Genomic DNA, 144,179 nt, shown 5'->3' with positions numbered 1-144,179 from the left:
CCACAGTCTCCCTGGGCTTCAGTCTCACCATCTGCAAATGATAACAGTACCTATCTTGGAGGGTTATTATGAGAATTTAGATGAGGTAACATGTATAATGTTCTTACCCTAGTGCCTGGCAGGTAATTAAGGACGCCACTTAACAAATGACAGTGATTATCAGATGAGACATCTATCTGCTTAGCTGACATCTCCACTTGAATCTCAATCTTAGCCTGTCCAAAAGTGAACTCTTCATTTTCTCCCTCAAATGTGTTCCCCCCCCCAGTCTTCCTTCTTTCAATAAGCAGCAATTCCATGCTTTCTTTTGTTCAGGTCAGAAATTGTGGAGTCATCCTTGAAGCCACTTGTTTTCCCCTCATACTCCACATACTTCATCAGCAAATCCTGTCACCTCTACCTCCGAAATGTATTTATAACCCAACCATGTCTCACTACCTCCCGCTACCTCCTAGTCCACACCACCATAATCCCTGGCCTGGATCACAGCTCTAGCTTCTTCCTGTTTGACTTGCTTCCTCCCTTGTCCCCCTACAGTCTATTCTCTACACAACAGTCAGATAATTCAGACTATGGCATTCCCTTCCTCAAAACTCCCCATGCCGTCTCTTCTCACACAGAGTAAAAGCCCAAGTCCTTCCAATGGCCTATAAATCCCCCTGAGATGTGATCCCACCTACCTTGCTGCCCTGTCTCTGCTCACAGTTCCCATTGCTCATTCCTCTGTAACCACACTGACCTCCCTGCTTCATCATCCTTGGTAACGATACCATCTTATTATTTCTTAATTTTATTTCTCCCTACTACCACCTCCACGATGTAAGGCCCATGAGAGCAGGGATTTAATCTGTTCTGTTCATCCTGTTTCACAGAACAGGGCATATTTCTATTTGATGACTAGAAGGAAAGACACACAATGAATGCTTCATTATTATAAGAAATAGATAGGCCAGGACCGCCCCGTCTGGGAGATGAGGAGCACCTCTGCCCGGCCGCCCCGTCTGGGAGATGAGGAGCACCTCTGCCCGGCCGCCCCGTCTGGGAGGTGAGGAGCGCCTCTGCCTGGCCGCCACCCCGTCTGGGAGGAAGTGAGGAGCGCCTCTGCCTGGCTGCCCCATCTGGGAAGTGAGGAGCGCCTCTGCCCGGCCGCCCACTCTGGGAGGTGAGGAGCGCCTCTGCCTGGCCACTCCGTCTGGGAAGGGAGGAGCGCCTCTGCCCAGCCGCCCCGTCTGGGAGGTGAGGAGCGCCTCTGCCCGGCCGCCACCCGGTCTGGGAGGAAGTGAGGAGCACCTCTGCCCGGCCGCCCCGTCTGGGAAGTGAGGAGCACCTCTGCCTGGCCGCCACCCCGTCTGGGAGGAAGTGAGGAGCGCCTCTGCCCGGCTGCCCCATCTGGGAAGTGAGGAGCGCCTCTGCCTGGCCACTCCGTCTGGGAGGTGAGGAGCGCCTCTGCCCGGCCGCCCCGTCTGGGAGGTGAGGAGTGCCTCTGCCCGGCTGCCCCGTCTGGGAGATGAGGAGCACCTCTGCCCGGCCGCCCCGTCTGGGAGGTGAGGAGTGCCTCTGCCCGGCTGCCACCCCGTCTGGGAGGAAGTGAGGAGCACCTCTGCCCGGCCGCCCCCTCTGGGTAGTGAGGAGTGCCTCTGCCTGGCCGCCACCCTGTCTGGGAGGAAGTGAGGAGCGCCTCTGCCCAGCCGCCACACCGTCTGGGAGGTGAGGAGCGCCTCTGCCCGGCTGCCACCCGGTCTGGGAGGAAGTGAGGAGCGCCTCTGCTGGGCGGCCCCGTCTGGGAAGTGAGGAGCGCCTCTGCCCGGGCGGCCCCGTCGGGGAAGCGAGGAGCGCCTCTGCCCGGGCGGCCCCGTCGGGGAAGTGAGGAGCGCCTCTGCCCGGCTGCCCCGTCTGGGAGGAGAGGAGCGCCTCTGCCCGGCTGCCCTGTCTGGGAGGTGTACTCAACAGCTCCGAAGAGACAGCGACCATCGGGAGCGGGCCATGAGGATGATGGCAGTTTTGTTGAAGAGAAGGGAAGGAAGTGTGGGGAAAGGAAGGAGAGATCAGATTGTTGCTGTGTCTGTGTAGAAAGGGGTGGGCATAGGAGACTCCATTTTGTTCTGACTAGGAGAAGTTCTTCTGCCTTGGGATGGTGTTGATCTCCGGCCTTTCCCCCAGCCCCGTGCTCTCTGAAACATGTGCTGTGTCAACTCAGGGTTAAATGGATTAAGGGCGGTGCAAGATGTGCTTTGTTAAACAGGTGCTTGAAGGCAGCATGCTCTTTAAGAGTCATCACCACTCCCTAATCTCAAGTACCCAGGGGCGCAAACACTGCAGAAGGCCGCAGGGTCCTCTGCCTAGGAAAACCAGAGACCTTTGTTCATGTGTTTATCTCCTGACCTTCTCTCCACTATCATCCTATGACCCTCCCATATCCCCCTCTCCGAGAAACACCCAAGAATCATCAATAAATACTTCATAAATTAAAAAAAAAAAAAAAAAAAGAAATAGATAGGCCAGGAATGATGGCTTACGCCTGTAATCCCAGCACTTTGGGAAGCCAAGGTGGGCAATTGCTTGAGTCCAAGAGTTTAAGATCAGCCTGGGCAACATAGCAAGACCTCATCTCTACAAAAGAAAATTGAAAAAATAAGCCAGGTGTGGTGGCACATGCCTACCGTCCCAGCTACTCAGGAGGCTGAGGTGAGAGGATAGCTTGAGTCCAGCAGACAGAGGTTGCAGTGAGCCATCGCATCACTACACTCCAGCCTGGGCGACAGGGCAAGACCCTGTCTCAAAAAAAGAAAAAGAAAAAGAAAAAGAAATAGATGTGTTCCATGATGTTTGAGGTTTTAAGGGCTAAACCAGGGGTGTCCAGTCTTTGGGCTTCCCTGGGCCACATTGGAAGAAGAAGAATTGTCTCGGGCCATATATAAAATATGCTAACACTAAGGATAGCTAATAAGCTAGAAAAGAAAATTGCACACAAAAAAATCTCATAATGTTTTAGGAAAGTTTACAAATTTGTGTTGGACCATGTTCAAAGCCTTCCCGGGCCACATGCAGCCCACAGGCCATGGATTGCACAAGCTTGGACTAAACTAAATGCTGCAAATTAAGGTTTATAAGTTCATCCTAAGTAAGTTTTTTTGAAAAGACTCAATCAATCAATTAAACAACTTGTTTCACTAATGAGAAAACCGAGGTCTAAAGACAAACCCAAAGTCACATGGTATGTGCCAGAACCAGGATTCAAACAAGTTCTTCTGCACCAAGTTCGTGTACTTGCCCCTCAAGTTTATGCTGTCTATTAAGTCTGAGGCATGCTGTAGTCTCAACTCCATAAATTATAAAAATGTATAGAAATTCAGTTCTGGTTCCAACTGGCTCCCGGACTGGTTGACTGAGGATTTTGTAGAAAACTATTTTATTTGATGTTCAGTTTATTTAAAATCTTTGACTTTAGGTTACAGAAGGTATAGTATTATAAATGATAAAACATCTACCAGTTGTTGAGAGTCCATGTCCCCATCACAGTGTTAAATGCCTTACGAGGATTAGTGCAATGAGTCTTTACAACAGCCTTCTGAGGTACTATTATCCCCACTTTGTAGTGGAAGAAACCAAGGTTAGAGGAGGCTAGATAACTTGCAGAAGGCAGCACAGCTAGCAAGAGATGGGGCCATTATCTGTACTTGGGTGCTCTACCTCCACAGCCAATGCCCTACTGAATCAAGAAAGCTGCACAGTTAACATTTTATGGTAAATGTTTATTAAGGGTTTAGTTGCTCTGTAAGTTCATTTTATTTTGTCCACTCTTCTAAAAATGAGACATATTATAAATACCATTTTGAAAGCATCTTTTACATATCTTAGTGAAACTTACGTTCATTTGCAAAATACATCATATGTGTATATTTCTCCTTAGAATGAATAGTGCAGAAATTTAAACATATCCCTGGAGAAATGCTGAGTTTGGTTATCAGCACACCTTAAGGCATCAAATATTTTCATTAAAAACATATAGAGACATGAAGGTTTGTGCTCCCTTTCTCAGACATCCACTGATGTCAATAGCGGTGATGATCTGAAATAAACAAAGTGGTTAGCTATAGTATGCCTCAGGAGTTTCTTGTGAAAGTGCCAAATAATGATACTGAAAAGAGGAAATGCTGAAACATGAAATGTGTGAGTAAGTGGGTTAGTCACTAAAGTTGTCATGGGTCAGGAGACATATCTTATGGCTTCTCAGAACTTAACATTCCAGAAATCACTGAAAAAGGTGAGAAAGTTCAGAGAAAATGAGACAACCTCAGAGTCTAGTGACGGTGTTTTCCAAAGAACACTGAATAAGGTAATTATGTTATTTCAATTTCAACTGCAAATTATATGATTCAAGGAGCACTTCATTACTCAAAATTCCTAAGGGGGAAAGATTATATATTGGCACTACATTGTTTAAGATAAGAAACTTTTTAAAAATCTAAGCCCTTATCTGAAACATTATATACATACACAACGGCTCAAATGTGATTTTATGGAAATCGGTGAGTTAGACAGGGAGAGTAAGTTGGATGGGGAAAACCTTGGAATATTCTAGGACAAAAAGGTCAGAAAATATTCCAGACCTTGGGAATTTGGTTATAGGTCTAGAGTGGAAGCCAAGAACAGAAAACGGTACAAAAGAAAATGAAACTCATCTGTTATTTCCCTTAACTGCTATCCACGGTGCCACCTCCTGGCTAGGAAAAAGGGGTAGTCACGTGAAATACTAGGTTTTCACATCTTTCCATCCCTTTAAGAGAAAATTCAGAAGAGATAAGAATATCTTAGCATTTCCTTGTGAGTTTAACCATTCAGCTAAGGGAAATGCAGAAGACCAGGGCAAAGGCAAATGACCTCAGGGCCTCTTTTATCTGGGTTAATGAGGGAGTCAAGCACGAGCCTGTCTGTCTGGCTGCTTGTGCCTGCAGTTCTTCAGGGGCAGGGCAAATTATACTTAAGTTTTAAGTCTAGGGTTGAATAATACATCAGATTGGAAAAAAGGCTTGTCATTTTCAGGGTGCTTATGTGTAACTCAGAATCAGAGTATATTCTGGTTTGAACTGCAAACTTAAATCTTGGAAATGTTTGGTTTGGTTTGGTTGGATACCATGGATTATGAAAAGAGCTCTGCACCAGGAGTGTAGAGACCTGAATTCCAAGCCTATGTGTGCTTTACTAGCTAGGCAGATGAGAACAGCTCATTCAGCTTCTGAGATTACAATAAAAGAGTTGGATTAGATGCTTATCTCTAAGTTTCCTTGCAGCTCTATGAATCTTCTATGAATCTTTATTCGAGAACAGCTGTCTAAAAGAAATACCATGTGAGCCATAGATGTAAGCCTCAAATGTTATTTTGTCTTCCAGCAGCCACATTAAAATTTTTTAAAAACTGATTACATTAGTTTTAATATATGTTATTTAGCCCAATCATATGGCCAAAATTGTATTACTTCAATATGTAATTGCTATTAAATAACAGTTTTGTGTTAAATAATATTAATTATTTTACATTATTTTCTTTGTGCTAAAACTTCAAAATTGGTGCGTATTTTAAACTTGCATCATATCTTAATTTGGACTAGCCACATTTCAAGCGCTCATTAGTTATATGTCCCTAATGGCTGCTGCAATGGACAAATAGATATAGAAGGCTTCGATCTTTTCTTTTCTTTTCCTTTTCTTACCTTTTCTTTTTTGTTTTGTTTTTGAGATGGAGCCTTGCTGTGTCGCCAGGCTGGAGTGTGCAACCTCCACCTCCCGGGATCAAGCCATTCCCCTGCCTCAGCCTCCCGAGTAGCTGGGACTACAGGTGTGCACCACCACGCCCAGCTAATTTTTTGTATTTTAGTAGAGACGGGGTTTCACCATGTTGGCCAGGATGGTCTCAATCTCCTGACCTCATGATCTGCCTGCCTCAGCCTTCCAAAGTGCTGGGATTACAGGCGTGAGCCATCGAGCCCAGCCTCAACTTTTCTTACATAAAGAATATGAAGCGTATACCCTACCTTCAAAATTAGAATCCACTTAAAGTAGAAAATGTATTCATTGAAATGTTAGGTTCAACATGTTGAGGGTGATATAAAGGAAAAAGTGACAATAAAAACAAGGGATAGGACTTTTGACAGGAATTGCTAATGGAAAGACACAAAGGCACGGTGTGTCATGTGGCGATGAGAAGGTTGGGCAGAAATAATGTATGCCACCTCCAGGCTTGGAGCACAAAATCTATCCACATAATCCTCCACTGTCTATCTGCCCTTATCTGCAGATGTATGCACAGTGTCCACTTAGAGTCTTTGTGGCCCTAAGAATCATGAAGCCACTAGCCACTAGGTCAGGGATTCTTTTTTCTTTTTGTTTTGTTTTTTTTTTTAGAGAGACAAATTCTCACTCTTGCCCAGGCCGGAATGCAGTTGTGCAATCACAGCTCACTGCAGCATCACTTGATCCTGGGTTCCAGCGATCTTCCTACCTCAGCCTCCTTAGCAGCTAGGACTACAAGCATGCACCACTATATTTGGCTCATTTTTGTTTTTTGTAGAGACGAGGTCTCACTATGTTGCCCAGGCTGGCCTCAAACTCCTGGTCTCAAGCGATCCTCTTGCCTTGGGCCTTCTAAGGTGCTGGGATATGCCCAGCCAGGTCAGGGATTATAATCTGGGGCCTGTAGATCCTCATGGGCTCTGTGGATAGAATTCAGGCCATCCAAACATTGAATGGAGGAAAAGAACACCTGTGTTTTATTAACCTTCAACTCAAATTCAGCACTTCTCCAACTCTGAATGTAGGCAACAAAACAGTGGAATTTAGCAGTACTTGTGACTTTGTCACCAATAGAGCTCACAGATGTTTTCATAGCACATTTAAGTTGCTGCATATCTTAGAATAGCACTTCTTCAAAATGACAGTAGTTATTAAACCCTCCATGAGATCTTGTCATTGAATGCATTAATAAAGAGCACATATATTACCATATCACAGATTTTAAAAATATTTTGATAACTACAGTTCAATGAAATTGGTTTCTTTTATTATCCTCTATATATTTTTTTCATTTAAAAATGTTACTCTAAAAAGGGGTCCATAGGCTTCAACAGACCACCGAAGGTGTCCATGGTACCATGCACTAGATGAAAAGAGTCTGGGTCCACGCACAAGCCCACTGCCCTTCATTAGCCCCCAACCAAATCACCTTGGATAGTGTGATGAGTGAGATACAAATCATTATAAGCCACTGAGCGTTGATGTCTGTTTCAGCAGTTAGACCATTCTAATTAATGTACAACTGAAACATGGCTTCAGGCCACTGCCACTGGTTAACATTGCCACCAGCTTCCCTGCATTGAAGAGAAGGACACCAGCAGTGATGTGCTGGTAAACTGGGTCTCAAAAAACAACAACAACACAAAAAGACTCCCACCATGGCTGGTTTCAAGCTACCAATGTGATGTCACTGAGCTCACAGTTAGGAAAAGATGCCTGGATTCAGCTGTTGCCAGCCAGTGTGAGCTGGCTCCTAGCACACCACTGGGGTTGCTCTCCCTCACAACCATTCTGAGAAGGGTGTCTTCCCATTGCCCTTCCCTGGTTTGAGGGGAAGATTATGTGTAGGACCTTGAGAATAGTTGTTTAAAGGTGCCTATTTAAACCCTGCATCTGACTCTTTCATAATGAATAAATAAAGCAGAATACCTCACAGGCAGTAATTTGTAAATTCAACAAGCTGTTGAAAAGAACCTAATTAGTACTAATTACAATACTAGAGTGTCCCAACACATTATAATGCCATTGCTTCTGTAGAGGCATTGTGTTTAAACACTGAAACATTAATTAGTCTGCAGAACAAATGTGTGAGCTAGGTATTATTCAGCAGTATGTGAAAGCCAATCATTTACTCTGCAAAGGCCTGATGCCATTACTGATAGTAAAACAAATTGATTAACATAATGGTAGGACTGGGAAATGTGAGAATTATATCACATTTATTACATTATATTATTCATTTCTGACCCTCCTTTTCTCACTGGGCATTACTACTGTCCTCATTTTCATAGGAGAAACTGAAGGCAGCCAGTTGACAAGTCCAAAATCTCCAGAGAATCCAACTTCAGATTCAGCGAGTCCTCAGGAAATTGTCGTGCCTGTTTTCCAAAGGTGAAAGCTCCATTTATTTATTTTTTATTGTATGCCTTACTTCCCAAATATAAATATTTTATTTGATAATGAAGAAGTTGCATAAAGGTATCATTTTATTTAAAGTTAGCTTAAAGTGGCTGCAAAGTCTGCTTTGGCCTATTCATAAATTCCATGTTAGGTGTTGCTAACATTTAGATGAGTTTTAATTTCTGGATTAAGCTATTTATAATCTACCATCTCACCCACTGAAAATATCCACTTCAAAAAGCAGCCAAAGCCCTGGCACAGTGACTCACGCCTGTAATCCCAGCACTTTGGGAGGCCAAGGCAGGTGGATCACTTGAGGTCAGGAGTTCAGGACCAGCCTGGCCAACATAGTGAAACCCCATCTCTACTAAAAATACAAAACAAGAAAAAATAGCCAACTGTGGTGGTAGGAGCCTGTAGTCCCAGCTACTCAGGAGGCTGAGGCATGAGAATCCCTTGATGCTGGAAGGCAGAGGTTGCAGTAAGCCAAGATCACACCACTGCACTCCAGCTTGTGTGACAGAGGAGACACACACACACACACACACACACACACACACACACAAATAGCCAAATAATTTAGAATTAAGATATTGAATCAAAAGTTTAGTAAATGTTTCCATTTAGCTCATTTAAGGTAGCTAAAGCAGCTGAGCGTTCAAATCCTATCAAGCTGATACTCCTTTTCATTAAAGAAAAAGCTATGTAGACTTGGAATTTCTAGAAGAAACACTTAGAATTTCTGGAAGAGCATTTGATACCCTGTTACCTTTCGTCTAAGATATTTACTTGCCTGGCACATAGTAGGCACTCAATAAATGTTAGCTTTTACTACAGTGATTATCATTTCTCAGCCAGGAGTTAGCATTTTTAGTTAGGAACTGATATCTCACTTGACATGCTCAGGTCTTAGTCATGCTCTAAAATTCTTACTTACTTTAAATGTAAACCATACATTTCAATTATTGTTACTAATTTAATTCTCCTCTCTAACAAAACCATTTTAAATATTTATACTCCAGATATTACACATTTGCCATTGTTGCTCATAAAATTTGGCTTTATTTTAACTCTAAGCCTGCATCTGCTTTGCTTAGGCAATTTTTCCTGTGTAACTCGTGCTGAATGAGTTACACAGGAAATAATCCTTTAAACAAACACATTCAATCCAAATTTGGAAAATCTCTGAATTCTTTTTAGCTAATCATGGAAATTGTCACTTGTTCTGTGTGCGAACCAGAATTAAGGGCACAAGGCCACCAATAATGATGTGCTTTTTAAAGGAACATCCACAGTTTTCCTTCATTTCTGAATTGATCCTGCTCAGCTGCTCTGGCCCCAGACCAGTCCCATCTCAGCAGCTCCCTGTGTACATTCAGTTCTCTGCAGGCTACTTTGTTCCTCTCCCAACTCCATGGAGAATGTTGGTAGCAGGTCAGTACAGCTACATTCTGCCTAGATGTTCCGGCAGGCTACAGAAACACAGCAGTCATATTGCTCTTGCCTGAAGACTGGAGACTAGGGAGATTTTTTTATATCTTCCATTTTTCTCATCATGTTCACGTTTGCCTCTGTGTTCGCACATGGAGCATATAATGACTGCTTTACCATCTTTGTCTGCTAATTTCACCATGTCTATAATTCCTGAGTCTATTTCTATTGATTTATTTTCTTTATACTTGCGGATATTTTCCTGCTTCTTCTTCTGCCTACTGTGATAGTTTTTAACTGGATGATGGATATTAGATATTGTGAATTTTACATTGTTGAATGGGTATTTTGTTTCATTCTTATAAAGAATTTGCACTTTATTCAAGCAGGCAGTTAAGTTACTTGGGATCAGTTTGATCTGTTTGAGGTTTGCTTTTAAATTTTTATTAGAGCAGGTCCAGAGCAGCCTTCTAGTCTAGGGCTAATTTCTGCTCACTACTGCTGAAGACTCTAACCCATATCTATATATCATAAGGCCTTTCTACTTTGGATGATGGAAGCATGAACTATTTCCAGCTCTGAGTGAAGGCCAGGAATTCTTTGGCCCTATAAATCCAGAGACACATGATCTTCTGTTCTAGAAAAAAAGCTTTTACTTGTTTAATAATTTTCTCCCCTTCATTTTCTTTGTTCTCTGTTTTCTGGGACTTCTGTTAGTCAGATATTGAAATTTTTGGATTGACCCTTTAATTTTTTTTATATTGCCTCTTCTATTTTCCATCTTTTAATCTTTGTACTCTATTGTCTAAGCAAAGCAGACAGAGGCTTAAAGTTAAAATAAAGACAAGTTTTATCAGCAAATGTGTAATATCTGACATATACATGCTTAAAATGATTTTTTAGAGAGAAGAATTAAATTAATAACAATAATTGCAATGTACTGTTTAAATTTAAATAAGAATTTTAGATCTTAGAATTTAGATGCAAAATCCCCTCAACTTTATTTTCCAAGGCACCAATTGTATTTTCTAAAATGTTGATCATCAGATTTTTAATTTCCAAGAGCTCTTTCTTATTCTATTATTGTTTCTTCATCACAATCCTGAACTTGTTTTACAAATGCAATACTTCTCTTATTTTCTAAGATACTCATTACAGTTTAAACTTTTTTCTTCTCCTTTCATTCACGCATTAAGCAAATATTTATCTGTCAGGAACTGTGAACCAGACACTGATCTATTTGCTGAGGGTGCTATTCATTTCATAACAATGAATCAAGACAAAGACCCTGCTTTCATACAGCTTACATTCTAGTGGTGGCAGACAGACAACAACAACAACAACAAAATTTTTGTTGTTGTTGTTGTTGAGACGGAGTCTCACTCTATCTTGCCCAGACTGGAGTGCAGTGGCGCAGTCTCGGCTCACTGCAGCCTCCACACTGCGGGTTCAAGCGATTCTCCTGTCTCAGCCTCCAAAGTAGCTGGGACTATAGGCGCGTGTGCCACCACACCCGGCTAATTTTGTATTTTTAGTAGAGACAAGGTTTCAACATGTTGACCAGGCTGGTCTCAAACTCCTGACCTCAGGTGATCCACCTGCCTTGGACTCCCAAAGAGCTGGGATTACAGGCGTGAGCCACTACGCCCAGCCAGGCAACAAAATATTAATAGGCATCTCCTCCCATCAAACCTCCCATCAAACCTCCCTCTTACTCACTACACTCCCAACATAACACCCTTTCTTCAGTTCCTTCAAGTACTTCCCCCTCCTCCCCCTTCTATATGCTGTTCTTTTGTTTTGTTTTGTTTTTTGTTGTTTTTTTTTGAGACGGAGTCTCGCTTTGTCGCCCAGGCTGGAGTGCAGTGGCGCCATCTCGGCTCACTGCAAGCTCCGCCTCCTGGGTTCACGCCATTCTCCTGCCTCAGCCTCCTGAGTAGCTGGGACTACAGGCGCCCACCGCCAGGCCCGGCTAATTTTTTTTGTATTTTTAGTAGAGACTGGGTTTCACCATGTTAGCCAGGATGGTCTCGATCTCCTGACCTCGTGATCCACCCGCTTCGGCATCCCAAAGTGCTAGGATTACAGGCGTGAGCCACCGCTCCCAGCCTATATGCTGTTCTTTCTAACCAAAATATACTCCCCCGGTTCTTCACACGATAGCAACTTATTATCCTTCTGAATACCACAGGCAAGTATATGTCATCTCCATGCCCAACTGCCACCATCAGTTTTCTATCTCAGTGCTGTTTTTAATCCCTTCATGACACTTATCAAAATCTGTAATGTTGGTTACCTACTTAATAGCCATCCTGCTTCCTTCTTGCTAAACTGAACCTGATTCTGTTTGGGTATCCATGACCCTCCCTATAACCATGTGCTTCAGAGAAATGGCTCTAACCCCAGTTCAGGGGTGAATCTTCATTGTTCTAACCAAATCATGATAATCCCATACTCTTGCCAGTGATGGCTTAGGAAGGAATGTGTGACCCAATTTTGATCAGTGGGATGTAAGGGAAAGTCTGTTAGTAAGGCATCTGGAAAAGGTTTCTTTGCTCTTATAAGGAGACTCAAAGAATAGACAGATCTCTTTTTAGCCTCTGGGACATTGCTGTGCATAAGAATTTAATACTATTTGCTGTTGCAGCCACCTTTCAAGCATAAGAGAGCTGGGCCACAGACAGTAGGAAGAAATAAGCTGGCTTTTGGTGATATCACTGACCCACTTAATTAATCCTATCTTCATACTTGTTATGTTCCCATGAGCTCTTCTTGAGGAATCTACTATATAATGAGCTCTAAACACCAGAGAGACGTCAACATAAGGACTGATGCATTAAATAACACTTCATTGTGAAACAAAGAGTGAATGAGAAAAGAGAATAGAATATAATGATTATATGGTTTAACGTAGTAAAATCATAAAATAAAGTTGGAGAATTGGATTAGCATATATAAAAATTTTGTCTCTGATTTTAAAAAGTTTTTTCAACAGCTTTCCAGAATCATAATTGATGATGGCAGTATTTGTATTATTATTCTGAGACTGTTGTGTGTATTTGGTACAATAAAGCAAACGAGAATTTGAGTATATTTAATTCTATCATTGCCTAGTGCCTTTGAGAACCATGATTCTCAGTGTGGAAAAGGATATGTATAAGTATAATATTAAAGAGATACATTTCCCCTAGTTCTGTAAACTAAAAAAGTCCAGAAATAATGGCCAACCCAGTTGTAGCAGTGAACATAGCTAGACTCAAATTGTAATATTGAAATATTATTTCCCACTAAAAGAAATCAGAGGTTCTTATAGATTTTGCTTACTCCCAATATGGGACAGGAAAGAAACAGGATGAACCTAAAACATCTTGACATACCAGATGGCAAGGAAGTTATCAAATACTACTGGGGTAATTTCCAAAAGATTCAGGAGCCAACTTGAAGAGTTTTTCATTGGCCAATGATGGGAAATTGGAGCTTCGATAAAATAAGATTACAATGGGATTCGTGAGTTCATAATGATTTTTATATTCAATTGATCATCTTTAAGGGATGTCAAGAAACCAGTAAATTATATTGAACACTGGTAAATAAAAGCAAAAATTAATGTTTTTTTTCCTGCCTTTGAATCATACTAGGTAACCAAATGATAGATACGGGAAGTATTGCTCTATAAAATTATCCCAGCTAATAAATGAAAACAAAATGACATATTAGAATATCACCATTTTTCAACCCCCAATAAATTTTTTTCATTTTGTATGACTTTTATTAACGCAAGTGATAAAGAAAAAAATACATAAGCAAATCAAAATTCCACGTAATAGAAAAATAAAAATTTTTAAAATATATTTCACTGTGACCAAGTAGGGTATATCTTAGGAATGGAAAAATATTTTAAATATTAAAATTCTAATGACCACGTTAAAATATTATTAGAAAAAATCAAGTCTTCAATAAAATTCAGTATATATTTATGATTAAAAATTTTAAGCAACTTAATGAAAAGGAGGGAGTATCCTTAAGCTAAACCATAAATCTATGGTTAACATCATACTTAATAGCAAAATGGGGAACATTCCTTTTCAAGTAGGAACAGGATAAGGATGTTTGCTGTCATTCTTATTGCTGAATATTGTGCTGGAGGTCCTAGTAAATTCAATAAAACAATAAAAAATGAGGTATAAAGATTTAAAAGAATTGAAAACTGTCAAATTTGCAGATAATATATGCACACAAAAAATCAGAGTGAATGAGCAAATTATTACAACTAATAAGAGGCTTTGAAATGTTTGTAGGATACAAAAATCAACATGCAAAAACAAAATAGCTTTCTGGTGCTCTTAAAATAACCAGATGGAAAATACAAGAGAAAATAATAGTAATCATAATAGTAAGAAAAAGTGAAAGGCACCAATAAATAAACTTATTAAACATTTTTGTAAGATTGTTATATAGAAAACTATACAACTTTAAGGATGAAAGAAAAGCATGTATTATGGAAGAGATGTGCCATACTAAGGTTTGAAAGACTCAATATCTTTGAGATGTCACTTCTTCCTAAATTTATCTGTAGATTCATGCAATTTCAATAAAATTATAAGATGGTTTTTCATGAAATTAACAGTTTAACACATATGGAAGGATAGCCTACACCTTCTGACAATGAGTAAGAAGAAAGAGGATCTTGCCCTTTGGTTATTAAGATTTATCACAGAGCAATAATAACTAAATCGGTGTTATACCAGCACAGAGATTAGACAAATAAACCAAGGGACTGGACTAAAGAAGCTAAAAAAAAAAAAAAGGAACCAAGATCCATATATTTCCAGTCAATGAGTTCAGTTCAGTTCTATCATTGATGGTAATAGTTTGCAGGAATGAGAATGCTGTTAAGTATTTAATGCCTGAGTGACTGCTGAGAAGTGGAAGAGACGAGTTTGCCTAGGATGCAGATGGGGAGTTTTTCACTGAGCTCCCTTCAGTCAGGACAACTTCTAGCAAAATATAGGATTTTCCGAGTGCTCTAAAGAAAACCGGAAGGCTTAAAATCCAAGAACAGGAAAAGTTTCTGATACTTACCCATGTGAGAAAAAGCATGCACAGAGAAGAGGAAATTCAGATGAAAGGAGCAATGACTGTGACCATCTGGGAGGCAGCACAGCTCAGTTAACAGCAAGGAGTTTGGAGGCAGAAAGTATTTTAAGTTCAAACCTTTTTCTACCACACACTGGCTGGATGACTTTGGCCAGGTTCTCTATTCTCTGTAAACCTTGATTGCTGCTTCTGTGAAATGGAGATAATGATATCGCCATTTGGTGTTGTGAGGATTATGTGAGCTCATGCATGCAATGCTCTTAGCTCAGTGGCTGTCCCATGGTAAGGGTTCAATGAAGGCTCCATGGCACTTTCTAGGGGAAGACAAGAGGGAAGGTTGGCAGAGAGGAAAGAGAGGTCTGCCCTGGCCAGTGTTGCTCAGGGCCCAAATCAGAGAATACTGAAATTCATGGCGGCATTTCTAAGAGGGTGGAGATGATTTTGAAGTACCTAACATATGTTGCCTTTATTATTTCACCGTTCAAAAACTTTAATTCTATTTCTCATTGAATTTCAAGTTCCTCTAAAGCGGAGACAGTTCAACCCCCAGTGAATTAATGGGTCTCGGCTGTAAGTATCAATGGAACGCTACTAACATCACAAAAAGAGAGGCAGCCAGCTACTATGTGCCTCCAGATGAAGAATACAGGGCCGGGCGCGGTGGCTCACGCCTGTAATCCCAGCACTTTGGGATGCCGAGACGGGCGGATCACAAAGTCAGGAGATCGAGAACATCCTGGCTAACACGGTGAAACCCCGTCTCTACTAAAAATACAAAAAAATTAGCCGGGTGTGGTGGCGGGTGCCTGTAGTCCCAGCTACTCGGGAGGCTGAGGCAGGAGAATGGCGTGAACCTGGGAGGCGGAGCTTGCAGTGAGCCGAGATCGCGCCACTGCGCTCCAGCCTGGGCGACAGAGTGAGACTCCGTCTCAAAAAAAAAAAAAAAAAAGAATACACACCACTACCTGTAGTCTTCACAGAAGGATTGATTCTTTTCTGTGGCGGCATAGTATTCCAAGGTGTATATGTACCACATTTTCTTTATCGATGGGCATTTAGGTTGATTCCATATCTTTGCTACTGTGAATAGTGCTGCAATGAACACATGCATGCAGTCCTTTGCAGGAACATGGATGGAGCTGGAGGTCATTATTCTTAGCAAACTGACGCAGGAACAGAAAACCAAATGCCATTTATTCTCACTGATGAGTGAGAGCTAAATGATAAGTACACATGGACACATAGAAGGGAACAATAGACACTGAGCCCTATCAGAGGGTGAAGGGTGGGGGGAGAGACAGGATCAGGAAAAATAACTAATGGATACTAGGCTTAATACCTGGATGATAAAATAGTCTGTACAACAAGCCCCCATGGCACTTTGTTTACCTATGTAACAAACCTGCACGTGCTGCACATCTTCCCCTGAACTTAAAATAAAAGTTAAAAAGAAAAGGTTTGATTCTGAGACTGATCAAGTCTCACTATCTCTGTCAATTTGTAGAAAATACAGGAGAAATGTGTGGAACTGCACCATGAGTAAACTCCAGACTGTGAAAAACTCTGCATATCAAACAGCTCAAGTCTTTCAACAGATAATCTGCGAGTAAAAGATGTAAGGGAAATGTGTAGATTAAAAGAGACATCTTTTTAAGTGAGTAAGACTATAATGTTTACAAATACATAGTTGGGTGATGAAACCATAAGGAAATAGAGACAGACATTATTATAAAAGCTAGGATTAGTGAGGTGGTAGTCTATTACCAGGGTAGCCCCTACATAGGTGTTCATGCCTGTGTGTAGTCCTCTCTTGAATCTGGGCTGGCTCGGAGACCGGCTTTAACCAACAAAATATGGCAGAGTAATGTGACGCCATTCCAGGCCTAAGCCACAAGAAGTCCTAGAAGCTTCTACATGCTTTTACACTCTAGCAATGTAAGATCCTGACCCACCATTTAAACAGTTCAGTATCCTATAGGAGAGGTCATGTAGAAGGGCCACCTGGAGAGAAAGAAAGCCTTGTCAGCTAAGTCCAGCCACCAGCTGATCCACCAGATGCACGCATCCACAGGAATGACCACCAGCAAAAATAAAAAGTAGAACCACCCAGCCTGGACCCAGTTCAGCAGAATTGTGAGCAAATAAATACCTGTTTTAAGAGCCAAGATCTTTGAGGTAGTTATAAATAGATAACTGAAAATAGTGGTCATTTTTGGAGAAACAAAGAGGTCTAGAATTGGGACGGGGCACACAGAAGCCTCCTTTGATGGCTAGTGAAGCTCTATGTCTTGACCTGCATAGTGGCTACTAAGTATTTGCCTTATAATGATTCACTAAGCTATGCATTTGTTTTGTGTGGCTGTCTGGGCCTATGTTTTCTTTTAAAATAAAAATAGTTTTTAAAAAGGAAAAAGAAAAAAAATCCACATGGTTTGGCATAGAGACATTTACCCTTCTTCCAAAATTCCTTGAGAATATGGACCTTTTAAAAGTCGCTTTGGGGCTCCTAGTAAAAACTATTAATTTATTTTAATCCTATAGACTCATTCCATACAACATCAAGCATAGAAATACAAACTTCCTTAGGTCCAAGAACCTGCAATTTGCAAAAGTGAATTAATTGCTTTCATATCTCTAAAGCATTTATTCTCTTCTCTAAGTGAGAAAAAACATACAGTAACAAAGGCAGGGGGCACTTTTTAAAAGCTGGCATGCATTTTCGCATTGGCAGCAACTTGCTAGTCTGTTTTTAAAATGAATTTTCCAGTTTTAAAGGAGAAAATCTGCATTGCATTTGGGGTTCTGTTAAATCTCTTTCTCTCTCTCTCTTTCCCTCCCTCTCTCTCTCTTTGTGTGTGTGTGTGTGTGTACATATGTGTGTTAGTTTTGAACTGTTGGTAAAGTGCCTTAAACAGACTGTAGCAGATGAATTTTGCTTTTATTCTCCTGTCTTCCTTTCCATTATGCTTTTATCTTCACTTCTGACTTCATTTCCCATTTCACAGTGCAAATTGTTATATGTACCTTATTTCTTAGAGTGATGTTACCCAGCTATACTAACAAAAAAATTAAAATTTCTGATTAGGAGATTAAAATTCACTGCCATGATTCACACTGCATGTTTGGTAAAACATTCACAGTACATTTATTTTAATGAAATTAGAAACTACCTTTACAAATTGGGCTCCTGCTATTGCACTTTCTACCTGTGAACCCAGTTCAGCCCTTCCCAGAGATTATAATAGAGTAAAACTACAATCAGCTCAGTAGTTCACAGTAAAAGATAATAAAAATTACTATTGTCACCCTAGTAGTTACTATTACTAGAGCACCTCTGATGATGTGGCCCTCTTACAGCCAACGTCCATAGTAAAAAGAAGTTTTTCATCAAGACCAGGGCTTGATTCATCATCTAACTCTACGGGGTTTATCAAGGCTTGTATTAGAAGCCACAAGAGAAAGTCACTCTTTGTTCCACAAGTACAGGAGAAAATGTTAATCTGTCTCAGTCTACTGTCTTTTCTGTCTTTGTGGTTGACTCTAAGAAACTCACAACTCACAAAATCCTTTATGGCTTTGCAACATGAGATTTGGTTTCCTAAAGAGCTTCCCATTTCTAAAGTATTGGTTTCAATTCACAAAGACCAAAGGAAATAGAAAGTAATTATTGATACTAGCAATTCCTAATTTGCAGTAGTTTTCCTTATTTGAAACTCCTGCTAGCTTCCTTGGTAGTCTGGCATGCTTGAAGGCATTATTTTCACTTAAAATATAAAGTGATCAATATGCATTTGTGCATTATTCATAGTGGGCCTTCTTTCTCCTGTTTCCTCCATCCCCACTACTCTGGAGCAGCTGCAATTTCTCACTTCTTACAAAAGCCTATTCATGTCTACAAATTAAGAGCTGAGACAAATACTATAATCTTTACCCACTTTCTACTTTCTTTGGATTACTTTTTCTTAAAGGGGACCCAATAAGGCAGCATTTAGTATACTGGTTAAGATGCTTTGGGCCACACGTAAAAAGAAGATAATTGTAGTAGACAATAAGGTTTGTCTGTGGACAACAATAAAACCACAATAACACTGACTTAAAGAGATGGAAGTTTCTTTCTTTCTTTTTAAGGTCCAGAGGTAAATGGTCCAGGGCTGGTATGGAGGTTCTTCTCACAGGAACTTAGCCTCCTTTTGTACAGTTACTCTGCCCTACATGTGCTCCTTCTTGAAAGGATACCTCATGGTCCATGATGGCTGCTCCAGCCATGGTTACAATCCAGCCAGCAGTGTGGAGACTAGGACGAAGATGGTCATACCCTTCCCCTTTAATGTCACTTTCTAGAACGGCACTTCTATCTACATCCCATTGGCCATAACTCAGCTATATAACCCCATTTAGTTGCAAAGGAGTTTGGGAAATATCTTTATTATGGGAGTTCACGTGGACAGCTAAAATTTGGGGATTCTATCATTAAACATAACAGGGGAGCATGTTATTGTAGATAACTAGCAATCTTCACTATTCCAATTCAAAGGGGATTTAGTGGCTCTCATAATATGAATTATGCAGGGTTAGTGTATAGTGGCTATCAGCAAAAGTTTGTCAGGGCTCTAGCTTCTTTTCTCTGAGACACCTCAGATTTGCAGTGCCCCAAGTATTGGCTTTGTCTTTAGGCTAGCTCCCCTCCTGCTCATCAAGATAAAAACAGCAGTTGCAGGCATCACATTCAGATGCAACAAAGTCAAAAGAAGGAGAAGAAGTGCCCTTCACTTTGCCTCCTTTTTAAAAGGGAAGAAAACTCGCCTAGTAGCAGCTGGCAAACTTCCCCTCAAGCATCACTGACCAGCTGGCAACATAATCCCATGCCTACTATAATCACTGGCAAGGAGACCACACCACCATGACAGGTACAGACCAATCAGCAGCCACCTTTCAGGGGCCTTAAATGGGGCTAGTGTCTCTGAAACAGAGGGCAATATCGGGAGTTTCTTTCCTTTTTTTTTTTTTTTTTTTTTTTTTTAAGAGAGAGACAAGGTCTTGTCATATTGCCCAGGCTGGTCTCGAACTTCTGGGCTCAGGCAATCCTACTGGTTCAGCCTCCCAAAGTGCTGGGATTACATGTATGAGCCACCAAACCCGGCCAGGAGTTTTAATGCCTGAACAAAACTGGAGTTCTGTTAGAAAAAGGAATGGGGGCTGGGCACAGAGGCTCATGCCTGTAATCCCAGAACTTTAGGAGGCCAAGGCAGGTGGCTCACTTGAGCTCAGGATTTTGAGATTAGCCTGGGAAACATGGCGAAACCCCGTCTCTACAAAAAAATACAAAAAAACCACCTGGGCCTGGTGGCACATGCCTGTACTCCCAGCTACTCAGGAGGGTGAGGTGGGAGGATCGCTTGAGCCCAGGAAGGTCGAGGCTGCATTGAGCCATGACTGTCCCACTGCACTCTAGTCTGGGTGATAGAGTGAGACCCTGTCTCAAAAAAAAAAAAAAAAAAAAAAATGGAGGAATGGGAAAAAGATGTTGGGTTGACATACAACGGTGTCTACCATAACGCATTTCCTAACTTTCTCATCATAGTATATCGCCATTACTAGCTAACTTGGACTCTAAGATCACACTACCAAAAATATTCAGGTTAAGTCAGACCAGTTCTTATGCCCATCTCCCACCAACAAATTATGACCGAAGAAGCAAATGTGTGGACTAGTACGACACATCTACACTAAGTAGACTGCAGATGTGTACAGCTCTCCCCCATCCTCCACCTTGCCCATGGAGACTTCATTCTAGACACATCAGTTTAAACTTTATATCTAGCCACCTAAGTTAACCCTTGTATAAATAAGAGGGAACTTCCCTGAGAAAAATATGTGCTATTTTAAAGCTGAAACTCATTTCTTATTTTATAAGCATCAGATCATTGAGAAACGTTTGGAGGAAGCCACTGGGCCCTTTATATATTATGTAACTGACTATGCAATAATAAATCCAGTGGGGGAAAACAGTTTTCCTAACTGGTATTTGCTGCTGGCAGGCCTGCAAGTGCCCACTAGGATCTGTTTATCCCATAGTTCTCAGCTGCAGCACTGACTGTCCAGTACTTTTCTGACCCTCCACAGTACTTCTTATGTGGGAGATCTTTCAGGTTTGTTTTCTTTTTGATTCGTTAAAAATTCAAGGGTAATTTTTAGAAGGAAATAAAATTATTGCTTAAACAGGAAATAATGGGGGTTTTTTTGGTTTTGTTTTGGGGGTTTTTTTAAGCTATAGTTTAATTTCGGGCATACCAAAAGCTTTTCAGAAAAAGAGGCCGGGCACGGTGACTCGTGCCTGTAATCCCAGCACTTTGGGAGGCCAAGGCGGGAAGACTGCTTGAGCCCAGAAGTTTGAGACCTGCCTGGGCAACATGGCAAAACCCCATCTCTACAAAAAATACAATTAGCTGGGCGTGGTGGCACACACCTGCAGTTCTAGCTACTCAGGAGGCTGAGGTGGGAGGGTCACCTGAGCCAGGGGAGGTCAAGGCTCACAGTGATTGTACCACTGCACTTCAGCCTGCGTAACAGAGTGAGACCCTATCTCAGAAAGCTAAAAAAAGAAAAGAAAAGAAAAGAAAACATGGCATAAAGAGAGAAGAGCACCGAAACTGACCACTGATGCCTGGAATCTATGAGCTTTCTTCCTCGTTAAAACAAGATTGGCTGGGCACGGTGGCTCATGCCTATAATCCCAGCACTTTGGGAGGCCGAGGCAGGCGGATCACAAGGTCAGGAGATCGAAGCCATCCTGGCCCACATGGTGAAACCCCGTCTCTACTAAAAATACAAAGATTAACTGGGCATGGTGGCACGTGGCTGTAATCCCAGCTACTCGGGAGGCTGAGGCAGGAGAATCGCTTGAACCAGGGAGTCAGAGGTTGCAGTGATCCGAGATCGCGCCACTGCACTCCAGCTTGGTGACAGAGTGAGACTCCGTCTCAAAAAAAAAGGATCATTTTAGGTCAGTGCTAAAAGCATCACTTAAGACTAACATATGACACGGCTCATGTGATCACAAGTTGGTCTCAGTATTATTTATTAATAGAAACATCTTATCAAGGGACATTACTGAAAGGCCTCTAGAAACAATCCTAAAAATTTATTCTGTTGTAAGAAACATGAGCATTGTCATAATTTCCAAAACTAACATCTTTAGAAATGAAATAACTCCTTAACGTAGCTGATATATCTTTACCTAAAGTTTAACTAAATCCTAACCAACAATGTATTTTCAAAACATCCTTATGACACAGATGTTTTGAGGCACACAAGGAACGGCAGCTGTTAAATGATTTGTCTTAAAGTAAAGGCTGATTCAGCGTCAGTAGCATACAGCTGCTTATGATGCATACAAAATAAAGTTAACAAAAGTCACTCAAAATATATTGACTAGCTACTCTCCTTGTTAGCAAAGTTTATCAAGCTTAAAAGAAAGTTATTGTCTCAGCTTCAGGAGCTTTCAAATCTATATTTCACTGATGGCTACTTTATGAGAAACAGGTCATAAAAGTATACTTAAACTTTACTGTCGTACTTCCAATTGTTTTGCTTACAATTGAATCAAAGCTTGAGAATAGTTACAGGCGAAAAGATGGGCAAAGAGGTAAAGATAGGGCTATGATTTTACTCAGGAACCTGGGCTTCAAAACCATCAGGAAATCACAGCCCTGTGACCCTCATTTGCTCATGCACTAACAATGTACAACACCATGCATTTTTCCAAGGTTCTTTTCTCTTTTGGCAAGACTAGCATTCTCACATGAAGCGATGAGTCTTTTTCTCTGGAGGTATTCTAACTTTAACTCTTCTCTTCCCTCTCCCACTACACATACCTTGCAAGTGCCCTCCTGAATATAGAACGAAGACAAAGCTGAACAAGACTGGGAGATGTAATGACTGTCACACCATATGCTATAGGTTTACTCATTCAAACACTTGCATTACAAGTTCTTCATCTGCCCTAACTCCCTCGTACTTTTGTATGTGTAATAATTTAATAGCTTTCAGAATAAAGAAAGTAATAATATTTTCGTATTATCTGAGTACAATGTTTGCATCAATAGCAACAAACGGCTTGGCCAGGAAGTCTTCTTTAAGCAAGTTAATCCTTCACATTGCTTGACTTCAAATGATTAGTGTACATGGCCATGCGTCCACGTTAGATGCTCCTAAGCTTTCCAGTGAAATAAAGTCTTATATAAATGCCTTAAACACAACTTTGCTAACATCCAAATGCAAGCCCTTTCTCACTACATTCTGTTAGATTGCCCTTTCAGTCCCTATACACTGGTAACACAAGCATGTAGCCACATTTTTAAGACTAAGGCAGGCTTCATTTATTTCTTTTAAGCTTAGTTCAGCTCTTTTACTAATATAAATAAATCATCCATCTTTTCCCCTTTAACAAACAAAAGCAAAGAGATACTTGACCAAGTGTTATCCCCTGACAGTACAGGTTGTTGAGGATCTTTTACCTCCAAAAGCACCAGAGCAGGAATCTGTAAAATCAGCTCCGTTGCTCTTCAAGTACCCTGATTTGATATCCCTTTAAAATGGTCTTAAATGTTGTGGTGACTGAAAACAAATGTGGAATAAGAACACCAAATAAATGATTTCCTCTTAGGAAAGGATTCAAGGGCCAAACAGACCTAGAGTTTAATACCTAGTCTAGAAGATATTTCTGAAGCCGAGGGTAGGGGATCGGGCGGCGGGGCGGGGGAAAGACAGTAAATTGGTAAGATAACCAAATGTTAGGTAGCGGTTGAAGGCAAGCTTGGGGTGAGGTGTGAGAAGAGGGGAGGCCAAATACACCCAGGAAATAAAGGAGATAACGAGTCAGGACTTCCTGCAGTTTCAGTTCGGTTTGGGTTTTGTTTTGTTTTTTTTCTGCCTCACGCTCTCTACTGAGTCCCCACATCTCTGAGGGTCTCCCTAAATGAGTTTTTCCCCATCTGTAACTTTCGCGGCAGTTACAAAGCACGCCGGTGTTCCTCTTTTGCTTCGCCCCTCTCCGGGGCGGGAAGGGAACGGCATGACATTGTCCTTTCTGCCGCTGATGAAATCATCCTGCAAGTGCTAGGATGAAGTACGAGCGAAGCTGCGGCCAACGCCGCGCTTTCCAAAGCCAGGCCAACATTACTAAGAGGGAAATTCTGCTTCAGCGGCCGGGAATCCCCAGGGTATCTCTAGAAACGCGGGATATCCCCGCTGCTCTCTTGGCGGCCAGTTCAGAAACCGCTCAGAACTCAGTCCAGGGCAGGCACCGGAGGACGAAGTGCGCCGGGCGGGGGCGGCACTGACCCCGAGGCGGCGGGAGCGGCGGAGGCGCCGGCGTCCCCACCCGCATCCTGCACCTGCCTCGCTCCCAAGCCCTCCCGGTCCCCGGTCCACACCCACGCCGGAGCGCGCCGGCTGGGGCAGGAAACCCTACTCGCGCGGGCGGACTGCGGTCGGGGATCCCCGCGCGCTACAGGGAGAAGGCCCGGGGCGCGCCCCTTGGGGCCCTGACCGCGGCAGCCAGCCTGGTGCACGGGTCAGAGGGCTCCCCAGGCCCCCGGGCGGGCGGGCGGGCGTACCTCGGATGTAAGCGCACTTGCCCTCGTCCAGCTGGCTGGAGGCTGAGCCGCCCATGACCGCGAGCTGCCTGTGCTGAGCGCGGAAACTGCCCGGCCCGCGCCCAGGGGACTGGCTGCTCTGGTCCGCACCCACTGCTCGCTCCTGGAGGTTGATCCGACGGCGAACCCGGCTCTGAAATTAAGAGCAAACTTCCTTCGAGAGGCGAGACACAAGAGGCAAGAGGCGTCGCCTTCTGGGGCGCCTCCTCCAGGTCCGCGCCTTCTGAGGATCCGTGGGCCGGCCCGGGGGCTGTCTTCCCGCCCTCGCCTCGCTGGTGAGCTCCGACGGGCTGCCCAACCGAGGAGGACGGCCAGCTCCTCCTCCTCGCCCACGGTCGCTTCTTGTTTTCATCTGTTTGGGGCATCCAAGAAACACCTTGGAGGAAGTGGACCATTTCTCAAGTGACTAAATCTCTGTAAGCTGGAACTTTCCCAGCTCACATCCTTCGAGGTGGAGCTCAAGATCATGTTGCCTTGTAAGTGTTGCTGTCCAAAAAGCAACAGTTCTTCCCAAGCATTACCTGGGAGCCTGTTAGAAATACAAAATCTCAGCGCTTTCGTCCACCACCCCTCTACACACACACACACACACACACGCACACACACACTTAGAATCTGTGGGAGTGGGACCCAGCAATCTGTGTTTGCACAAACCCTCCAGGGAATTCTGATGCCCGCTGAAGTTTGAGAACTAGAGGTAAACTATGCCTTTCTGCAGGCGAGAACCTGGACCAAGGAGGGAGTGGGGAAATGAGGAAAAAAGGAAAGAGAAAAAAAAATGGAAAGACAGGGAAAAACTAAGGCTTGGCCCTGCAATATACTCCAAGCCCTGAAACTTCCTAAGACTTGATGAACGTCTGTCCTTACCCCTTTACTTTCCATTCCTCTCCTTAACTGGAAATCAATCGTTAGAAAAGATATTTGTTCTTTTCCCACAACCACTATTTAGCTTGGCAGCCTCTCGGAACAAGACCCACTTGAGCAGAGGGGTCACCACTGATTTCATCCTATTCTTAGTAGTCAGTTATTTTGCGACTCCTGTTGACTTAACCTCAAGGTCAAATGGTCTGTATATACTAGAACCAGGCCTGAGGAGGACTTTGAAGACTTTCCCACACACCCCTGCCTTCCCTATTAGCTAACTTGAACTTTAACACAACTATTTCATCACACTCACACCCAATCTCTCACACTCCACATTCCAATCTATCAGTAAATCCTGTCAATTCAGCTTTTAAATATGTCCAATAGCCAACCAATTCTCATCCCCTCTACTGCCATCCTATATCATTCCTCACCTCAGTCATTACACTAGCTGCCTAACTGATCTACCTTCTTCAGAGAAAAGCCACGACGTCTATCAGGGCCTAGGTGGAGCTTCCTCTGTTACCTTCTCTACCACCACTCCTTGTTCTCTCTGTTCCAGCCCTACTAGCTTTTTTTTTTTTTACTCTTTCTAAGATACATCAAGCTCAGGGCCTTTGCACTTGTTTTTCATTTCTGTAGGATGCTCTTCCCTCAGATATTCACATAGGTTACTCTCTCAGTCATTTCATTCAAGCCTCCACTTTAATGCTAGTAACTCAGAGAGGTTCTCCTTGACCCAGGAACACCAGCCATCACCTCTCTCTGCCACTTGCCCTTCATTATTGCTGTTTCATATCACTTAACATCATCTAACACATATTTCTTTGTCTATCTTCCCCCACTGCGATGTAAACTCTATAAGGTCAGGGATTTTCTTTGTTGTTATTGTTGTTTCTTGGGGCTTTTTCCCTCAAAATTTCTGTTTCTTTTTTATTATTATTTTTCCTCTTACAGCAGGGATTTTTTTTGTCTATTCTGTCCTCCGCTGTATTTCAAATGCCTAGAAGAGCACCTAGCATGTAGTAGGTGTCCAGTCGACAACCACTGAATAAGTGAATGAATGAAAAATAAAATGTAAAAATCTGTACTCAACAAAAACTGTGATCTCAAGCATTTCCAGATAACAACTCAATGATTTAAACTATTTAGTGTTGAACTCTTCTCTCAATACTCTAGTTGGCTCCTAGAATTAAGTGTATCTTCTTGGAGAAGTAATTTCTTTGACTATATAAATTGCTATAACTGTGCCTCAGAATACTGTTATTGTTATTGAAGAAAACTAGCTTGGATCTCCTGCCAGAAGTGTAGTTTTGGCTTGTCACCTCTTGTTCAGGAATACTCTGAGAAAGGACTGATTATCTTCATCTACCCTTATCCACTCATTTGTAAATATTCACAGATGAAACAGAGTACAAAGATGGATTCACACAAACAAATGGAAAAACATTCAATGCTCATGGATAAGAAGAATCAATATTGTTAAAATGGTCATACTGCCCAGAGCAATGTACAGATTCAAAGCTATTCCTATCAAACTACCAAAGACATGCCTCACAGAATTAGAAAAAAACTATTCTAAAATTCATATGAAACCAAAAAAGAGCCTGAATAGCCAGAGCAATCCTAAGCAAAAAGAACAAAGCTGTTGGCATGGCATGATCTGACTTCAAACTATACTAGAAGGGTACAGTCACCAAAACAGCATAATACTGGTACAAAAACAGTATACCAAAAATACTGGACAAAAACAGATACATAGACCAATGGAACAGAATAGAGAAATAAACCCAGAAATAAAGGTGCACACCTACAGCCATCTGATCTTCAACAAAGCTGACAAAAGCAATGGGGAAAGGACTCTCCCTATTCAATAAATGGTGCTGGAATAACGGCTAGCCATATGCAGATGATTGAAACTGGACCCCTTCTTTTTTTTTTTTTTTAGACGGAGTCTTGCTCTGTCACCAGGCTGGAGTGCAGTGCCGCTATCTCAGCTCACTGCAACCTCTGCCTCTTGAGTTCAAGAGATTCTCCTGCCTCAGCCTCCTGCATAGATGGGACTACAGGCGTGTGCCACCACACCCAGCTAATTTTGTATTTTTAATAGAGATGGGGTTTCACCATTTTGGCCAGGATGATCTCGATCTCTTGACCTCATGATCCGCCCGCCTCAGCCTGTCAAAGTGCTGGGATTACAGGCGTGAGCCACCATGTCTGGCTGGACCCCTTCTTTATATTTTACCATACACAAAAATCAACGCAAGATGGATTAAAGACTTAAGTGTAAAACCCAAAACTACAAAAACTCTTGAAGAAACCTAGGAATACCATTCTAGACATAGGCACTGGCAAAGATTTCATGACAAAGACATGAAAAGCAGTTGCAACAAGAACAAAAATTGACAAATGGGACCTGATTAGACTAAAGAGCTTCTGCACAGCAAAAGAAACTATCAACAGAGTAAATAGACAACTCAGAGAATGGGAGAATATATTTGTGAACTATGCATCTAACAAAGATCTAATATCCAGAATCTATAAGACATTTAAAGTAGCAAGTAATAAACAAACAACTCCATTAAAAAGTAGGCAAAGGACATAAGCAGACACTTTTCTAAAGAAGACATATACACAGCCAACAAGCATATGAAAAAATGTTCAACATCACTAATCATTAGAGAAATACGAATCAAAATCACAGTGAGATACCATCTCATACCAGTTAGAGAGCTATTATTAAAAAGTTCCGGCAGGGTGCAGTGGCTCACGCCTGTAATCCCAGCACTTTGGGAGACTGAGGCGGGCAGATCACGAGATCAGGAGATGGAGACCATCCTGGCTAACACGGTGAAATCCCGTCTCTACTAAAAATACAAAAAAATTAGCCGGGCATGGTGGCAGGCACCTGTAGTCCCAGCTACTCGGGAGGCTGAGGCAGGAGAAGGGCGTGAACCCGGGAGGCGGAGCTTGCAGTGAGCCAAGATCGTGCCACTGCACTCCAGCCTGGGCGACAGAGCGACACTCCGTCTCAAAAAAAAAAAAAAAAAGTTACCACTGCTGGTGGGAATGTAAATTAGTTTAGCCACTGTGGAAAACAGTTTGGCAATTTCTCAAAGAACTTAGAACTACCAGTCAACCCAACAATCCCATTATTGGATATTACCCAAAGGAATATAAATCACTATACCATAAAGACATATACATACATATGTTCATTGCAGTGCTATTCACAATACCAAAGACATGGAATCAACCCAAATGCCCATCAACAGTAGACTAGATAAAGAAAATGCGGTACATATACACCATGGAATACTACACAGCCATCAAAAAAGAATGAGATCATGTCCTTTGCAACAAAGTGGATGGAGCTGGAGGCAATTATCCTAAGTGAATTAACACAGGAACAGAAAACTAAATGCCACATGTTCTCACTTATAAATGGCAGCTAAACTTTGAATACACAAGGACATAAAGAAGGGAACAATAGACATCAGGGCCTATTTGAGGGTAGAGGGTGGAAAAAGGGCTAGGATAAAAAAACTACCTGTCAGCTGAGCACAGTGGCTCATGCCTGTAATCCTAGCACTTTGGGAGGCCAAGGCAGGAGGATCACTTAAGTCCGGGAGTTCAAGACCAACCTGGGCAACAAGACAAAATTCCGTCTCTACAAAAAATACCAAAAAAATTAGCCAGACGAGGTGGCATGTGTCTATTGTCCCAGCTACTCTGGAGGCTGAAGTGGGAGAATCACTTGACACCAGGAGGCAGAGGTTGCAGTGAGCTGAGATTGTGCCCCTGCGTTCCAGCCTGGGCAACAGAGCAAGACCCTGTCTCAAAAAAACAAAACAAAGCAGAAAAACTACCAATTGGGTACTATACTTATTACCTAGGTGACAAAATAATATGTACACCAAACCCCCACAACAGGTAATTCTCTATAGAATAAACCTGCCCATGTATCCCTGAAATTAAAAGTCAAAAAAATAGAATAAAATATTTTTAAAGATGGATTCGTATAGTATAGGATTACAGGTTAGCAGGTTTGTAACCTGGCAATTCCAGCTTTGAATTAATTAATAACCATGTGACCTGGTCAAGTTGCTTAATTTACTTGTCTCAGTCTCATCTGTTAAGTGGAGCTAATTACATTTACCTCATGAACTGTTGTCAAAATTAAGTTTGATCAGGTCTACGAATGACTTGACATATTCCCAAGAGCATAGTGAGTGTTCAGTAAAGGGAAGCTAGGATTATTATTATCAGAAAGGGCAAAAGTGAGGAAGGAAAGCAATTTTCTAGAGAAAGTGCAATTTTAATTGGACCTTGAAACTTATTGACGTTACATGAAGAAAGAGCTACGGCTTCCTTTCTTCCCCCAAACAAATAAAGTTCTTTTTCTCCCAGTGGTTTACAGGAAAAATTAAGGAATTCATTATTTTAGTCATAGTATTTAATATTTGCAAATCCTATGTGGGCATCATTTTATTAATCACACACTAAAAATGAGTCTCCAAGCAATTCAATAACTTTATGAAGCAGATTGAATTTCACATTATTCAAATCAGCTACTTTAGAAAATTTTCTTTGCAATGTTAGTTTCTGTACTGTGTCTGTATTTTGTATTAAAATACTCTTAAGACCATTTCTTTCAGGTAAATATCACACACTAAAATGATTACTTTTTAAACATCTTCATAAAGATATAATTCATATACCATAAATTCACCCTTTTTTCCAAAGTCTCAAATTAGTTCAGTAGTCATTTAACATCTTTAAAGTGTATGTGTGTGTATGTGTGTGTGTGTGTGTGTGTTTGGATTCCCTTGCACATCATAGAACTATGAAGCCCTTGTTTGCCATGGTCTCATATGAGTTAGTGGAATCTGTCTACTTAACTGCCTGCAGAGCAGAGACTATTTCAAACTTCTTTGTAATTCTCCAAGTACCTTATACAGCCTTGTGATATAGGAGTAGAAATTCTGTAATTGATTAATTGATAAGTGCACATGGTAGTTTACATCGTTACTAATTTAACCTTCACAAAAACCCACTAAGGCAAGCACTATTATTATCACCACTTAACAGGTGAGGAAACCAAGGTTAAGAAGTTTTAGGAATTTATCTAAGATCACCTGTGACCTGGGCTTGTCTGACTTGAGTTCATCCTCTTAACCATAATAATGCTTTTATCTTAAATCTTGATTTTGTTTATTTACATAAGTAATCCAAGTTTTACTATAAAAAATTAGAAAATATAGATAAATAATAAGAAAAATGGAGAAAAATGTCCAAATCCCAACATCGATATCTTTAGATAGCCCCAATTACCAGTTTGGTGTAAATTCCTACAGATTCACATGTAATTATGAATACATGCATGATTATAATTTATAATTATATATAAACTTACTAGAATTACTTATTCACCAAAATGAGATGTTGCACTCTATATATTCTTTCATCTGTGTCATAATTTTTTATATGGAATGTTTCCACTTAACTAAATATTTATTTCTAGGTCAATGGCATTTCACTGTATAAATGTAGCTTAATTCATCTACCTACTAACAATGTGTAATTCCCATTTGCATACCCCTAGATTACACTGGACATTTTAATATCTTTTAAAATTAGCGTATCATTATTATTATTATTCCTATTAATACTTGTCAATTTGGGAGTCTAAATAGGTGTCACATTCTGTTGTTTAATTTTGGAATTTTTAATGAGGAAGAATATTTTTTCCATGGGCTTTCTGGCCATATATGTTCCTTCTTTGTGAATTGCCTATTCTTGTATTTCTCCATTTTTCTATTGATTTCTTATCCTTACTGTTATGGAAACGTTTTATATCTATATTAGAGACATTAACCCTTTTACTGTAAAACACATTGCAAATTAAACACATTTTTCTTACTGAAACATATTTCCCTGTGCTCTATATTGGATTTTCTTTTCTGAATATTGACCTAACCGCAGGCAAATTTAAAAATCAGATTTGTCTCTGCCACCTTCTCATCTTTCCTCATTCCCTCTTAGCCTTACGTAATGTCTAAAGAATGCCTAGCCTAATCGGTAATATCTCTTATAGGTTGTTGTATCTAGGGTTTTTATACAAAATGGATTAACTTGGAAGTCATTTTACGAACTTTTTAAAAATATATAAATTTGTTTACTTACTAGATCCCTCAAAAGATGATTATAATAATCTAATACAATCTGTCTTAGGGGCTCAAAGTTTGCAGTGGAAAAGGCTAGGCTTTAATCCTCATTCTGATACTGGCTTGCCTCATGATCTTGGGAAATAACTTAAATTTTCTAAGCTTCATATTCCCTATCTTCAAAATAGGTATCTGCAAAAATTAGATAAGACCGTATGTGTAATATACTTAATACATATGACTATACCTACATATTTAGCATTCTCTAAATGAAGCTAATATATAACTAGTGATAAATAAACAGATACTTTAACTGTTTTATCAGTGCTAGTCCTTTTTATTCATATGTCTGTTATAATACTTTTTATTCACATGCTTGTTATAATACTTTTTATTCATATGCTTGTTATAATACTTTTTATTCACATGCTTGTTATAATACTTTTGTGGCCAGTATTATAATACTATTGTGGCCAGTACTCCCCAAGGGCAGGTATTAATACCAATTTTGAAAGGGAAAATGTGTATTACTATGTTTTAATTGCATATGTGAACAACAAAAAATAACTGTCTTCATAAGACAAACTATAGAAAGCCAAGCTGAATAAAATCTTTTCTAGAGGGAACATGTTGAAGATGGAATCCAATTTCTGCTTATCAATGACTCTTGAAGTTGCAGGAATTCCAGGACAGTGTGGCATTTTTATTGGAAAAAGACAGATTTTTTTAAGTTGAGAAACACTTGCTCAATGTGCGTTTCAAATGTAAGTCATCACAATTTTACATAGACCTCTAGTATTTGCGTAAGACCATAGACACAGAATAGAAGTTCAAGTATTTTAACAGAAACCAGTAAAGGCTTGGAACTAAGGATGACAACTCGAGAACCAAGGAGACGTTTAGATGTGTAGGCACCAGTCTTTCAAATCTGACAAATACCAGACCAGCACAGTTGCCCTTGTGAAAACTGTAGCCATATTACCGTCAAAGATAAACAGATTACATGGGTTCTTCTGAAGTCAAGGCTCTGAAGGACCTTGTATTTGGGGAAGTTAGTTTAGTGTTAGTGCACAAAGGGAAGAGTGCCACCTGCTGGGCCATCGATGATGCTCCCCATGGGGCCACAGCTACTGGGCAGGGTGGGAAAGAACACTGACTCCGGTCCAAATCAAATTCATTTTGCTACACCTAGATTAGCTTAACAGTCGTTTGGAATTATTCAGCCATTTCTTACAAATATTAATATCCAAGCTTCTTTCTCCTCAGCTAACAAGTGAGTCACTCTTTGAGAACAGAACTTTTCCGGCTAAATTTATTTTAGGGGCTAATTCTAGGATTTTAACATGCAAACTTGTACACATGTGTAAGCTTTGTACCCACAAAATGTGCTCATAACACATTTTTTACATTAATTATATTTTGTAAAGCACAGGGTTTTTTTCATTCTTTTGACTTAGAGTCATCGTTCCCTCTTCTCTTTACAGTGCAAAATGCCAGCACAGTAATTCTCTTAGTCAGGTGTCAGTAGTTGCTGAGAATAGGCCAGGGCTCTGATTTCTATTCTATTGTGCTTGAATGGGGAGATGGGTAAAAGTTTTTATTTATTTATTTTTTGAGACAGGGTCTCGCTCTGTCACCCAGGCTGGAGTGCAGTGGCACGATCTCGGCTCATTGCAACCTCCTCCTGGGTTCAAGCTGTTCTCCTGCCTCAGCCTCCCAAGTAGCTGGGACTACAAGTGCACATCACTATACCCAGATAATTTTTGTATTTTTAGTAGAGATGGGGTTTCACTGTGTTGGCCAGGCAGTTCTTGAAATCCTGACCTTAAGTGATTCACCTGCTTTGGCCTCCCAAAATGCTGGGATTACAGGCATGAGCCACCGTGCCCAGCCAGGAAGAAGTATTGGTGGTGGAACCACAAGGTCATGTAGGAACAGTGGGACTGATTTGTCAAAGTGGGGTGGGGTATTAAGTCACTAATGTTGTTTAGAATTCCTGCACATGGTGATTTAAAAAAATGCAAGCTGAGTTAGTTTTATTATTGCTTTTCAATGCTCTACAGAGTGTACCCCTTTTTGCCTGAACCAAGGACCGACCACTCCCACAGCATTCCTTCCGATATACCTCTAAATATTTTCACTCACAAATGGTGTAGGGAGTGAGGCAGAGATGCCCAGATTTATATGCCTTGTTTATGGAAGGAATATACTCTCTTCTACCTTGGCATGACTTATTGTACCTAATTAAAATTATGTGCATCCATACTGCCTTAAAATCTTTTTCCTCTTTTGACATTGTACCAATTATCAATTCATTTAGGTTATAAATTATAAAGCTATCATATTAAATATCTTAAGGTGAATTCGTATAATCAGATTGCATGCCTTGTAAAATTTAGCTAAAATCAGCTCACTGCCAGAGTAACAGTATTGAAGGAGAAGAAGGAAAGAGTAATCTAAACATCAAAACACATCATGGTAGTCTATTTCCAAACTAGGTTAATAAGGATCTTGCCCAGGATTTTTCTACTGTAGTTATTGAAGAAAACTGTTTCTTTCCCCTGGGGTCAATAAGTTGGTAGAATAGGAATCTCGAGTCACCAAGTGGACATTTGTCTACCAGAAGGACAGACCTTGATTGAAAGAAAAGATTTGATGACATTTCATTAGTTGAGCCCTGGTTTGCCCAGTTACATGAAACAAATCCTCTCATTTGTGTTTGTTAAGCAAGTTTGATTTGGATTTCTGTCTTACCAACAAAAAGTATTTTGACAAATAGAAGGCTTTAAATATAGTGCTTGTGTGCAAGATTAAAATATTCTGTAGTTATACTATATCCTTTTATATAATTGATTAAAGCAAATATAAGCAGATCATTTTCCATGAGTGATTTGCAGCACATGCCAACAAATGGCAGTTGCCACAATATATAACAATTTACTTTTCTCATTCATTTGTTATTCTCTATAGTCAGTTTTGAAACTGATTTATTTTCATCCTAGACATTTCATTAATTATTGACTACACATACACACTAATTCCAATTTATATTTAAAAGCAGCTGGCTCAAATCTTGGCAAGAGAATTAGCAGTGATTCCACACCTCATGATCTGAATATATATAAATATAGTCTGACCTTACTCCCATTTTATTCATTTTTTAAAAAACTACATTCATAAAATTCTAACTTCTAGTTCAAGTCATGCTGCAATTAAATCAGGAAACATGGCAGACTTTGGGTTAGAACTAAATCAGACTGGCAGAAATTTTGCAATTTCCGGCCATGTTTTACATACTGTTATTGAAATTACAGCCATATAAATTATATGATTTAATCTTAGAATTCTTGGAAATTACTGTTAATTTATAATAACTTTAATTTAGAGAGAGCACTGTGTAGATAAATGAAACAATATTGAGACAGCTATCATGAAAGTATCAGTGGAAAACGAGCTGGAGAACAAGGATAGCATCAACTTTCTGGGTTTTCGATGGGATTTTTTGTTTGGTTTTGTTGTTTGTCGGGGAGTTTTTGTTTGTGTGTTTGTTTAGTTTTGGTTTTTTGAGACAGATGCACTATGATCTTTATTGCTATGGCTTGGTATCCACTGACTGGAATAGCACCAGGCTTATGGTCAGTGCTCAATAAAGGTGTATTGAATGAATGAGTGTTCTATAATAGATGCAAATCTGGAGCAACATGAGTTTTTGTTATTGCTGTAGGTGATAAAACATGGCCATTGTGGACTAAACCAGAAGGAATTTTCAGGTGTCCCTTTTTCAAGCTTCCTCATCCTAATAGTAAAGGAACTGAGACCAGAAAAGGCAAAGTGACTGCCCAAAACAGAGAAAGGAATAGTAAATCAATTAACAAATATTTATCAAATAGTGTACACTATTTTAGATAATGAGGACACGGCAGAGCATAAGGCAGTTAAAGTCTCTGCCTTCAAGGAGTTTATATTCCAGTGGGAAATGTGATGAACATGTAAATGAATAAGATAATTGCAGGCCCTGATAAGAAGATGCTACAAAAATAATACAGAACATCGGGATGGAGAATGATGGAGGGTGGAGAGAAACACAATTGACTTAGATTACTCAGCATTGGATGCTGTAAAGACTCTCATGGGGGCTGAGGCCTGAATGACCAGGAGACAGCCATGCAAAGGTATGGAGGAAGGGTATTGGAAATGCAAGTACGAAGCGTCTGAGATGGAAACAAGCTTGATGTGTTTCATGAAAATAAAACAGCCATAGTGTTTCAATCAGAATGAGGAGGAGAGGAAAATGAACAGAGACAAGGTTAGCTGGGCCAACACCAAACCCTGTAAAACGCTGTGTATCTGGAAAATTAGTTGCGGTTTTTTACAGGGTGTGATGAGACACCATTCAAAAGGTTTTGAGGAAAGGAGTCATATTATCTAATTTTCATTTTAGAAAAATCACTCAGGCTACTGTGTGGAGAATGGACTGGGACAAGGCAAGAGATGACGCTGAGAGACTAATTAGAAGACTGCCCCAGTAATCCAGGCTGAATGGTGGTCACTTGGACTAGGATTGACAGTAGAGAGGGTGAGCAGTAGCTGGACTCAAGACATTTGTAAGTACCTATAGGACTTACTACTAGATGTATTTGGGCAAATGAAGATGTCATTTACAGTGATGGAGAAAACTCTGGAAGAATGAATTGGGAGAATGGGGAAATGATTAGTTCTGCTTTGGACATGTCAAGTCTGAGATTTTTTTAAATCAACTTTCTCAGGTTTAATAAGCCTGAAATTTTTATTAAACATTCAAGTGGAAATGCTAAAACGTAGTTGGATAGATAAGTCTGGACTTCAAAACAGAGGTCAGGAGAGGCAACATGGATTTGGACATCACCAATAAAGAGATGATATTCAAAGCCATGGCCCTAGGGAAACCCTGTGGTTAGGGAAGAAAGGAGGACTGAGACAGTCTGGAGCACTGTGAGATATTTTCTGGAGGAAGAGGAGCCAGAAAAAAAAAAAAAAAAAAAAGGCTGAGAAAGAGCACAGAAGAGTCTGGCTTCCTGGATGCCTCATGGACAACCTTGATAAGGACTGTTATTAATATGGAAATGGGAGAACGGGGGAAGGAAAGCCTGACTGACATATAGTGAGGTAAGAACGGGAGGTGAGGACAAAGCTGCAACAAGTTAAACATGGCTTTCAGAAATGTTTCCACGGAGTGAGGAAGTCCTGAAGAGGGCAACAGAGGATGACGTAGAAAGCAATGTAGGAAGATTTCGCCTTTGGCCTTGGATGCAGCAGGGATGCTTCTTCCACTGTGACTTGTGGGAAGGTTAGGTGCTTGGGCTCAGGTGCAGGTGCAGATGTGCTGCAGGATTTGGTGAATTCTTGACTAATTCCTTCAAAGTTAAACCCAATTTTTCCAAATCCTACTTCAGATTGCAACCACATAGCCACCATTAGAATTATGAAGTCATATTTTTGTATTGGACACAATAGCTGAAAGTTTTGAAAGATGTAATTCCTACTTCTACTGATTAGCAGTGTGAGATTATTCTACAAATGTAATCATCTAAGTTTAGTGGTGCAAAAGTGTCATTACTTAATCAAATGAAATTATTATAGCACCAAGCTTATTCTGAATACAATGTAAAAGAGACATCATCCTAAGTTTCTAATTATTCAAAGGAATAAAGTCAACAAACTAAGAAACTAGAAAAAACCAAGGTCCTTAAAATCATCATTGAACTACTGAATTATGCAACTCTCAAATGGCCTTATCCCAGATTTCTTGTTATGTGAGTTAATAAATGTACTGATTGTTTGAGCTGTTTTTTGTTGATTATTGTCACTTACAGCTGAAAGCAGTTTAACAGGCATTGTATTTTACTGGAATAACTGGTAGACATCTGGAAAAAAATAAAGCTCAAACCTTACACAAAAATAAATTCCAGACAGATCAAAATATAATCAAAGCTAAAGGTTAACTATCACCATTCCTAATTTTGTACAAAAGCAGCAGAAACTTTAAAGTAAAAGCTGTCCTTTTACATTTTAACTTGATTATTCTAAATGATATGTAAGGTATTTAAACTGGGCTATCTATAGTAACAAATGGAACAAATGGTGAATAATACAAATGCCAGCAACAACTGACAAATACTTTCTCATTAAGACAATTTTCATCCTTTATTGCTCTCTTTTCCCATTTTAATGTGTTGTATTTTTCTTGAACTATAAAATATTATTTACCGGATCCTTGCAGATAACATTATATTATTTCCACAATTAAATATGAAACTGTCAGGAGAACCCTAAATCTACTTCTTTTCATCATATCTGGTTTTATGTGTGAGCATCCTAGTCACTTCTGTCGTCTTCAATGAGCCCTTGAGAAAAAGATGATAGACACTGACAGTAGTGTTGTATCCCCAGTACCCGCCACCATGCCTGGAACATGAAGGCATTGAGTGAAGTTTTGTTGAATGGATAGATGAATGAATGCATTGTGTGTGAGAAAATGGAGGGAAGGTGATACTTTTTCTGTTTCTGCTGACTTGCACAGTCAGAAGAAAGAGAGCAAGTTGCTGAAGTTTCATGGAAAGCTCACAAAGAAAGAAGGTTCATCTTCTTATCCGGTTCATGAGCTCTAAGGAGCTATTGCTCAAGGGTTCTTCCTGGTTGCAGTTCTGAGAACTATTGTAGGAGGAGTGAAGAAAATATTTACTGTCTACTGCATACTAGACACTTTAATACATTATTTTATCCTCTATTTCTATTTTACAAATAAGGTAGGGGTTGTCTTCTAATGGAGGTACACAATCTATTCAACTGTGGGAATTAGCAAATCCTAGAACATTCGGTCTATAGCTCAATAGCCTGAACTCTGCCTATCTAAGTTCAAAATTAATTATCTTCCTCAATCAAGTGCTCTAACTTGAAAGGCAAGTTGCAGAGTAAGGCGAAAATAACAGCAGCAGTTTTATACATATTTCTGATCTCTTCCTAAGTAAAAACATTTAAAAAACTCCCATTGTATCTACTCAAAAGGTACTTGCAACAACATAGTCAGGAATTCCACTAAGATTTACCTTGTTAGACTTCATTTTGGTTTACCATCCAAATCTTTTGTGGGGAAATTTATAGACACAATGGATGAATTATTCTATTGCTTTTTGTTATCCTATGCTAGTGAATCTATCTGCTAGGGTGTCTGTGATGGCTAAATTTTATGTACTCATTTGGCTAGGCTGTGATGCCCAGTTGTGTGGTGAAACACTAGCCCAGATATTGCTGTGAAGATATTTTGTAGATGTGATGTAGATCTGTGTGAGAGATGCCCTGCTCACACAGAACGTGTGTGTGTGTGTGTGTGTGTGTATTAGTATATATATATACTATTAGTTCTGTTTCTCTAGAGAACATTTGCTGATACTACAGCTATGCTATTTGCAACAGATAAAAATAAACTAGTATTAAGAAGATAAAAGCAGACTGGGCACGGTGGCTCATACCTGAAACCCCAGCACTTTGGGAGGCCAAGGCAGGTAGATCACCTGAGGTCAGGAGTTCAAGACCAACCTGGCCAACATGGTGAAACCCCCATCTCTAAATACACTAAACACACTAAAAATACAAAAATTAGCCAGGCGTGGTGGTGCGTACCTGTAATCCCAACTACTCAGGAGGCTGAGGCAAGAGAATCGCTAGAACCTAGGAGGTGGACATTGCAGTGAGCCGAGATCACACCACTGCACTCCAGCCTGGGCGGCAGAGTGAGACTAAGTCTCAAAAAATAAAAAATATAAAGATGAAAGCAATTAGGAGTCTTTCTCTCTTTGATAGCATTTATTCAGAAACATAAATTCCAAAGGCTTTGGAATCCTGCCATCTCTAATTATACTACAGATAGAATACTTCAAAAAATAAAATTGTGGGTCATTTTTATTTTAAAAATACATGTGATTTTTAGGATTTTTAGCTTTGAGAAAGTGCTAAGGTCATCATTAAGCCAGACGATGAGAAAGTGCTGCAGCTTTAAACACTCTGAAGCACTAATTTCAGAGATCCCCCTAGGATTTTCTTTCAGTCCTTAGCTTATATCCGGATTGTGTTGCAATATCCATCTTTAGATGGATAAGTTTACAATCACTAAAATATGACATTGGAACTATCAGAAAAGCATCTGTATCCACCACAAAAAAACTTGAGGGAAGTACAACTACAGTTCTCTGCGTAGTTAGGTGACAGCCATTTAGCAATATCTGGCAGCAAAGGGGAATGAAACATAAGATAAATTGAAGTGTCTGAAAAGTATATGAACCTCAAGTGTTGAAAACATGTCTATTTCTCTGAAAGATTATGTAGGTAAACATTTCAGTTCTTTAAGGAGCCCCTACCATGGACCAGGGTGTTTTCCAGGAGTTGGACATAGCTTTCCCCTCCTGAGAAGATGAGGGTCTGGTGATGAAGACCAACAGATAAGATAACAAGCAGTAAGAATAATTTGTAACATGTTCAGTGCCGTACTAAACATGTTGATTCATACAACTATTCCATTTACAATAATTTACAGGAACACCTCATCCAATGAACTGAAGGTTTGCATCAACCTAAAATTCGTATGTTGAAATCTAACTCCCAAGGTGATGATATTAGGAGGTGGGACTTTTGGGAGGTGATTAGGTCATGAATGTGGAGCCCTCATGAATGGGATTAGTGTCCTTATTAAAGAGGCCTCAGAGAGTCCTCTTTCCCTCTTTCCACCATGTGAGAATATCATGAGAAGTTAGCAGTCTGCAACCCGAAAGAAGTCCCTCACCAGAACGTGACCATGCTGGCACCCTGATCACAGACTCTCAGCCTCCAGAAACTGTGAGAAAGAAATATCTGTTGTTTATAAGCCATCCAGTCTGTGGTACTTTGTTTTCAGGTTCTGTTTTGCTCACCTTGGCTCCTATAAGTTGTATACACAGGCACAGTTGCCTGCCATAGGGCTGAAGGGTGGGGAATGGGTAGCTGCTACTATGCTAAGAGCTAATGTTAACCCTAACTGGCCAGGCGCGGTGTCTCACACCTGTAAACCCAACACTTCTGGAGGCCAAGGCGGGTGGATCGCCCGAGGTGAGGAGTTTGAGACTAACCTGGCCAACATGGCAAAATCCTCTCTCTACTAAAAATACAAAAATTAGCCAGGCATTGTGGCAGACGCCTGTAATCCCAGCTACTCGGGAGGCTGAGGCAGGAGAATTTTTTGAACCCGGAGGGGCGGAGGTTGCACTGAGCTGAGATAGCGCCACTTCCCTTCAGCCCGGGCAAAAGAGCGAAACTCCATCTCAAAAACAAACAAACGAGAAAACCCAATCAAATTAACCACAATATACCATCAAGCCTTCCCCTAGATGTTGCGATTCTTTAAGAAGCTCCAGATTTGCAAAATGGTTACATCAGACAGACTGCCAATGCAATTGTTCTCTACATGGAGAGACAGATTTCTAGTGCTCCCTACTCTACCATCTTTTCCGAATCCTCTCATCTATGCTACCTTTTTTGCCCGTGTCTCTTGCTGGCCCGACTGAGAGTCTCATCTTCCACTCCAAGCAGTCTATTAAAGTATGCCTTTCTGAAGTAACACAATTCCCCCTCTAAGATAAATTCTGGTGCCACTTATAAAGATAACTTTTTACCTTGCTACATTTCATGTAAATCTTCATATTTACCTATTCACATATTATTATCAAATCCTTTGTCATGACACTTATAAAAGGTCATTATAATATCTATGGATACCAACGCACAAACATATTCTGCTTTGTCAGAGGAAAAAAACATCAACAGATGGGGAAGAGACTTTACTAAATTAAGAATAGTTAACTAGTGTCAATTAAAAAGTGTATTACTTCACGCATCAAAAAGCACTTAAAGAGCTATTCATTTTGCTGCCTAAAATACATAAAAATAAAATCACTTGGCTATTTAACAGATTATGGGGCTGTTAAATGAATTATATTAAAGACTTTAGCACTAAACCATGTCCACTCAAAGCATAAAATTTCCTGCACATGTCTAATGCTATATCTCATTTTCAAATAAATGTCGACCTTGAAACAATTTATTTTCTCAAGATTCTTCAAGAGTTATTTTATATTCTAGTACCCTTGAACCTTTTGCTCTTCATCTTTTTTATTCATCTCCTGGAGTCTGGCTTGCATTACTGTTAGCTGAAAATAATGAGCTACAGATTGTTTACTTCACACCTAATGGTACCCACAGTGAGAATGACAGCTTATTATAACTACGCAAATTAAATTACTATAAGGTCAAATTAGTATGAGTCCATAGTAGCTAAATAATTACAGATCTGGGTCACTAGTCTATCTGCCAAGAACATGCTGAATAATGAAATAGGTAACACTTAACAGCCATCTACATGTCTAGTCATTTCAAATACATATTCTCCTTTAACCCTTCCAACTTGGGCACAAGGTGAATGTAAGCATCCCTATTTTATAGTTTCGGAAATGATGCAGAAACGGTTAAACAACTGTCCCTTGCCCCCAAATTTAAACAGTTAGGAAGTGACAGAACTTGATATAAACTCAATTTTTTTCTGACTCAAAAGCCTATCCTCTGAATACTGAGATTTTGTTATGCGCTACCGCTTTTCATTTTACTATACATGTTTACACCCCAGGTATTTTTATCTGAAATTGGAAATTAAGGCAGCCTCCTTGTTGATTCTGTGGTTTAGTCAGCTGAACAGATACAAATTAGGCAGCATTTTAGACTTCTTATAAAGAACATGTCATTAGTAATTTTAATACTTCCATGAAAATATTTATTTTTCAGATAATAATCTTATTTATGCGTTAGATGGTGAGCTATACATATTTTCTAGACATTATTTACTGAGTTCTGGAAGGTTTTTATTTCTCCTAAAACATAAAACAGTATACAAAATATTTTTAAAACTCATTTCTTAGCAATTATTATCGTTAAGAAAAATTTCACTTTTCATCACATTCCTTCATTTCCTGAAATCTCATTTATACTATACAATAGCACTCCAGTCTTCTACTCTGTCCTTCCACACATAAACCCATACCCAGGATCAAAAACACAAGAATACCTGATGACTTCCTGTCTACAAAGATGTTAAAGAATAGTGATTTTTTTTTCTGTCTTCTATAGAAGGAATTTCCAATACAGTTTAGTCAAAAGTCTCCCAATAGACAGAGTAACCATCTTTGGCTGAGCAATGTTGCTGACCTGAATTAAATAAATTTCAGGGACTTAATTTTTATAATAGAGGTTTGCATTCATTGTTCAAGAGGGGCTAATGTTAAGTATGCAAATGAATTACAGTTAATTAATATAACATTTGTTACTGTATTAAAGACTAATGTCAAGCGAGGATCACCAAGGGCTGCTAGAATACCACAAATCTAGGCAATTGTTAGTGTTCTGTGCTTTGGATGTTTTGCCATTAGATTGACCAAAAAAAACTTTAAAGTTACCGTACCCATTGTGCAGGAGGTTTCAGGGAAATAGTCAGTTTTATACACTATTGGTTGTAGTGTAGTTGATACAACTTTTCAGTTGGCAAGTTTAATGTTATCAAAAACTTTAAAATGTTTAAACTGTTTGATGACCAGTATTTTCACTCCCAGGAATTATTCTACCATAAAGACATATGCATATGTATGTTCATCGCAGCACTATTTACATTAGCAAAGACACGGAATCAACCTAAATGTCCATCAACAGAGGACTGGATAAAGAAAATATGGTACATATATACGATGAAGTACTATGCAGCCATAAAAAGAACAAGATTACACCCTTTGCAGCAACACGGATGGAGCTGGAGGCTATCGCCCTTAGCAAACTAACACAGGAACAGGAAACCAAAATCCACATGTTCTCATTTATAAGTGGAAGCTAAACACTGAGAGCACATGGACACATGGAGGGGAACAACAGACACTGGGGCCTTCTGGAGGGTGGAGGGTGTGAGGAGGGAGAGGATGGAAAAACTACTTATCGGGCCAGGTGCAGTGGCTCATGCCTGTAATCCCAACACTTTAGGAGGCCAAGGCAGGTGGATTGCTTGCGTCCAGGAGTTCAAGATCAGCCTGGGCAACATGGTGAAACCCCATATCTACAAAAAATTAGCTGGGAGTGGTGGTGAGCACCTGTAGTCCCAGCTACTTGGGGAACTGAGATGGGAGGATTACTTGAGCCCAGGAGGCAAAGGTTGCAGTGAGCTGAGATTGTGCCACCACACCCCAGCCTGAGCAACAGAGCAAGACCCTGTCTCAAAAAAAGAGAAAGAAGGAAAGAAGAAAGAAAGAAAGAAAGAGAAAGGAAGGAAGAAAGAAGGAAGAAGCAAGGAAGGAAGGAAGAAAGCAAGGAAGGAAGGAAGGAAGGAAAAGAAAGAAACACTACTTATCAGGTACTATGTTTATTACCTGGGTAACAACATAATGAGTACACCAGACCCCCATGACACACAAGTTACCTGTATAACAAACCTGTACATGTGCCCCTCAACCTAAAAGTTTTTTTTTAATAAAGCATCAATGTTAAAGAAATTCATGTATAAGTATAGATGTAAATCTTATACATGCAAAATGTATGTGCAAGGATGTTCACCTTAGATTATTTCCCTCCAGCTTTATTGAGATATAAGTGACACATCAAAATTGTACATATTTGATGTATACATTATGATTTGATATAGATATTTATATACATTGTGAAATGGTTACCACACAAGTTAATGAAAGCATTCGTCATCTCACAGTTACCATTTTCGTGTATGCAAAAGGTGAAAACACTTAAGATCTATTTAAATGTTAAGTGATCTACTTAAGTGTTCACAGACTATTGATAATTTTTTTAAAAACTTTAAAGCAACTTAAATATTCAACAGTAAGGGAATCCGTTGATTAGGTGGTGGCACCTTGACATGATGATATACAATATGAAAGGCAATATGGCCAGAGGACAGGCTTTCCAATCAGACACTCTAAGGTTTCACGTGACTCAGTCAAATACTCACTGCATGACTTTAACATCTCCTAGCCTCATATGCTTTTATCTGTAAGGTGGTGATAATTTACCTACTTCATATAAATATTATAAAAATTAAATGAAAAATGTATGTTTCTAAACATTTAGCATACAATCTAATACTTGAGGGATATTATTTTCTGTTTATTATGAATTATGCTTTAAATATGACTTCATAATATGGGAAAATGTTCATAATAAACAATATTAAGATTTAAGCTATATACAGATAGCAATTACAATTATAGAGATAATTTAAATATTTCTGTAACCTGTTGATATGAATACAACACTGCACAATTTTTCTTTCTCATTTTCCCGTTGCTGGTAAATGTCTTCCTAGTTTTTCTTTTTAGCTCTGTCTTCCTAGTTTTTCTTTTTTTTTAATTTAATTTTTTTTTTTTAAGTTCAGGGAGACGTGCAGGTTTGTTAAATAGGTAAATGTGCGCCTTGGGGGACTGTTGGAACAGATTACTTCATCACCCGGGTAATAAGCATAGTACTCATTAGTTATTTTTCCTGATCCTCTCCCTCCTCCCAGGCGCCACCCTCCAATAGACCTCACTGTGTGTTGTTCCCCTGTACGTGTCCATGTGTTCTCATCATTTAGCTCCCACTTATAAGTGAGAACATGCGATATTTGGTTTTCTGTTCCTGTGTTAATTCACTTAGGGTAATGGCCTCCAGCTCCATTCATGTTCCTGCAAAGGACATGATCTTGTTCTTTTTTATGGCTGCATAGTATTCCATGGTGTATATGTACCACATTTTCTTTATCCAGTCTACCATTGATGGGCATTTAGGTTGATTTCCATGTCTTTGCTATTGTGAATGGTGCTGCAATGAACATATGTGTATGTCTTTATGACAGAACAATGTATATTCCTTTGGGTATATACCCAGTAATGGGATTGCTAGGTCGAATGGTATTTCTGATTTTAGGTCTTTGAGGAATTGCCACACTGTCTTCTACAATGATTGAACTAATTTATACTCCCACCAACAGTGTATAAACGTTCCTTTTTCTCCGCAACCTCACTAGCATCTGTTATGTTTTGACTTTTTAATAATAGTCAGAATGACTGGTGTGAGATGAAATCTCATTGTGGTTTTGATTAGAATTTCTCTAATGATCAGTGATGCTGAGGTTTTTTTTTTTTATATGATTGTTGGCCTCATTTATGTATTCTTTAAAAAAGTGTCTGTTCATGTCCTTTGCCCACTTTTTAATGTGCCTTCCCAGTTTTCCTCTGACATTTCTGAGATGCCCCAGGGCATATCTCATCCACATTTCATTCCCACAGCACCCAGGCTACTGCTGGTGTTACCTTGTCCACAGCAACTGAGCTGAAGTTTTCTCAGCCTTCAAGACTAGTCCTGTTGTTAAATGTGATTTCTGCACTTCTTGGCTGTGGTACCTGAACCTAAACTACAATATTCTTTAACTGTACATGGGAAATTAATGCTGCCTGACTTCTACTAACTTTCCTAGTACTTCTCCTCTTCTTTCATTCCTTTTGTTTTGGTCATTTGTACCTCAGAATCAACACCTTATTTTATCCTACCCTGTTTTAAAATTGTCTTTGTTTCAAACATACAGTTTTGACATTTATTTTTTGATGTGTTTACTGATAGAGACTTCCATCTCCTTAATTAGACAATAAATTCTTTAGGAGTGGAGATTAGGTGTTATTTTTCTTTAGCATACCCTACAATATGCAGCATAATTCTACCATAGATACAAAGTATAAACTGAGGACGTTCTTTTTCATACAGTCTCAAAGATGCACTGAGGAATAAATTGTGTAATAGATAACTATAACTCAGCAAGAAATTTCTTTCTTTCTTTTTTCCTAACTGAGATATCAAGACAAAGAAATTTCTATATGGTAATAGGGCACACTCTTGCATGTCGACATATCCCTTTCACTCACCGTGCTACCACCATCCAGCCCTAAAATAGTTGAAAGGCAGCAAGCCTCTGATCTGGGCTCCTCGGACCTGGTATATTCCTCTCCTCCACAGCCTGCTGAGGCTGCTGATCTGAGATGTGCTTCCATAGGAACAAGGCAGGTAGAGGCACTGGGGCACTGCGTCCAACATGTATTACCCTGTATTTTTAATCAATTCATCAATATTCTTTCTTCTGCTTATTTGCTAGTTTCAGGTAAAAATGAAAATCTCAACCGTGTCATTATTCATGCCAAGCCTTAAACCTGGATCAAGCTTTGCCATCTAATGTCGCTCATCAGAGACAATTGTAAATCCTTCATCTACCTTATCTTATCTAATACTCACAAAAACAAAGAGTGATATGGCAGAGACAGTTACAGTGCTCACCAATGACTGCAAAATGTCCACATCTCCCAGCCTCACTTGCAGATAGATTGGGACCATGGGACTAGTTCCCACCAAAGAACTAAGAGTAGAAATAGCATGTGTCTGGGGCCAAAGAAGTTAAAAGCTGACATGCCTCGCCATCCCTCTTTTCTCCTGCAATAATTATCTTGGCTTGGAAGCCACAAGCCACAAGAGAAGGTGAGCTGACAGATCCACACTGGAATCTACAAGAGTGAAAAATATAATTTCATTGTGTTAAACCACTAAGATTTCAGAATTTGTCTGTTAAAACAGCATAGCCTATCCTGTCCTGACAAACATAGATAATATTTGGAATATGTAATAACTAGTACAGAACAGGCACTAACCTATTAGAATGAATGCAATGACCAATGAATGAATGTCATCGGCTGTAAATGACTGATATGGCCATATAAGTCTATACCAGTTGAACAGCGATGAAAACAACTCTACAAATTTATCCCAGTTTTATAATTGATGAAACAGAAGCACTGAGAGCTTGCCTAAGACAATGACTTGTAAATGGCAGAGCAGGAATTCAAATCAGCTGTTTGATACATAGACCATTCTCTTTCTATCTCAACATTCTGCTTGCTACTTGTTGAATGATGCCTAAATTACCCGAACAATTCATCAAGACTGCAGTAGAAGTGTCCAAATACTTAGTTATTTATTTAAACCATACGGCATGGTCCAACAGTACATGTTTATTCTTGTTGAATTTTCTATAAATTGAACTCATTCTTGCCTCTGTATAGGATGTCACTATTATATTTTGCTTTTCCTTTCAAATTTGCCTTTTGTCATTATTAATCATTAACCCTGAAACTATATTATTTAAGTGGATACATCCAACTTTATGACATAACATATATTAAAAAGGCAAGAGAAAATTAAACTGGATGAAGTGTTTGGCTTTTGGCATAGTTCTTTTGCTCCTGCTGCTCATTCTTCATTTAAATTCATAAGTCTCTTTTCTCTATGACAGGATAATCATCTCCACAGCAACTAACTATTATATCACAAAGGACTATGCCTGTGAGTGAGAACAGATCAGCAGGAGCTGAGCAACACTTAAGCAACAGAGATTCTATTTTCACACAAATATCTCTAATTATAATAAGCTAAGGAAGAAATATATCATTCCCTCCCCGACTCTCCCCCATAATACAAGCAGAGCTCTCTCTACATGGTTCCTCTCATTAAAAAATGGTGCTTTCAACCACAAATGTCTTTAATAAGAGCATATTCCCATATAGAGATGATATCACCTGTTACTGTCAGGCAAATGTGTGTCTAGACTGAAAAGCAGGCACTGGTTGAATTAAAATCACACAGACATACTTCACGATTTAGAGTAGAAGTCAAAGCAGGATCTGTGTGTTACACAGCTAATGTGTTACACAGCTAATAACATCCAAAAAATAAAAAAATAAACAAAAACCTCTTTAAAAGTAAAAGGGAAGGTATAAAAATTGCCACTTGGCCAAAAGATATATATTACCAGAGCTTCTCTTTCCAAAGAGGATACTTAAAATGGTGTGGTCAAGAGCTGGCATAATTTGACTAACCATAATAATGGTAAGATACTTTAAATTTGAAGTGGGCTTGAACATTTTACAACACAATCTCAAAGTAGCACTTTTACTGGCAAGCAGAATTCTCTAGGAGAGCTGAAACTGCAGTATTACACTGGTGATCAAATCCAAGAGAACAGTGGATGTCTATCAGATTCTGCCTATGACCCACTATTTTACACTGGTTTCATAGAATTTAAAATTGAATCATATTTATAATCTATAATACACAACCTTACAAGTGACATGCTTGAAGAATATCAATGTTGCCTCTCCCACTAGATGATAAGCATCTTGAGGGCAGGCAGTATGTCTTGTATCATTATGCTATTTTCTATAACACTAAGGACAATCTATGATAAAGAGCTATTGTCTCAATTTAATATTGAAATGACAAGGTCCTCAGACATATGACAACAGGAACAAAAATAATTGAAGCTGACTCTTTTTTTTGTCCCAAAGCTCAAATGAGTTGTGTAGTGAAGGGCTCCAAAATTCACTACTCTAGAATTGTGTGTGTATGTGTGTGTGAGACAGGGTCTCACTCTGTCACCCGGGCTGGAGTGTAGTGGCATGATCACAGCTCACTGCAGCCTGACCTCTCCAGGTTCAAGCGATCCTCCCACCTCAGCCTCCCCAGTAGCTAGGATAGGACTACAGCCATGTGCTACCATGCCTGGCTAATTTTTGTATTTTTTGTAGAGACAGGGTTTCACCATGTTGCCCAGGCTGGTCTCGAACTCCTGAGCTCCAGCAATCTATTCAACTCAGCCACCCAAAGTGCTGGGATTACAAGTATGAGCCACAAGTCTCCACACCACTCTTAAATGGGCATTGTCACAAAACTATTAAATGTCCCATCTATTCTCTTAAAAGTCCATAAGTCTTTCCAGAAAGTCATTTGTTTTCCCATAAATACTCTTCTCCTCCCCTTCCCTGTTGAAATGGCATATAGGTCCCAATTTATGTGTAGTCCTGTACATAAATGATTCAATCTATTTTCTTGCTAATCTGTTGTTTGTCAGTTTCACTTGAAAGCCTCCAAAAATTGAATCTAAGAGGGTAAAGGAAAATTTGTTCTCCCTGGCAGTTGTAAGGCGACCACCACTCTGGATTCTGTCATCACTGGAGCCCTCCCAAGTCATCTAACCCATTCATCCAGTTAAATGTCATCAGGAGAATGACATTGAACCCTCAGCCAGATCCCATTATCAGCCATCTCAAAGAAGCTTCTTCTTATCACCTAAAATCTCTAGCCCACCTCCCACCCCCACTTTCACGCCCATCTCTGCTCTATCTTAATCATCTTTATTGTCATTTTCTGTGTGCTGATGACTTGATGGAGGAAGTCAGCGAACTTGGTTGACATGGCTTTTTATAAATTCACACTTTTCACTTCAATGGGGCCCATACTGCTGCCCAATAATCTGCCCAGTAATGCCCAGTAATTTGGTTATTTTTTACTGATTCCTTAAAATCATCTATGTCAGGGATAATATTCAAAATTTTAAACAACTAGTATGACAGAGGCATCAACCTTAAATTGATATGGCTCTAGAGCAGGGTCTGAGAGAGGACCCAGGTACATTTTGCATTTACCCTTTCATCGCTGACTGAGGGCCTGGGGGAGAAGCTGAGGTTACCTGAGCAGCAGATACTTGCCAACTGATAGAGAAGTGTGTCAATATTTTAACAACCAGTATGATTTGAAGCAAGTAAATATCAGCTCTACTACAAGTTTTCCAAAAATGATCTTTCCTATTTTTCTTGCCTCCATTCAACATCTACTTTCCTTTTTATTTGTTAGCAAATATTTGTTGAACAGCAGGCACCATTCTAAGTAAACAAAAAAGACAAAAACTCCCTATTCTTGTGGCCTTACATTCTAGTGAGGGGAGACAGAAAACAAACACAGTGGGTAAATTATATAGTATATTTGACAGTAATAAGAGCTATGGAAAAAGAGAAAAGAAGCTAAACGGGTTCTAGATTGCACAGAGCAGGTTAAGATATGGTGCTAGAGTTGGCCTCACTGAGAAGAGGACTTGAAGGAAATGGGAGATGAGCTGCATGGGTGACTGGGGTCAAAGCATTTGAGACAGAGGAAACAGGCCATGCACACGCTTATGTTCTAGGGACTCCTCCTCATCCAAACACGATTTAACCTCCAACCTCCTTCTTTATAGAGATCAAAGTTATTTGTAAGTAATCTCTTCAGTTTTTCCTCCTTTCTACTTCTAAAATATCTTTATATTTTTTCTCTTCTCCTTGGCATCTTAGAGAAATAGGCATCCCTCGTTCCAATGTCTGTTTTCCCCAGGACTTTCTCCCAGGACTTCTTCCTCTCACTTACTCCGCTTTCCACCATCTACAATCTCTTCCAATTCTGTCTCTTTAGATATTACATTTTTTGTTTGTTTGTTTGTTTGTTTGAGACAGAGTTTCACTCCCATCACCCAGATTGGAGTGCAGTGGTGCGATCTTGGTTCACTACAACCTCTGCCTCCCACATTCAAGCAATTCTCCGGCCTCAGCCTCCCAAGTAGGTGGGACTACAGGCTTGTGCCACCACACCTGGCTAATTTTTGTATTTTTAGTGGAGATGGGAGTCTCACCATGTTGGCCAGGCTGGTCTTGAACTACCGACCTTAAGTGATCCTCCTGCCTCAGCCTCCCAAAGGGCTGGGATTACAGGCGTGAGCCACCATGCCTGGCCTTGATATTAAGTTAAATTTAAAACACTGCCACTCACCCTAAATGTTTCTTCCAATTACAGCCTACTTCTGCCAATCAAAATCAAAGCCTTCAACTTCCTCATCACACACGTTCTCCTTAGCCTGTCACTTCTACCTTCTACCCTCTTCAAACAACTTAAACTCATCTCTGGAAAATCAGCAAAGACCCCAACTTCAAACTGCACCTGTTCACAGTTCTGTCAACTGACAATTGCCACCATCCAGGGAAGACTTGAGTTTGGAAGGAAATACCCACCTACAATTACTTGTATTAAAAGAAATATCCAATTTGTTAAAATTGTACGTTTTAAAACAAAGCTTTAAAATTCATTTTTTTGCTGTTGTAGTAAAATGCACATAGCATAATATTCACCATTTTAACCATTTTTGAGTGTACAATTCAGTAATATTCAGTACACTCACAATGCTGTACAACCATCACCATTATCTATCTCCCGAACTTTTTTATAATTCCAAACAGAATCTCTGTGTTCATTAAACAATAACTCTCCATTCCACCCTTCCCCCTCGCCCCTGGTAATCACTGTTCTACTTTCTGTCTTTATGAACTCAACTATTCTAGGTATCTCATAAAAGCAGAATAAAGGCCTGGCACAGTGGCTTATGCCTGTAATCCCAGCACTTTGGGAAGCTGAGGCGGATCATTAGGTCGGGAGATCCAGACCAGCCTGGCCAACATGGTGAAACCCCGTCTCTAAAATAGAAAAAATTAGCCAGGTGAGGTGGTGCTCGCCTGTAGTCCCAGCTACTCTGGAGGCTGAGGCAGGAGAGTCATTTGAACCCGGGAGGCTGAGATTGCAGTGAGCCGAGATCGTGCCATTGTACTCCAGCCTGGTGACAGAGCGACACTCCATCTAAAAAAAAAAAAAAAAAAGCCGAATAAGGCCAGACACAGTGTCTCCTGCCTGTAATCCCAGCACTTTGGGAGGCTGAGGCGGGAGGATTGCTTGAGATTGGGAGGAGCAGCCAAACTGTTTCCCAAAGCAGCTGTACCATGTTAAATTCCCACCAGCAATGCACAAAGGTTCTAATTTCTCCACATCCTCATGAGCACTTGTTATTTTTCTTTCTTCATAATAGCCATCCTAATCGGTGTGAAGTGGTATCTCACTGTAGTCTGGGTTTGCATTTCCCTAATGACTAGTAGTGTTGAGCATCTTTTCATGTGCTTGTTGGCCATTGTATAGTTGTTTGTAGAAAACTCTTTTCAAGTCTGTTTCATTTCTGAACATTTTTCCATGTTTTAACTGGGTTGCTTGCTTTTTGGTTGTTGAGTTGTAGGAGTCCTTTATATATTCTAGATATTAATCCCTTACCAGATATATGATTTGCAAATATTTTCTCCCGTTCTATCGGTTGTCTTTTCATTCTCTTGATGGTGTTCTTTGATGCACAAAAGTTCTTAATTTTGATGAAGTTCTATTTATTTTCTTTTGTTGCTTCTGTTTTGGATGTCATAGTTAAGAAATCTTTGCTAAATCCAATGTCATAGAACATTTTCCATATGTTTTCTTCTTTTTTTTGAGACAGAGTCTTGCTGTAGAGATGGGGTTTCACCATGTTGGCCAGGCTGGTCTTCAACTCATGACCCCAAGTGATCTGCCCACCTCGGCCTCCCAAAGTGCAGGGATTACAGGCATGAGCCACTGCACCTGGCCCCTTCTAAAATAAAACTTTATTATTAAGTTCAACTTCTTCTATTTATAAATCCAATTATTTTAAAAATAAAGAACAATTTGATTTGTTCTTAGGTTAATATGCAATTTGTTATTAGTAATAAAAGACTAAATTCCCCTAAAATATTTTAAACTATGTTTTTGTATTTTACACATTTTATTCAAATATTTCAAATATCTGACAGAATAAACTTTCAAACCTAAAAAACACAATCTACCTAAACATTTAAATAACCAACCAACACATAGATTTTCACAATAATTACAAAACATATCTCTAAACTGATGAAAAATAAGCATTCTATAAATTTGAGCCACACTATTACCTTATATACATTTCCACGGTTTCAGAATCACTTATTCAACAAGAGTAGCAGACTTTCTATCTTATTCAGCCTAAAATTTGGAGCCGCAGGAGTGCCACAAATTTGGGTTCTTTCAGGGATTCTGAACCTGGAGCCAGTTCCTGAGTCCCTTCTTACAGTAATGGGCCTCCTGTCTGTTGTTTGCCCATTTTCTTGCAACCTAGTGTATCAAATGCCCTCTTACCCATTAAAAAAAAAAAAAAAAGGCAATCTGTTTTACAACCTTAATTGCCTATTGTAACTCTGGCTCCTTTCTGCTCAACTGACTGGGTTCTGTATCATTTTCTGTGTCTTTTTTTTTCCTCTCTCTCTCTCTGTCACCCAGGCTGGAGTGCAATGGTTCAACCTCGGCTCACTGCAACCTCTGCCTCCTGGTTCAAGCGATTCTCCTGCCTCAGCCTCCCAAGTAACTGGGATTACAGGCACCTGCCACCACACCTGGCTAATTTTTTATATTTTTAGTAGAGAGGGGGCTTGCCATGTTGGCCAGGCTGGTCTCGAACTCCTGACCTCAGGTGATCTGCCTGCCTTGGCCTCCCAAAGTGCTGAGATTATAGGTGTGAGCCAGCACACCTGGCCGTTTGGACTTCTTTTTATTGACAGACCCCTTCAATTTAAGACAGCTTAGAATATTATTGACTGTCCTTTCCTTTTTAAATTAAAAAAAAATTAATTAAAAAAAAAAGGCCTATGGCACCAGGTAATCCTAGGTGGTCTCCCATCCAGTACTCACCAGGCCTGACCCTGGTTAGCTTCTGAGATCAGATGAGATGGGCACATTCAGGGTGGTATGACTGTAAACGTGGCTTCTCCTATTTAAAAACTATTTCCCCTGCTTTCTTGAGGCTACAGTCTCATAGGCTTCCTCTTATGCGACTTCACTGCGTCTTTCATTCTCTGATCCTCTCACTGATTCTTCCTTCCCACACAGTATAAAAGTAAACTTCCTCTAAGGCTCAGTTCAGAGCCTTCTAGTTCCATCTCCTCTCTCAGGATCTTCACCTCCTTCACCTTTCAGCTTATGACCACGACCTTCCAATCTGTATCTGTATTTCCAGTTTCTTTCCTAAGCTCAGGTCTTTGTTTTCTATTTACAAAAGTGGACATTTGCACTTAGATTTCTTACCTTTAATTGAAATTCAATTCATCTAAAATAAAATTCTTTATTTTTTCCACAAACTAGCAACCCCTCATAACTTCTCTTATTAGTACCAGCATTTTGTGAGGCCCAACACTTGAAAAGCATTGGCCTTATAAAAAGAGATAAGTGGGATTTTAAGGTCAAAGGAGCAGCAGGAATGATGGAACGAAATTAACGCATCGGGACAGAAGCTCCAAAACACTTGAGTTTACGGGTTGCATTTGACAGGGTTAATGTTCCACCAAAACGGCATGAAGACTACTTAAAGTCATTTGGAATACAGCCGATGCGATGCAGAAAGAAGACTTTTCTGTGCTTCCCTTATCTGATAAAAGCAGAGCTTTTAGAATGAAGTTGTCATAAATCTCCTCTCTCAGAGACATTTCAGCCAGCAAGGACACTGACCATTACCTCCAGGGAGGAAAATTGTATGAACAAACTTTATTACCAACTGTCTCATTTGTTTCCCTAGAAAATCTATCTTCTGCCCCATCCCTCTTTTCTTTATTCGGCCATTACCATTATTCAGCCACATAAACCATTACCCCCGCTATTCAGATAGCCACTTGCTTGTGTGTTGCTGCAAGCATGCGAATAAATTTTGTCTTTTCTCCTGTTAGTCTGTCTATTGTCAGTTAACTTTTAATTCACAGTCCCTCAGCAAAGTTGGTGGAGAAAAAGTTTTCTTCCCAACACATTCCCAATGTGTGGCTTAATTGCTAAGGAACAAAGTTTTCCCAGACCAAAATAAAGCTCTGGAACTTTATCTGTCAGGGAGCAACCAGCTTCCTGGTGTCTGAAGCTTTTCCCAATGGTTAAAAATATGTATATACATTTTAGGCCAGGCTTGGTGGCTCACGCCTGTAATCCCAGCAATTTGGGAGGCTGAGGTGGGTGGATCACCTGAGGTCAGGAGATCAAGACCAGCCTGGCCAACATGGTGAAACCCAGTCTCTACTAAAATACAAAAATTTGCTGGGCATGGCAGTGTGTGCCTGTAATCCCAGCTATTCAGGAGGCTGAGGCAGGAGAATCACTTAAACCCAGGAGGCAGAGGTTGCAGTGAGCTGAGATCACGCCACTGCACTCCAGCCTGGGTGACGGAGCAAGACCTTGTCTCTAAAGAAGAAAAAAGCTATTTTAATAAAACAAATCTGAAGTGCTTTTCCTGTCAGAAACACTAACATCAGAGAGACCATAGCTACCCAGAGTAGGGGTTCTGGTACACTCAAAACCTTGGTGATCTGAATCCTCTCTCACTCTTACTTCTCATATTCAGTCTGATCCCAACCCATATTTTTCTTTCTATGTCTCTCATATGCCTGTATTCCTTTCTGTGGTGAGATATGAGTCTGAAGAAATCATGGTGGAAGGCAAGGAGGGGCAAGTCACATCTTATGTGGATGGTGGCAGGCAAAAAAAAAATTGCACAGGGAAACTCCTATTTTTAAAACCATCGAATCTCCTAAGACTCATTCACTATCACGAGAACAGCGCAGGAAAGACCCACCCCCCGTGATTCAATCATCTCCCACTGGGCTCCTCCCATGACAAGTGGGAACTGTGGGAGTTACAATTCAAGACGAGATCTGGGTGGAGACACAGCCAAATCATGTCACCAGCATTCCTCCTGTTTCAAGGTCTGCTTCCTGATGTAACTACTTGGACAGAATATGCACACCTCCACAAGGACAAGCAGCTGTTTGTTGGCAGGGCATAGTTTGAAGCCATTACTACTCAAGGATCATTCTTCCAAAGGAAACACAGTCTACAGAAATGCAGCTCTACCTGCATCAGTTTTTTATTCCTGCACAGAATACATTAGCTTTTAGAGCCACGATTTTGAGAAATAATCCCGACACCACCTCACTGGATTAAACCAGTCCCCCTTGCCTCGAAGACCCTAAAAGCTAAGAAAAAGTTCACTGAGTTACTGGCCATGCAGAATGGAAGATGGTTATGCCTCAGTATACCCCTTCCTTATTAGCCTTTAACCAGAATTCTTTCCTAAGGAGTAAGCAGTAACCAGCTCTGGAAAACAAGAAATGAATGATTCATTCCTTTATTGCTGTTAGCCAGTCATCGCAGGCCATGACCGGATGTTTTGCAGTTTCTGTACCACAACTGACCAGCATTCCTTCTTAATAAGAGACCTTCAACCATGGGGTGGTACTGGTTGATCTATGGTAGATGCACAGTGAGGGTTTTCCTGTCCTCTGCTTCACAAGTTGACATCAGAGGGCTAAAAACTCCACCCTTAGCTCTTGGCGACACTTCTATTTTTTGAACCTGCGATCCATGAAGAGGCCTAAAGCTCAATTGTGTATATGCATGTTTCTCTTTTCATAAACATTCATGATGCCCCATATGGCTTATTAAATATATCTGTTTGGGTACCCCATCCAGCATAAATTCCTGTTCCTTTTACCCCTCCCTTGAAGCACTGTTTCTTCATGCCAACTGGAAGTTCTGCTTCCTCCTACAGGTTTTGGTACCTTTAGGAATAAAGCTCTCTATTTTAAATTTATAGAATATTGTTACTTTTGTGGTCCACAGTTCCTCAAGATCTCCATTAAGATGTCAGAGTCTTAGTGTCAAATTGTAGAAATGAGAAACACACAGAGACAGTTGCTGCCATCATTAGCCACCTGCCGGCATCTGTCCTCACACTCTGCCTTCCTGTTTCTGTAGCAGAATTACCCCTACTCTCATCTAAAGCTGTTCTTTCATCTGTACACTGGAGCTCATCCCTTGTCACCTACTCAAGGGCATCATTCCAGTAATTCTGTCTTCTCTCTTTCAACACTCTCAGGTTTTTCCTCTATTAGACTTGTTCCCAGCAGCATACAAATTTGCTCACGGGTCTGCCTTCTTAAAAAACACCAACACCGGCCAGGCATGGTGGCTCACGCCTGTAACCCCAACACTTTGAGAGGCCAAGGCAGGTGGATCACTTGAGGTCAGGAGTTCAAGACCAGCCTGGCCAAAATGGTAAAACCCCATCTCTATTTAAGATACAAAAATTAGCCAGGTATGGTGGTGCATGCCTGTAATCCCAGCTATTCAGGAGGCTGAGGCACAAGAATTGCTTGAAACCAGGAGGTGGACATTGCAGTGAGCCAAGATCGCGCCACTGCACTCCAGCCTGGGTGACAGAGCAAGACTCTGTCTCAAAAAAAAAAAAAAAAAAGAAGAAGAAGAAGAAGGAAAAAGGATATATGGCCTTTACTATTATGATCACCATGCCTGGGTGACAGAGCAAGGCACCATGTCAAGAGGAAAAAAAAAAAAACAGGCCAGGCGCAGTGGCTCATGCCTGTAATCCCAGCACTTTGGGAGGCCAAGATGGGCAGATCACTTGAGGTCAGGAGTTTGAGACCAGCCTGGCCAACATGGTGAAACCCCATCTCCACTAAAAATACAAAAATTAGCTAGACATGGTGGCACCCACCTTTAATCCCAGCTACTCAGGAGGCTGGTGGCACCCATCTTTAATCCCAGCTACTCAGGAGGCTGGGGCAGGAGAATTGCTTGAACCTAGGAGGCAGAGGTTGCAGTGAGCCGAGATTGTGCCATTGCACTCCAGCCTGTGCGACAGAGCAAGACTCCATCTTAAAAAAAGGGGGGAAAAAAAAACCATAAACACCCACCAACACCAATGAAATGAAAAAACAATGTTTCCATCTCACGACTCCTTCCCTGGTAGGATTTACTTGCTTCCTTTTGCTAGTCTAGATTGTGGTTCGCTCCTATTTCTGTTCACCCATTCTCTCTTAAACCCACTCCAATCAGGCATTTGTCCCAATCAAAACTGCTTTTGTCAAGGTCACCAATGACCTCCACGTGGTGAAATCTCATGGTCTAATCATCTTCTACCTGGCCTGTCAGCAACGTCTGACAGTAGATCACTCTGTCTTTCTAATAGCCTTTCTTCACTTGATTTCCAAGATACCCCACTCTTCTCTTTTTCGCTTTCCTTTCTTCCTGCGCCTTCACAGGCTCCCTTGCTGATCTCTTTCCCAGCCTCCTAATGTTGGAATACTCCAGGGCTCAGTTCTTTCTGGCTAAGAAATATAAGAAAGTACATGGATCATTTGGCAAGCATTCACTGTATACTCTGCCACACTTTGTAATATTTTATACAGCTAATACATTTACTATGACGGTTGTTTATTGTTTATCTTTCCAAAAGCGCTACAAGAGCCACAAAGGCAGGCACTTTTGTTACTTTGTGCTCTGATGTATGTCAAGCGCCTAGAAAAAAAGTGCCTGTCACAAAGTAGGTGCTAAATAAGTATTTGTTGGATGAATAAATGTAGCAGGGTGAAGTGGAAATCTAAACTCTTTGTTGTTAACAAAAACAGATATTATTAAAGTTGTCAGCTACTTCTAAGTCTAGTGGTAGCTATTTAGAAGCTACTGTGGTGGTGAGTTTTGTTCAGAGATCAATGATGTGACCTGTTCTTTTTAGTTATGTGGATGTGTGACAAAGAGTGAACACTTGTTCTCAGGTTTGGTAGAAAATTCACAAATGCAATGCTTTAGGAGCCAGGCTGATACTGAAGAAAGCTAGATATAGGTGACTAGGGCTCTAAATGAGATCTAAAGTGAGTAAACCCAACTCAGTTCCAATTAACAGAGGCCATGCAGCATGCAGATCCAGTTTTCCCAAGTCGTGTGGAAGCTGGGTTATCTATATTGTTAACTAAAAATCTCTCCATCTTAGAATATTGGCTCAAATCCAGAAAACACTGACAGGAAAACAAATCACAGCTGCTGCAGGCTAGATGTGGCCTGTGACCATCAGTTCACTACCCGTAGTATAATGATACTTTGGGGAGCTTATTTTGTGTTCCGGGAAGGAGAGGAAATTTTTTCCAATGTAGACCTTAGAAATCTCCTGGGAGAAAAATGGATACAGGTATCAATGTCTTCTCTTTTGAGACTCTAGGTTATTACAACATCTTAGAGAGATATAGATATATAGTCTTACTTGAATTCACCTGGAAGGAAAGGAGACCCAGCACCCCAAGAAGCTGGAGCACCTGGGCATATTATAAGGCTCCAGAGGAGTAACCTGAGGCCAGAGACTCTCTTGATTCAATCACCATAGCACTGGGGGCATGCTTGGTCAAAATAGCTGTGGAGAAGAGTGTATATTAAAGAGGAAGACTCATCAGTGGCATGATGATCATAATAGTAAAGGTGATATCTCCTTTTTCCTCCTTATGCTCTAAAAACCTGCAGCTCCAACAAGCAGTGGTTAGGGACCGCGGTCATTCCAGCAGTGGACAGTGATGATCTCTGGGGGTGTGAGACTCTGTGTTTCCAGCAACAACAGACTATAGCCAGGGCAGCAACAAAAGACGCTAGTTGGTGGGCTGATTACAGTCTCTGCTTCTCTCTGAACTAGTTACATGAAAACAAGACTGACCTCAAGAATAAGTGTGTATCCTGAGTTTTAAGGCAGAGGGTAGGGTAGGGTAAACTCCAAAGGGTAATCTTTAAAAAGGTGAAACTGAGATCATAATGATTTAATTTATATATTAAAGAGAAACATGATTATGGCATAAGAATAGGCAAATAGATTAATGGAGCAGAATAGTGAGTCCAAAAATAGACCCAAACATATACAGTCAATTGAATATTTACAAAGGCACCAAGTCAATTCAATGGGAAAGGGAACTCTTCTCAACAGTTGAGGTTGAAACAGCTATAAAAATGTATAGAAAAAAATAAAGCTTGACCCTAGCTCACAGCATAGACAAACATCGGTTTGACATGAATCACAGATGAAATATAAAACATAAAACTACAAAGATCCTAGAAGAAAACATAGGAGAATATCTCTGCAACCTGCGATAGGCAAAGACTTCTTAGAACATCAAAAGAACCATAAAAGAAAAAAAGGATAAATTGGACTTTATCAAAATTTAAAACTTCTGATCATCAAAAGACACCATTAAGATAATTAAAAAGGCAAATTAGGTTTTCAGTCCTGTAGATAAGCACCTTTGAAGTCATTGCTCCATTCCAAAAAGTAAAAAGCTGAACAAATTGAAAAATTAATAACTCTTCTTAAACCCATCAGAGAAGTGAGGTCACACGGCAAACTGCTTGCCCAAGCTTGGAGAAATGGACAGATGAATACAGGGAATTACAAGTTCCTGGGACAGAAACCTAGAAGCAGAAATTGCCACAGAAACCAGTCTGAGACAGGAAAACCTGAACTGTAATTGACAAATCAATGGAGGCCCAGTGTAGACAATCCTGAGAGTTAAAAATTCAAGGAGGACCCAGTCATGGAGGGATCCCCACACTTTTGTGAGTTTTACCTCCAAGAGCTCTACCAGATCTTCACAATGCATATGGAGAAAAATCCCCACCTGCTTCTAGAAGGGGAATGAGGAAAGTATAATTTGAAATATACCAGAGCATTCTGTTCTTAACAAGGCCTGACCTCAAGAGAAACTATTTTAAAGAGCCTAAACAATTAGGGCTTTTTTCAGAGGCTAGCCAACCTGGGAAAGGAAAATACTCAACTCCAGCCACTCTAACAATTCTGTCCCACTAAAGGGAGAGAAAAAATTATTATTGTGGAATTCACAGTCCAAAGCACAGGCTCATTAAAAGATTGAGACCTAATCACAGGACTATTGGATGCTTCCCCTCCCCCCACAATTTACCACAACATTCCTAAAGGCCTATTTATCTCAGTTTCTTTTACCCAATACATCCAGTCCATCTGCCAAGAAAAAGGTAATAGCTGGGCCCAGTGGTGCATGCCTGCAGTCCCAGCTACTTGAGAGGCTGAGGTGGGAGCATCATTTGAGCCCAGGAGTTTGAGTCCAGCCTAGGCAACATAACAACACCCCATCTCTAAAAAGAAACAAAGAAAGTAAAAAATTACAAGGCACACTGTCTTGGTCTGTTTTGTGCTGCTACAATAGAATACCTGAAACTGATCATTTATAGTATAGAAAAATGTACTGGTTTATGGTTCTGGAGGCTAGGAGGTCCAAAGTTGAGGGGCTAGCATCTAGTTAGGGCCTACTTGCTGCATCACTCCCTGGCAGAAGGCAAGAGGGCAAGAGAGACAGAATGAAAAGGGGGACTGAACTCCCTTTATAAGGAACTCACTCCTGTGATAATGGCATGAATCGATTCATGATGGCAGAGACTCATGGCCTAATCTCATCTCATTAGGCCCCACTTCCCAATACTGTTGCATCAGGGATCAAGTTTCCAACACATGCTTTTTCAGGAACGTATTCAAACCATAGCACATTCTAAAAGTCAAGAAACACAGTTTGAGGAAACAGAACAAGCATCAGAACAGAACTCATATATGGAAGGATGTTGGAATTATCAGACCAGGAATTTAAAACAACTATGATTAATGTGCTCAGGGCTCTAATGAATAAAGTTGACAGCATGCAAGAACAGGTAGGTAATGTAAGCAGAGAGATGGAAATTCTCAGAGAGAATCAAAAAGAAATGCTAGAGATCAAAAACACTAACAGAAATGAAGAATGCCTTTGATGGGCTCAGTAGCACACTGGACATGACTAAGGAAAGAATCTTTGAGCTTTGGGATATCACAATAGAAACTTCCAAAACTGAAAACAATGAGAAAAAGTCTGAAAAAACCCCAGAATATCCAAGAACTGTGAGACAACTGTAAAAGGTATAACATATGTGTAATAGGAATACCAGAAGAAAAGAAAGAAAGAAAGGAATAGAAGCAATATTTGAATGAATGACCGACAGCTTTTCAAAATTAATGTCAGGCACCAAACCACAGATTTGGGAAGCTCAGAGAACACCAAAAAGCATAAACACTAAAAAAGCTATACTTAGGCATATCATATTCCAACTGCAGAAAATCAAAGATACAAAAAAAATCTTGAAGGAAGTCAGAGGAATAAAACATCTTACTTATACAGGAGTAAAAATAAGAATTACTCTGACTTCTCTTCAGAAATCAAGCAAGCAACAACAGATGGAGTGAAGTATTTGAAGTATTGAGAAAAAAACAAAACAAAAACAAAAAACCTTCACCTAGAATTCTGTACCCTGCAAAATTTTCTTTCAAAATAAAGGAGAAATAAAAACTCTGTCAAGGAAAAATTGACGGAATTTGTTACTAGTAGACCTTCCTTGCAAGAAATATTTTTTTTAAAAAAGTTCTCCAGAGACAAGAAAATGATATAGATCAATCAAGAAAGGGAAAGCATAGAAGAATAAATGAAGGGGAAACAAGAACTTATTTTTTTACTCTCAATTGATCTAACAGACAATAGTTTTTTCAAAATAATTATAGCAATAATCTATTCGAATATATATATATACATATGCTTATGTATAAGTGAAATGAGTGACTAGCATGATACAGGAATGATAGAAAATATAGTATATCTTTCTCCATACATTTTCTTTTATTCAATATTCTTCTTTATATTTAAAGTGGGTTTCTTGTACAGAGCATATAGTTGGCTCTTGTTTTTTGATCTACTCAGATAATTTCTGTCTTTTAATTGGTTTATTCGGACCTTTGATGTTCAAAGTGATTTTTTATATAGTTGGATTACTATCTTCATATTTGTTACTGGTTTCTATTTGTTTTGCTTGTTTTTTTCCTATTTTTTTGTCTTCCACCCTTTTTCTGCCTATTGTGATTTTAATTGAGCAGCTTATATGCCATTTTCTCTACTCTATTAGCATATTAGTTATATTTATTTTATTACTTTTTTTTTGAGATAGTGTCTGGCTGTGTCACCCAGGCTGGAGTGCAGTGGTGCAATCTTGGCTCACTGCAACTTCTGCCTTCCAGGTTCAAGCACTTCTCACGCCTCAGCCTCTGGAGTAGCTGTACAGGCATGTGCCACCATGCCTGGCTAATATTTTTTTTTTTTTTTTTTTTTTTTGAGACCGAGTCTTGCTCTGTCTCCCAGGCTGGAGTGCAGTGGCACGATCTTGGCTCACTGCAACCTCTGCCTCCTGGGTCCACGCCATTCTCCTGCCCCAGCTTCCTGAGTAGCTGAGACTACAGGTGCCTGCCACCACGCCTAGCTAATTTTTTTGTATTTTTAGTAGAGACAGGGTTTCGCCCTGTTGGCCAGGTTGGTCTTGAACTCCTGACCTCAAGTGATTCACTTGCCTTGGTCACCCAAAGTGCTGGGATTACAGGCATGAGCCACCAGGCCTGGCCTCTTTCATCACTTTTTTTTTCTTTTTTTTTTTAAGATGGAGTCCTGCTCTGTCGTCAGGCTAGAGTGCAGTGGTGCGATCTCAGCTCACTGCAACCTCCAACTCCCTGCTTCAAGACATTCTCCTGCCTCAGCCTCCTGAGTAGCTGGGACTGCAAGCATGCACTACCACGCCCAGCTAATTTTTGTATTTTTAATAGAAACGGGGTTTCACCATGTTGGCCAGGATGGTCTTGATCTCCTGACCTCGTGATCTTCCTGCCTTGGTCTCCCAAAGTGCTGGGATTACAGGTGTGAGCTATCGCACCCGGCCTTTCATCACCTTTTTTAGTGGTTGCCCTAGAGTTTGCAAATACATTTACAAGTAATCCAAGTCCACTTCCAAATAACACTATATCACTTCATGGGTAGTGCAAGTACTTTATAATGGCAGCAGGCAGAAAATTAGTAAGAACACAGTTGAACTCAACACCATCAATCAACTGGACATGATTGACATCTATAGCTTATCCAATAGCAGCAGAATACACATTCTTCTCAAGCTCACATAAAACATTTACCAAGATAGGCCATATTCTGGGCTATAAAACACATGGAAACAAATTTAAAAGAATAGAAAACATACAGTGTCTGCTTTTTTTTTTTTTTTTTTTTGTGACGGAATCTCGCTCTGTCACCCAGGCTGGAGTGCAGTGGCGTGATCTTGGCTCACTGCAAGCTCCGCCTCCCGGGTTCATGCCATTCTCCTGCCTCAGCCTCCCAAGTAGCTGGGACTACAGGCACCTGCCACCATGCCTGGCTAATTTTTATTTTTATTTTTATTTTTTTGTATTTTTAGTAGAGACGGGGTTTCATCATGTTAGCCAGGATGGTCTCGATCTCCTGACCTTGTGATCCGCCCGCCTCAGCCTCCTAAAGTGCTGGGATTACAGGCATGAGCCACCACGCCCGGCCTCAGTGTCTGCTTTTAGGCCACAATGGAATTAAACTAGAAATCGAAAATAGAAAAAATATATGGAAAATTAAAAAATACTTGAAGATTAAACAACAAACTTCTAAACAACACATGGGTCAAAGAAGAAATCTCAACAGAAATTTTAAAATATTTTGAACTAAGTGAAAATGAAAATACAACTTATCAAAATTTGAGGGAAAAGTGAAGAAGAGAAAGCAGTACTTAGAGGGAAATTTATAGCATGTGGTAGAAAAGAAGAAATATCTGTCTGGCCATGGCAGCTCATGCTTTAATCCCAGTACTTTAGGAGGCTGAGGTGGAAGGATTCCTTGAGGCCAGGAGTTTGAGACCAGCCTGGGCAACATAGCTGTATTCATCTGTTCCTACACTGCTATAAAGACATACCCAAGACCGGGTAATTTGTTTATTTTTATGGGTTTCACCATGTTGGCCAGGCTGGTCTCAAACTCCTGACTTCAGGTGATCCATCTGCCTCGGCCTCCCAAAGTGTTGGGATTACAGGCATGAGCCACCACGCCCAACAAGACTGGGTAATTTATAAAGAAAGAGGTGTAGTTAGCTCATGGTTCTGTGGGTTCTACAGGCTTCTACTTCTGAGGAGGCCTCAGGAAACTTATAATCATGGCAGAAAGCAAAGAAGAAGCAGGCACATCTTCACATGGCCAAGCAGGAGAAAGAGAGAGCAGGGGGAGGTGCCACACACTTTTAAACAACCAGATCTTGTGAGAACTCTCTCACAAGACAGCACTTGGAGGATGGTGCTAAACCATTAGAAACTGCCCCCATGATCTAATCATCTCCCACCAGGTCCCACCTCCAACACTGGGGATTACAATTCAACATGAGATCTGGGTGGGGACACAGAGTCACAGCGTATCATTCTGCCCCAACCACTCCCAAATCTCATGTCTTTCTCACATTTCAAAACACAATCATGCCTTCCCAACAGTCCCCTAAAGTCTTAACTCATTTCAGAATTAACTCAAAAGTCCAAGTTCAAAGTCCCATATTAGACAAGGCAAGTCCCCTCTGCCTATGAACCTGCAAAATTAAAAAGTTACTTCAGAGACACAATGGAGGTACAGGAATTGGGAAAATGCTCCTACTCCAAAAGGGAGAAACTGGCCAAAGCAAATGGGGTACAGGCCCCATGCAAGTCCAAAACCCAGCAGGGCAGTCATTGAATTTTTCTTTTGTCTCATTCTGTCACCCAAGCTGGAGTGTAGTGGCACGATCTTGGCTCACTGCAACATCTGCCTCCTGGGTTCAAGTGGTTCTGCTGCTTCAGCCTCCCAAGCAGCTGGGATTACAGGCATATGCCACCATGCCTGGTTAATTTTTATATTTTTTAGTAGAGATAGCGTTCTGCCATGTTGGCCAGGCAGGTCTCAAACTCCTGACCTCAGGTGATCCGCCCACCTCAGCCTCCCAAAATGCCAAGATTACAGGTATGAACCACCATGCCCAACCAAACTTTGAAGTTCTAGAATAATCTCCTTTGACTCCATGTCTCACATTCAGACTACACTGATACAACGAATGGGCTCCCAAGGTCTTGGACATCTCCACCACTGTGGCTTTGCAGGGTACAACCCCCTTGACTGCTTTTATGGGCTGACATTGAGTGTCTGTGGCTTTTCCAGGTGCATGGTGCAAGCTGTCAGTGGATCTACCATTCTGGGGGCTGTAGGACAGTGGCCTTCCTCTCACAGCCCCAATAGGCAGTGCCCCAGTGGGGACTCTGTGTGGAAGCTCCAACTCCACATTACCCCTTTGCACTTCCCTAGTAGAAGTTCTCCATGAGGGCCCCAGCCCTGCAGCAGACTTGTGCCTGGACATTCAGGCATTTTCATACATCCTCTGAAATCTAGGTGGAGGCTCCCAAACCTCAACTCTTGCCTTCTGCCCACCTGCAGACCAAATACCACATGGAAGCCACCAAGGCTTGGGGCTTGCACCCTCTGGAGCAGTGGCCTGAGATATATCTGGGGCTCTTTTAGCCATGGCTGGAGCTGCAGTGGCTGGGATAAAGGGAGCACTGTTCCAAGGTTGTGTAGGGTAGTGGGGCCTCGGGCCGAGCTCACAAAACCATTCTTCCCTCCTAGGCCACTGGGCCTGTGATGGGAGGGTCTGCCGTGAAGTTCTCTGAAATGCCTTCCAGGCATTTTTTCCCCATTGTCTTGGCTATTAACATTTGGCTCTTCTTTACTCTTGTAAATTTCTGCAGCCAGTTTGAATTCCTCCCCTAAAAGTTGTTTTTTCCTTTTTACCACATGGCCAGGCCAAATTTTCCAAACTTTTGTGCTCTGCTTCTCTTTTAAACATAAGCTCCAGTTTCAGATCGTCTCTTTGCCCATGAATATAAGCATATGCTGTTAGAAGCAGCCAGGCCACATCTTGAATGCTTTGCTTCTTAGAAATTTCTTCTGCCAGATACCCCAAATCATCTCTCTCAAGTTCAAAGTTCCACAGATCTCTAGGGCAGGGGCACAATGCTGCCAGTCTCTTTTCTCAAGCATAGCAAGAATGACTTTTACTCCAGTTTTTAACAAGCTCCTTATCTCCATCTGAGACCACCTCAGCCTGGATTTCATGGTCCATATCACTATCAGCATTTTGGTCACAACAATTTAACAAGTCTCTAGGAAGCTCCAAACTTTTCCACATCTTCTTGGCTTATTTTGATCCCTCCAAACTGTTCCAGCCTGTGCCTGTTACCCAGTTCCAAAGCTACTTCTTCATTTTCAAGCAATGCTCCACTCCTGGTACCAATTTTCTGTATTAGTCTTTTCTCACACTGCTATAAAGAACTACATAAGACTGGATAATTTATAAAGAAAAGAGGTTTAATTGGCTCACAATTCCACAGGCTGCACATGAAGCATGGCTGGGGAGGCCTTGGGAAACTTACAATCATGGCAGAAGGTGAAGGAGAAGCAGGCATGTCCTACATGTCTGGAGCAGGAGGAAGAGAGAGCAGCGGGGAGGGTGCTAGGCACTTTTAAACAACCAGATCTCATAAGAACTACTCATTATCATGAGAACGGCAAGGGGGAAATCTGCTCCCATGATCCAATCACTTCTCACTAGATCCCACCTCCAACACTGGGGATTACAATTCAACATGAGATTTGGGTGGGGACACAGAGCCAAACCATATTATTAATGAAATTCAATCTCTACTAAAAATAAAAATAAAAAAAGAAAATATGTTTTAAAAAAGAAAGAGAAAAGAAGAAAGATCCAAAGTCAATAATTTAAGCTTTCACCTTAGGAAACTAGAGAAAGAGGAGTAAATTAAATCTAAAGTAAGAAGAAGAAAAGAAATCATAAAAATTAAAACAGAAATCAATAAACTTGAAAACAGGAAATCAATACAGAAAACTAACAAAACTAAAAGCTGGTTCTTTGAAAATGTCAATAAAATTAATAATCCTCTAGCCGGGGTAACTAAGAAAAAAAAGAGAGGACACAAATTAATAATATCAGAAATGAAAGAGAGGACATCACTACAGATCTCATGGACAATCAATGGAACAGAACAGAGATCCCAGAAATTCACCCACATAAGTAGATTCAACTGATCTTTGACAAAGGAGCAAAGGCAATACAACAGAGCAAAGACAATCTTTTAAACAAATGGTGCTGGAACACTGGACATCCACATAAAGAAAAGAAATCTAAACACAGATCTTACACCCTTCACAACAAATAACTCCAAATGGATCACAAACCTACATTTAAAACACAAAACTATAGAACTCTTAGAAGATAACAAGAGAAATCCTAAATGAGCTTGGTATGGTGATGACTTTTTAGATACAACGCCAAGGGCATGATCCATGAATTGATAAGCTAAACTTTATTAAAATTAAAAACTCATGTTCTGTGAAAGACATTATCAGGAGAATGAGAAGATAAGCCAGAGACTAGGTTATCTTTGCAAAAGACTTCTTTGCAAAAGACATATCTGATAAAGGACTATTATCTAAAATACATAAAGAACTATTAAAACTCAACAATAAGAAAATAAACAACCCAATTAAAAATAGGCAGAAGACCTGAACAGACACCTCACAAAAGAAGATATGTAGATGGAAAATAAGCATATGAAAAGATGCTCAATATTGTATGTCATTAGGGCATTGCAAATTAAAACAACAATGAAATACTTTTGCACACCCATTAGAGTAGCTAAAATTCAGGCCAGGCTGGGTGGCTCATGCCTGTAATCCCAGCACTTTGGGAGGCTTAGGTGGGCAGATGACTTGAGGTCAGGAGTTGGAGACCAGTCTGGCCAACATGGTGAAACCCCATCTCTATTAAAAATACAAAAATTAGCTGGGCGTGGTGGCGTGAGCCTGTAATTTTAGCTAATCAGGAGGCTCAGGCAGGAGAATTGCTTGAACCTGGGAAGCAGAGGCTGCAGTGAGCTGAGTTCCCACCACTGCACTCCAGCCTGGGCGACAGGGCGAGACTCCATCTCAAAAAATAAAAATAAAAAGAATAGCCAAAATCCAAACACTAACACCATAAAATGCTGTGATGAGCATATGGAGCAAAAGAAACTCTCATTCATGTAAAATGGTATAGCCACTTCGGAAGACAGTTTGGCAATTTCTTAGAAAACTAAACATATTCTTACCATATGATCCAGCAATTGCTCTCCTTGAGTATTTACACAAATGAGTTGAAAATTTATGTCTACGCAAAAACCTGCACACAAATGTTTATGGCAGAGTTATTAAAAATAACCAAAACTTGGAAGCAACCAAGATGTCCTTCAGTAGGTAAATGTATGAATAAACTGTGTTACATCCAGACAATGAAATATTATTCAGCATTAGAAAGAAATGAGCTATCAAGCTATGAAAAGACATGGTATGGATGAACCTTAAATGGGTGGTACATAGTCAGAAAAAAATTATCTGAAATGGCCACATATTGTATGATGACAACTATATGGCATTCTGGAAACGGTAAAACTATGAAGACAGTAAAAGGATCAGTGGTTTATAGGGATTATGGGGTGGGAGGGATGAATAGTCAGAGCACTGAGGATTTTTAGGGCAGGAAAACTATTTCGTATGATACTATAGTGGTATATTTATATGCCATTATATATTTGCCAAAACCCATAGAATGTACAACACCAAGAGTGAAGCCTAATGTGAAGTATGGGCTTTGGTAATGTGTCAATGCAGAAGCATTCAGTTGTGACAAATGTAAAACTCTCATGCAGGATGTTGAAAGTGGCAGATGTGCATTTGTGAGGCAGGGAGTATATGGAAAATCTTTGTATTTTTTACTGTGAACCTAAAACTGCTCTAAAAAATAAAGTCTTAAAAAACACAAGCCAGAAACTGTGAGAAAATATTCTTAATACATATATCTGATAAGGAACTTGTATCATATAAAAGACTTCTACATATCAAAAATAGACAATCCAATTAAAAAATAGGCAAAAGACAAAAAGACATCTCACAAAAGAAGATATAAAAATGGTCAATACACACATGAAAAGGTGTTCAATATCATGAGTCATCAAGGAAATATTCATTAAAACCCCACTAAACTTCCACCTTACACCTACAGAAATGGTGAAAACTGAACAAATTGATAATTATCAAGTGTTGACAAGGGTGTGGTACAAATGAAACTCTCATACACTGCTGGTGGGAGTATGACATAATACAGCCACTTTGGAAAACTGAGAGCTTCTAATAAAATTGTACACCTACCTAATGACCCAGCAGTTCAACTCCTAGGTATTTACCCAAATAGTGAAAATATGTGTTCACAAAAAGACTTGCCAGGCACAGTGGCTCATTTTTGTAATCCCAGCACTCTGGAAGGCTGAGGCAGGAGGATTGCTTGAGTCCAGGAGTTTGAGACCAGTCCGAGCAACATGGTGAGACAACCCATTTCTAAAAAAAAAAAAAAAAATTAGCTGGGCATGATGGTGTATGCCTGTAGTCCCAGCTACCCAGGAGGCTAAGGTGGGAGGATTGAGGGGCAGATCGAGCCCAGGAGGTTGAAGCTGTGTTGAGCGGTGATCACACCACTGCACCACTTCAGCCTGGGCAACAGAACAAGACCCTGACACACACACAAAAGTACTTGACCAATGGTGTTAATAGCAGCTTTATTCCTAATAGTCAAAAACTGGAAACAAACTCAAATAGTTCTCAAAAGGATTATGAATTAAAAATAATTGTGGTACACTTGTACAATGGAATATTATACAGTGATAAAATGGAATGAACTACTAATACAACACCATGAATCCCTAAAACATTAAATGGAGTTAAAAACATTAAAAACAATACATATTGTATAATTCCGTTTATGTGACTTTCAAGAGCAGATAAACTAACCTATAGTGATAAAAAAGAATTCAGAACAAGATTGTGTATGGGGAAAGAGAGACTGATTGAAGGAGGGCATGAAAGAACTTTCTAGGGGTGACGGAAATGTGCTATGTCTTGGTTGGGGTATTGATTACATGGATACATGTATTTGTTAAAATTCATTCATTTGTATACTTAATAGATGTACATTTTACTACATGTAAATATTACCTTCATAAGAAAGAAATATGACCTTATGTTTACTCTAAACTGGCCAAACAAGATATATCACTTATGCATCTTTTTTGGTGCCCCTACCCCCCACCCCCACCCCCATGCCTAGAAGGGAGTCCAGGATGAAATGAATGCTCAACACACAATCAAGGAAAGTTATAAAAAAGGAACCAATTGCTTTGGCTGTTTATAGACAATGCAATGAGGTATTCAGATAGCTTCTATTAGGTGTGTGTTTAGTTTCCTACAGATAACTCCTTATAGAGTGAGGGATTTTTCTTCTGGTTTTGAGTAAATTAACTTTCTTTGGCACTCAATCACATGTATGTGTGGACATGTGTACATATCTGCAGTATGACTGAAGGTCTTCGATTGTTCACCTGTAGCAGAAACTGTCTAAATTGACTTCTTTTTTTTTAGACAGGGTCTGGCCTCCCTAACCCAGGCTGGAGCGCAGCTCACTGCAACCTCTGCATACTGTGCTCAAGCCATCCTTCCGCTCCAGGCACATGCAACCACATCTGGCTATTTTGTAATTTTTGTAAAGACAGGGTTTCGCCGTATTGCCTAGGCTGGTCTCGAACTCCTGGACTCAAGGGATCTGCTAGTGTCAGCCTCCCAAAGCACAAAGACTAAAGGCATGAGCCACCTGTGCTCTGCCTAATTATTTTTAAAAATGTATCTTACCACGTAAATGTATTGTGAAACCATACTGAAAACTAAATCACAATTACTTGTAATATCATTGCTCAGTTAATGATTTTCAATATAATTTTCTCTCAGAGAGAAAGGACTGCATATTTATTCTCTGTTGCATATTATTATCGTAGTGACAACATCTTGCTAACTCTAACCCCTGGGTTCAAGCAGTCCTCCTGCCTTAGCCTACCAAAGTTCTAGGATTAGAGGCCACTGGCCTGGCCCATATTGTATACTTTTAATTTCCAAGATTATTCCTAAACTAAAGCATTTATAATATTTTTTCTCTACTAATACTTTTTAAATTTTTGAAAAATAAAAAGGTTTTATAACTGTGCATCCAAGATTCATTTTGGGCTAATGTGGAAAATCTTTTTTCCTTAAGCATACATACATCATTCAAATGAAATTTTTTTCAATACTTAAATGTGACTTCAAATAATAGAGTTGTTAAGACACTGGTTTAATTAAAATAAAGCAGATGACAGACAAAGATGTGTTATTGAATTCCAGCTATGAAAATGTGATGTCTAAATTCCAGACGAGAATGGAGCAAAAGGGGATGTGTAGATGTGAATATTTACATATCAAAGCTATATTTTCCAAGAACGTTTTGCTTTAGATTAAGTAAAAACTACCAGAAAATCATGGATCTTTTGGAAAATGAAAATAATTGAATTTCAAAAGCCAGAAGTTTCAACAACTTCCAGATTGAGAAGTGGAATCCCACTTAATTTGAAAAGATGATTGGAAAAGTTTTATTCCAGTGTACAACTAGCATAAAAGGAAACTTCTGAATACCTAGAAGTCTTGATTCTCTACTTTCAAGTTGAAGCCACATTCCTGTGCCCTCGTCTTAAACATCTGGTTTAAGTTCTTGCCATATGTGATAAATCAATGCATAACAGATAATAAATTTGGAAGGTTGTATTCCTATAGGCTTTGGCTTCTATTCATTTAGCCTCTGCAAATTTGATGATTTCTCCATCTTAGTTTATCTATGGATAACTACTAAGAGAGGGCCCCAAACCCAGATTGTCCTTTGGAATGAAGAGCTTATCTCCAAAGGCAATCAATCAGCAGGAAACTTGAAAAGATCAATCCCTGCTACTGTGTCTTTATGAGCTTTGGAAAACTGACCCCACCATTTCATGGAGCTAGGCTCCTTGCCCTATAGTCCTTTTTACCCAAATATGCTTAGTAATAGAGGTTTATTACTGGAGTATAATAGGAATATTCACTATGCGGTTTATTCAGAAATTTATTCTTTTATTTTAGTACAAATATTCCCAAAAACAAAAACAAAAAACCTGAGCAGTATTTTATTAGTTAAAGCAGAGCCATCAATTATGAAAAGGCAGTTTAGAATAGTGGTTAAGGGTGGGGCCAGGTGTGGTGGCTCACATCTGTAATCCCAGCACTTTGGGAGGCCGAAGCTGGTGGATCACCTGAGGCCAGGCATTTGTGACAAGCCTGGCCAACATGGTGAAACCTTGTCTCTACTGAAACTACAAAAATTAGCCAGGTGTGGTGGCAGGTGCCTGTAGTCCTAGCTAGTCGGGAAACTGAGGCAGGAGAATCGCTTGAACCCAGGAAGCAGAGGTTGCAGTGAGCTGAGATCACACCATTGCACTTCGGCTTGGGGGATAGAGCGAGACTCCGTCTCAAAAAAAAAAAAAAAAAAAAAAAAAAAAAAAAAAGAATAGTGGTTAAGGGAATGGATTTGCCCACCCTGTTATTTTGAGGTGACTCAGGTAAGTATTAAGATGCTTTAAACCTTTATTTTCTAATGCATAAAGTGGTAATACTGAAGGTAATTTCCTCATAGGATTGTGAAGATTCAGGGAAATGACACTTACAAAATACTTAGCGCTGTACCTGACACGGAGTTTATGAGGTTGTTTGCTGTTAGCACAGTTGCGAATTTGCCTATAACTCTTGTAATTTCCAGGATTAAAACTAATGTTGCTGTGACTAGAGCCCTATGAGAGATGCTATTCCACAGTGTGTCATTAATAATGAGCCGTAAGGGGCAGTTATTCCTATTGCCTTTACTCATATTGGCCTCATAACATTTGTTATATGCCTCTTCCCCCCATTAGATGCTGGGTTCTTCAAGGATAAGGTTTATATCTTACATCTCTCTAAATTAGTCTGGTGATTTGTTGACTCAAGGGAATAATGTATAAATGAAATGTATGCAAATACACTTAAAACATTAATTTTACATTTGAATTATTTTGTGGTTTTAAGGAATTATAAAGAATGAGTTCCTTTAATTCCCCTGGGACTAGTAAAGCAACATTGATATTACAGCTACAAATAAAAGGACAGTTAACATCATATATTACTCTTTGTTTACATTTCAAAAAGGAAGTCTGGTTTGGGCTTTGATATTTGAGATACCTATCAGACATCTAAAGGAGGGGCGAATAAGTAGAGGAGAGGACTGTAAGTCTGGAGAAACTTCTGGGGCCTTTAAGTTTGGAGAAAATTGAAAGTTGTCAACATATGGATGGTACTTAGAGCCATGTGACTGAATAGGATTACCCAGAAAGAGAATATAAAGTAAGAGGGAAAAAAGTTCCTAAGACTAAATCCTGGGACATTCCAAAACTTTTGGTTTGGGGTGAATGATGAGAAGCCAGAAAAGACTGAGCTGGAGTGGGTCAGAGGGTCAGAGAAATTATGAGAACCCAGATAAAGTCCAGTCATTATATGTCCAGATCTCACTGTCCCTGGCTCTTTTCATCTCACTCATCGATTCCTCACATCTATCTCAAAGCTTTTGTTTCCAATTTTCATGAGCTGTTTGCATCTGCATCTCTAGTTTTCTTAACTGACCCTCTGTTTTTCATGACCCTCACCAATAACTTTGGGTTTTGCATGTGTCTTTAGACTTGGCCCACTTATAACTTTAGAACCTAGAGTCTAGGTCAGGGGTATCCCTTTGCCAGCCTCAGCTCACATCACCCATATTGCACCTATCCCTTATTCCCCACTACACTTGCCATCCTCTCCACTGGAGGAGGAGGTATAGCTGTTCTTTATGTTCTTGGCTTCAGACTCCCAATTCAATTTTCAAGTGAGTCCCTTGTACCCCCTTAAACTTATACTGAGCCCTACTTTCCCAACTTCCTGCTTGCCTGTGTATTCGGTTCTTGCTCCAGCTCTGGGCATTTGGCCACTTTGGACAAATCTCCTGTCCTTTTCAGCCAGTCCTGTGGTCCCTCTATGACTGCATGACCCTCACCCCACTCTACCCTAACTGCAGTGGCCAGTGCTCTTGCTGTGACCTCTCGAGCCATTTGCACCAGATTTGGAGGGAGGTCAAGTCTTCTGAAATGAGCCTAATGCATCGTTGAAACTTTTCACCATATGGTGATATCAAAACATCTGAAAAATTAAAATCCCCTGGAATATAGGTGTATAAGATGGGAAATTCAAGTAGTAAATTCTCAACCTACCAGGTGTAGTTGCTTCCAGCAATCATGTGTTCAATCAGTAGGAATTTCTTGAGGGAGTGCTAAGGAGACTAATTAGCAAAAAACACCTGATATTTTCCCTAGAGATTGTGGGATATAAATTAGTAGGAGGAGAATTGAGTCCCAAGATAATTATATAGGGTCTAGAACTCTTTGCTGCTATTTGAGGGATCTATAGTCATTGGTTGGTCTCTGTTTAGCCTAAATTCTTACTAAATAGGGTAAGGAATGTTTAAGGGAGTAGAGATTAAGGTCTAATAATAAGCCATTTGAATGCCTGATTTTCAAGGAGACTACACAACTAGACCTGTAGAAACAACGAATTTTGAAGTTACAGCTTTTCTGTTTGTTTTGGCTGATGATGCCTGATCTAGAACAGCTGTTTTCTTTACCAAAGTCTCACAGTTAATAATAGGTAGATACATGGTAAAATTTTCACTCACTTTTATTAGACCAGTTTGCTTTTTATATGTAATTGTATCTTTACCAATTTTGTAATAAAACGCAATTTTTTATTTCATTGGGAAGCATTCAAACCAGTACAGAAATGAAGAAATACTTTAGAAAATGAAAGTGTTCAGAAATTCTCCTCTCCTCAAATGCAATCCCTTTGAATGGTTTCATGCACATTCTTTTAAGATTTTTGTACCATAAAAATAAGATTCTATGGAACATACTGCTAACTTTATTTTTTACTTATTAATATATCTTTAATACCTTTCTATGTTAGTGCTTGTGGCTCTATCTTGTTCTTTTTGACAGCTATATGATGTATTCTTTATGGAACCAAAATTTGCTTAGCCAAAAAAGTGGGTTATTTTCAATATTTTACAAATACAAGTAACACAAAAATTAACATCCATGTACACATTTCTTTGCACACTTGTGTGGGTACTTCTATGGGAGAGAGTTCTAGAATTGGACATTTCTTAGGCTAGAAGATACACATATTTAAAATTTTGAGAGGACAGGCATGGTGGCTCATGCCTGTAATCCCAGGACTTTGGAGGCTGAAGTGGGAGGATGGCTTGAGCCCAGGATTTCAAGACCAGGCTGGACAACATAGTGAGACCCTGTCTCTACAAAAATTTCTTTTAAAAAATATTTTTAAAAGACGAATTTAAAACTTTTTAAAAATTTTGAGAGATAACCACAAAATTGTCCTCTCAAAAGTTTGTATTATTTTTATGAACATCAGTAATGTATGCAATATCTGTGTTTATAAACATTGAGTATTATGATTCCTTTAATATGGTTAAGTAGAGGCCGGGTGTGGTGGCTTGCACCTGTAATCCCAGCACTTTGGGAGGCCGAGGCAGGCAGATCACCTGAGGTCAGGAGTTCAAGACCAGCTTGACCAATACGGTGAAACCTTGTCTCTACTAAAAATACAAAAATTAGCCGGGCATGGTGGCAGGTGCCTGTAATCCCAGCTACTAGGGAAGCTGAGGCAGGAGAATCACTTGAACCCGGGAGGCCGAGGTTGCAGTGAGCCGAGATCGCACCACTGCACTCCAGCCTGGGTGACAGAGTGAGACTCTGTCTCCAAAAAAAAAAAAAAAAGGTTAAGTAGAAAATTGTTCCTATTTAAATTTACATTTTCTAAATGTTATTGTAATGTTTAATATAAAGCAGATATTTTTAGTGACTGCTTTTTACAAATTGGAGTTATTATTATTACTCAAAACCATACCAAAAGTATCTTGGGGATAAGATATTTGTGTGTGTGTCTATACACACACATATATGCACACACAGAAAGGCACATATATACATATATTATGTAAATGTATATTGCATTGTGACAACTGCTGGGACCCATATAAAGATGAATAATGACTGGTATTGAAAGATGAATAATGACATGGTATCCTCATGCTAGGATTAGTGATATGCTACTAATGTATGTTTGCTTGGACTAGTAGTATGTGGTAAGGCAGGGATGTATTTGCATACTACTAATCCAAGTGAGTGAACAGGGGAAAAAGACAAATGCTAAATGTGGTCTAAGAATAGAACTAGTCAAATTTCAAGTTCTAATTGGAATATAAGGATTAATGTATAGCATTTTAAACTTTTACTTTTAAATGACAGTGTATTTTGATAGGATTCTTTAAAATCAACATCCAAATACAGTTCTACATGTTGATAGTTCACCAAGAATAAACTTTCCCGTTGGTCATTATTTTCCTTTAGGTAGTTGCAATATTATCACGTAACATCATATGGTGACCCAAAATCCTGACCTAAAATCATTCCTCTAGTATTCAGTACAAACGATGACAACCTCATTGCTTCTCAGTTTTTTCCCACTTCATTCTGCATTTGTTAATAGAGAAGGTGCTTTTTTCTGTGCCATGAATGGCATAGAGAAGAAGGGTTTTTCTCTGTGCCACAAATGGGAGTACCATGAATTATGTTTGTGACACACGCTTGTAATGCAGTTTACATATACTATGTGTCAAACCCCAAGCTAAAGTCTGGGTTGAAGATATGGCCAAATCAAATTAAAGGGCCAAGTCAGGAAGCGAATAGGTTGGCAACTAGCTAAGAACTGATCATGTGGAAGAAGAGACAGCTGCGCTAAGAACAGGCCCACAGCAGTCTTTAAAATTTTAGGAAAGGGTCCAACTAGGGCAGCTAATGTGATAACGTCCAAGAACGAAGAATGATAGCTAAGGATGTGTACATGCCAAGAAGTTATGGAATTGGAAATCCACAAACTGAATGTAACACTGTTACAGAACAAGGATTAGTTACAGTTACATCAGAGGAGAAGTGTTAGAGAGGGACACAAGGTGGTGCATTAGGCTCCCATATACCCCTAACAGGACACTATGACAAGAGGAGACATTTACAGCTAGCTTTATGCCATCTTACTCCTTATGTGGTAGTCTTCATAATACATACAGAACGACAGTCAGTTCTGATCTTATAAGCATGACCTATGAAATGTGTTTATTTTTTTAAAAATGATAAAACAAAAATTTTCTATGGAAAGACTAGAAGTATAGCACACAAAACCTTAGTATTATAGGTTGACCAGAATGGTTTTTCAAATTTACCTAGATTATAACCTACTTTAGCATGTTTTTCAATATATATTTAAGTGGTTTGCTTTTGTGGGTTATGAAATGCTAATGTCTCAGCAGATGGATACTGCAAGAGTTTCCAAATCTTGATATAGTCTAAAATAAAATTAAATTATCTTATATGGGTGAGATTTGGCAGTTCTTTTAAATTATTTACTAAAAAATATTTCTACGTACTGTGTTAGATAGGAGATGTCTTTACCCTCCATTCCCTCACCTCACAAAAAATCATTCTGGCACTATGCTTCTCTTAAGAAGGGAAAAACTAAAATGTCCACAAAGGCAGTCTGAGCGAACCGTAACTTGATTTAAATATTTTGCACTCTTCATCTGTACTTTCCCATTGGGATATTCTATCCTTCTTTACTAGAGGAATTTCACTTCAGTTCTGAGTTTCAATCTGAATCATCTATTCCTTATTAACTTCCAGAATGATTGTTGATGTTCCTAGATCAATGCCAAAGCACAAACCTCATCTCTCACAGTAACCATTTTGAAAGAAAAAAAAATCTGCAAAGGTTTGTGTGAATGGAATGAACTTTCTTCGTACTAGAAGCCAGTAATTACTGAAAGCCAGTAATTATTAAATCATACTTTATTTTATATTTGAAAATGGATATCACAATAGTATACACTTCCATTATGAACTATAAAGAAACAGCTATCCATGCTGCATCAGAATGAAAACTTTAATTCATCCTTTTGGCTTTTCAAACACGTTAGTTCATTATTTTAATAAAATGCACTAACAGATGTTAGGTAGAATGTGGCCACATCTGGGACATATAAAATACCATTCGAAATCTCCATGGGAGGGAAATAGCAATATTGTTTAGTTTTCCTCAAAAGTCTTTCTAACTAGCCCATCTCATTTAACCTGTTTAACTCCTTTAAGTTGAACAGTTAGCAAATAAAAGTAGCACCAATTATTTTGGTTGTTTGGGGAATAGAAAAAGGAATTAAAGTGCCAAGGGAAGTATCACAAATAGAAATGCACTGTGCTGAAATACAAATAAAACCTCACTAGAGTTGTGGCTAGAGCTATATTTTTTCAGCTGAAAAGGTCATAAATCTCAAGTTGCCTGCTTCCTGGAGCCACCCTGAATTATAGGTCTCTCTAGGCCTTTCTACAATGTCCCCACTTAACTTGGCTCTTTCAAAGAAAGCACAACACATCTAAAAGATGGCAAATAAAGATTTTGGTAGAGGATATATTTCAACAATAGTATCTATACATAGTGGTTAAATCCCAAGCTCCTCCAGTCTTCTAGCTTACCTTTTACTTTTATTTTTGTTTTTTCTCTAAAAGTAAGTTTTCTAAGAAGATAAAACCAACACCTGCTAGTTTCCTATTAATGTATCAGCTTCTTGAAAATCATCTTGGCTGGGCATGGTGGCTCATGCCTGTAATCCCAGCACTTTGGGAGGCTGAGGCGGGCAGATCACTTGAGGTCAGGAATTCAAGACCAACCTGGCCAACATGGTGAAACCCTGCTTCTACTGAAAATATAAAAATCACCCAGGCGTGGTGGCACATGCCTGTAATCGCAGCTACTCGGGAAGCTGAGAAAGCAGAATCGCTTGAACCGGGGAGGCAGAGGTTGCAGTGAGCCGAGATCGTGCCATTGCACTCCAGCCTGGGTGACAAGAGTGGAAGTCTGTCTCAAAAAAAAAAAAAAAAAAAAGAAAATCATCGCTAGCTTCTTGAAAAAATACTACACTGAGGATTGGGATAAATAATAATGTTGAGAGGAAACTCCAGAGATGTTTGACTCATATACCACTTACTAGAAAGAAGAAAGAAAGATACTGCAGTTGTGTATGCAGCACAGAGTGGCAAGGCAGATGTGGCAGAATGGAATATATCTGGCACTTGGAGTCAAATGACCAAGGTCTGAGCCTCAGCTCTGCCACTTACTAACTCAATGTTTGGGAGAGTTATTGAGCTGCAGAAGTCACATTTCTGTCCTCCATAAAGTAGGAATAATACCTTGGAAAACTGTTCTGAAAATTCATGAAATAACAGATCTAAAGTTTCTTTATAAACTGTGATGCATACATAGCTTAGCATTAACAGGTGATTGGTGGCCTGCAGTCTTCATCTCAGATGAGCTGATAACCATTAAATACTTCGAGCATGGCTGAAAATAAATGTATATGGTAGAGACAGAATAGGCAAGTGTGAATTTCCATTTAAGACACACTGCCTAAGCAGAGAAAGCCTCTGGAGAAACTAAACAAACTCTTGACAGAAACTTCCTCTGTTAAGTAATGAAAGTGAAGCAAACCAAGCTCATATGTGCTATTCTGTTTCATATACACACTGGAGTCAAAGAATCCCATTTTTTCATTCTCCTAACACCTATTTATTGAGCATCTACTAAGTGCCAGCACTGTGCTAGTCTCTAGGTATCTGCTGGTGAACAAGATTTTTGCTTTCAAGGAACTCATATCCTAATTATATTAATGTTTTTATTCCAAGTACTTAACAAAGTGCTTGGTACATACTAGACGCTCAACAAAAGCTGGTTGAACTAAACTAGTTGTAATTTTGTAGCCTGACTATAGCAGAATACCAGTTAAGCGGTAATTTTTTCTTTTTTCTTTTTTTTTTGGATATGGAGTCTGGCTCTGTCACCCAGGCTGGAGTACAGTGGCATGATCTCAGCTCACTGCAACCTCAGCCTCCCAGGTTCAAGCAATTTTCCTGCCTCAGCCTCCCGAGTAGCTGCGATTACAGGCACCTGCCATTACACCCGGCTAATTTTTGTATTTTTAGTAGAGACGGAGTTCTGCCATGTTAGCCAGGCTGGTCTCAAACTCCTGACCTCAGGTGATCCACCGGCCTTGGCCTCCCAAAGTGCTGGGATAACAGGCCTGGGCCACCATGCCCAGCCAAGAGGTAATTTTTGTGATCACTTAGAGATACCTACCCAATTCACCATGTAGTTAACCTGATACTACTTCTGAAGTGTTAAAGGAAGACAATTTTTTTTAACTAGAATTCATCTAGTCATCACCCATAAATATATTTCTATTATGTAGTGTTAATTTAATGTTCCTCTAAATACAAATATCACTTCCAATAAGTACATTTGACATGCAGATAGAGTGTTACTAGAAAATGTTTTTTAGAATGGTATCTGTTATGTCAGGTCAAAACATTAGCAAAAATAATGTGGTCTGGATATGTGAATCACTACTGATACATTTACTATGGAGTTTACATCGATGTAATATACGATTAAAACAACAGGGAAGAAAATGGAAAGTCCACTCTATTTACATGACAGTCAACTCTTAATAAGTAAGAGAGTTTACTTTTGAACGCATAACTTTCTTGGGGTCACTCAAGAGAACCAGTGTTACAGAATAAAACCTCTTAGAGTTTTCCCATGGCATCTAGGAACCTAGTGGTGAGGTCAGGGTGGCTGTTAGCATTGTTCACCAATGTCCCCACTTCTCTTTCTGAACTCAGTTCAAGGACTCAGTCCCTTCGCAGATGTGTGGGGCTGTACAACTAGTTCTGGGCAATGAAATGTGATCAGTGCTCTCTTTTCCAAGCTAAGGCTACAAAAATTCACGGGGATTCTTTAGCCATTTTCTTCCTCTGCTGCAGAGAATAAGTTTCTGTGTTCCAGGGTGGTACAGCTACAAGATGGTGGTGTCTCTATCAATCTGGTTCCTGGAGTGACCAGAACAGAGTGAGTTGGATCCACATGAAGCATGAAGCATAACCAAACAATAAACTTTTGCTGTGTTAAGGCATGTAGATTTTGGAGATGTTTGTTACTATACCATAACATAACCTTTCCTGATTAATATAGTCAGGGAAGATCCAGTGCCAAGTTTCTGAGTAAGAGATAAAATAGATAAAATGAGTTCCATTAATTTGTCAGTAGTGTTTTTCATATTAAGGATGTTAGCCTGAGGTCTAGCTTTTTAATCACATTTAATCCAGATATCCCATAAGTTTTCCATTTTTCCACTAACTCTCCTGTGAGTCTTTTTTAAGCACTATATTTAACTTTCATCCATAAAGTTCCTGCGCTTTCTACAAATCATCACTTTTCTCAACATCAATTGAATTGCTTAATCTAACCACACATCATGATTTTCAAAGGCATTTTAATTAGAGCAAAAGTTCTAAATTATGAACATCCTGTCTTCCTTTAATTGAACTACAAATGCACTCGTCATGAAGGAAGAAGGGAGATGCTTCTGCAACTGCACTGTTTCTAGAAAGTGGACTTTCACAAGAAGGGAGAAGCAGAGCTTCCCTGATTATTTTGATTTTGTTGTTGTTTTGTTTTGTTTTGTTTTGAGACACAGTCTCGCCGCGACGACCAGGCTGGAGTGCCATGGCGCGATCTCGGCTCACTGCAACCTCCGCTTCCCAGGTTCAAGCGATTCTCCTGCCTCAGCCTCCCGAGTAGCTGGGACTGCAGGCGCGTGCCACCACACCTGGCTAACTTTTTTTTGTATTTTTAGTAAAGACAGGGTTTCACCATATTGGCCAGGCTGATCTCGAACTCCTCATCTCAAGTGATCCGGTGGCCTTGGGCTCCCAAAGTGCTGAGATTACAGGCTTGAGCCACCACACCCAGGCTTTTTTTTTCCTCCCACATTGGAGGAAGAGTTTAACCTTGAAGGGCTTGTAGAGTCAGATAATTGTCACTTGTTATTTAAAGTTATAGATAGTAGGCAAAAGTTTTCAAGCCACTGAAAAAGAATAATGCTTGTTTTCTTTGATGGATTGTTAGGTAGCATACATAATGTGCTGTATTTAACACCTGTCCTTTTTCTTTCCACCCATCCAAGGCATCAAAGACCATCTTAAATCCCGGCTCCTCAGGAAATTATCCCCAAACACACCAGCTGGAATTGATATTTTTCTTTTCCAAATTCCTATGTAAATTCATGTCATTTATTTGGAATTGCTTATAGAGAGTTTCAGAGCGTTAAAGAACTGGAAAGGACCTAGGATTCAATACAATTCTCTCATCTCGCAGACGAAGAAAATGAAGTGCAGAGGAGCTACGCAATCTACATAAGTCACATAGACACACATTGGAGGCTATGAACCTAGTTTGCCCAATTCCCACTGCAGTCCATTGGTTTATGCCTCTATGCCTTCAGATTTACGGTCCGGTATTGCTGGTTATCTTCTCAAGAGAACATGACATCTCAACAATAGTACATCTTGAGATCAGGGAACTTTCAATTCTTCGTTACTTCTTCAGCTCATAATTTATATGCATTAAATGTCGGATAATTTACTGGAGACTAACTGGCTGTGTTTTAGGTAATGATTACATCTATTAATCTATTACCTCGTAAATCCTCAAGTTCAGAAGATAACACTGGAAGGTGCCAAGGAGGTAGGAATAAAGCAGCAGCAAAGTAAATAGTAAGAGCTGATGACCACAATCAGAATGTTAAGCTAAGTTTAGAGTGGAAGGTCATTTTCCCTGGAGTAATTTACACTTGCAGTTTTATCCTGCAAGGATGAAAAGTGTATGTTTGTTCTACGAGAGCGGAAGGGTGCCGAAGTTCATGTGAAGTTCTGCAAACCAAAGCCTGACGAGGATTTCCGCCGGGTGGGATAGGTTTAAGAGGACGAACGCATGAGAAAGAAGTCTGAGCCCAAACCCCAGAAGCCGGCCAGGAAGGTGTAAAGGGTGGGCCGAAGCCAGGGCAGAAGAACCCAAGCAGAAGGTTGAGCACGAGGTGGCGGCGCCGCCATCCGGGCGTTGCCCGGGGGCTACGTCGGGCCGCGGTGGGCGCCGGGGGGGCGTGGCCGGCCAGCCCAGGGCGGGGCGGTGGCTCGGGTTCTCCAGGCCAACACGCGGCGGCGCACCCTCCCCTCGCGCCGCGGGCCTTCCCGCGCCGTGCACGTCCTTGTCCCGCGCCTCCGCCCCTCGCTCGCTCGCTCCTTCCCGCCCTCCCCGCAGCGCCGGCCGAGCCGGCTTCCCCTCAGTCTCTCATGAATATTGAGCGGCCCCTGTTGTATTTCCCGAGCTCCATTGCGGAAGCCGAGGCTCGCCATATTGTGCGGCGGCGCCGGCGGCCGCGGCAGCTGATACCCGAGTCTTGCTCCGGCCGCGGCCAGCGGAGCCCCGGGCTGGGGCAGGAGCCGGTGAGTGGGGCGGGCAGGGAGGCGGAGGGCGCGGAAGCGGCGGGCCGGGACACGCGTCTGCTCGGCCGCGTTGCAGGCGACTGATGGGGCCGCGGAGTGGCAGGGGTGGGTGTGTGTGTGTCCGCGGGGGTGTGAGGGGACATGGCGCCGCCGCCGCCCCCGGCCGCTCTCGCGGCGGAGACGGCGGGTGAAGCGGGTTCTCATTGTTCCCGTGTCTTCGAGGGTCATGGGAGGGAAGGGAGCTGGTTTGCGGAGGACCCAGTCAGCGAAGCGCCGGGATTCCTTCCTTCTCCGCGAGCCTTTCGCTGCCCTTTCCTCTGCGCGGAGGCCGGAGCTGCGGCGCGGCCCCCTCGCCTCCAGGGGCGGGGGCCCCAGTCTCTCTGCAGCCCTACTCCGGAGGCGGACGGAGTGGAATGCGGGTTTTTTCTCTGGGCTTCCCCCTCGCAGCTAGGGATGTGTGTCTGCATCGTGGGGGTGGGGTAGGGGGCACTTTGTGCAGATATCGCTCCTTCCTTCTGGGGGGTCGGAGTCGGGGTTCCAGTGTAGAGGAGCTGCTCGACGTCGGGGTTCCTCGGGGAGACCCCTTCTGCTTCACACATTCCTGGAGTGCCGCCTCCTGCTCTGGAGTATCTGTTGCTGCTTTCTAAAGCCGTGAGCTTACCCAGGAGGAGTCGTGGGGGGAGGGGGTGTCTTGGTTAGTTTCTGCGGGAAGCTTCGCGTTTTGAACCGTGTCGTTTACGCTGAGATGCTAGTACCCACTTTTGCCGGGAGCCCACGTCCTGCTGGTCAGAATCGTTTGCCTTCTACAGAAGTCGCCTTCTTGCTTTCAGAGATGGTGTTAGTAAAAATTGATCTCAAACTTTGAGGTTCATTCCAGTTATTTGCCCGCTAAGACCAGTTATAGACTCATCTGTTTGAAGCCCCTTTGGGTATCTTTTTCGAGGCTGTCGGAAGTTTTAGAGACTGTAACTTTACATTGTAAAATGATTTGAAGATGTTAGGTTTCTTTGAAGTGCCGTGAAAAGGATATAGATAATGCACTCAGTATTTTAGTAATACGCTGTTTTTCAATTAAAAAAATTAAGGCATGGTTTCAGTGTTTTAAACCGAGGATATGTTTAAAACGAATGTACGAGCGATTTGCATTACATAATCTACTTTTGGTTAGCTCCAAGATGATCAGCTGGAATACTTAGTGTAATTGGTAGCTAATCTATCTGTTTTGCATTAAGTGCAGTTGTTGAATATTCTAATAACTGAGGTGGGTGTGAGAGTTTGCTTCTTATAGTGAAATTTGATCCTTGGATTTATAAAGTATTTAAATAGCAACAATATGACTCTTGGTTATTCCCTTTTTCCCCTGAAATTTCTACTTTTCACAATCAACAAATATCTTTAAAAATCTCGATTGTACTCTTAAACTACTTCTTAGCAAAATAATAGGTAGTTATTATATGTGACTCCTTTTTCTAGGGGTAGCATAGCAAATATGGTCCCTCACTTTTTGTAAGGATTGTGGTTATTTCCCTCAGGTATCCTTGTGGCATCCACATTTGAGGTTATTTATAGTAGAGGCAGATTTACGAAGAAAAATTGCCCGAGTCAGGCCAATCCGTTTCAGTATTTGAAAAATAAGCTAGTTGTCCTAAAGTGTGTTGCATAGAAAAATTTCCAGTTACAATCACTAACATAATGTAGACCATGCAGACTTTCAAAATACTGGGAATTTGGAGTTTTTCTCTGCCTGTTGAAGCTCCCAGGTTTGAATAGATAGAAATATAGACCAGGTCAGCAAACATGTTTGGAATTTTATTACTGACCTACAGTTTGTGGTGTCACGTTTGTGTCTCTAATCTGATTTATTCATGATTTGTGTTTATATTATGCAGACTTTGGAGTAAAGGTGATATATATGCCTAATGAATAATATATAACCAGATGTTTCAGTGACAGTTTCATTTCTATACATTAGCAAAGAAGCATAATTTCTTCCAGCAAGAGAAATGAGTTAATATTAAAACGCACTTTATTAAAATTATGGCAGTGTTTCTAGTATGACTTAAAGCGCTTCATAATTTTGAAATGATTCATTAAATTCTGGATAAACTAAAAATCCATCACAGTTTGCAGCTTTTAAGAGAAAAATAAGAGATTATGTACTCTACGCACGTACAGATCTACAATTGCTTTTTAATTCGTGTTATTGCATACACTGTAAAAGACATTGTCATCAGACAATGGTTAATTTCTTGATTGATTCATTTATTTGACATCTAAGCTGTCATAGTAACTTACTGTTTATTTGCATTTAATACTGAGTAAGTGCCCATATAATTTGGGGTACAAAGGTATAATAGCATTTACACAGTCCATTCCTTAAAGGTCCAGATATCCTGACTGTTTGCCCACTGGTCTTCTACCCTTTCTACCTAATGTGTCTACTGGGTCTTCTGGTATTTCTTGTGGGAAGTGCAGTTTGATTGGTCTTACATAAATATTTTGACTGTGGTCATGGGACTCTTGGCATTTAAGTAGAAGCTAGTGTTAGTGTGTTGCCAGGCAGGAGCTAGGTAATGAGTCCCTGACTATAGGTGCTAAGAGCATAGGTGTGACCCATTATCCAGTTTTATGTTGTGTGGAGCAACTCCGGTAGAACTGGCCATGTGTTCTTAATTCTCATTTGCTTTACGGTTTTTAGGCAGCTGAGGCAGAGTGGTATGATTAGGTTTAGTTATATATCTTGTTGGATGCTCAGGAGCTATATACATTACCAAAAATTCTGAGATTTCTATTGCTTAAATTTACCTTCTCCCATTTCATTTTGAGAATTAACATGTTTGCCATTTATTATAATTTTTAAAAATCAGTTTATCTGTATTAAGTACAATGGTGAAAAGTTATTTTTGAAATTAACCTTGGGTTAAATTTTCTAATGAGAGCATACTAGTAAGTGACGTAACCAGCCAAATGAAAAACATGTAAGCATTTTGGTCATTTGTTTTCAAAAGATATGTTACTTATGGGTTCTTCTGCAAGGGGGATTTCTTTTTGTTTCTGTGCTATAGAGTGGAGTTGTATGAAGAGGTTAGATTCTAAAGTCGATGCATAGAATGAAAATCACATGTAGTAAAAAAAAAATCATGCTTGAAAATCCCTCAGGAAGGCAGAACAACATACCAATAAGTTCAGCTAAACTTTGGTGTTGGAACAGATTGCAGTTTCTTGGTGTTTCTTTGAGCACTGCGTGAAGTAGTTAGCTTGCATTTAGGGACCTTGCATTTGGGGCGGGGATGGGGGAGGTGCGTTGGGAGGGGAGTGCCTTTAAATGTAAGAATCTGGATCCCTTGGGAGGCCGAAGTGGGTGGATCACGAGGTCAAGTGTTGGAGACCAGTCTGACCAACTTGGTGAAACCCCGTCTCTACTAAAAATACAAAAATTAGCCAGGCGTAGTGGCGCGCGCCTGTAATCCCAGCTACTCAGGAGGCTGAGGCAGGAGAATTGCCTGAACCCAGGAGGTGGAGGTTGCAGTGCATGCCACTGCACTGCATCCTGGGTGATGGAGCGAGACTCTGCCTCAAAAAAAAAAAAAAAAAAATCGGGGTCTTATGCCACACTATCAGAGGATGTGAGAACTGGGACCACTGGGGAATAGCAGAACATTTACTTTATCATTTCACATTATTTCTAGGATATGTGCTACATTAAAGGAGGTGAGTGCGTGTGTTTGGAATAACTTGCACTTTTAAAATTATTTCTCATTTTCTCTCTCATTTAAACAGTGTAGTAGTTTAAATCACAAAAATTATTTTTATGCTGCAGCTTAACAGAAGCAAATTTAGAGGGTTTCACGTTATCCTTTATAAAATAGTTTTTATGAAATAACCCAGATTTTGTTTACTTTCCCCTTCAGTGAAGCAGCAAGATATCTGAGAGCAGTTAGAATTATTGTTTTACAATGTACTAGGGTACAGTAGAGAAAACGGAGACTTTAGTAAGAATTTCAACAGAAAGGATTTAATATAGGGAGTTGGTTAGATGAGTGTAAAAAAAAAAAAAAAAGCGGGGGAGGGGGGAACATTACAGTAATCAGAACCTAAGAGCTCAGAGAAGAGGTTCTGTGGACCCGGTGCTGGACTTTTGAGTAGGTCAGCATTGTGTACTTGCTGCTAGTACTTATAAAGGCATGTGTTATTGCTGGTTCTGGGAGAACCACAAAAACCTGGAGACTGGAACCATTTGCTAACTGCCAGGGTCAGGGGCTGCATTTGCTACTGACAGGAACTGGAAAGATGTCCCGTCTCCCATCTTCCTGTTTTCCAGTCTTCACTTACTACTGCTATTGGCAAAGCCTAATGAGATCCCAGCTGGCAAAGGAGTTGGTGAAATATAGTTGCAGTCTCAGCCATAACAACATAGAGTCTGGGAGGGTAGTTTTGGAGTGAGAGACAATAAGTAAATGATCTGGACAAATAGTGTAGGTTAAGATGTAGTAATTTAAATAGGGAATTCTGTGTTAACGTTGCCTTTCAAAAAGTATTTATCTTCTGTATGCTAGACCCTGTGCAAGGGATTAGGAATAGAAAAATGAATCAAAAAAGGTCTTTGTCCTTGAGGAATTTATAGTGTAAGTGGCAATGACAAATAAACTACTGTACAGTGTTTTCAGTGCAATAGCAAATGAGTGCTATGTTTTGGGAGCCCAAAAGACGGCAACCAACTTGCTTCTTCTCTGCTTACCTAACTTTATAACTACTCTTTTTATCTTCTATCCTGATTAAATCCAATTTCATTCTTTCTGACTGCTGTGTTCAACCCAACTCCTGTGAAAGCTTTTTCTGAGATGTCTCAATTTTGTCACATAATTATTATTTTGTATTTCTCTGTGCTTTATTCATCTAGATTATAAAGACCATTGCTTTCTTTGCACTTTTAGCTTAGTACTGTGCACATAGATACTTGAGAGATACTTTTTTCAGTGGCTGATGGAAATAAAATATTGATCATTACCTTTTTAGACATCATTTCTTCCTTCCAAGGTCGTTAGAAAATAGTTTGGGTAAAGTGTTACTTGATTTTACAGTTAGAAAAACTGAAAGGGTAAAATAATCGGTAAATTTAAACTGCATAGTACCAATAGGTGATCTAAAAATGGGGCTTTGGATTTCTGATCAGCTATCTTTCAGAGCCAGCAATTTTGACAGGCATTCCTTTTGATGGCTGAATAAAATTCTCTCCTACTTCTTAGTATTTTATAAACGAATGTTCTCAATCTCAAGGTATTTCGGTGTGGGATGGGGAGAAATTCCTCATTTCAGTTCCCAAAAATAAAACATTATGTAGTTTCTTAATTGTCCACTCTTTGTTGTCTTTTTTTCTCCTTCCTGTATTGATGACCACTGCCTCTATTCGCTATTGCGAAATGTGCAAATCGACAGTACTTCATTTTGACTTCTTTTTAGAAGAGTGTTCTGCTTGTGTCCCACACCATTCACACACCGTGTTGATTTACTTTAAAACCAACTAATTCTTCACTTAAAAAAAAAGATGTATGCCTCCATGCCGGTAATTGCATTAAACCCTCACTATTTACACTGTTTGCTATATAGAGTCTTATTCAGTCTGGGACGGCTGTCTTGGAACCCAGCCAAATGTTTTCTAGAAGGCTTTACTGTATTACAGAAGAGGTAGTATTGTGTATAGTGGGAGTTGCAGAATTGATTGCAGGAGACTTGGTTTCTAGGTCTGGTTCCACTACTAGCAAGATTCTTGGCCTTTCTGGGTCTGTTTTCTTTTGTTAAAAAAAATAAAAAATGCCAGTCTCACTGACTTTACAGATTACTTGAAAAGATATAAGAGGTAATGTACGTAAAGCGTCTTTGTAAAGAGTAAAGCACATGGTAAGTGTAAGGGGTGTATGTGAAGAAAAAAGTGAGAGTGAGATCCACTGGTCCCTGGCCTGGATCCTGGGGATTGTTTTGTGTCTGTTTTCAAGTTGTTGAGTTTCTATATTTAAAAAAGTGTTTAGGGTGGTAATGGGGTGTGGGAGGAGTTGTGGATGTCCTATAACCCTACTTGTCACAAATCTGGTTGATAGTGTAGCATTCCCCCCCTTAAATAATTCTTTTTTTTTCATCTTTCAGAATTTTTTATTGAGGTATAACAACTGTATACAAAAATACACACCAATTTTTACATATATACACACATTTTATGTATATATGTATATACATATTATATATAAACATGTATATATAATATGTATATTATAAATATATATGTATAAATACAAATACGACTTTTACATACACGTTTTTACATATATATATATGCATGCACCCATGTAACACTTCTCAAATTAAGAAGTGGAACATTCTATTACCCAGGAAAGTTTCAGTGTTAGCCTTCCCTGCCAATCCTTTTCCCTCACCTGTGACACCCCCCCATTATTTTCCTCCTCTGTTTGATCTGACATCATGGAATATCTGTTCTTCCTTCAGACCATTTCAGACTCATTCCTTCCTCCCATTCCTCTTCGGAGACCTTTCCTAATAACTGCAGCACTCTTGACCTCTCCTACCACCAAACCAGAGGTATCCAAAGTAGGGGACAGGCAATCTAGCATGTAACACACAGGTTCCTAGCACCGCTATTCATGATACCCAAAAAATGGAAACAGCCCAAATGTCTGTCAACAGATGAATGGATAAACAAAATGTGGTATAAACTTACAGTGGAATATTATTCAGCCATAAAAAGGAATAAAGTACTGACACATGTTACAATGTGTATGAACCTTGAAAATATGCCAAGTGAATGAAGCCAGCCACAAAAGGCCACATATTACATGAGTCCATTTCTGTGAAATATTCAGAATAGAAAAATCCATAGATTGGTGGTTGCCAGAGGTTTGGGAGATGGGGATGAAACTGCTTAATGGGTAAGGAGTTTTACTTTGGAGTAATGGAAATGTTTTGGAACTAGGGTTAGTGGCTGCACAAGACTGTGAATGCACTAAATGCCACTAAATGTTCAATTTAAAATGGTTCATTTCACCCCAGTAAGTTTTTTAAAAAAATGAGGTGGCCATCGTTTTAGGTGAGCTGAAAAGTTTGAATGAGGCATAGGCTCCTTGAATTTTTAAGCTGTAAAGTGCTGGGCAAATGTCAGCTGGGGATGCTGAAGGAAGGAACAACCAGAGGGTCAGCAAGTGTGGCTTCAAAGCTCTGCCTCAAGTAATGATGGTGATAATAAGAGATGGCTGTACTACAGCTACAATGCTTAATATGAGCCAGGCACTGTTACAGATACTTTACATCTAAAACTTACTAAATCCTTACAACTCTAAGAGGTGGTATGACATCACATTTCCACTATAGACAAGGAAACTGAGGAATTAAGAAGTTTAAATGAGGTCTCCAAGACACAGGAAATGACATAGTCCACATTTGAACCTAGGCAAGTCAGGCTCTAGACACTGAAGTCTCAACCACCAGGCTCTGCGCCAGGAACTCTCCAGGTTTTATCTCATTTAATCCTTTATTAAGGAAGGTATTATTGTTATTATTCCCATAAAAAAATCCCCTTCATAGTCTCCCCGCATTCCATGTGTTCTAGTTTTCCCCCTACATTTATTTTTATGTTGATCCATATATTCCTGTCATTATTTTCTCACTTTGCTTCATTTTCCTTTTTTTCTTTTTCTTTTTTTTAAGAGACAGGATCTTGCTATGTTGCCCAGGCTGGAGTGCAGTGAGGCAATCATAGCTCACTGCAGTCTCCAACTTTGGGCTCAAGTGATCCTCCCGCCTCAGCCACCTTTGTAGCTGAGATTATAGGAGTGTGCCACCATGCACTAATATTCTTATTTTCTTTCTTTCTTTTTTCTTTATTTTTGTAGCGATTGGGGTCTCATATTGCCCAGGCTGGTCTTGGACTCCTGGTCTCAAGCAGTCATCCCTCCTTGGCCTCTCAAAGTGCTGGGATTACAGGCTTTGGCCACCACATCCAGCCTGAATTTTATTAGTTGCATTTTCTTTTGGTCTCCCATTACTAGAAGGCAGGGATTTTAATTACTGTTGATTTTCCAATATCCAAAACAATGTGTGGTACGTAATAGGCTCTCAATAAGTATCTAAAAGGAATAGTGCACGTGACATTAAGTAGTATTAGGTCTTGTGTGCCTGTGTTTTAATAAATAAGATTATATAATGTGCAGTGTTCTGCTTTTTAAACTTAATGTCTTGTATCTAAAAAAAAAAAGTCAGTACCTAGATCTAGCTCATTCTTGGATGGATGTTAATAACCCAGATTGGATGTAGCAGCGTTCACTTAACCAGTTTCCTGTTAATCTACATTTCCCCCCCAGTGTTTCTCTAGCACGCAAACAATACGGCATTAAACATCTTCACAAATGACTTCTGTATATGTGTACTTATTCTCTATAACTAGTGTCTAGAAGTGAAACTGCCAGGAAAAAGGATATATACTTTAAAAATGTCTGTAGGTAATGCCAAGTTTTACTCATTATCCACTCCTGGTAGAGCTGCTAGGGCATGCAACGGGTTTCAATATGCCTTGGACTAAACTGGATATTATCATTCATTTTTTTGCTAATCTGATGGCGGAAAACGAACCCCCAGTTTACAGGTAAGGAAATGGCGGCTTAAGTTCAGGAACTGTTCACATAACCAGCAAGTGGCAGAGCCGTGTTTTGGCATCAGAAGCGACTCCGGAGAGGACGTGTCAAAGCTGGACACTGTGCTCTGTGTCCTGGGGCACATCTGGTGATAGCTGGGCCTTGCAATGCTGGCAAGCAGGCCTTCTTCTCCCATCTGGGTCTCTGGCCCCTCCGGGCCGGCCGAACGCCTGCTCTTCTCCATTACGAGTGCCCTTTCTGAGAACGGGTTCCTCAGCTCTGAAATGGCGGCCGCCAGGACCCCCCGAGGCCACGCCCCTAGAGGCGGGGCCTGAATTCCTAAATAATTGTCTTTCAAGATTGACATGTCGCGTCAATTTCTTTTTAATCTCTCTTTCTTTGTGGGTTTTTAAAAAATTTTTTATTATTATTTTTTTATTTTAAGACAGGGTCTCTTTCGCCGGGGTTGGAGTGCAGTGGCGCGATCTCAGCTCACTGCAACCTCCGCCTGCCGAGGTCAAGCAATCTTCCCACCTCAGTCTCCTGAGTAGCTGGGACCACAGGCGGGCGCCGCCACGCCCGGCAATTTTTTTCTATTTTTGGTAGAGACAAGGTTTCTCCATGTTGCCCAGGCTGGTCTGGAACTCCTGAGCACAAGCAGTCCGCCTGCCTCGGCCTTCCAGAGTGCTAGGATTACAGGCATGAGCCAATGCACCGGCTGTTTCTTTTCACCAGGGTTACATGCGTTGATTGTATCTTGAGAGAACACCCCAAAAGTTTCATTACACATGTAGGAACAAAACTATCACTTTGCAGATTGTTTAAATGACAAGGGCCTTAGGGAGTAGGGAAAGCATGCTCTACAGATCGAGTATCCCTTAACCAAAATCCTTAGGACCAGAAGTATTTTGGATTTCAGATTTATTTTTCCGGATTTTGTAATATCTGCATTATACTTACCAGTTGAGCATCCCTAATTCAAAAATCTGAAATCAGAAATGTTCCAATGAGCATTTCTTTTTAGCATGACTTTTTTGAGCATCATGTCCATGTCCAAAAAGTTTTAGATTTTCTTATTGGGGTGCTAAACCTGTATCGTTTATTTTGGCTAGAAATTACTGTTGTAGTTTTTTTGTTTGTTTGTTGTTGTTGTTAAATTTAAATGGAGTCTCACTTTGTTCCCCAGGCTGGAGTACAGTGGTGCGATCTCAGCTCACTGCAGCCTCCGCCTCCCGGGTTCAAGCGATTCTCCTGCCTCCTGAGTAGCTGGGATTACAGGCGAGCGCCACCACGCCCAGCTAATTTTTGTGTTTTGAGTAGAGTTGAGGTTTCACCATGTTGGCAAGGCTGGTCTCGAACTCGAACTCCTGATCTCAAGTGATCCATCTGCCTCGGCCTTCCAAAGTCTGGGATTACTAGGTGTGAGCCGCCGTGCCCGGCCTGTAGTTTCGTTTTATATGAGAGTTATCTCAGATTCAGAAAATCTCTGCTTTAAAAAATATACTTGGTAAGATTGGAAGTTATATCTGTTGTTTAGTTTTAATGAACCTATCCTTTTGTCCTTGATCTTAAAATTTTTAGTTAGCATATTTGTGAAGAAAACAGGGCTCTTTGAATTAGTGCAAAAGTGCTTTTTTTCTTTATGTAGATAGCTGTGGGGTGCTATCCTCTAGTAACATTTCCTCAAATAATTGTATGTTTTTAAAGGCTCTCAAATATTAAAGTACTATCTAGAATAGTAAGTCTAAATTTCTTTATTCCTGATGTTATTAGAATTGTTACAGTTGCATTGAAATGTAGGTCCCATTTATCAGTTTGGGTTGCTCTTTGAAGATTTGTTAGTCTTCTGAAATATTTTTTTCAGGAGTTCTCCATTACTTGAAGAGTTCTCCATTACTTGAAAAGATAATATTACAGTTGTGTATAGTGTAGATAACATTATTAATGTCAGTTTAATTTGTTTTGAAAGCTTTTGGGTAATCTTTGGAATAATTGATTTAGGAAAATTAAGACAATATTGGTTTGCCAGTGAAAAAAAATTTTACACGATAAATTATCCATCGTTCTTTTTTTTTTTTTTTCTCATTTTTTTAGAGACAGGGCCTCCCTCTGTTGCCCAGACTGGAGTGCAGTGGCGTGATCATAGCTCACTGCAGCCTTGAACTCCTGGGCTCAGGGGATCCTCCAAACTTAGCTTCCTGAGTAGGTGGAACTATAGGCGTCCACCATCACACCTGGCTAATTTATTTTATTATTATTTTTTTATTTTTGTAGAGACAGGGTTTAGCTATGTTGCCCAGGCTGGTCTCAAACTCCTGGCCTCAAGTGATCCTCCTTCCTTGGCCTCCCGAAGTGCTGGGATTACAGGTGTGATCCACTGCACCTGGCCTATCATCCATTTCTTAAATGGATTGTTTTTATTTTTAATCCCTATGTTCAATATGTTGCTTAGTCCTTTTGGAGGTAGTTTAAGAGCTAAGAATGGAGGGAAATTCATAAATTATTACTTAAAATGTCTTTGAATAAAATAGTATTCAGTTGTTGCTTTATTCATTTTTAAAATTTATTTTTTTAATTTAGGAAATTGAAGAAGTAGGAAAAAATGCTTTTGGTACTTAATCAGTCTTATATTTTGCTCTATTTCCCTTTGGAAATAAATTTTAGATTTTGGTTTGATTTTGTTTAAAACATAGTTTTAACTGTATATTATATGTAAATCTAAATTTATGTGTGTTTTAAAATCTGGGCTAGGTGCGGTGGCTCATTCCTGTAATCCAGTACTTTGGGAGGCAGAAGCAGGAGGATCACTTGAGACTAGGAGTTCAAGACCAGCGTGGGCAACATAATGAAACCCTTTCTCTATAAAAAAGAAAAATAAAATTAGCTGAGTGTGGTGGTGCACACCTGTAGTCCCAGTTACTAGGCAGGCTGACGTGGGAGGATTGCTTGAACCCAGGAGTTCGAGGCTGCAGTCAGCCATGATCACACTGTTTCACTCTAGCCTGGGCAACCCTGTCTCAAAGGATAAATAAATAAGTAAATAAATAAATAAATAAATTCTAAATATAATTAACATTTTCTGTGCCATAGCTAGTTTGTTAACATTTTTAATGATTAATATTTCAGGTGTATGAACCATAGTATATTTAATCATTTCCTTGTGGTTCGTTTATAAGTTTTTTTTAAGATTTGTATTTATGTTGATGATAAGGACGTCCATTATTCATGTGACGGTGGGATGGAAGTAAAGCAGTACCTGTTGTCCCCGTAAGTTTACCTTTCCAAGAATGAATCTGTAGCCGTCTTTGATGGCAGTAGCTTGTTGTGCAGTAGAGCTGAAGAAAACAAGGAATGAAAGAAGATAGCCCGTTTCCCCATTTAGGCTTGAGAATTCTCTTTTAGGTAGTGCAGAGCATATGTTCTTGACCTTCAGTCCAGGAATCTCTAAGGATCCACGAATACAGTCATCCGTCTGTATCCATGGTTTCGTATCCTTGGATTCAGCAAACTGCAGGTGGAAAAATACTCTCAAGGGAAAAAAAAAACAAAACAAAAATAACAGTAAAACAGTTCAAAAATAATACAAATTTTTGGCCAGGCAAGGTAGCTCATGCCTATAATCCCAGCACTTAGATGGATGGATCACTTGAGCCCAGATGTTTGAGACCAGGCTTGGCAACATGGTGAGACCCTGTCTCTACAAAAAATACAAGGAAGTTAGCCGGGCTTGGTGGTGCACACCTGTAGTCTCGGCTACTCAGGAGGATGAGGTGGGAGCATCACCGGAGCCTGGGAAGGTTGAGGCTGCAGTGAGCCTTGATTACGCCTCTGCATTCCAGCATTGGTGACAGAGTGATACCCCATCTCAGATAATAATAGTGATACAAATTTTAAAGGTGCAGTTTAGCAACTAGTTACATAGCATTTATATTGTATTAGGTAGTATAGGTAATCTAGAGATGATTTAAAGAATATGAGAGGATGTGTGTAGGTTATGCAAATATTACCCCATTTTATGTAAGGGATTTGAATATCTGTGGCTTTTGGTGTCTGTGGTGTGCGGGGTATCTTCAGAACCCCACGGATACTCAGGGAGGACCGTATTCTGTAATTTTGTGTGCATGTGCTTTTGTATGTCTTTTTTTCTCCCAGAGGTGGGAGTTCCTTACTTTCATCAGATTCTTAAGGAGAATGTAGACCCAGAAAAGTTAAAAACCATGGACTTAACAGGAATTTTGTTAAAAGTAGAGGTAGAGGGAAAACTGTAAAAAGTATTTGAAACAGTATCTGTTGTCTTGAATTAATGTTAGTTTTCCTTCCTCTTTATTGTTCACTAATGTGGAATGAGTTTTGCTTTTGAGAGAATGGATTTTGCTACTTTACTTACGTTTTTCTTTATTGTGTTATGGTTTTCTCTTTTTAATATTGATTATTTGAAGAACTCACATTAAGATTATCAAAGTCTAGTTGCTTATAAGTAGCTTTGCCCTAATGGGCATTTCGGTATATGTATTTTTATTGTTTGGAGCTCTTTGCAGTATTTCCAGAGCAATAGATTTTTTTAGATATCACCTAAAACATGCTCATTTTATAGATAAAGAGGTTTAGGTCTGTATATGACTTGGTTAAAGTTATGTTGATTTCCCGTATATATGAAGTGTGCCGTACTTTTGCTGCTTTTGCGAACCTAAATATTGTGCTAATTTTAGATTTATCAGAGCTATAAAACTTCTACTAGTTTCTGGTTTCTTGTTCTAGCTTCCTCTTCCTGGTCCCTGGCTTTCTTTCAGCCTTTGAAACCTCTGGAGCTACTTCTGCCAGGATTAAGCTTTTTTGTTGCAAGTTGCAGAAATCTGGCGACAAGGCCAGAAGAGGAGAGAGATTAAGTTAGTCTACCTTTTGGAATTGTTTCAAGAACGAAAAATGAGAATAGAAGTCTCCTGAATCCCAGTCTGGATAAAAAAAAAACTCCATAATAGTTTTTCTTTTTCTTTTTCTGCAAAAGAAAATCTACCTATGTGATGGGGGACACAGGAAACACATTTCTTTGCTTATCTGTTCTTGGCTGTTTTTGCCTTAAAACTGCTAAAAATCTGTGCCTTATTGTAATATGGTAACAATAATAGTGGGAGTTGAAATACTGAGGGAAAAAAGTACCGAGTCCATATCACCTTCTAGAACATAACTTTTACGTAGCTGTCCTTGTAGCGCAGATGCAAATTGGTGTTATCTCTAATCACATTACCTTACAAGTACTTCCAGTCATTATATATGGGATTAATTGTTATATTTAACTATTGGAAAAGTGTCCTGGTTGCAGCAGACATCTTCATGTTGATGGCATTATTGTTGTAGTAGCAGTAGTAATAATAATATGTTTGGTTGGGGGCTAAGAGCATGGCCTTCTCACTCAGACCTGGGTTTGAGTCTTGCCTCTGACATTTACTATGAGACCATTAAGCATGTTAATAGCATTATTTTCCACAACTGGGATTACTTGGTCAAAGAATATGAAAATTATATTTTTATCTCTAGAAATGAATTCCTTAGCTGGTTTTTGAATGGGTTATTCCAGTTCCTGTTAGAAGAGTGTAGAGGTATTAGCCTTCAACTTTTCTCTCTTATCTTTCTGAATCTGATTATTTTCTTAGGTCTCTACCTGACCACAGATTTAATTTGCCAACAGACTGTGGCCTTCCCAGAAAAATAGAACTTGTTAGTATATTTCCAGTGACACAAGGGAATGTTACTGTGACTTCTTGCGTTGCCACTTGCTAAAGCTAACATTGGCACTTGATGAACGTTTCTCTACCCAGGAAAGGATAACAATCTTGGAATATACCACTTTACAGAAGCTGCTGACTTATGCGTGGCATATGAGGACCTGGACTAAGGGTCAGTAGTTAGACTTCTCTTTTTGGTTTGTCTTTAATTCAGATCTATGTAAATCTTTTAGCTTTGCTTTATGCCTTAGTTGTGTTTCACATATCCCTCACAAAGATACAGATAACTGATCTGTGTCATTAAGTCTACAGGTTTATTTATTGGGGCCAGTCATGTGTGATGTCAGCATAGAGTGGCAGTCAACAGTCAGTAGTAACCTGGATACTGCCACCACATCAGTATACTCCCTTGTTTAGAGGTTCCTATTATCTGAGTAGGGATATGAACTGAAGTTGGTAGTTTCCCTTGCTCACTTAAGGACTCAAAATTTTTCTGTTCTGCTTAGGAAATTATTGACATTCTTTGTTTCTCTTGGTCTGAGGGCACTCGGAGAATTAAAGGTAGTCCTTTATAAGAATGTGATGAATTTAGTGTAGAGTTGGTATGTGTTCAGGACTGAGAGCCTGGGTTATGCCAAAGTCTGAGGTTTAGTTGACTAATGGGTCACTAGATTTAAATAAATTGGATGTGTAGACTGGAAACCCTTTGGCAAGCAGAGATTGAAACATCCTTAGAGAAGATGAAAAAATCTAGCCTGGCAGATGAGAACCAGGAGGAATGAGTACCAGTGTAAGGAATATGTCTTGTCAGAGGGACAGACAGTTAAGAATTGAGGAAACAGGCTGGGCAAGGTGGCCCACACCTGTAATCCCAGTGCTTTGGGAGGCTGAGGTGGGAGGATCAGTTGAGGCCAGGAGTTCAATACCAGCCTGGGCAACATAGCGAGATCCATTTTTATGAAAAGTTAAAAAAGTTGCCGAGTGTGGTCATGAGTCTGTAGTCCTAGCTGCTTGGGAGGCTGACATGGGAGGATCACTTGAGCCTAGGAGTTTGAGGTTACAGTGAGCTGTGAGTCACTGAGCCACTGCACTCCACTCTGGGTGCTGGAGTGAGACCCTATCTCTCTCTTTTTTTTTTTTTTTTTTTGAGACGGAGTCTCGCTCTGACGCCCAGGCTGGAGTGCAGTGGCGCGATCTCGGCTCACTGCAAGCTCTGCCTCCCGGGTTCACGCCATTCTTCTGCCTCAGCCTCCCGAGTAGCTGGGACTACAGGAGCCTGCCACCACGCCCGGCTAATTTTTTGTATTTTTAGTAGAGATGGGGTTTCACCATGTTAGCCAGGGTGGTCTCAAAACCCTATCTCTTAAAATGGAAAAAAAAAAGGGGGAAACAAATGAAAGGTTCTGATCTCAGGCAGAAACCAGCCAACCAAACAAAAAAACCACACAAGATCACAAAACCCCAAATGTGCAGCCTTTAGCACCAAGACCAACAGTATAGGGGAAAACGATAGCTAGCTCATTGTTTCAAATACATATGCAGTTATGGCAGGTGGATGTGGAGAAGTATGGAACTAGCTATTCTCTTTAAGACAGGGTGGAAAAAAGCCAGCAGGAATCATTAGCTATGACTTGGGAGAGGCTAGATGTGTGAATTTTAATATTCAATATACCTCTTTTTGACTTAGAAGATAAAAGATTAGAGGAAACAATTGGTTGCTGGCTGAAGTATTCAAGTTGAAAGGAATTGCTAAAGGTAGAGTATTTTCTTAGCTCAGGAGAACAAGACTGTTTTTAGGCGATGTACTGTCAGAAACATTTAATTTAGCATGCTTTGATCCACAGAATATTAGAGTTTAGAGAGCTCTTGATGCTATTAACATAAAGGTTTAAATTTACAAATGAGGAAACTGGACCCTCAGCTATAAGTGACTAGCCTTGTGGTTCATCCAAGAATCTAGAAGCAGTACTTCTTTACCATTCAAGTGTATTTGTATAATAGAAAATTTGTGCCTACTCCTGTTTCAGTAACCAGTATTCCTGTAATCAAGTTATCTCCACCTTGTGGCAGCAAATATTTTACAAGGCTGAGTACAAACATGGAAGAAAACTGCTAGGGAGAACTTTTAACTGCTTTTGAGGAAGAAAGAGGCAGGTAGCTTTGTGACAGTTGTGTTGCTTTTTCAAAGGCAGCTGTGGGAATAGTGTTCTCATTGCCATGTTCATATTTTGTAACCTTATTAAGGAATTTATACACTCTGTATATCTGAATCAGGCAATCATTTATTGTTGACAGTGTAGGAAGTTATAGTGTATTAAGCTCATGTTTTACAGTTTTCAGATAGACACACATGCATATTATATACACATAAAATATATGTGTATATATTCACATATACACATATTTCTCTCTCTTTTCTCATCTTTGTCATGAATTAGAAGATAGCATGCTAACTTATCAGTGGAGAAGAGAGAACTAAACAATAATGATGTTGGGAAACTTGCCTGTTACATGGAATGGAGTAGCTAGATCCTGGCCTCTTTACATGTGAAAAAAAATTACAAGAAAGTATAGATGGTTGTTTTTTATAATTTTAGAGTATGGCTTCCAAAGATGCCATAGAAGAAAAGTACACTAAAAATATATAAAAGATAAAAGTTGTGTACTGAAGAAGTCAAAGACAAAAGACAAAGCAGCAAACTGGGGAAAATTAACACTCATGACAGGCAAAAGGTCAATTTCCTTAAAAGAAGGAGTTCTTACAAGTTAACTTAAAAAAAAACCTAACAGAAATGGATATAAATAATTGGTAGACCAAAAAAAAAAAAGGCCAATAAAGCTGTGAAAAGATACTGTTTCACTCATGATTGAGGCTTGCCAATTAAAACAACAAAGAAGTATCATTTCCCTCCCACTTATCAGATTGGGCAGGGTTTTTTAAAAAAATGTTGCTCTTCCCTAATTGGTAGGCATGTATATTGGTATAATGATTTAGAAGTATTTGTCAGAATAAAAAAATGTACTTGCCCTTTGATCCAGTAATTCCGCTTCTAGGAATTTGTCCTGGGCAACTTTTTGCCAAGGGTAACTTCTTATTGTTAAAGTTAGCAAAATATACACTAAACTGGTACGTAAATGAGTGAATTCTGAGCAATGTCTTTATTTGGGGAAGTACCATTTGAAAATGCCAGATATTTCTTAGGTCACTGAAACAGTAATTTTTACACAGAATACGTAGAATAGTGATTCTCAAAACTGGCTGCACGTAAAAACCATTTGGCTGGCTTTTAAACTGGGGGTGGATGAGGGGTAAAAGCTACTGATTCAGTGAGTCTGAAATGCAACCTTGGTATCAGAATTGTTTAAAAGCCCTCCAGATGAAAGATGATTCCTTATATATAGCCAGATTTGAGAACTACTTCTCTAGAGGAAGACTCTTTTCCTGTGAGTGCATTTAGTTTTATTTTGGCAGAAGATAAGACTATTGAGCAAATAACCTGAAGTACGCATTTTTTGTCACCTTCTCCCACTCTTACTATCTTCTGGTAATTAGGGTTCAACTGGTGTATAAGTTTCATATAGTTGCTGTAACAAATTACCAAAGTGTAGTGATTTGAAACAGCACAAACTTACTATTTTACAGTTCTGGCAGTAAGAAGTCCAAAATGAGTCTTATGGGATTGAAATCAAGGTGTTGGAAGGTCTGTGACGTTTCTGGAATCTCTAGGGGAGAATTCATTTTCTTTCATTTTCTAACTTCTGGAGGTTACCGGCATTCTAATTTGCAGCCCCTTCTTCCATCTTAAGGCCAGCTTCCCAGTGTCTTAGATTGCTCTCCGGACTACTATCCTGGCCTACTTCATCACAGCTTCTTTGACTCTGCTTCTCACATCACATCGCTTTGTCTGCCTCTTAAGGACCTTTGCAATTACATTGTGCCAAACCTGGATAATCCAGGGTAATCTCCCCGTCTTAAGAGCTGTAATTTAATCGTATTGGCAAAGTCCATTTTGCCATGTAAGGTTAACATGCACAAATTCTGGGGATTAGGACGTGGACACCTTTGGGGACCTATTATTCACACTGCCATAGTTAGAGACTTAATTCAGAAGGGCATTTAAAATTAACAAATGGAATATTTTAATCTGTCTTAAATTTATATCATATTCTAGCCCTAAATAAATTAGCTTCTATATAGTAAGTTATGATTAATGTTTATTACCTCAGGAACAATCTTCAATTTCTACTTTATTCTTAGGAATGCAGGTTGGATAGGATAGGGTAGCTAGTCTTAGTGCAACAATAATAATAGCTGTTGTTTATTCTTCATAGAATCCTACTGAATAGGTACTTTATTTCAACACTGGCAGGATTTCATACTCCGATTTTTTTGGTAATGCTTTGGATAGTCTAGATGGTCTCCAATTTACAGTGGTTTGACTTACGATTTTTCAACTTTACAGTGGTACAAAAGCAATATGCATTCAGCATGCTCCTTGACTTGTGATGGCGCTGCATCTGGATAACCCATCTTAAATTGAAAACATTGAAAGTTGAAAACACTTTAAGCTTATATTTTCAACTACTATGGTTTCACTTTAGACTTAAGATATTTTCAATTTTTGATAGGTTTATTGGGATGTAACCCTATGTAGGTCAACAAGCATCTTTATTGTTATCTTAACAATATTTTGTCTTCAAATCCATGAACATGGGATGTCTTTCCATTTATTTATGTCTGTAATGCCTTTCAGAATGTTTTGTAATTTTCAGTATACAAGTCTTGTGCCTCCTTGGCTAAGTTTATTCCTAAGCATTATTATTTTATGTTATTGTATATGGAATTTTTTTAAATTTCCTTTTCAGGTTGTTCATTGTTAGTGTATATGAATGAAACTGATTGTTTTTTTTCTTGCAACTTTGCTGAATTCATTTATTCAGCTTTTTACAGTTTTGTGTGTATGTGTGGAGTCTTTAGGGCTTTCTGCATATAAGATCATGTTGAGAGATGAAGCCAGCTGGACTTCTGGGTCGGGTGGGAACTTGGAGAACTTTTCTGTCTAGCTAAAGGATTGTAAAATGCCCCAATCAGTACTCTGTAAAAACGCACCAATCAGCCCTCTGTGTCTAGCTAAAGGATTGTAAATGTGCCAGTCAGCACTCTAAAAAATGCACCAATCAGTGCTCTGTGTCTAGCTAAAGGATTGTAAATGCACCAGTCAGTACTCTGAAAAAATGGACCAATCAGCTCTCTGTAAAATGGACCAATCAGCAGGATGTGGGCAGGGCCAAATAAGGGAATAAAGGCTGGCCACTGGAGCCTCCAGTGGCAACCTGCTCTGGTCCGCTTCCGTGCTGTGGTAGCTTTGTTGTTTTGCCCCTCACAATAAATCTTGCTGCTGCTCACTCTTTGGGTCAGCACTACTACCTTTATGAGCTGTAACACTCACCGTCAGGGTCCGTGGCTTCATTCCTGAAGTCAGCCAGACCATGAACCCACTGGGAGGGCCAAACAACTCCAGATGCGCCACCTTTAAGAGCTGTAACACTCACTGTGAAGGTCCACAGCTTCACTCCTGAAGTCAGCGAGACCACTAACTCACTGGAAGGAAGAAACTCCTAGACACCTCTGAAGGAATAAACTCCAGACACACCATCTTTAAGAGCTGTGACACTCAACGGTGAAGTTCTGCGGCTTCGTTCTTGAAGTCAGCGAGAGCAAGAAACCCTTGGAAGGAATAAACTCTGGACACGATGTCATCTACAAAAATATTATTTTACTTCCTTTACAATTTGGATGCCTTTTATTTCTGTTTCCTTTTTTTTTCCCTACTTGCTCTGGCAAGAACTTCCACTAGTATGTTGAATAGAAGTGATAAAAATACTACTTTCTGCTTTACTATCTCTTTTTTTTTTAGTATCAACATCTACACAGCCACAAGCTTAGGAGTCCTTTTCTTTCCTTCCTTTCTCATTTCCTATATCCCATGTATTGTTATTTTTGAGCTCTGCCTTTTCTAATTTATTCTTATTAACAGCTCTACTGTAGGCCTTTCTCATCTCTTCTTCAGATTATTACACAGATTAGGATTCTTGATTTTCTCAGATCCATCCTTTAGTGTTGCCAAAGGTGATCTCTTCGTCATTGCACTGTGGATCTTTCTTGACACCTTTGTATTGCATACTAGGCCTCACTGATCTAGTTCACATTTAAATTCTTCAGCCTCACCCTGTGCTGAGGCTGTACTCCCTACCTTCTTTTCCACTCATTTATTAGTGAACTACTTGGAGTTTCCCAGACATGCCATGCCGAGTGTACCTTTCCTTATTATGTTGGTCCTTCAGGACTGCTTTCTTTCCTCGCTTGGTTAACTTTCACTTCACCTTAAATTCCTCCAGGAATGAGTCTCTTTCTCCAGGAAACATTTTCTGATTTCTGCTCTCCCATTTGACTGCTTATTTATGCTTTCTTAGCATTTATCAAATCATATTGAAAACATGTTCAAGGATTGTCTGCCTCAGTAGCCAATACATTGTTAGAGGGTCTCATTTTCTATCACGTGATGGCTCAATAAATGTTTCCTAAGTTGTTGAACTCAACTGGTTTTCATTATGGATCTGTTAGCTTCTAATATGGGTAGGCAAAGGGACAGAAAGAAAATAAGGCTGCTGCTGTTATAATTAGTGTTGACTCATATTAGACCTTGATAGGTGTATCTTGAAACCTTAAAAACAGATTAAATTGGGCTATTAAAGTATCTATGTCTGTGGTGGGGGCAGGGGTAGTAGTAGTGTTAGAGGAGATGAGATAGTGATTGATGGCTGATGGGAGAAATGTGTTAGGAAGCACAGATCACACTAAATTATCTAGATCTGCATTTTAAGGGAAGCTTTAAAAATCTCAAAAACATTTCTTTTCCTTGTAACACAACTTAGTTATAGAGAGTCTAGAAATGTTAAGTTTATTACTAGTATTCAAAAACTTAAGACCGGATAATGGAGATTTGGCAAATTACCTTTAAGTGCTTTCTATTGTATGTTCCATATTGTGGAAAAGATACAATCAAATTAGGAATTGGTATTGCCTCTTTAAATAAAGAAGCTATTAGGTTACCAAGAGTAATTTAGATGAGTATTCCAGATGTTTAGTAGAGTGACAAGCTTTTCAATAAAGAACACTTTGTGTCTTTAGAAGCTTACAGAAATTAGTGTGTGTCTTACAGCTGTAGTTTTAGATTGAACTGCGGAAAGTGGTTTTTATGAGGTGTTACCGCAGGCAGTGTTACGATGGCAGTTGGATTGCTTACTCAGAATTTATTATTGCTCCCTGGTTTGCCTAGTCTTGAGTAAATTTCTAAAATATAACACCTGTATCCTGTAAGCAAGCATTGCTTTGATTAAGAAAGAAATTATTTGCTCATTTACATGTTGTGTAATATAACATAAAAGGAAAAGAAAAATGCTAAAGATTGAGAGAGTTAATTTGATGTAACCTTTATTTTACTGTGTTCAGAAGGGGCAGTAACTATGAGAGAAAAAGATATCTCATTAAAAGAGAGAGAAGGCATCTTAGTTTTTCTTTGTTTCATAGTGCTTAGGGAAGTGTATGTCAAACAAATGAAAAAAATGCTTTGTAGGGAAATGGAATAATTAAGTAATTTAAAAGTATCCTTTTTTTTTTTTTTTTTTTTTTTTGAGACGGAGTCTTGCTCTGTCGCGCAGGCTGGAGTGCAGTGGTACAATCTCGGCTCTCGGCAACCTCTGCCTCCCGGGTTCAAGCGATTCTCCTACCTCAGCTGCTCCAGTAGCTGGGACTACAGGCGCCTGCCACCACGCCCAGCTAATTTTTGTATTTTTAATACAGATGGGGTTTTACCGTGTTGGCCAGGATGGTCTTGAGCTCTTGACCTCATGATTCGCCCGCCTTGGCCTTCCAAAGTGCTGGGATTACAGGCATGAGCCACAGAGCCCGGCCTTTTTTTTTTTTTTTGAGACGGAGTCTTGCCCTGTTGCCCACGCTGGAGTGCAATGGTGTGATCTCGGCTCACTGCAACCTCTGCCTCCCAGGTTCAAGCGATTCTCCTGCCTCAGCCTCCCGTAAAGTGGTTACATTTTCTGAAATGTATTTCACATTTGTTTAAAAACAAATTAAGGAAACAGTATGTATGCAGGATAAAGACTTAAGTGTTGTCTGTGGGTAGTTGGTTATATTCATTGGCGGGTTATAGTCACTCTTAACCTTTGGTCAGTGTGGTAGGCTGAAAAATGTCCCCCAAAAGATATCTACATTCTGGTCTCTGGAACCTGTAAATGTTAATTTACTTCGAAAAAGGGTCTTTGTATGTGTAATTAAGTTAATGGTATTGAGATGAGATTGTCCTGGATTATCCAGGTAGGCGTTAAATGTTACCACATGTAACTTTATAAGAGAAGGGGCAGAGAGAGATTACAGCCACAGAAGAGCATGAAGCAGTGTGACCACAGAGGCAGATTGGAGTGATATGGTCACAAGCCAAGGCATACTGGCATTTGCCCCAACCTCAAAGAGGTAAGGAACAGATTCTCCCCTAGGGCCTCTGGAAGCCAAGTGCAATCCTGCCAGTACTTTGATTTTGGCCCAGTGATATTGAATTAGGACTTCTGGACTTCAGAACTGTGAGAGAATAAATTACTCTTGTTATAAGCCTTCAAATTTGTGATAATGTTACAGTAGCCATAGAAAACTAATACAGCAATCATTGTTCAAAATGTAAATGGACATTTCTGAGTAACTCAGTTTACCTAAACTCTTTCTCCTTTTGGGGAGTATAATTTATAGCTCACTCATATTAAACTATAGCTTTATTTCAGGTACTCTCTATAGACCAGAAAATTTTTACGATTAAAGCAGCTGGTAAACATTTTTAGGTGCAGAACTCTTGACAGTTTTGCTCAAAATGTTATATTTAAAGTTCCTTTTTTGAGAAAAATGTTCTATCCAATCTGGAAGCTCCCTTATTGCTGCCTTCTCCCTCATAACTACTCTGGTAAGAGTACAATTCAGGCTCCTAAAATTTTACAACACAGTGTAAGCTCTTTTGCCTGTTAATCTGCTATTTATTATGAATTCCTCTTTCACCTATACTATTGAAAATATACATTTGGCTGGGTGAGTGGCTCATGCCTGTAATCCCAGCACTTTGCAAGGCCAAGGCTGGCAGATTGCTTAAGCCCAGGAGTTCGAAACTAGTCTGGGCAACATGGTGAAACCCCATCTCTACAAAAAATACACACAAAAAACAACTTGGCATGGTGGTGCATGCCTGTAGTCTCAGCTACTTGGGAGGCTGAGACGGGAGGATTGCCTGAGCCCAGGAGGTCAAGGCTGTGGTGAGCCATGATTGCATCACTGCACTTCAGCCAGGGTGATAAGAGTGAGACCCTGTCTTAAAAAAAAAAAACAAAAAAGACATACAGAAAATACACATTTGAGGCTATTTATCTAAGAGTTGAGGTATGAGTTCACAGTGATCTAGCACATGCTAGGGTCTCACTTGAGACTTTGGTTTATTGAGAGTCTGACCAAAGAGTAAAGGCCATGTATTTTCTGTATACTTTAGCCCTATACTCTTAATCATCAGACATTAGTGTGCCTAGTCTATAATATCTTAATCCTCTCAAAGATTGGGTATGTGTTTGGAGCTAGGGAGGAGGGTAATCCAAGAAACATTTTATAAATAATTTGCTAATTTCTAATGAAATTTAAGCCAGAAATATCTCTGTTCAGTATATTTCTTTTTCCCTTAAGCTTCCAGGAACCGAATATTTAGCCACATACAGATTACTAACAGTTGACAACTAATAAAGAAATCTGCCCTTTCTGGCAAATTTTGTTCGTTATAGAATAAGCCTTAAATGAGTAGTCTTGAATCAGCCATTGATTTTCTACTTATGAGGCACATTAACCAAAGATTTTAGTACTTTCAGTATTTTCTTCTCTAAAATAACTTATTCTTCCGACAGAGTATTAATGTAAAATTCTCGGTAAGTTGGGGGTAGCTAAATAATTTTCTCCCTGGTCTTTTACATGTTAGGGGACTAGGAAATAGAAATGCTTCTTCAAATTGAAATAATAGAGAAGATGATATCACCTGGTTTATGACTGTCATGTATGGAATATGCCAGGTACTTCATATGAATATCTCATTCAGTTTTGCTAGTGAACCTGAAAATTTTTATCACTTTGCAGATTAAAAAAAAAAAAAAGCAGATTAAAAAAAAAAGCTTTAAGAGGTTGAGAAATTTGCCTATGAATCCACAGCTAGTGACTGGTAGAGCAAGGATGCAAATCCAAGCTGATCCAGTTCCAAAGATCATTTACTGTGCTTTCTGACTGTCTCATTTGTTGTTTTATAACATAAAGGGATCCCTAAAATAGTTCTCTGCCTTTACTCTGGGGGAATTTATGGTTTAATGGATCCGTTTTTACTTGAATGGTCTTGGGAACAAATGTATGGCCCAGTCAGAGGATTATTTGAGAGCCTTGGGATCTCAAAGAATTGAATGGGAACCTCAATTAGTATTATCCTCAGTTTTTTTCACATGAACCTTATTCTTTGCTACGTCTAACTGCTGTAGACTGCAGTATTTTTTCTTTTTTTTTTGAGATGGAGTCTTGCTCTGTCGCCCAGGCTGGAGTGCAGTGGCGTGATCTCAGCTCACTGCAAGCTCCGCCTCCCGGGTTCACACCATTCTCCTGCTTCAGCCTCCCGAGTAGCTGGGACTACAGGTGCCCGCCACCTCGCCGGCTCATTTTTTTGTTTTTAGTAGAGACTGGGTTTCACCGTGTTAGCCAGGATGGTCTCAATCTCCTGACCTCGTGATCCGCCTGCCTCGGCCTCCCAAAGTACTTGGGATTACAGGCATGAGCCACTGCGCCCGGCCAGACTGCAGTATTTTTATTCCCTCAACTAACTTAAGGATTGTAGCTTAAGAGTGGGATAGAAATGGTGTTTTAGGGAACCTCTGCATAAGTATACTTTGTTTGCCAAGTAATACAAAGTAAGTATTTATGTGGAAATAATGTTATGATTACTGGCAGGTACGTCCTTAGACTAGTCTTCAGAATATTAACCTGTAATATAATTGAACTAGTATACAAATGCAGATTTTCCAATAGTTCAAACACGTTACTTAATTTTTTTTTTTTTTTTTTTTTGAGATGGAGTCTCGCTCTGTCGCCAGGCTGGAGTGCAGTGGCCTGGAGTGCAATGGCACGATCTCGGCCCACTGCAACCTCTGCCTCCCGGGTTCAAGTGATTCTCCTGCCTTAGCCTCCCAAGTAGCTTGGACTACAAGTGTGCACCACCACGCCCAGCTAATTTTTTTATTTTTAGTAGAGACAGCGTTTCACCATGTTGGTCAGGATGATCTTGATCTCTTGACCTCATGATCCGCCTGCCTCAGCCTCTCAAAGTGCTAAGATTACAGACGTGAGCCACCGTGCCCGGCCAGGTATATGTTTTTAATGGAAAAATGTAGAATGAAAATTTTAGTTTCTAGTTGGGGATTTAAAATTTTAGTTTCTAGTAGACATACAATTTCTGGAGCAGGGACAGAGTAATTATTACAGCAATAACTGCACCAGTTCTCCTCTGCTCTAGTTCTTCCCCAGGACAATGTGATGAGAACGGGATATTCGTTTGATATGTGAGGAACCAGAAAATATTAATCTGGAAACTTGTATATATGTTGTTCAACCCCTGCTCCTGAGAGAGGGAGATAGACCTTTGCTTCCTAATATAAATCTTAATCCTTAGAGCAGAAGGTGGAGGAGGAACCTAGGTTCTTTATCTTTGGAATATAAATCAATGTTTGGGGTGAGGAGGGAGATCAGATTAGTTTCGGAATTTACAGCCCCTGGAATGTCTCCATAGTCTGAGGTTTCATCCTCCTTGAAATGTAAACACATAGCACCAGAGAGGTAAGTCTCTTACTGTCTATTGTTATATTTAAATTTCCAGTTTTGTCATTTGAAGGATAGATTTCTTTGCTAAGAAATAACCTGACCATGCAAAATGTGGAAAATATTTTCTCTTCATATAGAAAATAAACTAACTGTTAAATCTTTCTTTTCTCTTACCCTTTCCCATGTTTTGGCTTGGGGTTTTTTTTGTGCCAAAGTTCTTTATTTGAAGTGATGGTACAAATGAAAGAATTTAAGTGGGTATTTTGGTACGACTTACAGAACAGTTAGGATAACCAAACATGCATGCCTTGCCCTGGTTACCAGGGAAGTCACCCCCATTGGCTATGGGGAAGTGAGCCTAAGGATTCGCTCATCGTTGTTAACCAAAAAGTGACTTAAGGCAGGTCTCTGTCATTAGAGATTTATTTAACCAAAGTTGAGGATGTACCCTGGAAAAAAAAACAGTCACAGGAGCATCAGTGACCTGTGCTTTTTCCAAAGGGGGTTGGGGGAACTTGATTATTTAAAGGGGAAAAAGCAAGCAGGAGGAATAAAGGAGGGAGGGTAGGCAGTGAGGCAAATGGTTACATTCTTATGAGGCTCTGGTTAGCCTCAGTAAATCTATATTTTACATATGAAAAGAGGGAGTAGAGGAAAAAGTCAATTACGAATTCATCTCAGGGTAGGCCAAGGATGATTTCTGGTTTTTATCCTTGTCTTCTACCTGTGAAGATAAGCTGGTAATTGACATTGTTAAGGTGAGCTTCAACATAACTCAGTTTCCGGGCTAGTTTATAGGGAAGATATGTATCCTGAAAGATTTAGATTAAGATGAGGGAAGCCATCTTGGGAGATATGTGGCCCTCTATTGTTGTGGGAACGTGGCTTATGGACGAGGCTACATATGTCTTGGTTGTGAAATTACAGCTATCTGTTTGGGAACAAGAGGAAAGCAGTATTGTCTTTACATCATTACTGTCTTCCAGGGTGTACTTGTCAAAGAGTTACTCTGCCATGCTAGATTCAGACCCACCTCCCCGCCAATCTTGGACAAGTTGAACATGGTCACCCAGTTCTTTGATAGATTTCACCTGCTCATTCAGGTAATGCATCTCAATGAAGTCACACAGTGTGTGTGGTTTTGTCAATGGCCAGTTCATGCATTTTCAGTAGTGACTGATTCATGCTTTTTTCCAAGTATAATACATGCTCCATTGTCTTCAACCTGCCCTCCCATTCATTATGGTCTGGTTTCTTGATATCCCGAAGGAATATTAGGCCTCTCTGTTGGTTGTACAGCTCTGTCACTTTCTCATTGTATTTTCTCTCCTCATGACATTGGTGAAGAAATGTCATGGCAAAGCCATATCATTGTGGACAAAGTAAGACATGAATAGGTAGATGTGGAGACAAAACTCGAGATGAATCTGGCAGTTGATGGTCATGGTGGTAGGGGCTGCTGTCATCATGGGAGGTGGCTAAGAGGTAGCACTGAAGTGGTGGCAGGAGCCTTGGGGCTGTTAGAGGGTGCTGTGAGGAGGTAGCAGGGGGCTGACTCTGAGCTGCTGGCTAGGGTGGGGGTTCCAAGCACAGTTGAAGCAATAAACCAAGGTGACTGTGAAGAATATCTGGACTCCCATGTTGAGGGGTTTTTGGTTTTTTTTTTAGGCGTGAAAATGTGAAATGTTGAGGTTGCCTAATTTGAACTCCTGTTTTTATTTATTCATCACCATTGATGAGTTCTTAAGCAAATATTTATTGAATGACTACTGTGTGCCAGGTACAGTGCAAGGTATTGGGGATATTGTGGTAAATAAGATATAACTACTCTTAAAAATCTTAGAGGCTATAAAAGTGCTATGGTTAAGAAAAGAGAGAACATGAGATAAAGAATTACAAGGTTAGAATTTCTTTAGAATGCATGAGGGAGCTAGCTATGGGAAAATCTTGGGGGGAAGAAATCATTCCTTTCCAAGCAGAAGGACAAGCTAGTGGAAGGACTCTAAAATGAGAATGATCTTTGCAAGACTGATGAAGAGAAAGATGGCAGATGTGGCTAAAACATACTGAACAGCTCATGCCTGTAATCCCAGCAGTTTGGGAGGCTGAGGCGGGCGGATCATGAGGTCAGGAGATTGAGACCATCCTGGCTAACACAGTGAAACCCCATCTCTACTAAAAATACAAAAAATCAGGCGAGCATAGTGGCACTCACCTGTAGTCCCAGCTACTTGGGAGTCTGAGGCAGGAGAATCGCTTGAACCCACGAGACGGGAGTTGCAGTGAGCCGAGATTGTGCCACTGCACTCCAGTCTGGGCAACAGAATGAGACTCTGTCTCAAAAAAACACAAAAAAACATAGTGAACAGAACTCAGAATGACATGTGTTTAGGTTGTTTAGATTTCTTTTTTAATTGCTTAAATAGGATGAAATTACACATTTTGCTCTACAACTTGCTTTTTTTTTTACTTAATGTGTGTTGTGTACATATATTGAGTTCTGTGTCAGTGTTTATAGCTACGTAGTATTCTATACTATGGACATTTCCTAATTAGCCATTTTTCTATTGACATAGACTTTTATGGATTTTTTGCTACTACAAATAATGCTGTGATGACCATCCTTATGCATATGCTTATTCTGTCCCTGTATGATAATTTGTGCTGGGTAAATTTCTTTTTATTTTTAATTTTTAAAAATTTTTTTGCTGGGTAAATTTATTAAGAGAGTTATTACAATGTCAAAACTTAGGAGCCATTTGACAGACACAGGCTGCTTTGAGAGGTGAGGATTCAGCTAAGACAGTAGAGTGAGTGTTATTCTTTTATTCAGCCAAAGAGCAGAGATACTTAGCAATTTTTAGAGAGTATTCCAGTCTGTTGTTTTAGTGTATTCTGTTTCATTGGCATCTATTTTTCAGATACGGTCTTTTGATCTACAGCAGTTAATTTTGTGAGTTTTTTAAAAGGATACATAAATGTGATTGTTTTATAGTTTAAGGTACCTGTGTATGTTAAAATGCATATTATACTGTGGTTCTAAGGGCTGATGTGTCTACTGTTACTTATAAGGAATGCAGGTAAGATAATTACATCAGCCAGTACATTTTTATTTTATGTCAGTCAAAGATAATAAAAAGGGAAGTGCATCTACTTCTGTAATCTGTTTCTTCTCACAACATTTCTGACACTAAATATGTGGTTTTTTGCTACACTAACAATTCTCCAACTCTTTAGTCACCAACTGGGTGTCCAACAATTGATTCAGTTCAGTGGTAACACTACTCAGAGTGAGTGCCAGACCCCACACATTAAGGGATCAGTCCCACAAGAGACTGCCTCCACTTCAGATGCCATTAAGCCCCATGCCTCATGTACTTCTGACCAATTGGCTATAAGTTGAGGATTTCCACAATCCCCTTCTCAGGTTTGATAATTTGCTAGAATGGCTCACAGAACTCAGAAAAGCATTTTACTTACATTTATCAGTTTATTATAAAGGACATTATAAAAGATACAGCATATTAAGAGGTAGAGAGAGTGAGGTCCATTGGGGTTCCAACCGTAGGAGCTCCTGTCCTATGGAGTTAGAGTGTATCACCCTTCTGGCACCCTGACCTTCCACGAATTCCATCATTTAAAAATTTAATGGAGATTCCATTACATGGACATGACTGGTTAAATCATTGGCTATTGGTAATTAGCTGGATCTCCAAACTCTTTTCCCTCCTTAGTGGTAGGGGTAGGATGGAACGGTAGGGGTAGGATGGGACTGAATGTTCTGACCCTCTAATCTTGTGGTTGGTTCTCCTGGAAACCAGTCCCTGTCCTGAATCTATCTAGGGGCCCACCTAGAGTAATCATATTAGCATAAACTCAGGTATGGTTGAAAGGGGCTTACTATGAATAAGAAAAATGGCTCCTCTCACCCTTATGACTCAGGGATTCCAAAGGTTTTAGATGATCTGTGCCGGGAACCAAGGACTAAGACCAAATACAAAGAAAAAAAAGACCGGATACAGTCTGCCTTCCTGTATCAGTGGTTTCAACCAACTACAGATTGAAAATATTAGGGAAAAAAAATGGTATGGTTGCATCTGAACGTGTACAGATTTTTTTCCTCTTGTCATTATTCTCTAAACAATACCATATAACAATTATTTACATAGCGTTTACATTGTATTGAGTATTGTAAGTAATCCAGAGATGATTTAAAGTACACAGGAGGGTATGTGTAAGTTATATGCAAATGCTGTGTCTTTTTATATAAGGGACTTGAGTATCCATGGATTTTGGTATCTGGGGGGCGGGGTCAGAGGGTGTCCTGGAACCAATCCCCCTTGGATACTGAGGGACGTCTATATATATTTCTCTCTCTCTCTGTCTCTCTCTCTGTGTGTGTGTGTGTGTGTGTGTGTGTGTTATTTATTTATTTTTAAGATAGAGCCTTGCTCTGTCGCCCAGGCTGGAGTGAGTGGCGTGATCTCAGCTCACTGCAACCTCCACCTTCCGGGTTCAAGCCATTCTCCTGCCCTAGCCTCCCTAGTAGCTGGATTACAGGCACCTATCACCACACCTGGCTAATTTTTTTATTTTTAGTAGAGATGGGTTTTTGCCATGTTGGCCAGGCTGGTTTCGAACTTCTGACCTCAGGTGATCCCCCCGCCTCGGCCTCCCAAAGTGCTGGGATTACAGACATGAGCCACTGTATTGTGTATTTCTTACAGCATGTCCATAGAGATTCTGTAATGGCCCCATATAGCTTGATTCAACCATTTTCCATTTCAAGAAATACATTCCTTATGCTAAATACTGTAATTATGCCTTAACTGCCAAATTGTTCTGTTCCCCAGAACTTTGCCAATGGTTTGACAATTCCTGTTTCTGCACACACTTTTAAACACTAGTGTTCTTGCATTGCTGTGTAACTCCCTGAGACCGGATAATTTATAGAGAAAAGAGGTTTAATTGGCTCAAGGTTCTGCAAGGCTGTACAGGAAGCATGGCTGGGGAGGCCTCAGGAAACTTTTACATTCGTGGTGGAAGGTGAAGGGTGAGCAGGCAGGTCCTACATGTCTGGAGCAGGAGGAAGAGAGAGCAGAGGGAGATACTAGACAGTTTTAAACAATCAGCTCTTGCGAGAACTCATTATCACAAGAACAGCAAGGGGGAAATCCACTCCCATGATCCAGTCACCTCCCACCAGGCCCCTTCTCCAACACTGGGGATCATAATTCCGCATGAGATTTGGGCGAGGCCACAAATCTTAAACCATATCAACTAAATATTAGTCATCTTAATCTTTGTCAGTATCACTGACAAAAAATAGAGCCTATGTAGAATGCATTGTTTTGATTTGCAATTTACTGATTATTAGTGAAGTTTAGCACAATTTAATTTTATTGGTTATGTATTCAGTTAATTACTCATTTTGCTTATATTGAGTTGTCTTTTAAATTGATTTGATGTAGTACTCAGTATATATTATCGTTATTGGCCTTTGTTAATTTACATATGTTGCACATATTTTCTTCCTAGCTATTGCTTATCTTTTAAATTTGCTCATGGTGTCTCTAGTTGATTTTGTATGCAGGATTTAAAATTTTGTGAGGTGAAATATGAACCTTTCAGTCTTCTGGGTATTGTATCTTGCTTTTAGGCTGCCCTTCTTTTCTTCTAGATCTTTTATGGGTTTTTTTTGAGACAGAGTCTCATTCTGTCGCCCAAGCTGGAGTGCAGTGGTGCGATCCTGGCTCACTGCAACCTCTGTCTCCTGGCTTCAAGTGATTCTCCTGCCTCAGACTCCCAAGTAGCTGGGACTACAGGTGCGTGCCACCATGCTTGGCTAATTTTTTGTATTTTTAGTAGAGACGGGATTTCACCGTGTTAGCCAGGATGGTCTCGATCTCCTGACCTTGTGATCCACCTGCCTCGGCCTCCCAAAGTGCTGGGATTACAGGGGTGAGCCACTGCGCCCGGCCTTATTTTATGGGTTTTTTTTATGTTAATCCTTCCAGAATTTTAAAATTCATTTATTTGTTTAGGTATCTGATTTATTTGAAAAGGGTTTAAATTTTTTTTTTGGTCATCCCTCTGATTTTAAAATAACCTAAATTCACATATCTGTTTTTGAGCCATTTGTTTTGTTATATTGATCTGTTTTTCTTTTTCTTGAGATCATAGTGTTGCTTTCTATTAAGCTTTAATGTTTGTTTTAAGGTAAACTCTCTCCTGTTTTTCTTTAAAAATACTCTGGGCATTTTTTTGCATCCTCCAGGTAAACCTTAGAATCATTTTGTCTGCTGGTATTTTGATTGGGATTGCATTGCATTGGATTTATATACATATATGTGCATTAATCCAGTTCAGATCCTCTTTAATGTACTTCAGTTAAGTTGTAGAGTTTTGTCTTTTCAATATTTTGTGAAATTATTTTAAGGATTTTATAAACTTTTGTTGCTACCATGAATGGGATCTTTTAAAAAATTTATTTCTGAATGGTAATTCCTAGTTTATAGGAAAGCTGTAGCCTTTTTGGCATTTTTTTATCTTCATTCCACCATGTTACTGCTTTTTATTAGTTCTAATAGTTTTGCATTTGATTTTGTTGGATTTTATAGTTAGCTATCATTATTTGCACTGATACTTTGATCACTTCCTTTTCCCATGTTCCTCTCCCCATCCTCCTCCCCCCTCCCTCCTACTTCTCTCCCTCCCTCTCTATTTTTTTTCCTACCATAGCATGAGGTAGGGCTTTCAGCAGAGTGTTGGGTAGTCTCGTTTTGCTCCTGACTTTTTTAACAGGAATGTGTCAAAAGTTTTAACATTGATTGTTTTGGGACTTCTGGTAGATTTTCATGAGGTTAAGAATGTTTCTATTTATTTCTGACTTATTAAGACTTTTATTAGAAATAGTTTATTTATTGGTACAGAGTTGAAGATAACGTTCTCTAACTTAATTTTTTAAATCTCATATCTGTACATATGTGTGGTTTTTTAATTGTTAGGAATTAACTTTTTTTTTTTTTTTGGCTAGAAATTTAGCTATATTATTGGCTGTACCTGACAACTAAATTGTACTTTCATGAGCAAATCTGTTTTGTTTTGTGTTGTTTTTTTTTTGGGGCTGTTGTCGTTTGATTTCAACTTTTATAGTGATTATTTTCCCCTTTTACTTTGTTTAGGTTCATTTTCTAATTTCTTATGCCTGATTCATTGTTTTTTTTTTCAGTCATTATTGTTTTATTATTTTAAAATTACAGGTTATAAATATTTCTAAGGGACATTTCTCTCACTACATATACCATACATTATGATAAGGTAGTATTTTCGTTTTATTCATTTATAAAGGACAGGTAAGGGGCCGGGCGTGGTGGCTCACACCTGTAATCCTAGCATTTTGGGAGGCCAAGGCTGGCAGATCACCTGAGGTCTGAGGTTCGAGACTAGCCCGGCCAACATAGGTGAAACCCTGTCTCTACTAAAAATACAGAAATTAGCCAGGTGTAGTGGCGCGTGCCTGTGGTCCCAGCTGCTTGGGAGGCTGAGGCTGGAGAATCCCTTGAACCTGGGAGGCAGAGGTTGCAGTGAGCCGAAATCTTGTCACTGCATTCCAGCCTGGGCGACAGAGTGAGACTCCGTCATAAATCAGTCAATCATGTCGTTTCAAGTTTGATTTCCTCTTCAACCCATTCTAACATGTCTTTTGCCCCCAAATTAGTCTTACTTGATTCTTATGAAGATTACCATCTTGGCTTCTCTTTAGCTCTGTAAACTCTTCTTGTGAATGTTCCCCTTTATTTACTAGCCGCACTGACCTGCTTTCTTTCTTTCTCTACTATGTCTATTTTGAAAGTTATTCCTTGGTTTCCCTGTCTTACATGGCTCCTCTTCTCCCCCTTGATTGAAGATCCCTAGTTTAAGTCATAAAATATCAGCATTAGTAAGCAGTAATTCTTTCTGAGTGATGTACTTAGTGATCTTTCATATGAATATGAAGGTGGCCTGGCACAGTGGCTCACTCCTCCACTCATTCCAGCTGGGATTTTACAAATCCCAGCACTTTGGGAGGCTGAGGTGGGCGGATCACCTGAGGTTGGGAGTTCGAGACCAGCCTGGCCAACATGGTGAAACCCCATCTCTACTAAAAATAAAAAAAGTCGCCAGGCGTGGTGGCTCACGCCTGTAATCCCAGCACTTCGGGAGGCCAAGGCAGGTGGATCACCTGAGGTCAGGAGTTTGAGACCAGCCTAGCCAACATGGTGAAACCTCGTCTCTACTAAAATACAAAAATTTGCCGGGCATGGTAGTGTGCGCCTGTAATCCCAGCTACTTGAGAGGCTGAGGCAGGAGAATCGCTTGAACCCGGGAGGTGAAGGTTGCAGTCACTAAAAGATCATTCTGAATATCTTATTGATATTTTCCCTTTGATTATTGAAGCTGCCAGCTTTCACGGTCTACTATGACTAGATCTTTTCTTTTTTTTTTTTTTCGGATTTATTTTGTTTCTGCCTATGCAGCTAAAGTTATCTCATTCAGACTAATGCTTACTTTTCATTTATACATTCTCTCCACAAATTTGAGCACCTACTTTGTATAGAAGCATTTCTGGTGTTTCGGATATATCTTTTTTTCAGAAATATAATTAATGTGCTGTAACTGGGAATTGGGCCTGGGAAACAACATTTTTGGGAGGCTATTGTTCTAGACTAGCCTCTTGCACTGGACCCCACCAGACCAGAACAAACCAGAATGGAGTCACTTATGCTAAGTGCCACATAATCATACTTGGAAATAGGCCAGTTTTCTAGAAAATAGGAGATTATAGTCAGCCTGAGTCTTCGTAATAAGGAAGTCCTCCCTGTTTTAACCTTTTAAAGGAAAGCATCTTTGAAACAACCAGTCTGCTTTTTGTTCTGTTTCTGCTTTCTTCAGCCTTTTTCTGCTTTTAAAGCCAACCTCCTCTCCTCTCATTGGAACAGTCATTTTATTTTATAAAATGAGATGTTGTCCAATTCCAGGAGCCCAAATAAAAGCCAATTGTGGGCTGCGCGTAGTGGCTCATGCCTGTAATCCCAGCACTTTGGGAGGCTGAGGTGGGCGGATCATCTGAGGTCAGGAGTTTGAGACCAGCCTGGCCAACATGGCAAACCCCGTCTCTACTAAAAGTACAAAAATTAGCCAGGTGTGGTGTCGGGCGCCTTGTAGTCCCAGCTACTCAGGAGGCTGAGGCAGGAGAATTGCTTGAACCCGGGAGTTGGAGGTTGCAGTGAGCTGAGATTGCGCCACTGCACTCTAGCCTGGGCAACAAGAGCGAGACAGTCTCAAAAAAAAAAAAAAAAGCCAATTGTGTCTTTAAACTTGTTATAATTTTGTCTTTTGATAGGCCCCCAGTAGACCTAGATCTTGTTCTGTTGTGTTGACAAGGATCTTTAGGCTGTTGGGATCTAGGGAGCACATTCTTGTCACTGGAAAAAATCCTTAAGATCATTTTGTGTGGCACTTCACTTCGTATCTTCTTTGCTGGCTTCCACTCTACTCTTCAGCTTTTCAGACTGTATCTTGGCCATCCATTCTTGTTCTTTTCCTCTTTGTCTACTCTGTGTGTATGTTAGTGTCTATACATAGGTGACTCTCAGATATTGTTCATTGAAATCACTTTTCATTGAGATCTGAAAAACAGAAGCTAAATGTATTTCACATTCTTGGCTTGGGCAAGGGGGAACCACAGGCAGAAATGTAGCTTCTCACTAAACAGAAGAGAAAAGATTAAATCGATTTTGGGGCACGGTGAATTTAGATTAAATTTAAATGAAGATGTATATTGATCTAAAGCAAAGAGACACATTCTCAAGAGTATATCTGTTCAGTGACATGTTCATAAGAATTGAGATAATGATTTTGGCAGTCTGCAAGACTTTGCCCCTATTTTTGGTCTCAGGATCGCCTGCTGTACTATCTGGTAAGGTAGCATCCATGTGGTAGTATTTAAGACTGTAGATACCAGAGAACATATTATTGTAATGCAGACTTAATAGAAAGATAAGGAATACTAGAAAATTCTGCAAAGTCATGAAGATTGTAGTTTTTCCAAATGGTACCAGGAAATTCTGGAAGTGCAGCTAACTTGTCAGTCACTCTAAGTCTGATTTGCCACAGGAATACAGATATCCAAATCAGATATAATTTGGTTATGTGCAAGATAACTAGTATCTCTAGAAATATAATACTTCAGCAGAATATTTTATTTGATAGTTCCTATTAATTTTCCAGGGTAGCGTTTAGTAGGCAGAAGGAGTGTTCTGCTTATAATTAGTCCTAGGGTCACAGTTACAGGTTGGGACATGGGTTAGCATTTGGAATTCTTAGAAATCCCTCCAATGGATTTTTAGAAATTCCTCCTGAGTAGTTTTGGTTCTCTGAAAGATCTATCTAGGATATATGTTAGAAATAATGGTGCATGTGTTAGTTTGGTACAAAAGTAATTGCGGTTTTGGACTGTGAATTTTAAATAATCAAAACTAGGCTCAAACACATCTTTATTAATCAAAATAGGAACCATTACAATCAACACATTTTTGCCAATGAGAAATAAGTTTGTTTATTCCTGTAGTGTAAAAATCCATGCTTTAGGATTCGATGAACTCTTGGAAAGTATTTTCTGCATCCTGCTAGTTGTGGAAGTGTCTTCCCTGCAAAAAGTTGTCAAGATGCTTGAAGAAGTGGTAGTTGGTTGGCGAGAGGTCCAGTGACTATGGTGTATGAGGCAAAACTGTAGCCTAATTCCATCAATTTTTTTTTTTTTTTTGAGGTGGAGTTTCGCTCTGGTTGCCCAGGCTGGAGTGCAGTGGTGCAATCTTGGCTCACTGCAACCTCTGCCTCCTGGGTTCAAGTGATTATCCTGCCTCAGCCTCCTGAGTAGCTGGGATTACAGGCGTGTGCCACCATGCCTGACTAATTTTTGTATTTTTAGTAGAGATGCGGTGGGGGGCGGTTCACCATGTTGGCCAGGATGGTCTTGAACTCCTGACCTCAGGTGATCACCCGCCTCAGCCTCCCGAAGTGCTGGGATTACAGGTGTGAGCCACCGTGCCCGGCCTCCTTCAACTTTTGAAGCGTTGGTTGTGTGACGTGCATTTGAGCATTGTTGTGGATAAGAATTGGGCTCTTTTTGTTGATCAATGCCAGCTGCGGGCATTGCAGTTTTCGGTGCATCTCGATTTGCTGAGCATATTTCTCAGACGTAATGGTTTTGCTGGGATTCAGAAAGCTGTAGTGGATCAGAAAGCTGTAGCGGCAGCATACCACCACACAGTGACCATGACTTTTTTTTGGTGCATGTTTGCCGTTGGGAAGTACTTTGGAGCTTTGGAAGTGCTTCAGTCCAACCACCGAGCGGGTCATCACTAGTTACCAAATAAAATCCACTTTCGTGGCAAGTTGCAATCCAATGGTTCATTGTTGTTGCATAGAATAAGAGAAGACAACACTTAAAAATGGCGATATTTTTGATTTTTACTCAGCTCATGAGACACCCACTTATCGAGCTTTTTCACCTTTCCAGTTTGCTTAAAATGCTACAACCATAGAATGGTAGACATTGAGTTCTTTAGTAACTTCTAGTGTAGTTGTAAGAGGATCAGCTTGTATGATTGTCCTCAGTTGGTCGTTGTCAACTTCCGATGGCCGGTCACTATGCTCCGCGTCTTCAGGGTTCTTGTCTCCTTTGCAGAACTTTTTTTTTTTTTTTTTTGAAGACAGAGTCTTGCTCTGTTACCCAGGCTGGAGTGCAGTGGCACGATCTCGGCTCTCTGTAACCTCCGCCTCCCAGGTTCAAGTGATCCTCCTGCCTCAGCTCCCCCAGTAGCTGGGATTACAGGCACATGCCACCATACCTGGCTAATTTTTTTATTTTTTTTCAGTAGAGACAGGGTTTTGCCATGTTGGCCAGGTTGGTCTTGAACTCCTGACCTCAGGTAATCCACCCTCCTTGGCCTCCCAAAGTGCTGGGGTTACAGGCATGAGCCACCGCACCCAGCCTGCAGAACTTCTTTCTTGGACCACCACTGCCCTTTACGTTCGTTAGCAGTTCCTGGGTGGAATGCATTGTCGATGTTGCGAGTAGTCTCCACTGCTTTACGAACCATTTCGAACTTGAATAAGAAAATCACTCAAATTTGTTTTTTGTCTAACAACATTTCCATAGTCTAAAATAAACATAAAATAAACAGCAAGTAATAAGTCGTTAGCAAAAAAACATAAAGTGAGAAATGCCCATTAAAATGATGCATAACTTAACCACATTGAAGAATGTATTCCAGTATCAAATGGTGAATTCCAACAATGCAAAAACCACAATTAATTTGCACTAACCTAATATCTACAAAGAAGCTGGCCATCTATATTTATACATGGTTCACCTCAAATTCAACAACTAGAGTCATCTTCAAAGCAGCATCATTGGATAGGCTCTGGCCATTGTTTTTTTCCCCTGCTTCTTTGTTTGCCAGTATGGAACAAAGCCTCTTATTTTTCTGCTTGCTTTATCTACTAATATCTTACGAGTAGGTCTTTAATTCTTAGAGGATAAAATATCTTTTGATTTTTTAAAAATTATTTTGATAGCTAGATTTATTTGAAGGATTGTATGTTTGTTTTAGTTTGTATTTTGTCAGTTTTCTCAGGTTCTTTGTATGTTTTTAGCTACATGTTGGAGATTGTCCAAATTTGCAATTTTCCATTTTAATTTTATTTTATAAGTCCTGTATTTTATGTTTTAGTCTATGAACAAGAAGACAGGCTGGGTTTTTATTATATTAACTTTGGGTCTGTTCCACAGTATAAAGTCTTGATGGCAGTTTCTCATGTTTCTCCCCTCTACTCTTCACTTTCTCTCTCCTTCCCGCTCCCTTCCCACTCAGGGTCTCTCCTGCAGCCTTGAACTCCTGGGCTCAAGCAGTCCTCTTGCCTCAGACTTTTGAGTAGCTGGGACTACAGGCCAACCCTATTTTTCTTACTGTAGTCACTATTATTAGGCATATTTTTGTTTTTTGGAGACACGAGCTCAGTCTGTTGCCCAGGCTGGAGTGCAGTGGTGTGACCTCAGCTCACTACAACCTCAGCCTCCTGAGTAGCTGGGACTCCAGGTGGGTGCCACCACTCCTGGCTAACATTTTGTATTTTTTGTAGAGAGAGGATTTTGCTGTGTTGCCCAGGCTGGTCTCAAACTCTGGGACTCAAGTGATCTACCTGTCTCGGCCTCCCAAAGGACTGGGATTACAGGTGTGAGCCACTATGCCTGGCCTACCTTTTTTTTTTTTTTTTTTTTTAAGTGTTTTCCTTAAAAAAAATTAGGGGTGGGGTCTCACTCTGTTGCCCAGGCTGGAGTGCAGTGGCACAGTCGTACCTCACTGAAACCTTAAACTCCTGGGCTCAAGCAATCTTCCAGCCTTAGCCTCCCAAGTACCTAGAACTACAGGCACACACCAACACACCCACCTAATTTTTAATTTTTTTTTTTGTAGAGATGGCTTCTTGCTATGTTGCCCAGAATGGTCTTGAACTCCTTGGCCTCAGGCAGTCCTGTGAGCCACCATAGCCACCCAGTCTTTAAGTCTTCTTCTAGCTATCTGTTGGCTTTAACTGTTAGCTCAGCCTTAAACCATGCCTTAATTCAGTTTCTGTTGGCTTACCACTCGAATCAGCATTGTAGCAATTTTAAATGAGTATTAGGTCATTGGTTGTTTTAGGGGAGAAGACCTTAGGAAAGGATAGTTCATTTAGGATTTTGGGGGAGGGAATAGAGAAGAACAAAAGGAATATGTGCTGATGGTGATGCTAAAGCATGATAATGTTAGATGCATAAGGAGGAAACGTTTCAGATAGTTTGAGGGGTTTCGTTTCCCCCTTCTTACTTTTGCAAGAGAATCTTCTAGGGATGCTGATTTCAAGTCAGTTTTATTTTGAGACCTTGGCATGCTGGTCACAAAAGGCCATTGCATATTTGGTAATTTTTTTCCTTTCCTTTCTAGAGCTTCTCTTAGCTGTATTATCTTTGATGTGCCCCACATTCTTCATAATAGCTGAGGTAACTAGAAAGCATCCTTGGAGAAATTGTGCCATCTAGCCTACTAAGCGCAGTAATTTAGGATTATAATAAGAATGCATATAGCAGGAATTCTACCAGGAGAAGCTTGCAGCTTTCACTTTGATTCACAAGAGAGGGTTGCCATAGCAGGTGTCTAATAATGCTTATAAAATGGTGGCTAGGGCCTATGACTGAATAATCAAACTCTGTGATTACCAGTCTGTTAACCGTTAGCTCCAGAGTACAGGAATGAGGGACATGTTGTGTCTCCAGGGAGGTGTGGGAATTTTTTTTGCCCCCATCATCTGCTGGACCACTCTACCTTAGTGGTCCCTGAGTAGCTGGAACTCAGTGTGTGTAGCAACTGTACTGCTCTTCCAACGCATACTTTTCTTTCTGTGTTCTCTTTCAATAAAAAATGGTTGCTTTCTCAGAGCCATATTTGACCCTTCTTTCTTTTTCTTTTTTTTTTTTTTTTTTGAGACAGAGTCTCACTCTGTCACCCAGGCTGGAGTGCAGTGGCGCGATCTTAGCTCACTGTAAGCTCCGCCTCCCAGGTTCACGCTATTCTCCTGCCTCAGCCTCCCCAATAGCTGGGACTACAGGCACCCGCCACCGTGCCCAGCTAATTTTTTGTATTTTTAGTAGAGATGGGGTTTCACCGTGGTCTCGATCTCCTGACCTCGTGATCCGCCCGCCTCGGCCTCCCAAAGTGCTGAGATTACAAGTGTGAGCCACCGCGCCCGGCCTGACCCTTCTTTCTTATACCAGTGTCTTGTATATCACTTAGTGCTCTGTCTAATTCTGTCTCTCTGTCCACGTTTAATTGCTTTAGTTCACATAGTTAATATACAGGTTTTTAACAACTTTCTCTCACTGATTTTATTGTTAGTTGCTTTCTAGTCTTCTACCTTCTATACTACTTGAGTTTTTGTGAACGATTTGATCATGTTACTCTCCTGTTTAAAACTTTTTTTTTTGAGACTAAGTGTCACTCTGTCGCCCAGGCTGGAGTGCAAGGGTGCGATCTCAGCTCACTGCAACCTCTGCCTCCCGGGTTCAAGCGATTCTCCTACCTCAGCCTCCTGCATAGCTGGGATTACAGACGTACACCACCACACCCAGCTAATTTTTGTATTTCACCATGTTGGCCAGGCTGGTCTCGAACTCCTGACCTCAGGTGATCTGCCTGCCTTGGCCTTCCAAAGTGCTGGGATTACAGGGATGAGCCACCGCACCTGGCCCTGTTTAAAACTTTTAGTATCTTCCAATCACAAGCATGCGCATACATGGTGCTGTAATTTGCTTAGAACCCGGTTTCTTTTGTACTTCCATTCCACTGTAGTAATCTGTATTAATATATTTTTTTCCTTTAAGCTCTGTTGGATTGATAATCTCTTTCTTTTTAAGGTTTATTTCATCTCTACCAAAGCCTCCTTAACTCTTCAAATTCCCCAATCCACCTCTATAATTCCATATATTTTTGTCTGTACTCCTGCTTAGACTTTGTCTTATCGATTGTTGTTTAGCTATTTGCATGCATTTCCTTCTAGACAAGGACCCTGGGGCAGTTCTGCTTGACTAGTGATAAATATTTACTAAATATTGGGATGACTGGGGTCACTTCATTTTTCTGTGCCCCACAGGAGTGAGTTTTTTTTATCTACAGCCCTCTTTCCCATATTTATACTAGATGTCCCCCTACTCAAAGACAAGCAGAGAAGTTGGTCTTATGTTGTTCAGTTCATTTATATCGGGAAAGGAGGCAGAATTAATCAGTGTGGTGAGGAGACTTTGAAATGGTGTCAAATGGGGAACAATAGGAGGAACTAGGATATTTAGCCAAAAGTAAAGGAGAATCAGGTGGGATATGATACCACTTTCCAAATATTTGAAAGGCTGTCATGTAGAAAAATTATAGACTAATTATTATTATTATTATTAGTTGTCTTCAGAGGGCAGCTATAGGATGAATAGGTAGCAGTTTGGGTCTCAACATTAGGAAGAGCTTTCTGAACATGAGGTCGGGAATTTTTCATGACTGTGAAAATTTTTCATGAAGCTGTGAAAAGAGAGGCAGAATGACTAGTGGTTTAAAGTGCTATAAAGTCGATTTTTTAACTTGGACAACGTTGGACTAGATAGCTCTGCTGAAGAATCTGAAGTTTTCCTGATTTAGTTCTAAGTTCCATGACCATGAATTTCATAAAAATATTTATTGTTTTGGGTTAAGACAATCTTCTATACATTCAGTAGTAATTAAGCACTTTTGATATGTGAAGTACTTCCTGTATGCCAGCTCTTGGGCATTTGGAAGTCAGTAGTAGGCTTTTACTGTCAAGTAGTTCATATTTATAAGTGTAAAGATTTTTGAGTTTTTCTTTTTAATTTTTGAGAACCAGTGAATAATTTGTTTTTATTATTCTCAAGATGAACAATTCCTAAAAATCAGTTTTGAGATTTACTTCGTATCTTAATCCATTTAGCCTGCTGGAAAAAAAACCTCAGGCTGGGTAATTTATAAGCAATAGAAATGTATTACAGTTCTGGAGACTGGGAATTCCAAGATCATGGCACCAGCAGATGCAGTGTCTGGTGAGGGCCTATTCCTTATAGCTGCTTCTGTGTGTCAGAACATGCTGGAAGGGCCAAAAGTTTCCATCAAGCCTCTTTTATAAAGGTACTAATTTCATTCATGAGGGTGGAGCCCTCATAACCTGATCACCTCCCAAAGTCCCCACCTCTTAATATTACTGCATTGAGATTAGATTTCAACGTAGGAATTTTGGTGGGACACATACATTCAGACCATAGCACTTGCCTTCCGAATACTAAAATCGTTTTTCTCTCTTCTTTATTTCCAGCAATGTCTCAGGCTGTGCAGACAAACGGAACCCAACCATTAAGCAAAACATGGGAACTCAGTTTATATGAGTTACAACGAACACCTCAGGTAATGACTAAGATGACTGACAAGGGGCATATGAGACATGTAAACTGGGATACATTTTTAGAACATGAAAACTTAAATAGAACATACAGTAATAATTTATATTCAAGCATTCCTGAATTCTGTATGTTGGCTAACACTTTATTCATTGATTGAACAAATAATCTGAATACTCTATACAAACTTTTATGGTAGGTACTGGGTGAACAGTGGTGAATAAAACAGATGTAGCACCAACCGTGGACTTTACAGACATTGAAAAAGTACATATCTATAAAATTCACATGTGAGAAGTTGTAGAAAGTTGGGCAAGTCCTCCTTGCTGTAATAAGTACTGATAAGGCACCAAGGAAGACTGTTTTGAGATGATGGCAAAGACTAGGGGAGGAGCAGGTTTGAAGGCAATAAACATGCTTAACACTGGATTAATTTTGAGATTCCTATACAACAGGCAGGCAGAGATGCCAACTATAGATGATTTTTATATTAGTCTGAACTAAATACAAAATTTTAGGGATTGACAGCACATTTTAAGCAATAAGAATGGTTAAACTCTTCCAGAGAGATGAGCAGAGGACTTATAACTTCATCCAGAGCTGTTTCAACATTTAGAAATTAAGTAATGGACAAGGAGCCAGTGAAGGAGACCGAGAGGAACATCCAGAGAAAAGGAAGGAAAAACAGGAGATTGAGAGAGAGGGGGGATTTAAAAGCTAAAGGAAGCCTTACCAACATGGAGAAACCCCGTCTCTACTGAAAATACAAAATTAGCCAGGCATGGTGGCACGCGCCTGTAGTTGCAGCTACTTGGGAGGCTGAGGCAGGAGAATCACTTGAACCTGGGAGGTGGTGGTTACAGTGAGCCGAGATTGCGCCATTGCACTCCAGCCTGGGCGACAAGAGCGAAACTCCATCTCAAAAAAAAAAAAAGCTAAAGGAAGTATTTCAAGGAGGATGTAGTTAAAGTGTTTAACACTAGTGACAGGCTTAATAAGATGAAGGTTAGACAAGTGTAAATTAGACTTAACAATACAGTTGGCCCTCCACATACATGGGGTTCTGCATCTGTGGATTCAAGCAACCACAATTGAAAAAATTTAGGAAAAAAAATTTTCACAAAGTTCCAAAAACCAAAATTTGAATTTTCCGTGTGCTAATAAGTACTATGTTGAATCCATGCAAGTGAGGTGCTGTATGGGCATTGTATTAAGTATTAAAGTAATTTAGAGATGATTTAAAGCAGCAGTTCCCAGGGACCAGTTTCACGGATGATAGTGTTTCCATGGATCGGAGGTGGGTGGGTGGGTGGGGGATGGTTTCAGGATGAAACTGCACCACCTCAGATCATCAGGCATTAGATTCTAATAAGGAGCATGCAGTCTAGATCCCTTGCGTGTGCAGTTCTCAATAGGGTTCGGACTCTTACGAGAGTCTAATGCCACCACTGATCTGACAGGAGGCGGAGCTTAGGCAGTAATGCTTACTTGCCTGCTGCTCACCTCCTGCTGTGTGGTCTGGTTCCTAACAGGCCAATACTTGTCCATGGCCTGAGGTTTGGGACCCCTGATTTAAAGTACGTGGGAGAATATGCCTAAGTTATATGCAAACATCATGCCATTTTTTATAAGGGACTTGAGCATCCAAGGATTTTGATATCTGTGGAAGTTCCTGGAGCCAATCCCCCATGGATACCAAGGGTCGACTGTATATACTTGGTGACCTTGACAAGAGCAAGTTCACCTGAGTAGATTGTACAAGGTTGAGGGTTGATTGGAATCATGGTGCATTCTCATCATTGGTTCACGTAATGAATCAAGGATATGATAATTATATATATATGGCCCAGTAAGGGGAGGGTAGAAGTGACGAAAGATGAATAGGCAGTTCTTCAGAGAGATTCAGCTATGTAGGGGAGCAGAGAAATGGAGCAAAAACTGGAGACCAATGTGAAATTGAGTTTTCAATTGTGTTTATAAGATGGAGATAGAGGCTGGGCGTGGTGGCTCAGACCTGTAATCTCAGCACTTTGGAAGGCCGAGGGCAGTGGATCACCTGAGGTCAGGAGTTTGCGGCCAGCCTGGCCAACATGGTGAAACCCTGTCTACTAAAAATACAAAAAATTAGCCAGGCCTGGTGGTGCACACCTGTAATCCCAGCTACTCGGGAGGCTTTTTTTTTTTTTTTTTTTTTTGAGACAGTCTCGCTCTGTCACCTAGGCTGGTGTGCAGTGGCGTGATCTCGGCTCACTGCAACCTCTACCTCCCAGATTCAAATGATTCTCCTGCCTCAGCCTCCCAAGTAGCTGGGTTTACAGGCGTGTGCCACCATGCCCGGCTAATTTTTGTATTTTTAGTAGAGACGGGGTTTCACCATGTTGGTCAGGCTGGTCTCGAACTTCTGACCTTGTGATCCACCCACCTCGGCCTCCCGAAGTGCTGGAATTACAGGTGTGAGCCATCGTGCCCGGCCGAGGCTGGTGAAATTTTTGGTTACACCAAGGTGGTTTTCCCTTTTTCTTTTCCCCTACAGTGCTACACATCTGCACCGGTACAGCCCTGGAGGAGAACATAGATGGTTGAATTTATCCAGGGTTGGGATTTTGTTAGGCATGTTCTAAAGAGGCAGAGGAGAACAGACTTGATTACTCTCTGGGTCATCAATATACTCTGAGTGATAGTTTCCTAAATCAAGTTTGTCTAAGTGTTAAACTAAGGGGAAAATGAAAATTTTTTATTTCATATTTATATATATTCATATTTATATAGAGAAGCTGAAACCTAACAAGCATATTTTATTAATACTTGAGCCCTTTATGAACAATAGCTATAGTTTCTATATTTTTCTTTGTGGAATAATCCATCTTTGACCATATAAAGAAAGCACAAGTATGATGGACTGCCAGTGGAAACAGGAAGCACAGGAGCGTATTGAAAGCCACTTATTTATGCCTGCATCTTGCTTTACAATTCTTGCCGTACTAGAACTCTCCTCAATCCATAGGAGTTGATATTGGTGGCATTAGAGCTGAGTAATCTATGTTCTCACTGCCAGCTTGTGGAGAGGGTAGTGAACCAAGTAGGATTCACTAATCACTCTGCAGCAGGGGAGATATGTCCTGAAATTTTACATTGGAACTCCAGATGCATTTTGGAGAGAAACATTTTTAGGCATGACAGTTAGATATAGCAATACATTTTATACTTTGGATATATTCTGGTTTAAATCAGCTCCTGGGTTAGCATGAGAAGCTGACTACTTTGTATAAAATTGCTCTGTGGAAAAGAATTTTCGGGGTTCAAAAGTATTTTAAAATGAAATTCTATTAAGCTGTTTATAAACTAGAGAATACTTTCATTGGAATCTTGTTTTAATGGGCAGCATGAAACATAATTTATTGTGAAAATGGTGTAACTTTTGAGGGTGGACGTTTTCTGAGGGTTAATTTAGCCCTAACTTTCTCATTTTGCGGGTAAGAAGACAATGTTAAATAATTATTTAGACTCAGCTAGTTAATTTGACTAGAACTAGATCTAACCTAAGGTATATGATTCCAAATTCAATTTTTTTTTATTATACCAGGCTAATTTCCCACTAGTAAGCTTTTAAATACATTAATATATTATCTTTAGCATTAAAGTAAGAGCATTTTTATAATATAGTGGTGGTGAGGCTGAGGGGAGCTGTAGGCAATTATAGTCAAAACAAAATTAGCTGTGAGTTGACAATGGCAGTGGCTGGGTGATGGGTACATATATGTTTGTTTTTACCATTTCCAGTACTTTTATATGTTTGAGCTTGTCCATAATAAAAAATTAAGTAGCTTTTAATTTTAAAGTGACTCTTTTACAGGAGGCAATAACAGATGGCTTAGAAATTGTGGTTTCACCTCGAAGTCTACACAGTGAATTAATGTGCCCAATTTGTTTGGATATGTTGAAGAACACCATGACTACAAAGGAGTGTTTACATCGTTTTTGTGCAGACTGCATCATCACAGCCCTTAGAAGTGGGTATGTTGAAAAGAGTTGTTATACTAGGTACTTAATTGTACCATGAAAGTGCTTCCCAGGGTTTGAGAAATACATTTTCTTTTTTTTTTTTTTTTTTTGAGACAGAGTTTCGCTCTTCTTGCTCAGGCTGGAGTGCAATGGCATGATCTTGGTTCACTGCAACCTCTGCCTCCTGGGTTCAAGTGATTCTCCTGCCTCAGCCTCCAGAGTAGCTGGGATTACAGGCATTGCCACCATGGCCAGCTAGTTTTTTTTTTTTTTTTTTTTGTATTTTTAGTAGAGACGGGGTTTCAACTTGTTGGCCAGGTTTCAGCATATTGAACTTCTGACCTCAGGTAATCCACCGGCCTCAGTCTCCCAAAGTGCTGGGATTACAGACGTGAGTCACTGCACCTGGCCGAGAAATACATTTCCTTTCCTTTCTTTTCTCCTTTTTCTTCTTTCCCCTTTCCCCTTTCCTTTCCTTTCCTGAGATGGAATCTCACTCTGTCGCCCAGGCTGGAGTGCAGTGGCACGATCTCGGCTCACTGCAACCTCCACCTCCCGGGTTCAAGCGATTCTCCTGCCTAAGCCTCCTGAGTAGCTGGGATTACAGGCATGTGTCACCACGCCTGGCTAATTTTTGTATTTTTGCGAGAGAGGGGCTTTCACTGTGTTGGTCAGGCTGGTCTCGAACTCCTGACCTCGTGATCCACCCGCCTCGGCCTCCCAAAGTGCTGAGATTACAGGCATGAGCCACCATGCCTAGCGGAGAAATACATTTTCTGTAAGTGTTTGATTGAAAACTAGAAGTCTTTCTAAAGCCTAAGTTTTAATTGTAGGAAAATCTTTGTATTGAAATCGCTGATTTTTAGACACTTCATAGGATGAGTATTTGTTTTGAGGAAATTACAATGCATAAAACCATGATTTTTCCACTTAAGTATATAAAATAATATCCATATGAAAGTATTATTACATATAAATTAACATATATATATATTACTGGGTATTTTTTCCTTGCAAAGCATGGATATCGGAAAGGGGAAATTTAAATTAGAAAAAAAGATTTTTATTTCTAAGATGGTTATATATTATCTTGGGAAATACTCAAATTTTTTCATTTGATGAGTGGTATAGAGGGTTTGAGGTTTCCAAAATCTTGCTTACCCACTAGTCAGGTTTTCAAGGAAATTCAGGATAATTGGTTTACATTTCTGTGACTTATTAAAGGTTTTGGAATAAAGGTGAATAACTCTCCAGAAGCTGGATATTTTTGTCTTTAGCCCAAAGATACTAGCATTGTTTACATTTGCTTTCCCCTCCTTTTATTTAGCAACAAAGAATGTCCTACCTGTCGGAAAAAACTAGTTTCCAAAAGATCACTAAGGCCAGACCCAAACTTTGATGCACTCATCAGCAAAATTTATCCAAGTCGTGATGAGTATGAAGCTCATCAAGAGAGAGTATTAGCCAGGATCAACAAGCACAATAATCAGCAAGCACTCAGTCACAGCATTGAGGAAGGACTGAAGATACAGGCCATGAACAGGTATATGGGAAAGAGGGTCAGAGAGGGTAGCTATTTTTCTGAATACTTTATTAACAATTAAATTTACTTTTTGAAAAAGGTAAAATACAGTAACAAATAGTAGTACTGCATGATTACCTTTTGTGCAGGTATAATACATGCCTCCAGGCATAATAGGGTATTTCATTTAAAATACTAGAATCTCTCTTTTACCTACTTTTTTCTCAACTTATTCTATTTCTCCTCTCTTTTTATAGCAAAATTCCTTGAAAGAGTTGTATCTCCAATTCTTTTCCTATTCTTTTATGAACCCCCTCCAATCAGACATTCATCCTCACCACCCCATCATATTGCTCTTATCAGTGTTATTAGTGATCTCTTCATTGTGCCATCTAATGGCTGATTCTCAGACCTCACCTTACTTATCAGCATTTGACACAATTAATTTCTCCCTTCTCTTTGAATAATTTTCTTCACCTGGCTTTCAGGAGGCCATAGTCTGTTGGTTCCCTTTGTATGTCATTAACTGTTCCTTTACTTGTTTCTTTTGTACTTTTTATTTCAATTTCCCCAACTGTTAAATATGGTGTGTCCCAGAGACCAGTGTTTGTTTCTCTTTTCAATACAAAATCTGTCTCCAAATTATCTTACTCAGTTTCATAGTTTTATTTACCATCTATATGCTGATGACTCCCGAATTTATATATCCAGCCCGGACTTACCTGAATTTTAGACACTTCTCCGTATGGTTATCTAATACGCATCTCAAACTTAACATGATGAATACTGAACTTACTCCCTACTTCTCTTCATTCTTACTCATTTTGGTTGATGGCAATTCCATCATTCTACTTGCTTAAGCCAAAAACTTTGGAGTCAGTTTTTAAAAAATTTTTTTTATTTTTTGAGATGGAGTCTTGCTCTGTCGCCCAGGCCAGAGTGCAGTGGCACCATCTTGGCTCACTGCAACCTCTGCCTCCTGGGTTCCAGCGATTCTCCTGCTTTAGCCTCTTGAGTAGCTGGGAGTACAGGTGCACGCCACCATGCCCAGCTAATTTTTGTATTTTTTAGTAGAGACGGGGTTTCACCATATTGGCGAGGCTGGTCTCAACTCCTGACCTCGTGATCGGCCTGCCTCGGCCTCCCAAAGTGCTGAGATTACAGGTGTGATCCACCATGCCTGGCCTTGGAGTCGCTTTTAAATCTCTTTCACACATCCTGTATTTCAGTCTGTAAATAAATAAATACTTTTTGCTTTCTCCATAGTATATCCAGATTCATTCAGGCCAGAACAATCTTTCATTTGATGTATTCAAGTAAGTTCCCAACTGGTTTTTCTACTTCCCATGCTTACTCCCACATAGTCTATTCTCAGCACAGCAGCCAGAGATACTGTTAAATTGAAAGAAGATCACGGTTTTCCTTTGCTCAGAGCCCTCTAATAGCTTCTATTCACATTCAGGCTAAAAACTAAAAGACTTTAATGATGGTTTTTAAGACCCTATATAAGGTGGGCATTTTCCTTACCCTCATCTTCTTTTCCTCTCTGACATTATTGTCTGATTTATTCAGGCCTCAAGGAGAATCATTATTTTCCATAGAAGGAGATAATAGTAAAGTCCCATCTCAGTCTAGTGGTTTTCGCCTTGGCTGAACATCAGACTCACTCAGAAAACTTCTAAATCTCAAGGCTTTAGGCATCATCCCGGTCCCAGTAATCAGCGTCCAGGCATTTCTGCTTTTACGTTTCCATAGATGATTCTGGAATGTAGTCAAGATCAAAAACCACTGGCTTAAAGGTTAAAAGATGTGCTCCATTCTAACAGTATTAAACTGACCTACCACTCTATTTACCAAAGTATAATGTACTAAATGTTAAATGTATTTATTTTTAAAAGAATTTTACATTCCTAAGCGTTGGAAGGACTTTAATGGTTGTTCAGTTTAGGCTTTTACTAAAAGCAAGTCTCTCTTTGCAAATATTCTTTTGGTTTTGCTTGCACATTTCTAGTGGTGGGGCTGTATGATAGGCACTCCTTTCTTTTGTTGGCAACTTTATTACAGCTTCCTTACTGTTCTTCAGACTCACCAAACATGCTTCTGCCTCAGAGCCTTTGTACTTACACTACTGTATATCAGGAACCTTCTTCCAAATAATCCATGTGGCACACTACCTCACTTTCTTAGCAGGTATCTGCTTAAGTTCTCATCTTCCATTCTAGGACTCTGTAATTCCTTACCCTCCCTGCCTCATTTTTTTCCCCATAGCACGTATCACTCTCTCATGTGTTACCTGCTACACTAGAATATGACCCCTAAGAGGGAAGAGACTATGTCAGTATCATTGATTCTTATTAACACCATTATTTAGAACCATACTTGGCTTAAAGTAGTAGCTGCTCAGTAAATATTTATCAATGTGTGAATTTTTAAGTTCTTCCTTTATATTGAATTAAAATTAGTCTCTTGTGTGCAGTAGTCTGGGTTTGTCTTATGTTGAAATAATTATGTTGACTTTTACATACATTTCAGATTCTACTTCTATGTTTACAAATATTTTTATGTAGGTATATGTTCGTACATGTCCCTCTAAAGGCTTAGTATTCACATTCCTCATTTCTTTTTTGTTCCTCATATGACACTCAAGATTGGTGTCATTCTTAAAATGCTACCATCAGGACAGTATGTAGTATTATAGATGTGATTTGATAAATATAGGATATAATAGACTATTAATGTTCTTTATATGAACATATTCTTTAAACGCTGCCTGCAGTTACATTAATATAGCTCTGTCAAATCAATCCTTTTTTGGAAAGTGGTGTGGGATAAAAATAAATATACTGAGTCTTAATAAACCTGTTAGGTCATTGTAATTTATGGTCAACTAAAATAACTTCATTTGCTTTAGTTGTGGATTTTAGAATATAATTTAGTCTTTATGTTGTGCTATTAATTTTTTGTCCCATTATTTTAGCCTGTTCATACCTTTTTTTAAAAAATTGTGGTTAAAGACATATAACAGAATTTTCCATCTTAACCATTTGTAAGTGTAGAGTTCAGTAGTGTTAAGTACATTCTTTTTTTTTTTGTTTAAACGATTGGCTCCTCAAAGCTGAACACTCACAATGTTGTGCAGCCAATCTACAGAACTCTTTTCATCTCATAAAATTGAAACCCTGTATCCATTAAGCACTAACTCCTCATTTCTCCCTCCCCCCAGTTCCCGGTAACTGTCATTCTACTTTGTTTTATGAATTTGACTTCTTTAGATACCTCACATAAGTGAAATCATGCAGTATTTGTACTTTTGGGGGTTTTTTGTTGTTGTTATTTACTGTTATTTATTTCTCTTTTTACTTGACTATAGGCCACCAAGGTACGTATTTGTACTTTTGTGCCTGGTTTATATTACTTAAATAACCTCAGCATGTCTATTCATATTGTATGTGGCAGGATTTCCTTCCTTTTTAGGACTGAATAATATTCCATTGTGTGTGCTTATATATTTTTGAATCACAGTTTGTTATTTAACATACTAGTCATCCCCTCTTGGTTTTGCAATGATCTATGAATTTTATAAGCAGGGTTTTTTAAATTTTTTTTATTACAGCATGAGTTCTTGAGCATCTTTCCTAACCATTGGACTGTTATTTCCTTGTTCTGGCAATAAACATAATGACAATATTCTTACAAGTGCAAGGCATTCTTTCATAGTTCTTTTTCGTTATATATTCCTTCTTTTTTTTTTTTATCTATACAGGTAGGGAGACCGGGCAATGTGGTCTGGTTCACATCCTAGCTCTAGCTCTGGCACTTATTAGCTGTATAACTGTAGGCAGATTATTTAATCTTGTACCTGACTTTTCTTTGCTTTTCTCAACTAGAAAATGACATTAATGGTAACTGCCTTGACAGGTTGTTTTGAAGAGTAAACAAGATTGTATGTATAAAGGGACTTGCCCGGTAATTAGCTTTAGTATCTGAGCTTGTTAGAGAGCAGCTTCTGTATCCACATTGGTTATTTAGATACCATTGCATTTTCCTCAGTCATTTTGTATCGCCTTAGCTGACTTGGCAGAAGGTCAGCAGGGAGGAAGTACTATTCTTCTTAACTTTTGTTTCCTTAAGAATTTCTTTAAAGAGGCATAAATATCTTCCCTAAGAACTTTTACATTTTCATATCTGAATCATGCCTTTCTTCAGACCTGTAACCCCGTGAGAGAAAATGATCAGAATATAAAGATTGGTCAATTAATTCTTGTAGTCTTTTGTTTAATAAAGAAAATTATTTTTAAGAGATAGTGTCTTACTCTGGCCCAGGCCAGAGTACAGTGGAGCCATCCTAGTTTACTGCGCCCTTGAACTCCTGGGCTCAAGCCATCCTCCTGTCTCAGCCTCCTGAGTAGCTGAGATGTTAGGTGCACCACCACACCCAGCTAATTAAAATTTTTTGTTGTTGGTAGAGACAGGGTCTCACTTTGTTGCCCAAGCTGGTCTCAAATTCCTGGCCTCAAGCTCCTCCCATCTTGGCCTCTCAATGTGTTGGGTTTACAGATGTGAACCACCGTGCCTGGCCAGTAAAATTATTAAGTGAATAGAAACATTTGTTAAATTATTTAAATGTTTGCCTGTGAGCGAGAGAGATTTTTTAGACCTTTCAGGAACATGTGGGAAACAATATCATCCAGCTCAGCAAATTCAGTTACCAGTATTTTTTGGAATTTTAAAGTTCAGTAGCAAACATGCTTCAGATTTGTTGCTTTAAAGGCCTAAAAGTAAATTTTATGCATCCTTTTTTCCCCCTTGACTAGACTGCAGCGAGGCAAGAAACAACAGATTGAAAATGGTAGTGGAGCAGAAGATAATGGTGACAGTTCACACTGCAGTAATGCCTCCACACATAGCAATCAGGAAGCAGGCCCTAGTAACAAACGGACCAAAACATCTGATGATTCTGGGCTAGAGCTTGATAATAACAATGCAGCAATGGCAATTGATCCAGTAATGGATGGTGCTAGTGAAATTGAATTAGTATTCAGGCCTCATCCCACGCTTATGGAAAAAGATGACAGTGCACAGACGAGGTAAGTGTGTGGATTAGTTTCAGATTATCTAAATTCAGAATGTTTAATTTGGAGGTAAAAGGCAGTCTTGTGTAAGAAGTAGGAGCAATATTGGTCATCCCATTGATTGCGGGGGTTCAGTTACTAGCTGCCTAGATTGTTGTTTTCTTCATTCCTCCCTCATGTGCTTTCCACCCAAAGTTGCACATCTGAAAGGAATGACTCTCCTTGGTAGAGAAGGTAAAGGGACCCATTCAAATTTCTCAGCAATGATACTAGAGTACCAATAGGCTCTAAAACTCATGCTGGCAAGAATGGCTACTTTACCACTGTATCTCCAGCACACTGCCTGCCGTTGAATATAGATAAGCATCAAATATTTATTGAATGAGGGATTGAATGATATATTATGTTTTAAAAATCCTCAAATTAACATTTTTTTTTTTTTTTTGAGATGGAGTCTTGCTCTGTCACCAGGCTGAAGTGTAGTGGCGCGATCTCGGCTCAGTGCAGCCTCCGCCTCCTGGGTTCAAGCGATTCTCCTGCCTCAGCCTCCCGAGTAGCTGGGACTACAGGCTCACGCCACCAAGCCCAGCTAATTTTTGTATTTTTAGTAGGGATGGGGTTTCACCATGTTGGCCAGGATGGTCTTGATCTCTTGACCTCGTGATCCGCCTGCCTTGGCTTCCCAAAGTGCTGGGATTACAGGCCCAAGCCACTGTGCCCGGCCTCTTTTTTTTTTTTTTTTGAGATGGGAGTCTTGCTCTGTCTCCCAGGCTGGAGTACAGTGGCGCAATCTTGGCTGACTGCAACCTTTGCCTCCGGAGTTCAAGCGATTCTCCTGCCTCAGCCTCCCAAGTAGCTGGGATTACGCCCACCACAACACCTGGCTAATTTTTGTATTTTTAGTAGAGATGGGGTTTCACCATGTTGGCCAGGCTGGTCTTGAACTGCTGACTTCAAGTGATCCACCCGCCTCAGCGTCCCAAAATGTTGGGATTACAGGCATGAGCCACCATACCCGGCCCAAATGAACATTTCTATGGTTAGTCTTAAAAAGACATTTTAATTCTTAGACAATAAGAAATTTGCTTCTATTCTGTTTCTGTTGCTGGTATAGCCAGCAGATTCTGGTCATTAGGGTTTGGGGGATATGTTCCTTTTTCCCCCTTAGTACTTTGTGTATTTCTGTTTGATTTTTGTCACTGTGTATCTCATTTTGCAGAAGGTAAGGTAGGTAAAGCTTTTGTGGCCTGACAGTAAGATATTGAGTGTTTACTTTCCCCTCTTTTGTACCTATCAATAAGAAATTTAGATTGTAGAGCAGTAAATTTCTGATATTATTTTGTCAGTAATTGAGACATTTCCATTTTACTTAGTTTTTAAGAAATGTATTAGTTCTATAATTTAAGTACATTTTTCTTATTGGCATATTCTAGAAATGAAATTTTTAATGATTTATTCTTCTAGATACATAAAGACTTCTGGTAACGCCACTGTTGATCACTTATCCAAGTATCTGGCTGTGAGGTTAGCTTTAGAAGAACTTCGAAGCAAAGGTGAATCAAACCAGATGAACCTTGATACAGCCAGTGAGAAGCAGTATACCATTTATATAGCAACAGCCAGTGGCCAGTTCACTGTGAGTATTTAAAATAATAGACTGTTGAAACTGGGAGCACACTGACCAACTAACTGAGTGGCAAGTAGTGGGGTAGAATCTAATAAATGATGTAAAAAACCATAACAGTGTTAAGTGACAAGTAGTTATTCCTAAGATTTGAAAAAAAAAAGATTCTGTGGACTTCCATTTTAGTTTCATTTCATTATTATTGTGGTTTGTGCAGTTTTCATAATTTTTTTCTTTTTTGTTTTAGGTATTAAATGGCTCTTTTTCTTTGGAATTGGTCAGTGAGAAATACTGGAAAGTGAACAAACCCATGGAACTTTACTACGCACCTACGAAGGAGCACAAATGAGCCTTTAAAAACCAATTCTGAGACTGAACTTTTTTATAGCCTATTTCTTTAATATTAAAGATGTACTGGCATTACTTTTATGGACAGATCTTGGATATGTTGTTCAATTTTCTTTCTGAGCCAGACTGGTTTACGCTATTCAAATCTTTTCCCCTTAATTTAAGATTTCCTTTTTGGAAGGGACTGCAATTATTCAGTATTTTTTTTCTTTCCTTTAAAAAAATATATCTAAAGTTTCTTGTGTTTTTTTTTTTCCCCACAAAGTGTGTTTCCACTTGGAGCACCCTTTTGACCCAGGAATTTTTCATAGTTTGTGTATTCTTATAAGATTCAGTTGGCTGTCCTTTTCCTGCTCCCCTCAAAAGATTTTTAGTCATACAGAATGTTAAATATTATGTATTCTGACTTTTTTTTCCCCCCGGAGTCTTGTATATTTATAGTTTTCTATATAAACTGTAGTATCTTCATGAAGACCCAAGGCTCAAATTTACTGTCCTTAAAAACAATTCTCATAGGATTATTCTTTTCATGGTATTTTCTTCCATAATATCTCATTTTAAAAAGAAGTTCTTTATGAACTTAGTGTCCATTGTCATGCAATGTTATTTTTTTTCCATTCTTTTTCCCTGTAATTTTGGAATTTCTGGTCCTGGAAAGAATCAAACAAAATCTTAAGTTCTATGGGAACTTGGTTCATTGACAGATTTTGCTGAAGAAAGAAAAATTAAATTGGTAGTAAAATATAGTCTTCAAGTATACATTTGAGAGTGCTTTTTTTTGTATTAGTTCTGCTGTCACTTCATTTCCTGTATTATATGTGATGTTTTTCCCCATTAAAATACCAGAGATAATGGAGATATTTTGCACTTTAGCCTTGATGAAAAGTACAAGATATGTTCAAAACTTCCCTAATTTTTTTCTTATTTGTAGCCACATAAGTTTCAAGAATAACATAGCACACAGAACAATGGAAAAAAGTTTGTTTCCATTGGAAAATTATATCATTTTGGGTTGCCACATCAGTTTATAAATTTGGCGCTCTTTTAATTACACTCTGTAGAAGGTTAATGGAGCTTGAGCCCTGCTTTGATATGTAGTGAAAGATAATTGTGTAGAAAAACGTCAGCCAGTAGGGTAAAGTCATTCTACTGTTCTTAATTTTTATATTGAGGAACATTGTTGGGTGTTTGGGAGCCAGAAAGCTTTGTTGAGAGATCAGAAATAAGATTGACTTGGGTGTTATATTTCATCTCTCTCCAGACTCTAGGTATATTTCCAACTTTATATATCACAGTATTTAAAAAGACATGTTTGCATTGAGAAATTAACCCTAAAGGGTTTTCGATAGGAGGGTGTAGACCTCCAGTACCTTTGTAACTAAAGTCTGTCTAGTCATTGTAAATATTTATCTGTCAGTTTTGACAGATTGGAGCCAGCTTGATGTTTTAAATCTTCAGCCCGGTATGAAAACTTAAAGGTATATATTCAATTTTTTACCATTTTATGGAAAATATTTAAAATCTGTTTTTACAGGGCGTTTTTTGTTTTTTTTGTTGTTCTTATTTTTTTGTAATCTGTGCCATGAAATTTGAAAACCACCAAAAATCAAGGGAACTTTTATATATTCAATTCCTTTTCTGGTGTAATGTTAAAGTTGTATAGATTATTAATGCATGCCCACTGAATATAACCCTGGTTTTGTGATAAAACTGCTTAGATTTTGTTGATGACATTAGAATAGTAGTTGCATTAAATAACTAAATTCCCATTGTGATTATTAATTGAAATTTTGTCTTTAAGCAGAGAGTTATTTGTGACTATAAGCTTTGTGCTTAGAGAATGTATGTGTTTTTATCTGTCAGTATGGGAGGATATAAACTGCATCATAGTGAAATTATTGGTTGTGTAATCCTTTGTGAAATATAATTCTAGGTATTTGATAGGGTATTGAGTATATTTTGTGTGTGTGTGTGGATGTGTGTTGGGGTACGGGGAGAGGCGATGCTATTGGCCATCACTACCAACCAGGGTTTCAAAAAGTATTATCTAAGTAATTTCTTTTATCACTATCTCAACTGAGGAACAAAAGGCTCACCACAAATGGTGTGAAGGCTTTGGGTACTTAGTTCTAAATTTTTTTATGGTAACATATAGATAACCAAATTTACAGTTTTAACCATTTTAAAGCATGTAATTCAGTGGGGTTAGGTACATTCAAAATGTTGTGTAATGATCACCGCTGTCTACTTGTAAAACTTTTTCATCACCCCAAACAGAAACTCTGTGTGCAATTAAAGTAATGCATTTCTCTTCTTCTTAACCCCTAGCAACCTCTATTCTACTTTCTCTTTTTGAATTTGTCTATTTTAGGTGCCTCATATTAAGTGGAATCACACATTATTTTCAAGGTTCACTTGATAGCATGTATCAATTTCATTCCTATTTATGGCTGAATAATATTGTATGTATATGCCACATTTTGTTTATCCATCTGTTGATGGAGACTTTTGGTATTGTGAATAATACTGCAGTGAATATTATTGTAGAAGTATAGAATTGAGTTCTGCCTTCTGTTATTTTGGGTATATATGAAGGAATAGAATTACTGCATCATATGATAATTCTATGTTTAATTTTTTGAGGGACTCCAAACTGTTTTCCATAGCAGCTTCATTATTTTATATTCCTACCACCAATGAACAAGTGTTCTGTTTTTTCTGCATCCTCTGTAACACTTGTTATTTTCTTTTCTTCTTTTTAAAATAACTATACTAATGGGTATCCTTATGATAGCTGTCTTATTGGATGTCTCCTTTCATTGTGGTTTTAATTTGCATTTTCCTAACAGCTTGTGATGCTGAGCATCTTTTTCTGTACTTATTGGCCATTTGTGTATTTTCTGTGGAGAAATGTGTTGTATGTGTATTCAAGTCCTTCACCCATTTTTGACTGGGTTCTGTTATTGTTGAGTTGTGGGCATTCTTTATTCTAGTTAGTAATCCATTATCAGATACATGATTTGCAAATATTTTCTCCCATTCTTTGGGTTTTCTTTTGATTCCCTTGATAGTGTCCTTTGATGTACAGAATTTTTTTATTTTGGTGAAGTCTAGTGTATCTGTCTTTTTTCTTTTGGCTATGCTATTGGTGTCATATCCAAGAAGATTGCCAAACCCGATGTCATGAAGATTTTTCTCTTTTAAGAGTTTTATAGTTTTAGCTCTTAGTCTTTGATCCATTGTGAGTTTTGTATATGGTGAAAGGTCAGTGTCCAGCTTTGTTCATTTGTATTTGGATATCCAGTTTTCTTAGCCCTTTCTCCACTGAATGATCTTGGTGCTCTTGTTCTAAATCATATGTGAGGGTTTATTTCTGGATGTTGTATTCCATTGGTCTATATGTTTGTCCTTATGCCAGTACTACACTATTTTGATTACTTTAGCTTTGTAATAAATTTTGCATTATATCATTTCTAACCCTTTGAACCTTAGGAAGACAGTATTTCCTTTGTGTACATTTGAGAAGACAAAGGCTCAGGATTCTGATTTGGATAACTAAATGTGAAGTAACTGAAATGTCAAGTGAGAAAAGGCATCTCTTAAATTCCCATTTCTAGTCAGAAAAGTTTGTTTCCCCCAAAATAGCCTCAAAACTCCCCAAAAATCACACTCCAGTGAATTATCACTCTTGGCCTTTCTGGAACCTCACTGAAAAGCTCTTTTTCTCTGAGCGTGTCTTT

The 144,179-nt window shown here is 39.7% G+C and overlaps 2 protein-coding genes across 5 annotated transcripts in view; one reads left to right on the top strand and one right to left on the bottom strand.

The window, feature by feature from the left end:
- Positions 1 to 24,675, bottom strand: part of NIBAN1 (niban apoptosis regulator 1) — a 177,818-nt gene extending 153,143 nt beyond the window's left edge. Inside the window, exon 1 of the mRNA XM_002809695.4 lies at positions 24,336 to 24,675. Coding sequence (XP_002809741.2) covers positions 24,336 to 24,390 — 55 coding nt within the window. The 5' untranslated portion in view covers positions 24,391 to 24,675. The remainder of the gene's footprint in view (positions 1 to 24,335) is intronic.
- Positions 24,676 to 84,205: 59,530 nt separating this feature from the next.
- Positions 84,206 to 142,380, top strand: RNF2 (ring finger protein 2). Of its 4 annotated transcripts, XM_009240017.4 has the most exons (8): positions 84,206 to 84,533; positions 111,826 to 111,942; positions 127,790 to 127,878; positions 131,725 to 131,885; positions 133,201 to 133,416; positions 138,210 to 138,482; positions 139,932 to 140,103; positions 140,339 to 142,334. In XM_009240017.4, the coding sequence occupies exons 3-8, from the start codon at positions 127,792 to 127,794 to the stop codon at positions 140,438 to 140,440; spliced, it is 1,011 nt and encodes a 336-aa protein (XP_009238292.2). In that variant the 5' UTR covers positions 84,206 to 84,533; positions 111,826 to 111,942; positions 127,790 to 127,791; the 3' UTR covers positions 140,441 to 142,334.
- The last annotated feature ends 1,799 nt before the right edge of the window (positions 142,381 to 144,179 follow it).

This window comes from Pongo abelii, chromosome 1 (assembly GCF_028885655.2).
Source record: "Pongo abelii isolate AG06213 chromosome 1, NHGRI_mPonAbe1-v2.0_pri, whole genome shotgun sequence".
Classification (NCBI taxonomy): domain Eukaryota; kingdom Metazoa; phylum Chordata; class Mammalia; order Primates; family Hominidae; genus Pongo; species Pongo abelii.
The sequence above is the reverse complement of the archived record's forward strand: the minus strand, read 5'-3'. Positions and strand labels throughout refer to the sequence as shown.

What these genes read in the sequence shown, in the direction of transcription:
- RNF2 (XM_009240017.4), top strand. Translation starts at nt 127,792, where the DNA reads ATGTCTCAGGCTGTGCAGACAAACGGAACCCAACCATTAAGCAAAACA. An exon ending in AAGATACAGGCCATGAACAG is followed by an intron (nt 133,417 to 138,209) that starts GTATATGGGAAA and finishes CCCCTTGACTAG; the next exon opens with ACTGCAGCGAGGCAAGAAAC. An exon ending in CAGCCAGTGGCCAGTTCACT is followed by an intron (nt 140,104 to 140,338) that starts GTGAGTATTTAA and finishes TTTTTGTTTTAG; the next exon opens with GTATTAAATGGCTCTTTTTC.